This window comes from Sorex fumeus, unplaced genomic scaffold (genome assembly GCF_029834395.1).
Source record: "Sorex fumeus unplaced genomic scaffold, SorFum_2.1 ptg000128l, whole genome shotgun sequence".
NCBI classification, from domain to species: domain Eukaryota; kingdom Metazoa; phylum Chordata; class Mammalia; order Eulipotyphla; family Soricidae; genus Sorex; species Sorex fumeus.
Window position 1 is genome coordinate 34,912,786 of NW_026606185.1, and position 138,102 is coordinate 35,050,887.

Sequence of the window (138,102 nt, forward strand, 5' to 3'; positions counted from 1 at the left end):
ATCAACTATATAAGCAGCACTTTGCACAAACTTTACTTTTTCTCAGCTCAAGTCTAAATTACCTAGTCTGCAACAACTAGTGTCAGAGTTTGCAATGTGTTTTTATAATAGGATTGATATTCACTGATCTTTCCTCCAAGATATAAAAGGATTATCCAAATTTATAACCAAATATAGACACAAAGACATACTTAAGGACAAATTTCATTTGCTCATGTACAAGATACCCAGGATATAGAAATAAAGGAAACAAAGGCATTAAGAGTTTTTAAAGGAAATAAGTCTGGAATCTGCTATAATAATATGGTTGGTATTAATTTTAAAAAATATGCTTAGTCCTCAGATTTTTAAAAAAAGTGATATCCAGTAAATCTGTACAGTGAATAGCATGTCTTTATTCTATTTACATTTGTTATAAATATAATACATTTCTGAAAAGCTTATTTTTAATTAACTAGAGTAGATTTATATTTTGAACAGGTCAACTCAATTATTAAAGTTACATAATAAAGAATATGATAATTTAAATGACCAAGATCTCATATTGCGAAATAGTGCACTCTAGGCTGAGATGAATGAGGGGAGAAGGTGAAACTCCTTTCAAAACTATATTCAAAGCATCAGAAAAAATTTTTTGTCTTTTACAAACTTTTGTATAAGCCAATGGAATGACAAGATACTTAAGTATGATGACTTTATAAACCAAAGTTCAAAACTGATTTGAGAGAACAGTGTGAAGCGAGACAAGAAAATCTGTTACTTTACACTCTATAGAACTTCACAGTAAAGCTGGAATTTATAGACTAATGGCTTAATAGGAGTATTGCCAACAAGGCCTTTCTTTCCTCAAAATTATCTCTGTAAATTCGTTAAGCATTGATAAGCTGTAACAGCTGACTTAGACACTGGTTTTTAAGACGGGGCTTAATAAGGTGCATGGATATGTTGAAGTTCTGTATAATGAGCATGTAAATTATTTACCAGGATTTAAAGAAATACAAAAAAAAGAATGTTAAGCATTCTCAGTTCAACGTGCTTTACATCATCAACAAATTGACAAGTCAAAGTATTTTGCAGTGATCTGACACCAACCTCCATAATAAGTTAGGTATTTCAAATACTGCTGTAAAACCCATTTGGTAAAATAAACCAACGTAGATTTCAGTACAAATTTGCAAGCTGTCATTCATTATTGATAATGATTAGGGCAGGCATAGAATTCTGCTGACTTGTTTCAAACACCATAACTTGGTCTGATAACTTGGCAAACACCCTAGGAGTTCCAAGATTATAAACACCTGTATGGACAAAGCATGCTTTCAGCTGTAAACTACGAATCTCCTGGCTTTTAAGTTGAAGTTTGTATTGTGTTTGTCCAAGCCAAGTGAATGATCCATGGATTTCCAATGCTTCTGGGCTAAAGGAAGAGGAAAATCGTTAGTCTGGAGAACTATTTATTCATAAACTATTTTTCCCGATAACATATTTTTCATCTAGCAATTTATGAGGTCAATATATTAATAATGATTAAAGGCTACAGCTATTAATTAACCACTATCAACAGTTACTACTTTTTAGTACAACACACAGAGTAAATTATCCCTTTACTATTCACAACTGTAGCTAATAAATAAGAGAACTTGCAATCAAAACTTAGTTTTTAAACATTTGATCTAGACTGAAAAATAAATGTACTTTTTAAAATGTTTTAAAATGCTTGTAACACCGAAACTGTTAATAAGCATCTACCAAAAGAAATAAAATTCATTTAGAATACATATAATCACATAGAAAATGTATTAGGTATCCAGAGAGCTTACTCAAAATCTGTCTGGAGTGCTATAATACATAATTTTTCCAAGCTCCCTCCAAAATTTCTCAACTCACAAAACACTTCAAGTTCTTAGAGTATCAGCTATAAGAACACAGGGGTTGTCCTTTCTCAGGTATTATTTTATAATTAGAAGGAACCCCCTCCCCCAATTTTAAGCTACAAACTTGGCTTTTACTTTTAGTATTCTTTATAACAAACCTTTAAAAAGATTTTTTTGTGTGCCTAGCAAAAATCATTTTCTGTCTCTGGATAAGCTTTTCCTTTCCTTACGCTTGCTTTTCGGTTCTTTACCATTAAAGCTCTTTAGCTTTTCTGTAACATCAAAGGCAAAGATGAAGGGATTCCTGGGTAAACTACTTCCATTTGCATAACTTTAAAATATTAAACTGCCCTCAAGTCACTTTAAATCTTAAACACAAGATAATCTTGCACCAAACGAATCTTTACCTTGTTGTTTTATGCCGAAGATCAACGATCACATCAACATCAGCCTTTGAACAATTGGAAAGTAAAAGGGTAACTGGAACTAAACAAAGGCTATAGAAAAAAAAATTTTTTTAAAGGTTAGATGCTAATTTTCTTTTTAGCCAGCTTTCTAGAAAATAAGCTCTTTTGTTGTTTGTTTTAGGCCACAATCAACAATGCTCAGAAGCTACAGGAGTAGGAGTAGCTGTGCTCAGGGGTGCCACGGTTCAAACCGGGGTAGGCCATGTGTGACACAAATACCTTATCCCTGAACTGTACTTACTCTGACTTGAAAATAAACTAAGACTATGGAAAGGGGCTGGAGTGATAGTACAGTGGGTAGCTCATTTGCCTTGCACAGGGCTGACACAGGTTCGATTCCCAGGATGCTGTGTGGTTACCCAAGCACCACCAGGAGTGATCCCTCTGCGCAGAGCCAGAAGTAAGTCCTGGCTGAGCACCACCCAGTGTGGAGGACACCTAAAAAGAATATGTACTACACATAGCATAAGCCCTTAAAAACAAACTGACCGGGGAAAATAAGAATTTCAAAGTAACAAGACAAGGTATGTAAATAAAAAGTAAAATTTACATTACTCCAATGCTTGAATACTAAATAGCAAAATATATACAGATTTACAAAATCATTTTAGTTTCACTATAGCCAATCTCCCCCCCCCCCACCTTAAATTTTTATTAGTGAAACACCATGAGGTACAGCTGTAGACTTACAAATTTTTGTTCTTGGGTTTCAGTTATACAATGATCGAATACCCATCCCTCCACCAGTGCCCATTCTCCACCACCACCAGTCCCCAGTATCCCTCCTACCCCCCTTCCCCCCATCCCACCCTACCACTGTGGCAGGGCATTCCCTTTTGTTATCTCTCTCCTTTTGAGTGCTGTGACTTGCAAAAGAGACATCAGTGGCAATCTTGTTTGGACTATAGTCTACTCTCATCATGCATTTCCCATCCTAATCTTAAGAAATAAAGATTTCTTAATCTTTATTTCTTAAGAAATAAAGTGCTCCTAAGCAAGTTATTTCCCCAAAAAAAACCCCTAAAAGTAATTTTAATTAAGAAAGATCAAAAGAAGAAAAAACAAACCACAAAAATTCCAACAACTAATTTTCTTCATACTTACTAAAAACTGCTTTATTTGGGGAATTTGGGAGAGTGGGGCACTTAATTTTCTATCAAGTTTGCATCATCATGTTTTGGAGCATTATGAGAATTACATATACACAACAAATTATGAGGAAAGCCCTTTAGTAATCTAAATTTTGGCATCCTATCACGTTTAACTGAAACTCAGGAGAAAGAACAGACAGAAGAGGGCATATAAATAAATTGGTATAGATTTCAAATCAAAAACATTAATGAATCAACATTAACAACCTATGCACAAATGAAGTCACAAACGAAGTCTGATTATATTCTGTTAAAATCCAAATGCATAATTTATAGCTCAAAGCAAAAAAACTTGAGTTTTTTGCTATTCTGTTCTGTTTGATTATGAAATATGTGAATACTGGCCACATTAATATCTATGCTAAGAAGGAAAGTTGACATGGTGATAGGATTGGTGCTAGAACAATGTTCATTATAATATTAAACTCAACTATCAATAATTTTGTATATCTAGCCTAATAAAAGATTTAGAATTAAAACACGTTTATAAACAACTGGTTAGAAACTTGAAAACTTGAAAAAATGATGTTAAAGGATAGACCAGAGATGACTTCCCATGTTACAATGGGATGTGCAAACTGGTAAAACTACTATTTAAATACACTGTAAACACTGTCCTCCTGGTGTTCATCGATTTGCTCAAGTGGGCCCAGTAATGTCTCCATCATGAGACTTCTTGTTACTGTGTTTGGCATATTGAATACGTCACAGGTAGCTTGCCAGGCTTTGCCATGAGGACGAGATACTCTCGGTAATTTGTTGGGCTCTCTGAGAGGGGCAGAGGAATCGAACTTGGCTCAGCCAGCTCGCTGCATGCAAGGCAAATGCCCTACTGCTGTGCTATTGCTCCAGCCCATTTAAATACAAATTTTAATATTATTATGGTCTTAATTTTTGTTGAGCATTTTCTGTTATACTTCACAATGGAAGGGATTAATACTAATTAGCATCATTTACTTCATCAATTTGTTTTTCCTTCTCTAGTACTGGGGATCTAATCCAGGGCCTCATATATGTCAAGTAAGTACTCTACCACTGAGCTACATCCCTGGCTTTTTCCTATTTCTGATGTTAAACCCTTATGAGGTCCTAAAATTGCCTAGCACTCCTATGTGGTTTTTTTTTTCATTTTTTTTTATTATTAGTGAAACACCATGAGGTACAGTTGTAGATTTACAATTTTTCGTGTTTGGGTTTCGATTATACAATGATCAAATACTCATCCCTCCACCAGTGCCCATTTTCCACCACCATGGATAATATCCCTCCCACCCCCACTCCTATATGTTTTTCATCACTTATTTCTCTTTCCTTCAGCAGCTATCATCAATGTGACCTTAAAAAACTTCTTTATTTCAATGCAGTCTCTATAAGAATATCCATGACATTTTTAAAAGAAATTGACAAAACACTTCTGAAATTCACACGGAACAATAACCCCCCAGGAAGAGGTAAAGCAATCCTTGGGAGGCATCACCTTCCCCAACTTCAAACTGTACTACAAAGGGGTAGAAACTAAAACAGCATGGTATTGGAATAAAGACAGACACGCAAACTAGTTGAAATACAGCTGAATATCCTGAGATAGAGCCTCATATATATGATCACTTAATCTTTGATAAAGGAGCAAGAATATAAAGTGGAGCAAAAAAGCCTCTTTAACAAGTGGTGCTAGCAAAACTGGACAGCTACATTCAAAAATATGGACTCAGACCTCTATTCAACGCCATGCACAAAAGTCAGATCAAAATAGATTAAAGACCTTAACATCAGACCCAAATCCTTAAGGTACATGGAAGAAAATGTAGGCAAAATCCTCCACGATACTGAAACTGAATCTTTCTTCAAAGATGAAATGCCACTGATTAAGTGAAAGCAAAGATAAACAAACGGGACGACATTAAACTAAGAAGCTTCTGCACCTCAAAAGAAACGGTGACCAAGATACAAAGACAGCCTAGGGAATGGCTAAAACCAATGCTAAAGGCATTGGTTAAATTCTACAAGAAAAAAAATCAAACCCTATTAAAAAATAGGGCAAAGAAATGAACAGAAACATTCTCAAAAAAATTAATATGAAGCACATTAGATAGCACAGCGGTAGGGCGTTCGCCTTACACGCGGCCAACATGGCCGACCCGAGTTTGATTCCTCCGCCCCTCTCAGAGAGCCCGGCAAGCTACTGAGAGTATTCGATATGCCAGACACAGTAACAACAAAGTCTCCAATGGAGACGTTACTGGGCCCGCTCGAGCAAATCGACGATCAACGGGAGGGCCTTTACCTTTTACCTTTACCACATTAAAAAATGCTCTACATCACTAAGCATCAAGGAGATGCAAATCAAAATAACAATGAGATATCTCACACCACAGAGACTGGCACATATCCAAAAGAACAAAAGCAACCAATGCTAGCATGGATGTGGAAAGAGACTTTCCCTCATTGTTGGTGGGAATGCCGACTGGTTCAGCCTTTTTGGAAAACAATATGGACATTCCTCAAAAAACTAGAACTTGAGCTCCCATTTCCGGCTGGAGTGATAGCACAGCGGTAGGGCGTTCGCCTTACACACAGCCAACATGTCCGATCTGAGTTCAATTCCTCCGCCCCTCTTGGAGAGCCCGGCAAGCTACCGAGAGTATCTCGCCCGCACGGCAGAGCCTGGCAAGCTCCCCGTGATGTATTCGATATGCCAAACACAGTAACAACAAAGTCTCCAATGGAGACGTTACTGGGCCCGCTCGAGCAAATCGATGAACAACGGGAGGACAGTGACAGTGACAGAGCTCCCATTTGACTCAGCATTACCACTTCTGGGAATATAATTTGGGGGGCCAAAAACACATAGCAGAAACACCATCTGCACACCTATGTTCACTGCAGCACTATTCACAATAGCCGAAACAACCTGATTACCTGAGAACTGATGAATGGATAAAGAAACCATGGCATACTAAACAGCTGTTAGGGAAAATGAAGTCATGAAATTTACCTATAAATGTATGGACATGGAGAGTATCATGCTGAGTGAAATAAATCAGAAGGAGAGGGACAGATATAGAATGACTGCATTAATTTGTGGTATATAAAAATATATATATAGTAGAACAGGGAAAACAGGGGATAGGCGGACTGGTCAATGGTTGGAATCAACCACAAGTGTGTGTGGAGTGGAGGGTAGGTAAGATAGAAAAGAAACCAGTATGACAATAATAGCTGGGAATGATCACAGTGTATAAGAACTGAGTGTTAAAAGTAGGTAAAGGTATCAATATACATGATAACCTTTCAGTTTCTGCATTGCAAACCACAATGCTTAAAAAGGGAGGGAGTGAAAAGGAGGGTGAAGAAGGGGGGGGAGGGAAAGAGAGAGAACTGCTTGCCATGGAGGCAGGCTGGGAGTGGGGGTGTGGGGGGTGATGTGAGGGAAACTGGGGACACTGGTGCTGGGAAATGGACACTGGTGGAGGGATGGGTGTAACATTGTATAACTAAAACCTAATCATGAACAGCTTTGATAGGGTCTACCTCAGGGTGATTCAATAAAAATAAATAAATAAAAAACTTCTCTACCCTTTATTCTTTTATCTCTCAGATTAACATGGTTAATCTTGATCATATAAACATTCTCTAAAATACAGGCATTTTGCACTGTGGAAATTCACTGAAAAGTCTCCCTACTTTCTTCCCCCCATTTCCAACAGTAAAAAAGTCTCCTTTTCAGTCCAAAGTTAAATCCTGTATATCCTTGGTGTATAACTTTCCAACTATTAAGGATACCATTGCTCTCTGTATTTCTCAAATTTTCTCAAGACACACCACACCTTATTAAGAAACAACAACCTCAAAAGATAGTTTCTGTTCTTTTAGGAACTTTACTTTCCACCCATTCTCTTGCTATAGTGAATTTCCATGGCCCCCATATAGTAGTAACATTCTTCTCAAAAATTATGATCTTCCCTGCCACAGAGGTAGGGTGGGATGGGGGATGGGGGGTGGGAGGGATACTAAGACTGGTGATGGTGGAGAATGGGCACTGGTGGAGGGATGGGTATTAGATCACTGTATAACTGAAACCCAAGCACAAAAATTTGTAAGTCTACAACTGTACCTCATGGTGTTTCACTAAGAAAAATTTAAGGGAAAAAAAAATAAAACTCAAACGCACACACAAAAATAAATTATGATCTTGTTGCCAGCTCCAATAAACAACTTTTTGGTTCATTCATTATTCTGACCATTTGGTAGCACTTTAAACCCTCTTTCTCCTGAATGCTCCTACCTTAGCTTTGGAACTAACCACATCCTGACAGTCGTCTTTCTAAGCATCGATTTCTGAGGTTCATCACTTGGATGCCAGTGTCCTGCAGCATTCTCCTTTTGTTCCTTCCAACCTTTGCCCAATCCCTTGCAAGTGAGCACCATCAAAATCTGTAGCTTCAAATCACTTACAGAATAACCTAGAAGATTTCTCTCTGTATTTCACTTTTTGTTGTTTTGTTTTGTCCACTCAGTGGTGCTGAGGGCTTACTCCAGGCTCTGTGATCAAGGGAACAAAACTAGTTCTGGGGATTAAGCTTGGGTCAACCTCATGCACTGGACGGGCCTAAATCACTACATAATCTTGGGATCCTTAGTTGTTTCTTTGATTTGGAAGAGGAGGGAAGATGAATCATGAGTCACATCCAGTGGTGCTCAGGGTCAAGTCCTGGCTCTGCATTCAGGGATCACTTACGGTGGGCTTGGGGAACCCTATGGGGTCCCAGGGGTCAGCCACAGGCAAAGCAAATGCCTTAGCTGCTACACTATCTCTCCAGCCCTTCATTATTTTCTTACATATGCACATTACCAACATTTTGAAGTATCACCGATTCAAGATGATTTTTATAACACTACGTTTATAAAAAGTTATTAATGTAACTATAAAAAAATTCACCAAAATAGGGCATTTGCCCTGCACACGGCCGGACCCAGGTTCAATTCCCAGCATCCCATATGGTTCCCCGAGTACCGCCAGGAGTAATTCCTGAGTGCAGAGCCAGGAGTAATTCCTGAGCATCGTCGGGTATGACCCAAAGAGAAAAAAAAAAAATTCCCCAAAAGATTCTCACTTAAAAAATTTAATAAATCTTAAACTGACTAGATGTGAATTCTTTGGTGATCCTTTATTAATAGTCACCCCTTAAGTGTAGTTTCCAGGTCAAAACAAACAAACAAACACTGTCCTCCCATTGTTCACCGATTTGCTCGAGCAGGCCCAGTAACATCTCCATTTTGAGACTTGTTACTCTGTTTGGCATATGGGCGAGATACTCTTGGTAGCTTGCCGGGATCTCCGAGAGGGGTGGAGGAATCGAACCTGGCTCTCCCGGGCTGGCTGCACACAAAGCAAACACCCTACCACCGTGAAAAAATGAAATAAATATTTTGTTTTTGAGAGCCATTTTTTAAAAGCTGTTCTTTAAAAAATAAATATTAAGCGGGCATGGCACCTCAAGAACTGCTCGGGGGAGGGGGGGTTCTAGGGAGTCTCCCAGTAATTCTTGGTTGCCCAAGTCCTTTGGTGCTGGGATTACTAGGCACTCTAGCAGTGTTCAGGGTTGGCAGAGCTGTGTCTGTGATACCTGGGAGACCAGGTGGTATAAAGGATCACACCAGGGCTGGTTGCAAGGTCACTGGTATACTCTCTCCAGCTCCTTTATGGTAATTTCTGTTGATAATATTAATTCTGAATTTTCTCTTCAATATTTGGAATAATGTTATTGTCAAAATAAATCTGTGTTGGAGAAAAATTTTCATAACAAATTTAATAAACTTCAAACCTTTTTTGATGAAATGGATGATTAAAAGACTCAGGATAACGAAGACTCGTTTTAATGAGATTAGAAAGTTGCTCTGCTGATGGTCTTAAAGGAACTGCTGTGTGTTCTGGCCTGAAAAATCTCAACAGTTCCATTTCTGGAGGTTCCTGAGAAAATAAAAGTATTTGACAATAAAAGCACTGCCTTGCCACAATAAAGTCTACTATATTTACAAAGTTAAAACTAATAGATACAAAGTAAAAAATGAACAGGACCTTTTCTACAATTATTTAAACTAGCAGTTGGTATTATCTGCAATATAATCTAGGGTAAAGAAAGCAGAATCCCTGGACCCAGAAGAATAGCTCAGTGCTTTAACAGGTTTTGCCTTGCAAATACAAAAGTCATGAACTAGATTCCCACTGCTGTCACATGCAATGTGAGTCCTGGTGTCACAAGTGGTCTCCAGTCACAATGCATGTCAGGTCATGTGTGAGCACCACATCTAAAGGGATGTGACCCCAGCACAGCCAGGAAGTGCAACCTTTGGTGACTACCACAGTAACTCCCACTAAGCATTACAGCCAGAATGCGTATGAGTAGCACATTTAGAGTGGGACCCCCGATGAACATGTCCAAACAAAAACAAAGGAGCATGAACGTGTACAAACACAACAAAAGGAGCATTGTGCAACCATCACTGGAACTTCAACAATGAAAAAGACAATATGGTGAGGAATTTCTTTAAAATAGAAAACCAGAATCCAAAATTATTTATTCATGTCCTATTTAGTATGTGTTGGATGTAGACTTGAATTCTAGGACAACTATACATTATCTCCGTAAATTACTAACTTCCTCAGATGTAAAAGGGATTCATAATAATAATAATTTTTCAGACATTATATTAACTATCAAGTGGCAAAATTGGTTAGTATTTATACTGTAGAAATTGTGTAGCACTTATTTTAATAGTGTAAGATTTTAAATTGCCTTAAATTTATATTTTGGAAACATTTATTCTGTGCTATACATAGGTTAACATACTCATAAAAGTCTACCATGCTTGGTGTCAGGCATATTACAAACATTTATTTATTCTGGTTTTGGGCCCACATCTAGCAAGCTCTAAGGCTCCTCCCAGCTCTGTGCTCTGCTCCCTGCACACTAGAGAACCATGCAGTGCAAGGTTCAAATCCAGACCCCAGACATGAAATCACATACTCAGCCCGCTGACGACCTCAGAGCAGAGACATTTAAATATCACCAACTTAAACAATAAGAGGACACTCCAATTCTAGTATTATTATCTTCTTGCCTTAATTTTTTCTTTCATTTTCCTTCACTGTCCAGGGAATTTTTTATTTTTAATTGCCAGCCAGCAAGTTGGACTTTTAGTTATAGCATATATAGACAAACTCAACTCACCTCTTTTTTTTTTTTTTTTTTGGCTTTAGTGGCCTACCCCCAGTAATGCTCAGCGGTTGGCTCAGCTATCATTCCTAGCAGTGCTCAGGGGAGCATATGTGGTAACACAGGGATTGAACCTGGGTCTGCCACATATAGGACAAGCACCCTACCCTCTGTGCTATCTCTTCGACCCCTCACCTCTTCCTTTAACATAAAGTTTTACTGAAACACATTTATTTACAGTCTACGGATGCTCTGGACTCCAAAAAACAGAGATGAATAATTATGACAAAGACTTATAGCCAGCATAGTCTAAAATACTATTCTGCTTTTTTGAAGAAAAATTTACTGACCCTTGGCTTATATATCTATAAAGGCAGTAACTAAATTTGGTTTTGACTGAGAAGCCAGGGAGAAATTACTAGAAGCTTACTCTGGGAGAAGAAGACTTGAGACTGGGAGAGAGGTGGAGTTCTGTTACACTGGTTAAGCTCTATTTCTTCTAGACCTGAGTCCTGGCTTAACTGGAGTGTCCTCCAACTTGTGAAACTGAATGATCTATCCATTCATTATTCTCAGCTACATTTTGATAAAAAGTTCAAAAACAAGTTGTTTGAGATTTCTATATTATACTGAGTATGTAACTTTACCATATATCAGGAAGGAAGCATGTTCATTAAAAAATAAATAATAAAAACCTGAAGCTAATTTCCAGAGAATATTTAGACAAATTTATTTTCTGTCCCAGTTTAAGAGTAAAAACAAATATTTTCATAATCAGTGCTGAACAACTTGTACAGTAATATCACAAGGATGTGAATCTCACTTTTGACAATCCCATAAGAGAGGCAATTGAGTAGTATGCTAAGTTTTATCAAATTATACAAGTAATTTCATTAGGTTTCAATCTTAAGTGTCTTTAGACTCCAATAGCAATCTATAGCATGACAAAACCACTTATCTGCAAAGCTCAGCTAATCATAAAAAAATCTCAAAGTAACATAAAAAAATGAAAGACATGCAATGTACAATATAAAATGAGACTAAAACATAAGGAAATTCTATAAAAAACTACCTCACTTGATTTCTAAGTGATAGCCTAGTTCTTTAGTTGAGATGTTCCAAATTACCAATTTTATGCAATTTAGAAATAAAATAAGATTTTTATGCTATTGGTAGGGGAAAATTTTTTTCTTATTAAGTTTGGGGTACTAGTTAGTATCTTCATAAAACCTAACAGAGAAGTACCATTAGTAACAATTAAAATTTTGTCCACAGCAGGCTGCTGAGACCCAGAGTTCAATTCCAAGCCTGGTTCTACATGGCTGAGGGTGAATCCAGAAGCTCTGCTGCTTGGGATTTCGGGCATCACAACAAACAAGGTGTGTGATCTTTGGTGCACTGCAACCCAGTGTGTATGAACATCTCAATTATAACCAAACAACCACAAGAGAGGCAAGACACCACAAAGCCCAAAGCAAACTTTATCATTACCTGTTTCTGAGGATACGAAAAGGCTTCTTTTCCTATAGTGTGAAGAATAACATGATGCTGACCTTCCAAAATAAGCTGCTTACTGTCATCCACTACATAGGCCTAAAAATACAAAGCACAGAAATATTATCTGCAATAAATCCAAGTTACCAAAGGGAGGCCTTGGAAGATAGCCCAAGTCTTACGGCAAATGCCTACTACGTGGAAGGCACTGACCCTGATACTTGAAACTGCATTTTCCTCCAGGCAAACACCACAGCATAGCCCTGGTGGCCCCTGAGCACCACCCACCAGACCACATTCACCAGGCCCTCAGCAGGCTGAGCTCTACCACCCAGCAGCTCCAGGCCAGAGCACCGCTGAGTGTGGTCCCTGAAAACAATAAAGTAACCAAAGTGATAGTTGATGCAAAGTGGAAACAGTATGGCTATTATGGCTAATTATAAATACTCAAGATAGTACCATAATTTCTACTTACCTATTTATTCAGGCAATAAAGCATTTAAAAAAAAAAGCCATTGTTTTGACTCAATATAACACAACTGGCATAAATGTTAGAGATGGATCTTATAATATTTTCCAATTATCTCTAAAGCATTTAGAAAACTAGTATAAAAGATCTGTGCCACAGCTTTCTTCTTTACTGAACTGTTAATAAACAAAAGTTTTACATATATATATGTATACATATAATTTCTTCTGAAATGCCCTAAGGCTTATCAGACAGAATAAATTCAAGCTAGTATAATAAATCCTGCAGGTCAAGTCCTAGGTGAATCTAAATTAAGGTGCATATGCTTTAAAAAAAAAAAAAGTGGGTAGTTTTTTTCACCTCTGTGGTTAGAGGAAATAATTTATTTCAACATTTATTCTAGCATAAAGCAATTTTGAATTGCTTCGGTTGACAATATAATCTGTAAATGGCTCTGCAAATGAACTATTATTGTCAATTATGCAAATACAAAGGCTTAAAATTTTTTGACAAGCTGAATTTTTATACCATTACATTCAGACATGAAATTAGCCACAGTTCTATAAAATTAGTCACAGTTCGACACAAGTTTCTAAATGTTTACTTTCAATGCCTGAATTTACTTTATCTAACTCATGGCTACCATAGAACTCACTTAGAAGAGGGCGGCACTGAGGACTTGCTCAGCATCTCACTCCAGAACTTTAATGTTTTTGAAGCTTTTGTTCATTTAGTGGGTCAATTTATTTTTATTTTTATTTTTTTGCTTTTTGGGTCACACCTGGCGATGCAAAGGGGTTACTCCTGGCTCTGCACTCAGGGGACCATATGGGATGCTGGGAATCGAACCCGGGTCAGCCACATGCAAGGCAAATGCCCTACCCACTATGCTATCTCTCCAGCCCCAATTTTTTTTTTAATTTTAAGACCTTTATTAACAGGTGCTTGCAGTTTGTTGACTTTTTTGAAAAAAAAAAAATCAAGCCATAAACTTTTTATTACAAATTAAAAATGAGGTTCTTAAAAATCTCAACTTGACCAGATATGAAACAATTTAAAAACCTTTAAAGGTGTATTGAGAAAAACCAGGCTCCTTTTTTTTTTCTTTTTCTAAAACACGCTTGTCATTACCAAAAAGAGACGTCTTTAGGTAAAAAATAATAAAAACACCATGCTGCATAAATAATGCAGATAGTTCTGGTTATCTGGTCAATGGGCAAAAAGCAAGCACTTAAGGTCTTCAGCTCCAATCTTTTGTTCATGTCTTATTGCTGGAATTTCATATTCATATCTTCTTGTTGGATGACTAAACCGGATGATGGTAAAGATGTGTAAGCCAGCATTTACTCAGCCCTGCCCTGCTCATTCTCAGCTGGTGGATCGGCTGCTTTTGTCTCTATGTCATCTTGTGGTTTAGGGTTTTTTGGAAGTCTGCATCGGTAACTGAAGTTGCGGCGGTAACGACATTGAGGTGGCTGCTGACCTTGAGTCTCATTTCCTTGATTTTCTTTACCTTCTTCATTGCTGTCCTCTCTAGGCTGTCTTTGGCGAGGAGGCCCCCTGCGAAATCGTGGTCTATACCTTCTTCTCCTGCACCCTGGTTGTCAGCACCCTTCATCACTTCTCCCTGCACAGGAGGCTTGGAATACTGTGGTCGACGCCCATAGGGTCTCCGCATGTAATAAGGTGGGAACCGTCACCTGAGGTAGGGCCTGTGTTGTTGGGTCTGGCCTTCGAGAGCACTCTTCAATCCCTCATTCTTTTCCCCACTCTCCCTATTCTGGTAATTCTGCTGCTAACTGCATGGAGGACCCCTGTGACGTGGATAGCGTCTATAATGGTTACGATCTGCTGCGTTTTTACTGCCTTGCACTGGAACTCCACCAGGGCCTGTAACATTTGCTGCCTCTGCACCCTTTTCTCCTTCAACAACATCAAACTCCATAGTCTCTCCATCTCCTTCAGCTGCCTCTGCACCCTTTTCTCCTTCAACAACATCAAACTCCACAGCCTCTCCATCTCCTACACTGCGAAGGTACTTCCTGGGGTTATTCTTCTTTATGGCAGTCTGGTGTACAAATACATCTTCCTTGGTGTCATTCCTGTTGATGAAACCATATCCGTTCCTTACAATGAACCATTTTACTGTTCCCAAAACCTTCGTTGCGATGACCTTCTTGTCCCCTGCGGCGGGCGCCACTCCCTGCGCCGTTGCCCATGGTGCCGGGCTTGATGTCGGCACTGAAAGGCAGGGGTGGCGGGTGGCTGCTGGGTCTCGGCCTCACTGCTCATGGTTGCGGTGATGGTGACTGGGGCCGGCTGCAGCAGCTGCGGCTCCTCCCAGGGTGTGATGGTAACTAGACCCGCAGCGGTGGTGGGGCTGCTCAGGGCTTTCTGGGGTCCGCTCTCCTTTCCCGCTACCGATTGAACTTAGTGGGTCAATTTTGAATCAGAGCCATATTAAGGATATCTGCTAGGCACCGTCTCAAGTGAGTAAATTATAAATTTATTCATATACACCCCAGAAAAGAAGAAAATAAAACACCTCCCGGAGCAACTTTTAATTGGGAAAGAATGAACAGATAAAAAATACGGAGACCTGTCATACTATTTTGCAAGTCCCATAAAATCAAGCAAAAAGTGTTCCAGTTAAGGTTAAGGCTCCGCCTTTGATCCATAGCACTGCCTCAAGCACCACTGGGAGTGAACCCTGAGCAGGAGAGCCAGGAGTAGCAACTGAGGGGTGATCCAAAAGAAAGAATAAAAGTCACCAAAAGCCATCTTATAACCCACGACAATCCTAGATACTCAAAAGCTGTCTTTCTTTCTGTCTTGGTTTTGGGCCACACATCTGTGTGCTCAAGGCTTATTCCTGACGGAGTTTGGGGGACTGCATGTGGTTGCAGGGATCAAAGAGGTTTCGGCAAAGTGCAAGCAAGAACATTACCCTTTGTAATATCGCTCTGGCTCCACAAAGGCTGCTTTTTAAGACAAACCCATTTTTGGGTTAAGAATGGGTATAATATTCTCCTTTTCCCCCTGCCTCCCCACACACAGAACTGTTTTTGCTCTTGGTTTTCACCTACATTCTATTTTATTCAAATGCACCTACATTATATTAAACTCAAGTGCTACGCTACCTACATACCTCACTCCACAACTTAATAATGCCTTTTTAAAGTTTTTGTTTATTCAATGGATCAGCTTCAAATCAGAGCCCTTTTAAGGGTATCTACTATAGTCACTTTCTCAAGTTATTAAGTTATAAATTTATTATAGACCCAACCACTTAAAATCTTCTCATAAATATTACAAATTGCTATTTGGCAAGAATACATTTCATGACATCCATAAATGCCACGGGTCTATTTATTTGATGGCTGGTTTACAGTAAGAGGCTGTGTTGCCATTATGTCTAAAAACAGAAACTTTAATAGATTCTAAGTTCTGAGTATATGTTATTTCAAGCTAATAATGTACAACCAATCCATTTTTGAGGGGACGGAGAAGGGTGCCACATTTGGCTGTGTTCATGGCTTATGCCTTGCTCTGCGCTCAGCGATCACTCCTGGCGGTGCTCAGGGTACCACATGAAGGGCCAGGAATTGAACCCAGGTCAGCTGCATGCAAGGCAAGTGCTCTTTCCACTGTACTATCTCTCTGCCCCCATCTATTTTATTAACATTAAACAATCTGTTTGCTTAACGGTTTTACTAAAACAAATGTAATTATCAGCTTGGTTTCAATAAAGTGTATTAAAAATTGCATGCTTTGCTTGTAATGGCAGGCACCAGTTTAATACCAGGCACCCCATATAGTCCCCAAGTACTGCCAGGACTGATCCCAAAGCACAGAACAGGAGTAAGTCCTGAGCACCGCCAAGTATAGTCCACCCCCGCCCCCACCCCAAACCCACCCCGCTGCTTCCCCAAGCAGCTTTATATTTTTACTTATTTTTTAATTTTTATTAGTGAGACACCATGAGGTACAGTTGTAGACTTACAAATTTTTGTGCTTGGGTTTCAATTATGCAATGATCAAATACCCCTCCCTCCACCAGTGCCCATTTACCACCACCACGGATCCCAGTATCCCTCCCACTCCCCAAATGTATATTTTTAAAATTTAAACATTCTAGGTAATTTTCAATCTTTAAACAACCTCTGGATTGGTGAAAATAGAAAAAATAGTCTGCAGACCACTAAAGTAGAAACCAACACATTATTTATCGTAAGAATATTTATATTCAATATTACAATAGTAATGCTAATTATCCAAGTGTATCACCTGTTAAGTGTCAGCAACTATCATGAACTGCCAACCAGCAGTTAAAAACCATTGATCTGAAATATCTAACTTAACTTAAAACTTAAGTATTGACACTGCACTAGCTCTTCTATCACCCAACGACAAAAAGATCTTTCCACATGGGTTAAGTGACTATCCTCTGGCAAGATCCTTACTTTCCCTAGAGAATACTTAAAAATAAAATTTGGCCATACACTGGGTCATGTTTGGAGGCTACTGGCTCAGTGCTTGAGATTGTCCTTTGGGCTGCTCCTAGCAGGTCACAGGGAATTATTTGGTTGTGTGTGTGTGTGTGTTTATTTTTATTTATTTTTCTGCTTTTTTTTTTTTGGTCACACCCAGTGATGCTCTGGGGTTACTCCTAGCTGTGCACTCTGAAATTACTCCTGGCGGTGCTTGGGGGACCATATGGGATGCCAGGGATTGAACCCGGGCCACTTGCAAGGCAAATGCCCTACCCACTGTACTATCACTCCAGTCCCAGGGAACTATTTGTACAGGGACTCAAACCTGGGCTTCCAGAATGCACTCCACCCTCCCGAGCCAACTCCCTAGACCTTGTGGAATGATTCATAAGTAACACAGGGACAGGAAAATATTACAATGGTTAGGACACTCTAGAACCTTGCTTTGATTCTTAACATTGTTGGGGTGGCCCAAGTAATCCTCAGCTCCTTGGGTACCTGCACTGAACTTCCTCACTCGAACAAGGAGTTGCTGAGCACAGCTTAGGAAGCTTTCCATTAAATGTATAAATAAAACAAAGAGGTGAGATACTATAGAATATACTGTGAAGATCAAGACTCATATATTTCAGGTAACTTTATTTTTGGATTTTTGGGCTAAACTTGGTGGTGTTATGAGCTTACTCCAGACTGTGTTCAGGGACCACTCCTGGCAGGCTCATGGCAGGGATTGAACCTGGGTCAGTGCATGCAAAGCAAGCACTTTACTATGATTCCAGTCCCCATACGTCAGGTAACTTTAGGAAAAACAAAGGCCTAAGCAATCTCATTCTGCTAAGATATGTATAAATCTTATTTGAATCAGATGACTTTTTTCAATAACATTTTCAAATAATCCGGGAAAAACTTAATACAGACCATCAATTTAAAGTTAAGAATTACAGTTAATCTGGTATGAGTTAACACTATTACCAGGTTAAACAAAACCACACATTAAATAGATCAAATCCTTCTTAGATAAAATGTTATGCTTTTAAATATATATCCTGGGGCTAGAGATGTAGAGCAGGTAAGGGTCTTGCCTGGCACATGGTCTATCTAAATTCAATTCCCTGAAGCCTATATGGTCCCCTGAGCACTGCTAGGAGTTACTTCTGAGAGTAGAGTCAGGAATAACCCCTAAGTATCACTGAATGTGGTCTAAACCCTCCTCCAAAATAAAAATTAAAAACAAAGCGATATATCCTATAGTAAAAGTTAAGGAAAATACAAATGAAAATAAAACCAAAAAGAAAGAACAAATAAAAGATAAATAGCAATAAACTAATGGCTTCAAGAGTCTAAATAAATGCAGAGGATCATGGTGACTTTTCTAGTTTGAAGATACTCATACACAGTGATTTCACAGAGTTTATCATGTCTACAATAGTCTTAGTAGAACAGAAGAAAACTGTCTAATTTAACTTCTTTTTCAGATACAAATAAAACATTTTATTTCCTTATTACGCCAATTTAACTTATAGGGGCCATCCTTGGTGGTCCTTAGAGTCATGCAGTACCAAATAACTCTCCCTGCCCCTGAATTAATTCATTCTTAGGTTGGGAAAAAAAAAAAGACCTCCATTTTGAAACTATTACATTTTAAAACTGAAGCTGTGTAACATTCCTGGGACCATGCAGACCAGGGACTAAATCTAGGCTCTCACATGAGGTTTTTCTACTTTGCCTGCTCATTCCCTGCGATTTTTGTGGGTGCCATGATTTGAACTCAGCCTCATACATGTAAGGAAAGTGCTCTACTACTAAGCTATACCCTACTCCTAAAACAGAATTTTAAGTAAAAAACAAAACAAAAAAACCCACCTCCCCAAAAAAAAACACCCCAGAAACAAAACAAACCGAAAAACAGCTTACATTTATTCTTCAATTTAAGAAGTTTCTATAGGTGAAGCTTGCTGAAATACTTTAAATAGAACATACCTTCCACAAGACAATAATGTTCAAATCCACCTCACTGCACTTCTGAATTAATCTCACAGCATCATCCACTGCCTGTTTCTCTGTCTGCACAGAAGGCTGGGCTTGTGGCTTCTTCAATTCAGAGGATAAGCTTCGATAAAAGAAGTCAGCACATGGACTTGCTGAACTTATTATCTGTTTTGAAAAAAATCACTTGTTTACAGAAATGGTTTCAATTAAATAGAGCCCGATAAAACTTGCATTCTGTTCTATGTACCCAGTAAGAGTAGTCAGTAATTTCCTGTCAGTTGGGATGTAGCATATGAACTCTGTATGTATGACAATGCTAGGTTCAGTCTCCAGTACCCCCTTCACAAAATTAGATAAATTTTGTCAGTATGTTTGAATATAGCGACTACAGAGAATGATTACTCTAAAACATTTTTTTTCCTTTTTGGGTCACACCTGGTGATGCACAGGGGTTAATCCTGGCTCTGTACTCAGGAATTACTCCTGGCAGCACTCAGGGGACCATATGGGATGCTGGGACTCAAACCTGGGCCGCCCCCGTGCAAAAGCAAACGCCCTACCCGCTGTGCTATCGCTCCAGCCCCCAAACACTCTAAAACTTGAACACCTAAAATACCTGTACAAATTACTAACTCTTAAAGCTGTTGTTCAAAATAATTAAGTCTACCCATTATCATGGGCTGGAGCGATAACACAGTGGGTAGGGTGTTTGCCTTGCAAGTGGCCATCATGGCCGACTGGAGCTCAATTCCTTCTTCGCCCCTCTCTCAGCAAGCTACTGAGAGTATCTCACCCGCGCAACAAAGCCTGGCAAGCTACCCGTGTGACGTATTCGATATGCCAAACACAATAACAACAAGTCTCACAATGTTACTGAGTTCACTCGAGCAAATTGATGAATAACAGGAGGACACTGACAGTGACCCATTATCACATTAGCTTTGCCTTTTCAAGTATCTATGATTATCCATTATCTTTAAGAAAATTAGTATTTACTTTTAATGATTTTTTTCTGATAACGTAACATAAAATATCTTGCAGTTAATACTTAGAACACTAAGCAGTAACCAATGAAATAATACAAATGAAGTTGTTGGCATTAACATGGCTATTTTTGAAGGGAGAAAAATATAAGACAAGAATTTTAAATGAGCTCAGAAATGTAGTTCCCTTAATAAAATACTTAAAAATGTATTTTTTAAAAATTTAAAAGTATTTAAAAATGGCCAAAAGGTGGGGCAAAAGAGGACAGTGGGTAGAGCCCTTGCCTTGCACACAGCTTACCCTGGTTCAAACCCTGGCAGCCTATATGGTCTCCCAAGCAATGCCAGGAGTGAGTGCAGAGTCAGGAATAACCCCTCAGCATTACCAGGTATGGCCCAAAAACTTAAAAAAAAAAAAAAAAAAGCCCAAAAGGTGTATGGAAAAAATGCCTTTCATTAATCATCAAAAAATGCAATCAAAACAATGCAGTACTACCTCAAAACAAAAAGACTGGCACTCATTAATATTAACCATTTTCTCCTATGAATGCCAAGAACTATACATATCTCATGTTATACTCAGTTAATTTTATAACTAATTTTAAGGATATAATTCATTTAGCATTCTTGATTTATTCTGAAGAATGAAGGCAAGCTGGAAATCCAACAGAATTGGTATGTTCACTCACCAAAAATTTTGAGTTGCTAAAGTAGTAGTTTTGCCAAAGTAATGATACTATAGAACTAAGACCTTTAAAATCAAATACTACCACGCATACTGACGTACCTGCTCATTTCCAAAAATGATATCAGCAAAGGTGTATTTTTCTGAGGACTGTGTAGCAACTAAAAAAAGGGGAGAAAACAAACTAATCATACCATTGACATGAACTATAAAACTGCCACGAAGAGAGTATAAAAGTAAAATAATTTACCTTCTTTATCTTTACATCGTATTGCCTTGAAGCAAAACTTCCCCTTTTCCCTACTGGCTAGTCTGGCATCTAGGAAGAAAAGAGAAAATTTTTAAGATTTTTCTCAGCTTATGATACAGTTAAAACCTTATTCAAACTAGAAAGTAATTCAAAATAACAACTATTTAATCAAAATGCCCTTCCTTTCTTTCCAATGAAGTGGCTCTCACTATTTTTTTTTCAGCATTTTGTTTTGTTTTGTTGGGTCATACCCAAGCGATGCTCACACAATACTCCTAGCTCTGCACACAGAAATTACTCCTGGCAGTACTTGGGGGACCATATGTGATGGCGGGGATCAAACCTGGGTTGGCTGCATGCAAGGCAAATGCCCTCCCCACTGTACCACTGCACCAGCATCTCACTAAATTATTAAAAAGAACAAATTTGGGGCGCTGGAGAAACAGCTCAATGGGCTAAGTACATGCTTCGAACAGAGGAGGCCCTGATTCAATCCCTACCCCCACATCATACCTAGCACTGCTGAGGGCAGTGATAAACAGAGAGTTGGGAACAGTCACAAAATGATGTGTCTGTGCCCCACTGCAACCCCCACCCTGCAAAGGACAAATTTTAATTTTCTTTATATATATGTTCATATAGGTGCCTTCACCCTCCCCTCCCAATACTACAAAGTTTGAAAGATACCAACATGAAGGTCACAATCTCATCACACCATCATTTTTTGTCTGTTATTATTTCCTATATATATTTTAGTCAACAAAAGCACATAACTGAATCTACTAATGGAGATACTTTTCAAATGCCAATAAATTTCGCTGCACACAAAAGTCTTGAGTTGTACCTAAATTTTCATTAAAGCAGTATTAGGAAAAAAAGTGGTAGGGTTCTACATGATACCTAAAAGGAATTGTCAATGATACAATCCCATTGGCAAAGAAAACAAAAGTGCCAAAAAAATGTTATAGCTAAAAAGTTTCTGTACCACAAAATAAACAAGGCCTAAAATAACAGTACCCCACTGGTGAGAGAAAAAATACTTGGACATCATACATCAAAATACACCCAAGATAAATAGCTCTTTCAAAGCTCAGTAACTAAAAGATAAATAACCCCATGAAACAATGGGAAAAAAGAGACTATCAGACATTTCTTCCAAGACCAGGCACATGAAAAAGCATTCACCTAACTGGTAACAGGAAATGTCTATAACGATGAGCCAGCACCTCCCACCAGCAAGAACAGTCAGTGATCAGTGTTTCTGGACCTTTTTCTTATAGGAGCTCCCTTCTCAACTTGTTTCCTTCCCATGATCCCAGTCCTGCCAGTTGCTTCCTAGTCTGGTGCTGTGACCCCTTATTGATGCAGACTGCACCTGTGGCCCTCTTAAAATATCCTGGAGACAGACAGGGGTAGAAGCTGTAAGCTGTAAGGGATATGGTAAAAAAGGAACTCTCATTTACTGCTGGTGAAACTGCTGTCTGGTTCAACTCCTTGTAAATGGGTTGGAGACTTCTCAAAAAAAACTAACAGAGCTTCCATCTGAGCCTACAATTCTACTCCTGGGCATCAACCCCAAGAACACAAAGACACTGATTCAGATGGAAGAAGCACACCTGTGTTCATCACAGGAATTTTTACAAGAGACATTATCTAGAAAAAACTCAAATACCAAAACCTAACAGGCTATTCCTAGGTCTGTACTTTGGAGAAAGCCCTGCTGGTGCCTGCGATGCCAGACATGCAAGCGAAGGGCCTGTGCAACCTCTCCATCCCTTGGGTTGTTGAAAATTTTAAACAGATCATGTACTGATTTCATAACTGAATTAAAAGAGACAGGTAATTTGATTCAGTCATACAAACTTATTAAGTTATCTACAATCTTATGTTACTTTCCTAGCGAAGAAAAATAAGCAAAGAGATTGTCAAAATTTATTTTGGAGGGTCCAGAACCCGACTGCCACCATGCTCAAGGCCACTCTCCACACGCTCGGACAACCTCACACAAGAGGGGACGAGCATCACTCAAGATGGGATGAACCTCACTGGAGTGGACCGGCTGGAAAACCCAGGTACGTGGGTACTCCTGGATGAGATCTCCAAGCAACTCGGATCGGAACTAGGCCTCCTCCTCTCAGCTCCCCAGTTTTCTAGTAGCTTGGCAGTCACACCCACAAACTGCTCCCAGCACCGTGTAATCTCATCAATGGCCAAGACTCAGAGACTATAACTAAAGCTCCCGGAGGAGTGCACTGCAATCTCTGGAGCACGCAGCCGCAACCTCTTATACTCTACCTCACTTACTTTCAAAAGATGGGGAGGTGCTCGGTGGTGGGATTGGTGTCTGAATATTACCTGTAATAACTATTGTGAACTACTTCTATGAAAATAAAAAATATATATTAAAAAATTTATTTTGGAGGGAAAAAGGAACAAACCTTTGTTTTCTGAGAGATTTACGGATTTCTGTAACTTCCAGTGTTTGCTGCTACTTGATACTTGTGTTATGTGGAACTCCTTAACACCTGCTTCACTCTACAGAAAAAAGTAAAAGTCACTCAGGATTTAATAGCACTAATTTAGAATATTAAAACAATACTTAGACATTACTATGAAAGTATATATTAACACAGATGAAATTTTAACTTTTAAATAACCAAATATATATTTTAGAAAGCTCAAGTTAAGTCATTTTTCATTCTTAAAAAATTTCCCCAAGGAAGATATATTCCCACCACTAAATTTTAAAGCACTGAAAGGTATTCAGTTATTACAAAAACTATAGCATCAGTAGTATTTAGTAAAATTACTTGTCAATTTATAACCCAAACAATAGTGCTTTCTCCCTTTTCTGTTCTAACATAGCTTGTTTTAACCCAATGTACAGTCAGTACACACAGCTATTTAAATTGTACTGAATTATCCTCTTAAATCAGAGCTAATTTAGAACTATTAAAATTTTCACTCTTTAAAAACCTGTTATGAATATCACCAAAGTATTAACGTATTAATCCGAACAGTGAATTTTAAAAGGGCTGGAGCGAGAGCTCCAAGGGCTGGCACACATACTTTCCATGCTGGAGTCCTAAGTCCAAGCCCAGAAATGGTTCCCTTCTGGAAATGACTCTGGAGCACCAGGCCAAGAGCAGCCCCTGCACCAATGAATGTGATCCCAAAACAAAGAGGCCTTGCAAGTTTGCAAAAGCAAATTTAAAAGCAACAACAATTAAAGAAAAAAATAAAATTTCAAGTATGTGAACAAATTCAATCTAAAGCTAAATCATGAAATGATACTCTGTTCAAGATATTCACATTTAAGGGGCAAAAGCAATAGTACAGCAGGTAGCGTGTTTGCCTTGCACGCGGCTCACCCGGGTTCAATCCCTGGCATTCCATGTGGTCCCCCGAGCACCGCCAGGAGTGATTCCTGATAACTCCTGAGTATCACTGGGTCTGACCCAAAACTACAAGATACTCACATTTATAAAGCACACAAGTAAAACTAAATAGGAACAGCTGTTTGAAATATTTAATACAAAGGAAGTAATAGTTACATATGTAAGTAAAGTATTCCCTAGTTAGTAATAAATGTGAAATCTGATAGAACTTCACAAATTTAGTTATATAAAATAGAGTCTCTCACAAAATTCATGACATCTCTTTTGGGTTGAATTAGTGGCTAAGTGCAGGTATTGGGAGATGGAGTTTGGGCCACACTTGACAGTGCTCAGGGCTTACTCGTGGCAGTGCCCAGAGGAACGAATGAAGTACCTAGATCACTTTACCCTGTACTATCTCTCTGGCCCCTAAAGGTAGATGTATCAATATCACTAGTTCTTTTTATTTGAAAGGACTAGAAAATAAAAATTACAACTAATAATATAATAAGACATGGAATTTTTCACTCTATATGAACACCTCTAAAGTCCTAAAAATGTCTTTTGAAGAAAAAAGCTCAATTTCTGAAAATATACTTTAAAAATCATTTTAAACCAACTTACAGTATTGGTATTTTCCACATCCACAAAGACCATCATATCCCCTCCTCTGCCCTCCTCTTCAAGAGAATTACTGCGGCAGACTGTGGCTCGTACATTCAAAGATCGGCTGGTACAAATGACTGCAGTATGCCTTAGAATTCTGTGACTGAAGAAATAAAAATTTGCAAATTTAATCTAAGAATCTTTCCATGAGCAATCTTTCCGAGTGTTGAGCCTTTTTATCCTTATAAAACTTCTAAAGCTTGATCACTCACAGGACCTTTTATATTCTAGAAAAAACCAAAAATACAATAAAGTGAAATGATCTAGTTAGCCTAACTTTAGTCCAATTCTTCTCAATTTAGAGGGGAACAATCTTCCTCTTTCTATACTTTTTCCTTGCTCATACAGGTATGTATATAATATAGGAAAATAATCTCATATAGTAATCCTATTACATGACATTAAGAATACTAATAAAATGACATTCAAGGTCCTCCACAACAGAACCTTGTATTTCACAGTTACTCTACTTATTTGACACATTATACATTGTGGTCGCACTACAATATTGTTTTTATTTTCTAACTTATTTTTTAATATTTATTATATATGTAATATCTTTTATTTTTTAAAAATTTATAAATTTTATTTTTAATGAATCACTGTGAGGTACAGTTAGAGACTTAACAAACTTTCGTGATTACATTTCAGTCATACAATGATCAAGTATCCATCCCTCCACCAGTGCCCATTCTCCACCACCAATGTTCCCAGTATACCTCCCACCACCTCCCCTACCCCCTCTTCCTCTGTGGTGGGCATATTCTTTTTTTACTTTTTTTCCTCCTTTTGGGTGTTGTGGTTTGCAATATGAATACTAAGTGGTCATCATGTTCTATCCATAGTCTATTTTCAGCACACATCTCCCATTCTGAGCGAGTCCTCCAAACATCATTTACTTAGTGGTCCCTTCTCTATCTGAGCTGCCTTTTCCCTGAGCTTGTAAGGCCGGCTTCCAAGCTGTGGAGCAATCCTCCTGGCCCTTATCCCCACTATCCTTGAGTATGTTAGTCTCCCATTATGTTACTTTTTTTAAAAAATTTATTTATTTATTTTTAATAGTGAGACATTATGAGGTACAGTTGCAGACTTACAAATTTTTGTGCTTAGGTTTCAATTTACAATGATCAAATACCCATTCCTCCACCAGTGCCCATTTCCCACCACCACGGATCCCAGTATGTTACTTTATATTCCACAAATGAGCACAGTCATTCTATGTCTGTCTCTCTCTCTCTGACTCATTTCACTTAGCATGATACTCTCCATGTCGATCCACTTCTAAGCAAATTTCACCCAATACCCATCTGATAAGGGATTAATATCAAGGATATACAAAGCACTGGTTGAACTCTACAAGAAGAAAACATCCAATTCTATCAGAAAATGGGGCGATGACATGAAAAGAAACTTTCTCAAGGAAGAAATCCGAATGGCCAAAAGGCACATGAAAAAATGCTCTTCATCACTAATCATCAAGGAGATGAAGATAAAACAACAATTAGATATCATTTCACACCACAGAGACTGACCAACATCCAAAAGAAAAAAGCAACCAGTGTTGGCGTGGATGGGGAGAAAAGGGGACGCTCCTTTGCTATTGGTGGGAATGCTGACTGGTTCAGCACTTTTGGAAAACAATATGGACATTGCTCAAAAAATTAGAAATTGAGCTCTCATTTGACCCAGCAATACCACTTCTGTGAATATATCCCGGATATGCAAAAAAGAACAGTAGAAATGATATCTACACTTGTATGTTTATTGCAGCACTATTTACAATAGTCAGAATCTGGAAAAAAACCCGAGTACCTGAGAACAGATGACTGGCTAAAGAATTATTTCCTAACTGTAAATTTCACTCACATATACATTGACTTCTGGAATATCCACTATTCTCTCGCCTATCCTCCTTGGTATCCCAATTCTGAAATGCTGCTTATTTTCCTTGAAAATTCATTTCACTACTTCAACATGCCACAAAGCTTGCCCCAGTCGCCTTGGCTAGAGAACTTTATCACCTCAAAAACAGTAACTGAGGATATAAAATGTACCTGTGGTTACAGATATTGTATCATTTTATCTTCAAAAATAAGTCTTAGAAGGTAATTTTAAATGTTCCAATAAACAAAGTCATTTCTAGTTCTCTAAAAATAGTAATCACATGTAATACTATTGTGTAATGTAAAGGCCACAGAAGACTGTAGAGCCGTATTGGGTTTGATTTCTTCGGTGATCCCACTCCGTTTTTTTTTTTTAATTTTATTGAATCACCGTGAGATACAGTTACAAGCTTTCATGTTTGAGTTACAATCATACAATGACCAAACACCTATCCCTCCACCAGTACACATAATCACTGTAATCATATATTCTACTAATACATTTTCCCCATTCACTCTTGGGAGCAGGAAGGATGATACTAAAGAAAAGGAAAGCACTTACATTAGGGATACCCTGATATATTTTTAAGGGGACTATCTTCTTAATCAACAAATACTAATACATTTATTTGAATTTGTGCACATAAAAACGAGTTAACTAAAAATATTGGTAATACTCACCATATTTTTGGCTGCCTTTTAACACTTTCGTAGTAAAACAAAAAGTTGATTTCATGAACACCTTCTTCATCTGGCCCACGTAACCACATTGGTAGCTGGACTGACGCTCCGGGCAGAAGAACAGTGTCAGGAAGGGGAACAGAAATCACCTCTGGCTGACTTCCTGTGCCAATGCCAAAGTCTACAGAAGATGCTGATGATACGAGTGCAGTACACACAGAGGTAGAATCTGTCACAACAGTCTTGTAAGCACTACAGTTCTCAGACGCAGAAGGACTTTGCGGTGTTAAAACAGCTGTGTTACCACCAAAAGTAAAGAATTCTGGATGCTTAGAAACAACCTTCAATCCAGTCAGAGGACATTTGCTGACATTGACAAATTCCACATACGCTTTTCGGATTTCTCCACAGAGGAGCCCTGTAGGAAAATGTATAAAGAACACCTGCATTGGAGGGAAAAAATATTATTATATTGTCTGTAAGAATTCTGAACTCTTATTAATATCAATTTAAGATACTATATTCCCTTACAAGGGCTTACAAGTATTTTGTTTTCTTTCATATCTCCCTTAGCTTATGGCCCTTCCAACCCCATTTTAATAAAGTGAATAGGTAAGAGTTCACTCAATATCAAAAGCAAAAAAAAAAAAAATCAAAAGCAAGTTTCATAATAATTATCATTATTTTAAAGGTAAAATTTCAGTATGAGACCTATTATGAAAACTTTCATAACTGTGTAGATTTATATAAATGAGAAGCTACAATTTAACATTAGTAAAACAATTCTTATTTTCAACTTGAAAAGTAGCTCAACTAATTAAGCATAGATCAATGAGATGAAAAGATTCAGAACAGGGAAAGAACAGCTATATCTGTGATTCCACACATATAACTTTAAAAATGAAAAACTCCGAGGACCTTTAAAATTTGCTTCCATGTGGAAGCAAAATATGATTTAACTAATTATAATCTTCAAAGTCTTTCCTACCTAATTGTGATATTGTTGTGTTTCACCACAGTGTTATCAGTTTGATTCTGAGTTGCTACTAAACTCCTATGTAAGATTTTAGATAACATTTTAGATAGAAATATACATATACACATACACATACACAAAGCTTTTAAAAATTTGACTACCATCTTCTATACCGAGGATTTTAGATGAAGAATTGTGGACGTGGGCTGGAGCAATAGTATAGTGTGTAGACATCTGCTTTGCAGGCAGATGACCTGAATTCGATCCCAGCATCCCATATGGTTCCCTGAGTACTGCCAGGAGTAATTCTTGAGTGCAGAGCCAGGAGTAACACATGAGCATCCCCCCTCCTCCAAACAAACAAAAAAGAGAGAGAATTTTGGACCTGTTTTAAAGAGGCAGAGATATGGCCAGCCAAACAATACACTGTTATTTGCATTCCAAAGATTCTTAAGTATAAATATAAAAACTATGATGACTAGCAATTGATAAAAGAATGTAGAGGTAACAGTATAAGGAAAAATATTCTAATACTACAGCTGGCAGTCCCAACCATTTTTTAAAAGCCAGTGGAAGTGTTTCTTAATTTAAGTTTTAATGGAACTTCATTATGGTCATATTCTTTAAGAGGGGAGGGGGCTGGGCTACTGCTGGGAGTGCTCAGGGCTATACCTGTGGTGTTCAGAAGATCTTATGTGGTACCAGGGATAAAACCAGAGTCCACTGCATATAAGGCAAATGCCTTAATCTCTGTACTCTCTCCTGACTCCATAATGACCCTATTAAGGAATGAAGTAAAATGCAAGGACATCAGTGGTTTTAAAAATGTGCATGAAGGGGCTGGAGCAATAGCACAGCAGGTAGGGTGTTTGCCTTGTACACAGCCGACACAGGTTCAATTCCCAGCATCCCATATGGTCCCCTGAGCACCGCCAGGGGTAATTCCTGAGTGCAGAGCCAGGGAGTAACCCCTGCGCATCACTGGGTGTGACCCAAAAAGCCAATTAAAAAAAAAAGTGCATGAAAGGCTAGAGTGCCAGAGTAGTAGACAAGTGGGTAGGGCCCTGCATGCAGTCAACCCAGCATCCCATATGGTCTCCTTAGCACCAAGGAGTAATTCCTGAGTGCAGAACTGAGAGTAAACCTGAGTACTGCCAGGTATGACCCAAAAACCAAAAAAAAAAAAAACCCACAAAACATGGTTTAATAGCATTTGGAAATGTTAGGCCTACCTAATTTTTTAACTTTGTACTAATTAACCAATGTCGGAGGCTGGAGAGATAGCACAGCGGGTAGGGCGTTTGCCTTGCACACGACAGACCCAGGTTCGATTCCCAGCATCCCATATGGTCCCCTGAGCACCGCCAGAAGTAACTCCTGAGTGCAGAGCCAGGAGTAACCTCTGTGCATCACCAGGTGTGACCCAAAAAAGCAAAAAAAAAAAGTGAACTAAGCAGTCAAGTAAGCTAGAATTTGTAGGAAAATGTCAGTTTTGAGATTTGTATCAAAAACAGCTGCATGAATGGCAATTGAAATAGAACAGTGTAAATAAAACACACCAAAATACAGTTACCATTAAATAGGCTGTGACACTGCTGTTAATACTCCTGGTTCAGTACTCAGGAATTACTCCTGGCAGTGCTCTGGAAACCAAGTGGGATGCAGATGATTGAAATGCAGTTGGCCACATGCAAGGCAAGCACCCTACTATCTCTCTAGCTCCTATCTTGGCTTCTTAAGGACATTGGGTATACAGAACCTCTATTTCAAAAGCATAGAAGTTGCTAAAAATCCTTTACACAGATGACTTTAAAAAAAAAAAAACCGGAAAAACCAAGAACCTGAGAATCTCACTTTTACTAGTTTATCCTAAAGATCTTTTGAGTGGTTTTATCTGTAACAGCAAATAACTGAAACATAAATCAAGCATCTTTCTATCTGACTGATAAATTATGGTGTACGGGGGCTGGAGAGATAGCACAGTGGATAGGGCGTTTGCCTTGCACGTGGCCGACCCAGGTTCGATTCCCATCATCCCATATGGTCCCCTGAGCACCGCCAGGAGTAACTCCTGAGTGCAGAGCCAGGAGTAACCCCTTTGCATTGCCAGGTGTGACCCCAAAAGCAAAAATAAATAAATAAACAATGGTGCACAGATACAATGGGCTGGAGCGATAGCACAGCAGTAGGGCATTTGCCTTGTGCGCAGACAGCCTAACCGAGCCAGGTTCAATTTCTCTGCCCCTCTCGGAGAGCCTGGCAAGCTGCCGAGAGTATCTCACCCAAACGGCAAAGCCTGGCAAGCTACCTGTGACATATTCAATATGCCAAACACAGTAACAACAAGTCTCAAAATGGAGACATTATTGGGCCCGCTCGAGCAAATCGATGAACAATGCGATGACAGTGACAGTGACAGATACAATGCAGTGCTCATGTAGTGGAAACTTGAAAGGCTCTGCTTTTCTGCTTTCCTATGTTAAAAGCAAACAAAAAAGTTTGAATAATACTCTTTTCTCCAATAGCTCTTAAGAGGAAATTATTTCTATTTTCTAAAATCCCTCCCACCCCAACTTGTCTGTACAACCAGTCATGCTCAGGGCTTACTTTGACTTTGTGTTACCTTGCAGTACCGTTGGTCCGAGTATCACCTCCAGTGCAGGGAATGAACCAGACAGTCTGTAGCGTACCAGGCAAGTACCTGAACCCCTAGTACTACCTCTCCTAACCCGCAGTTCATAATGGATGTATAATATAAGCTGAGCTCAGTTGTCTGTCATTCTACTACTCACACAGTAGAGAACATGTGACACTTTGCCCTTTTCCTCAATAAACTTCAATAGCTTCCATCCTTAGTTTCATTTAATTACTTCATTTAACAGTCTGAGATTATTTCATCAGACACAAGAGATTAAAATTTTCTTTCTTCATTCCCTTTAAATATTTCAATGCTTTCACACTTAAAATTTTATAAGATACTTTAACGTATGTCGGGCTGGAGGGATAGTACAATGGGAAAGGCGTTTGCCCTGCACACGACTAACCTGGGTTCGATTCCTCCATCTCTCTCAAAGAGCCCGGCAGGCTACTGAGAATATCCCACCTGCAAGGCAGAGCCTGGCAAGCTCCCCTCGATATGCCAAAAACAGTAACAACAAGTCTTACAATGGAGATGTTACTGGTGCCCGCTTGAGCAAATCCATGAACAACAGGAGAAAAGTATTACAGTGCTACTTTAACATATATAGGAATAGGTATATGTTAATTTTTTTCATGAGCATACCACTGTTCATCCAAATGTAACCTTTTAACAATATGTAAACTTTTAACAATATGTCACTAACTGTTCTCAAACATGTTTAAACAACTGTTTTGCTCTAAACCTAAAGTACTGGGGCTGGAGCAATAGTCACTGGGTAGGGCGTTTGCCTTGCATGCGGCCCACCCAGGTTCGATTCCCAGCATCCCATATGATCTCCTGACATATGGGGATGACACCAAGAATACCAAGAACAAATGAGTACCAATTCCAAAGCAAGCTCAGTGTAAATGGAAAGACTTGATAAGTTAACCACAGCTTAAAATAAAGTATCATTCAGTTCAACTTTCTAAGTGAAGAAAGTGCCCAAGTTCAGATAATCAGCGATGAGGGTTAGTCAGAAGTCTGAAAGTAAAGTTTTATCAATAACGAGATGTGATCTGTAAAGTGCTGTGCTCAAATACTATTTGTATATTTACCAACTTAATGAAGATTTAAGTTATGAAAATTAAAAACTAATATATAATCAATAAAAATGGAATATACTGGTGTCCTCTACTGATTTATTTCAACAACTTTAATGAAAGGGTTCAAAATCTTCCCTTTCGAAAGTAAGTTAAAGCAAATTCCACCAGGGGATTCCAAATAGAATGTTTGGAACTAGTTACTTTTCAACCTAATGGTAATTAATCCTAATATAGTATTTGGAGAACAACTCATTTCAGTTCATCTTAGAACTCTTAAATATAGCAATGCAAACCTAATGAAAACTCAATGCACATGTTAACACTTGAAAACTTTGGATAAATAGAACTGTCACTGTCACTGTCCTCCCGTTGTTCATCGATTTGCTCAAGCGGGCCCAGTAACGTCTCCACTGGAGGCTTTAATAAAAAAAGGTGAATAAACCGAAAGCTACAAGATACATTTGGTTTATCAGACTAAAGAAAGATGATAAAGAGTATGATATCAACACAGAAAGAAGTGAAAAAATATCGAGCAAGCGACTGCGGAGCAATAGCACAGTGGGTAGGGCATTTGGCTTGCACGTAGCCAACCCGGGTTCAATTCCCAGCATCCCATATGGCCCCCTGAGCACCGCAGGGGTAATTCCTGAGTGCAGAGCCAGGAGTGACCCCTGAGCATCCGCCGGGTATGAACTCAGAAAGCAAAATAAATAAAATTAAATTTAAAAACTCAAGCAAATAACTAACATCTGAAATGTTAAGTTATGGGGACTTTCAGGTATATTCAAATTATTAAAAAGGGCATGAGGAATTGCCAACATTTAATGATAACTGGGACTAGAAACAAAGTTTGATCCCTAAACTTGACCTTAAAATAAAAAAAATTCCATTAGATTACAAAAAAAAAAGACATTAAAATATAAAACTGTAGGGTCAAGAATATAGCTCAAATAGGAAAGCCATGACTTGCATGTGAGAGGTTCTGGATCTGACCTTCAGCACATGTCACCATCTATATCCCCCCAGTATCACTCATTCTCCTTCACTCCTCCTATAAAATGCAAATTCTGATATGGTGAAAGATACCAAATCACTGTCACTGTAGCACTGTCCTCCCACTGTTCATCAAGCAAATCGCTTGAGCAGGCCCAGTAACATTTCCATTGTGAGACTTGCTGTTACTGTGTTTGGCATATCGAATACGACCAAATCAAAAATTAAAATATTTACCAACAAGAAATTAACACAGTCAATCTATAAATCTTTTATAGTCCCTAAATAGCTCTTTAATTTCAATAATAAGCAAGTGCAAAACCTGGGTAGAATATATATATATCAGCATATATACTCATAAACACGTATCATCATTTTCATGTTTCCTACAAAACCAATGTCACAGGGAGAAAACAAATCACAAAGACTGATTAACAACAGTTGATAGAGAAATGTAAACAAAAGCACTATTTTTCACCAGTGTTTTATAAAACTGAAGAAAAAAAGGGGAGAGATCTGAAGTAATGGGCACTCTGACTGAAGAAAAGTGTAAATTATTATAGCAGTGCTGAAGGTAATTTAACAATAGAGTTCAAAATTTGTATACCTCAGCAATTCCATTTCTAAAGTCAAACTGTAACTAGAAGACAAAACATGTAAACATGATTTATAGGTATCAAAAACATGCATATATCAAAATACATACTACAGAACTCTCAGTAATAATGTAAAACTACACACATCAATAATTAAAATATACTATGATTCAAAGAAATACTTGTGTTAAAAAAGAATTTTTTCTGAAAACAGTGAATTTAAGGAAGGAATTTTCTCTTTTATAAGTTACATGATATTCATTTCTCTTTTACAACTAAGAGACCTCTGACTAATATGGCAGTAAGATAATAATTTGTTTATATATATATATATACACACTATAAAAATACTACTTTTTGGTCATATATGAATCTGTACTGCCTAATTTTTAATAAGAATTGGGCCCCATATTTTTATAGCCTATTAAAAAAATTACTGCTTTTTAATAACAATTTCAGTGTTCTTTTGTTATTTCCTTGTGTCTTTTTTTTTTACATTTGATTTTCTTCAGGGGCAATACTAGGTGGTGCTGGGTGAGGAGACTGATCCTTGAAATGACTGTGAGAACATACAGTGCAAAGAACTGAACACAGCATCTCACATAAGCAAGTTAGAACTCAACCAATGAACCACCCCTCCCTCCCTGGCTGCCATAAATATTTTGAAGGTTATATTGTACAATCCTGTATTTGTGTGACTTATTGTCAATCTGTATAATTAACTTTGTAAATTAGAATTCTAGCTATAAGATGGGAAGATCCACCCAGGATGGGAGATGCATGCTAAAAGCAGACTATAGACCGAACATGATTGCCACTCAATTCCTCTTTTGCAAACCACAGGACCCAAAAGGAGAAAGAGAACAAAAGGGAGTGCCCTGCAACAGAGAAGGGTGGGATAGGGAGATGGGGGTTGGGAGGGATACTGAAATTAGTGGTGGTGGAGAATGGGCACTGGTGGAGGGATGGGTACTCAATCATTGTATAACTGAAACCCAAGCACAAAAATCTGTAAGTCTACAATTGTATCTCATGGTGTTTCACTAATAAAAATTAAAAAAAAAAAAATTTAAAAGGCTCAATATAATTATATAACCTGTCTAAGTGGATTCAAACCAGACCTTTAAGATAAGTGTCTTGAAATTTTTTAAAGTGTAATACCTCTAAGAGCGGCATTTCTTCAGTGATTATGGGATCTAAACGGCGATCAGGACCATATTTAATAGACGTTTTCTCTTCCTTCGTGTTGTTTAGTCGAGGACCCTGAATTTCTAAATCTTGCCTCCCTCGGACTGACATACTCAAGGCATGTTTTCCTGAAATAAGAAAGAAGCAACGTGCCAAAATAATTTTATGTTATCTGACATCAACTTAGTTAGAATATATCATTACCATACAGTTCGGATTTTTTCTAGAAAAATCGTAGATAATTATGATTAGCACGATATATCAAATAATCAAGAACATTTCACTGTCGAGTTTAACTACACACATCTACTTATTGCTGCTTAATTTCTCGTTTTATTAGGATTTTTACTCTTTAGAATGACCACACGATAGGAAATATTCAACAAACAGATATGAGAGATTAGATATGTTAGGCCCATCATTTGATTCAGATTATAAAGAAATCTATTAAAGAAAATCATTCCAAAGTCAAAGGTCAATTCTTAATCATATCCATATTCAAATACACACTAATGTATTAGGTTGGTTTTCTAATGTATGAATTAGATTTCTGAATGATATTTTCTCAACTGATTGTACAGCAAAACTATATACTACAGGTAACTTTCTCAAAACTAAGCTCTTTTTATAGTCACAACAACACACAAATGTATAGTCTAAGAGGTGGGAGTGGGTTTTTTCTTCACAGTAGGACTATATAAAGCCAAAAGTCACATGATACTCTCTTATGGTATTTATAATGCAGTATTTCCCATATTTATTTTGACTTAGATACCTATTAAATTTGATGTTTAAAAATACTCTAAAATCAGGGGCCAGAGTAATAATATAGAAGATGAGGTATCTGCTTTGCACACAGCCAACCAGGGCTAAATCCCCAGCACCTCATATGGTCCCCTTGCCCCCCAGCCCACCAGAAGTAATTACTGAGTACAGAAAGAGGAATAAGCCCGGAACACTGCTATGTGAGGCTCAAAAGAAACCAAAAACAAAATAAGCAAGCCTAAAATGAAAATCCTATTTAAGGGGGGGAAAAAAAAAGGAAAAAAAATTCCAATTTATTGTAATAGTTAAATTCAGGATCTCTCACATGTAATAAATCACAGTAATGCATATGCATATTCTTAGTACCTTGAATTAAGCAATTTGTTAACTATAAGCCTGTAATGCTACATTAAGATCCCAGGTATGTATACGCAGAAAAGAAAACTTCAACAAGCTCTTAAAACTCAACTAACTACTTGATATGCTAAAAACTAGAAAAGTTTTTATAAATGAACCTTGTCTGGTATAAGTCATCCTAGAATCTCAAATACATAAAACTGCATTCAAGTTTATTATAAGTTTGTACAACTTATAAAACCTTATGAATAGTTTACTTTGTTAAAAAAATTCTTATTAAATCTTCCTAGATATTCAAATAGAAATACTCAAGGTTAAAAGGACCCATTCCCTCAGTCTAATCAATGGCTGAATAAATAGCAGTACTCCTACATTGGGCTGGAGAAAAAAAAAAAAAAGACCCATTCCCAGAAGAATTTCCAAAATAAATACTCAGCTTTTGTAAATTATTAGTCTTTTAATGACTATCAATTTGTTTTAAAAAATACATATCTACTAACACAAAATTTTAATAATAAACATCATCATCTTGTCAATTTAAACTCAACTAATTCCATATAATAATCACAAGATGGTTCTAGGCTTCCCTGAATTAAAAAGAAAAGAATAAACTATGTCCAGAAGCAATAGTACAGTGTGTACAGGGGCTTGGCCTAGCAATTTGATTCCCAGCATCCTATATGCTCTTCTGAGCTTGCCAAGAGCAATCCCTGAGCACAGAGCAAGGAGTAAGCTTGAAGCACTGCTGGTGTGGCCCAAGAAAACAAAAAAAAAAAGAATAAACCATGTTAAACATGTACCTTGTAGTTTTACATTTCAAAAACTTGCAAAGCAGAGTTCAGGAGATGGATCAAAAGGCTGGAGCACATGCCTGGATCTGACGGAGTTCCATCCCTGTTACCGAACTATCCCCCGCATAATTGCGTGTAGGGTCCTCTCACAAAAAAGGGTACAAGACCGAGTACCACCAAGTATAACCAGGAATAATTCCTATAATTCCTGACTGCAGAGCCAGGAGTGACCCCTGAGCAATCGCTGGGTTGACCCAAGGGGGGGAAAAAAAGGTACACGAATTTGTAAAATTTCATCTGGGGTCCCACGGATATCAGCCAACACTAAAACTGCACTTTCTTCTCAGGTTATCTGATAACCTCTATAGTGCTAACTACCAATGATGTGACAACATGATCTTAAACTTGTCCTGTTTCATAAAAAAAAAAAGTAACATTCAAAAATAGAGTATCTTATACAGTTTTTGAACAGGCAGCATATTTGTTTTATCAATGATTAGAAATATATTTAATTAGAACTTGCTGAATTTGGATCAATAACAGCAAAACAGTGTAGAACCTCAGAATGATCTGAAGAAAATATGCTCTAGAAGGAAATAAAGTTGTTTTGTTTTGAAGCTTTGGTAGTGGTTAATATAATTCAAGTTATTCATTCTTCCATTTGGTTACATGACTTTATTAAGGTACATCAAACCTATTTAGAAAATATCTCATTTTTATTCGTTTATTTTATGGAGATTTAATTATTAGTTTTCTAATTGTCTAGCAATGTTATAGCTTTACCTGTATGACACCCGGTAAGACCACCAACGCCATCTACGGTCATGGAGCCCTGAATAGTGCCAAGATTATAAACAACTCCCAGAATATGCAGCTCTCCTATGTGATGGGGAAAGAGCTTTAGTCTTGCCTGTGGAGATATTTAAGTCACTCTTATTATCTGTTTCCATTAATACCTTAAATAGCACTATACCTAAGTTCTTTAATGTCAGAGAAATATAAACCCATGACCCAGACTTTTAAAAATTCTCTTACTGGAAAATATTTTCTTCAAAGAAAATCTCCAAATCCAACCCTAAGGGGCCGGAGCAATGACTCAAAGGCAGGAACGCATGGCTACGTGCTGCAGGACTAGTTGACTCGCCAGCACCAATTCCACCCCTTACCACCGGAAGGTGGAACCCTGCTGACACCCAGCTTCAGAATCTTGGGCCTATGCAGCAAACCAAAAGGTTCACACTACCTGAATGCAGGGAATGGCACCCAGCCTCAAAGCAGCAATGGGAACTCCCCCTCAGAATAAAACAACCAAACCTCAACAATTGTGGGCTTGGATCCCCATCAATTGCTTCAATAAAGGTCTGGAAGATAGCATAAAGGGCTGGAAAACAATCTTTGCGGTGGTAGCCCCACGCTCAATCCCTGGCACCACAGAGTCACCCAAGCTTTACCAGGAGCAGCCCCTGAGCACTCAGCTGTGAAGAGCCCTTAAGCACTAAATCCCCATGCCACACCCACACCCCCCAATATTTTTGTCACTAAAAGTCAAATTATTCTGGTCATCCGAGTATCATTTAGGATTCTAAAAGGCTTTTTCTCAACAGGCTCCTGAGGAAACTATTCAAAGGCCAATGAAAACCTATTTCCCCCACCAACTTTCTCCTTTTAATTAAAATAATTTGCTTTCTCTTACTTTCAGAAAGACTTACAACAGAAAGATAATAAAATAATTACCACTTTAGATTCTTCACTGTTTATTAAGAATTCTGAAATTACTTCACTTCCAATCATTTTAGGTTCATTCATTACCTGAAAAAATAAATCATTTTGTAAAATATAGACTCTAGTGAATAAAATTATGAACTGATTTTGGGTTTAATCCCCAGCTGTGGTTTGGTCTCCCGAGCACAGCTAAGAAGAACCCACCAGCACTAACCACCACCCAGTGTGGTTCAACAACACACCCAAAAACATCAAAATAAAGAATCAGCATAAAAAGGCAGATGAATTTTTATCACTAAATTTTTATATAAAGAGGTCAAAATTTCAAAAACAATTCCCAATAGGGCCTGGAGCGATAGCACAGCGGGTAGGGCATTTGCCTTGAATGTGGCCGGCCTGAGTTCAATTCCCAGCATCCCCGATGGTCCTCTAAACACTGGCAGGAATGATTCCTGAGTGCAGAGCCAGGAGCAACCCCTGAGCATCTCTAGGTGTGACCCAAAAAGTTAAAACAAAACAAACAAACAAAAAAAATTCCCAATGAAGAAATAACAGAATAGCTTACAGATAATGCTTATAATGATGAAACACAAAAATGAAACATTTAGGTATTTTTATAGAAAATATACATATAAATCAAAATAAAATTTAAAAAGCAATAAATACTCCCACATATGAATATATATACACATAAATAATGACAAAGTCACGCAATAAAATATTAAAGTGTTATTTTCCCTAAGTATTGGAAAAGGCAGTTTTACTTTATTTCTGTTTTCTGAATTCTCAATTTCTAACAATAAGCATTATTTTTTAATTAGGAAAAATAAACATAACTAAGGAAAATAAAATAGACTAAAACAGAGTAAGCATAGCTTACTGAATGAAAAGCTGAAATTTATTACAGTATCTATTTTGCATTTACTAAAACATGCTTATTACAAATACCTTTTAATAACTTACTAGTTCTTTAACTTCTTCAAGACCCTTTCCATTGGAATCTTTAGGATGAAACTTCCAAAGCAAAGACAACTCCGTCAACAAAAGTGGAACTTTCAAAGGGTTTCTAAAAGCCACTTCCACTGTTATTGGTTCTACAAAATAAACACCTGAATTAAGAACTTGAACAAACCTCACGCATCACCCTATATTTCAACTCTGAACACTTCTTGCTTCCACAGCTCTTTCTCCTGTACAACCCTCTACAACCTCGTAAATGTGTTTATTCATGATTTGGTGTTTAAATCACCTCTAGATTTTCCCAGTTCTTCTGACTATTATTCTATAGCTTTCTGTTCTATATTCTAATTGCTCACAGGCATAGCTATATTAATCGGATTGCTTGGGTTTATAAAAGGAGACTAAATTGTGAATTCCCAACTTACTATTTCCTCCCCAACCTCTACCAATTTTTGGTATAATGTAAATTTATCTTGAATCTACAAACAAAATACAATAAAAATTAAAGGGTACCACCTTCTACAACCGCAAGTGGGAAGCGTGAGTTATCCGAGTAACTGTTCAAGCAGTACTGAGTGGGATGGAAATAGGATGGAACTACTCCTTTATTAACCACTGTTACAACTTGCTCTTCAAGTTCTCGCCACTGCTGAGAGGATTCAGAGTCATATTCTTGATCTAGACTTACATGAGTAGCTGCTTGCTTTTCACCTTAAAAAAAAAAAAGTACAATAATCGTATTTATTAACACCTGTCTTCTCAAATTATACCATTCAAATAAAAATAAGGTATTCAAATAACAAACATACACTCTTGCCTCATTCCCATTATGTGAGAGAAAAACGTCCTGTTATTTATCCTCCCAACTGGAATTTGCTTCCTCCTGATATTGGAAGAAGGTACTCTCCCTAGCTTGCCACAATTTTGGGAGTGTGAGTATGGAGGCGAGGAGGGAATGGGTAGGACAGAGAAGGGGGCACTGAGGTGTGTGGCCACACCACCTATGCTCAGGGTTTACTTCTAGCGCTTCAGATTGTGTTGGGGAATCATATGCAGTGCCAGGGATCAAACCCATGTAAGTTGTGTGCAAGGCAAGCACCTTTATCTTGTCTATCTCTCTGATACACAAGTTTTATGGGGAGGGTGGTATTTAGGGCCACATCCAACAGTGGTGCTCAGGGCTTACTCCTGGCTCTGCACTCAGGGATCATTCCTAGCACCCTCCTTTTGCAGTTTTTAATGCCGTTAAAAGAAAAACACTAAGGTTGTCTGATTTCCATCAGTCTTCCTGCTGGTTTGATGTAGCACAGCTATTTATTTTCAAATTTATATTAACCACTACCATTCATTAGTAAGAGGGAAAAACAGTTTATAAAGTGACTAGGTAAAAAAATGAAAATTTACTAACCATCAGCTGGTCGTCGGTCATGGCCAAAGAAAACCCGTGTTGCTGAGCTGTTAATATAGGGTAAAGGAAGCTGTGGCAAAGGACCATCAGGTGACAGCTGACTTACATTCTAGCAGAAACAGAAAAGAGGAATTTTTTTTAAATACCATTTGTTTCCTCATTCTTAAACACAAAGGGCATTAAAATTATGTCAAGTACTACTGGAGAAAAAAATTACTCATTTGAGGACAGGATATGGTGCAATGGCAGAACACCTACTATGCCATGTGTGAGGCCAGTGAGTTCAATTTTTCAAGTCGAATCTCTGGCACTACAACCAAGCATGAGCCTGATCCCTGGCACATCACAACCAGTGCAAGACAGCCAACTGCGGAAGCATCACCAAGTGTGTGACCACCCCTTGCATCATGCACCAACTTTTTTATGATGATGAGGAGGAAGAGGAGGAGGAGAATTACAGTGCCAGGAATTGGACCCAGGGCCTCACACACAGAAAGAAAGTGCTCTACCACTGAGCTACAGCCTCAGATATCAACTTAACTTAATATAAGAGTTATCAAATTTTCCAAATAAAAAGAACTTTAGGTATCATTTATCCTGACGCAACAGAATCTTCTTAAGGTTATTCAGCTAGTTGGCTCTCTTAGATAGATGTTAAACTGAAAACATTATTTGATAAGCAATTTTATCCCTGTAACTCATTCCAAGCCATGCTATCTGTCAAATTCTAACCCATAAAATTTCAAACAAAAAATAAAATGGTAATCATTTTCTGTAAGGCTTACATAATATTCACTATTTATAGACCAAGAAAAGAATTTTAAGACAGCCATTTTGGTTAATTTTTGGCCACACCCAACAATGCTGAGGGTCAACTCCTGGCTCTGTCCCTCTATTCCTCCTTCTGCTGCGTCTAGTAGCGATTGAGTATCATGTGTTACTGGGTACTGAACCCAGGTGTCACGCACGTAAAGAACACAGCTTAACCTGTTGAAATATATCCCCAAAACACTGTCGCTCTTTATTAACATAGGCTATGCTCAGGGCTTACTTCTGGCAAGGCTTTGGGAACCACTGGGATCAGTCACGTAAAAGACAAGAACTTTATCCCTCCTTCAACTCTCTCCGAACCATCAACTACCTCAGCTATGTCCTTCTTCTTCAACATTCCAAAGAGCAATCACAAATCCAACTTTAAGTGGGCATTACTTTTTATTTATTTATTTAACACAGCAGGCAGGGGCCAGAGTGATAGTGCTGCAGGTAGGATGTTTGCCTTCCATGTGGCTGACCCAGATTTGTTCCCCAGCATCCCATATGGCCCCCTGAGCCCGCCAGGAGTAATCCCTAAGCACTACCACGTACCCCCCACCCCCAATAAATAAAGTTAAAAAATGTAGAGGGCAGGGGCCAGAGAAAAGAGTACAGAAGGCAGGGCGCTTGACTTGCATGGAGCTGACCCAGGTTCGATCCCCAGCACCCCATAACGGCACTCAAGGTCCTGCCAGAAGTGATCCCAGAGCACACAGTCAGGAGTATGCTCAGAGCACCATGGGTGTGGCCCCAAAACAAACAAACTAAAAGTAGAGGGCAATGTAACTCAGGCAACCAAAAAGTCTAGCCTGCCATACTTTACTATGAGAGACAATTACATAGTTCTAATAAAACCACTTCATTAGCTTCCTACTAGATAATACTGAATACGTTTTGTGCTGAAAACAGTTAAATGTTATTATATTTAACTCTTTATTATATTATGATATATATTCCAAAAAATACCTTGTAAACATAAAGGTACTCTCTGAGGAAGGCCCCTTGCTGAGCAGCAGACTGTTTACTTTCATTGATTAAAATGTGTCTAAAAGCAGACACAGCGTTGTCTAGTTGCCTAAGAGTATATGACTGGCGCCCGATGGTGAAGTTGATATGATCCTCAGCAAGAGACCAGCCTTTTCCTTTGTAAACTTGCATGGCTTGACAATAGCAACGCAAAGCATGCTTTTTCTGTAAGAAACAAAACTAAGTATTAAAATATACATTGCTCATGGGTAGAAAATATAAATGCCTGCACAATAAACTAGTGATTTCTCCTCCTCTGTTGTATGATAAGGAACATAAACATTTATGGAACCCCCTTTATAATTTACGAATTAAAAAGAAACCAGTGGTAGATGTCATTCCTGGCAAAATACACACACACACCAAAAAGCCATGAAGCACATAAACATGTACTGTCAAGGGAACAAGTCTGAGAAGTCAAGATTACACTAGAGGGCTGGAGCAATAGTACAGCGGGTAGGGCATTTGCCTTGCATGCAGCCGACCTGGTTCGATTCCCAGCATCCCATATGGTCCCCTAAGCACTGCCACGGGTAATTCCTGAGTGCAGACCCAGGAATAAACCCTGTACATCTCCAGGTGTGACCCAAAAAGAAAAGAAAAGAAAAAAGATTACACTAGAGATGATTACTAGCGCAGTAAACAAATGTATCTTTTTTTGTTTTCCGCCTTTTGGGTCTCACCTGACAATGGGGTGCTGGGGATCAAACCTGGGTCAGACACATACAAAGCAAGCGCCCTATCCACTGTACGATCATTCCAGTCCTTAACAGAACGTTTTAAGCAAGGGTATTCAGTGGGAGAATGTTTCAGTTGCATTTATATTCAATGTGGGAGAAAGAACTGTAAAAAATAATGGTTACAAGTTCTTGTGTCCTAGGACCCACCCCTTTAAAGTCTGAAATTTTCCAATTCCTGGAATATATCCACTATTATAAAAAAAAAAAATGTTTAAATTCAGGGAAGAAGAAGATGGCTCAGTGGGCTGGAGCATAATGCACAGGTCCTACAGACAGAAGTCCTGGGTTCAATCCTCAGCAACACATGGTTCTCCCAACCACTACCCCCCAAAAGCAAAAAATCCCTTTTAAGGATTGCATAGATAGCTCAAAGGGCTGGAGCACATGCTCTGCATGTGGAAACCAGCACAGAATGACCCCCGCAAAGTGCTGCAGCAGAATGTCCTGTTGGTCCCCAGCACCTCAGGGCATGGCCCTAGCAAAACCACCAGTCAAAGGAGCAGACCCACCCAGCTAGACCAAGCAGTTACATAAGTGGCTTTGGGATGCCCTGGTACTGCTTGGGAGGCTCCTGCCAAAATTTAATTTTATGAATATCTGTAATGTCTGCGATCTAATATAAAATAATCACAGACTTTCTGATTTTCACAATTTCCAAAAGACAAGAGTAAAAGACCTATTCTTAAAATGTTGATTAAAAAAAATATGGTTCATTAAAGTAGTAATTTTTAAACAGCCTTTTCATACCTCTTTAATAACACATAATTTAAGTACTAATTATTTCGGTTAGCAAACTGAAAAATGTTTTTGTATGTTCATAAAATTTTAAAATTAGATTAGAAGCTCCTGAACAGAGAGGAACATGTTGACTTTATGAGTCTATTCGCTCCTAGAAGAATCTCTAGAATACAGAGGGGAGTATAATCTACATTCCCAGCTACACTTGTAGTAAACCACCATTTAATTACTGCTATACTCTGAATCTCTAGCAGAGATCCTCCATCTAACATTTTATGGACAAGAGGGGAAGAAGAGATCACTCTAAGGGCTCTCCACCCCAACTGCTTTCAGGAAAAAAACCAACGCCTTCTACGCATTAAACATTGATTAAGTCTCATTACAAGGCACCCTAGACAACAAAAGACCAAAGAGCAAGAGGAGAGAAAAATCACTGTTTAGGATAGTTGGTATCTGATCCTTCCCATACTTAATCTGTTTAACTGCCACAAAGATGTGGGCAAAATTCCAAACTGTATAAATAAAACCCTGAGAACCGTAACTTGATCAAAGGTAAGTTGTAAATAAAACAAGATTTAAACCCAGATTTGTATAAATCCAAATTCCTAGCCCTTAACAATGTAACACATTACCTCAAAACAATTTATTTTCAAATTATTAGTTCTAATAACTTATTTTCTTTTGAAACATGCACTCACCTGCCCTGCTTTACTAAACCGATGGCCTGCCAATATCATATGAAATGCATATTTTCTAACCATGGGACTCTTCATGTTTATAAAGCAATGTGCTGCCTGTTCCAAAAGAAGTGCACTTCGAAGATCAGAATCCTATTGAATGTTTAAAAGAAAGGTTAGTTTCATAAAATTATAAGTAAAGTGATAACTGGTAAAAAAATATTTATTTTCTTAAAACATTTATAGCACATTCACTGTTTTAACTTAGAAAATCTGAGAGTAAAGAGCAAGGGGAAATCCAATCTTGATTCTTTCAGTAAGCCATTTTTAATCCTTCAAAATATTCTCTACCATTAGTTTTTTTTGTTATTCATAAAGGCAAGTGTCTGATTCTAATATATATGCCATGTCATAAAGCTCTGAAGAAACAAATCCCCCTTCAAAGGGCAAGGTATATTGATATACTGAAATTTTAATAGTGGTATACTGATTATTAAAAAAAAAAAAGAGGAGCAGGGGGCAGGGAAGAATTCACACCAATCTAATTTCTTCTGAAAAATCAATCTATGCCATCAAATATCTTATTTTCATCTGTCCGAAAGAGAAAACAGAATGTGTGTAGATTATGTAATAATCTAATCTACTACTTTTCATCTATAAAGTTTTGCTCTATTTAAAAGAAATTCTCATTTTCTGTTATTATTCAAAAGGGCCAAAATGACTGCTTTATATTCAAGTTCAGAGGGCTGCCATTCTTTCATCACCTACTGTTAGTGTAAGAGTAAATGGTGCAATTCAAACTAGCTTTTACTTCAATCCACTTTTGCAACACTGTCTACAAAAAAAATCACATCCTCCATTTATGTCATCTCCCTTAAAGTCAACCTTTCAAGTGAAAGAGCTATAATCATTTTAGAAATAACTGAGAAAGTACTGAAGGTTGCTGATAACGTATCAACAACATTTTCATCAAAACTTTCTCTAGGTTTTCAGCTATTCTCAAGCTGAACTTACCATGCCCTTCCATGTGTTCTGCTGCCATTATTTTCCCCAGGGAAAGTTGCAAATAGAAAAGATTGACTTTAAATGCAATAATTTCAACAGATTATAGTTACGTTAAAAAGTGTTCATTGACCATTAATATAATAACTATCTCCTGTAGCAACCATAAAATTTTATTAGAGTTAAAACAGATCTGTATTCAGTAAACAGTAGATATCATTATCTCTTACCTTATATAATAAAAACTAAATAATCAGATGATTTTTTTAAAAATTAAGACCCAAAAGCTAGTAAGCGGCAAAATCAGGGATATAAAATCAATAAACTGTTGGGGAGATTAGGCTGCTTCTTATTTTCTAAAACTTATTTTTGTTTTGGGGGCTAAACCTGACTGGGCTCAGGGCTTAGTCCAGCACAAAAAAATGTTGTGTGAAAAATTAGCAATATGTTCAATGTTAAAAAATAGTAAACATCTTTCCTATCTCACACCTCAAATGATTTACACCAGGAATTTAAACTCTCTAGCGTTTATATGTGCCACTTCTCTCTTCTAAACAGATGTTTTATCACATATACATACACACACACATTACATGGTTATATCATAAACAAATTTTTTAAATTATAAAAATTAAATTATAAAATTTAAATTATAAAAACTTTGGAAATATGTAGGATAATGTACTTATAAATTAGTTTCAAACAATAAAACTGGTGTTTCTTCCTCTGTAGTTATGGAAACAAACTACAACTATTAACTCATTCTTGTCTTTCTGCGACCATCAAAACAAATATATGTCAGAGAACCAGTGACATGTTCATTGTTCAGGTGTCACTGTCACTGTCCTTCCGTTGTTCATCGATTTGCTCGAGTGGTCCCAGTAACATTGTGAGACTTGTGACTGTGTTTGGCATATCGAATACATCACGGGTAGCTTGCCAGGCTTTGTCAAGTGGACGAGATACTCTCGGTAACTTGCCGGGCTCTCCGAGAGGGCAGAGGAAAGAACTCAGGTCGACCGTGTCGGCAGCGTGCAAGGCAAATGCCCTACCCGCTGTGCTATCACTCCAGCCCAAATACAAATACGCATTTTATATATCCATTCTTTTAAAAACATAAATGGTATTGTTCAGAGTATACTTTAGGGGGTGGGGAGGTCATATCAGTGGCTGTTTCTGGCTCTGTACTCAGAAATGATGCCTAACTCAGGAGACTATATGGGATGCTCAGGATCTGAGATCTGATCAGTGGGCTGTGGTCACTGCAGACTCATGAAAGACAAGTGGTCTAACCTCCAATACTATCTCCCCAGCCCTAATCTTGCTTTCTAAAGTTAATATCACAGATTTCTTTCCAAGATATCTACTCTCTTTTCCTTTAATTGTGCATTGTATTCCACTATATATGAATTATACCATATAGTCTTTATTTAATACTTGTAAGTTTTTATAAATATAAAAAGTTTCAATAAACACTTACAAAAATATTTTGAGTAGGGGTTGGAGCAATAGTACTGCGGGTAGGTCATTCGCCTTGCACGCAGTCAACCGAGGTTCAATCCCCAGCATCCCATATGGTCCCCCGGGCACCACCAGGAATAATTCCTGAGTGCATTGCCAGGCATGACCCAAAACACAATTAATTAATTAATTAATTAAAGTTAAAAATATTTTGCGTAATATTAAACAAGTATTTTAATAGACAGATAGGACTGACTTGATGAGTCACTCATATACTTAAAATTCTAATAACCAGACCACAAAAAGTACTGTATTCAAGTCAACAAAAAACTACTTTTAGCTCTTTAAGAAAAATAACACTTTGTTCTTAAACATACATATGCTTAATAGAAATGCAATCATTTTAATATGTTTAAGGGTTTTTTTTTTCTGGGAACTTCCTACTTTTGCAAATGGGGTTTTGTAATTATCTACTCTTGAGTTCTTTGTAAACATCAATTATTAGTCTTTGCCATACATTTTCAAGTAGTACTTTGCTGTTTGGAAATGAAAGATATTGTTCTTTAGTTATCTTTATGGTTTCAAAATATTAATGGAACTGAAAAAAGGTAACATTACTAAATTTTAAAAGATGCTCTATGTTTTTTGGCTTCATTTTTTATAATGATTTTATTTTTGTATTATACTAAAAAAAGGAAATATTGTATGTATTCTAGCACTGCCCTCAAAAGTTGTTCATCAATTTGCTTGAGTGGGCACCAGTAACATCTCCATTTAGAGACTTGCTGTTACTGTTTTTGGCATATTGAATATGCCACGGGGAGCTTGCCAGGCTCTGCTATGGGGGCGGGCTACTCTCGGTAGCTTGCCGGGCTCTCTGAGAGGGATGGAGGAATTGAACCCGGGTCGGCCACGTGCAAGGCAAATGCCCTACCCACTGTGCTATCGCTCCAGCCATTTTATGTATTAATAAGGTAAATTTTCAACCTTAACAGTTAAACTATCCAACATTACATAAAGTACAACAAAAAACTCCCATCAATTTTAAAGGACATATATTGTACGTAATAAAATGCTCATTTTGTTCTACTCCTATCTATTCTTACTCATTTTGTAGCATAATAATTTTAACACATAAGGCATCTAAAATTTTAGCTGCACATCTAGCTATAATTTTTGTTAGGCTTCTCAATAGTTTTAATACTATATATTTTTCAAGTTTATTAACATGTATAAACAATTGCACATACACTGCCATAAATACACATATAATTTATACTATAAAAATATGCAATCCAGTAAAAACAGAACAATAAACACTAAATATACTCAAATTTAAAACAAGGAGTAATATAGGAAAGACCTGCAAGTCCATGGCTTAACTAAAATTTGCTGTAGGCAATAATAAAACTGTCATCTGAGAAAAAATAATCTGCAAAGCTGAGTATGTTTTCAAAACTCCCTACAGTTTTGTTCACAAAGTCCCTGTCCCTGATAGTGATACCTATAAAATGGTAAATCCTTGCTAAAACAAATAGCCCTGGAAAGAATGATAAATGCCATCAATGTTGATGGAAGAAAACCAAAGAATTTATTTTTTAATTTTTTGTTTTTAATAGTACATTTGTAGACTTACAAACTTTCATGCTTGGGTTTCAGTTATACAATGATCAAGTACCCATCCCTCCACCAGTGCCCATTCTCGACCACCAACAATCCCAGTAGCCCCACCCCCACACCCCATCCTCCTGTCTGGTCCCGCCTCTGTGGCAGGGCAGGGCATTCCCTTTTGCTCTCTCTTTCCTTTAGGGTGTTGTGGTTTGCAATAGAGGTACTGAGTGGCCATTGTGTTTGGTCTATAGTCTACTGTCAGCACACATCTCACATCCCGAGTGAATCCTCCAAACCCCCTTTACTTGGTGTTCCCTTCTCTATACGAGCTGCCTTTTCCCCCAGCACGTGCTGCCGGCTTCCAAGCCATGAAGCAGACCTCCTGGGAACTATCTCAACTATTCTTGGGTGTGCATCTCCCATTCTCTTACTTTATATTCCCCAGATGAGTGTGTACAGACAGTCTATGTCTGTACCTCTCTTTTTGACTCATTTCACTTAGCATATTTTCCATGTAGAATCACTTGTACGCAAATTTCATGACTTCATCATGAAATTTGCAAACTTGTATGCAAATTTCATGACTTCATCATGAAATTTGCAAACTTGTATGCAAATTTCATGACTTCATCATGAAATTCACAAACAAATTTGGAATGGAGGAATGGACAAAGTTTCTTTAGCCAGCCATCTGTTCTCAGGCACTCGGGTTTTTCTAGATTTTGGCTATTGCAAACAGTGCAGCATTGAACATACAAGTGCAGATGTCACTTCAGATGTAGTTTTTGGCCTCTCTGGAATATATTCCTAGGAGTGGTGCTGCTGGGTCAAATGGGAGCTCAGTTTCTCATTTTTTTGAGAATCGTTCATACTGTTTTAAATTGGCTAAACTAGTTGGCATTCCCAACAGCAGTGAAGGAGAGTCCCTTTCTTCCCACATCCACGCCAACACCAGCTGCCTTTGTTTTTTTTGGATGTGGGTCAGTCTCTGTGGTATGAGATATCTCATTGTTGTTTTGATCTGTCTGCATCTCCCTGATGATTAAAACTAAAGAATTTTACAGTAATAGTTTTAACCATAATGCAGAGGTTTTAAATGAAAAGAGAAATAAAATCCGTAACTATGATAATGACAAGGCTATTACATATGCTGTAAAGTAATTTAAAAAATTGTGATAACCTAAAAACAGGAGCTCCAACCTATAAATCTTGCTCATATAATAATTTTAACATCCCTCCACCAGTGTAATTTCCCAGCACCAGTGTCCCCAGTTTCCCTCCCACTCCTCCAAGCCCTCCCATCCCCGACGCCCACCTGCCTCTTTGCAAGGCAGCACCTCTCCTCTGTCTCTCTTTCTCTTCTCTCTCATTTTAGGCATTATGGTTTGCAATACAGATACTGAGAGGTTGTCATGAATATTCCTTTATCTACTTTCAATACACAGTTCCTTTCCAGAGTGTTCATTTCCAACCAGTGCTGTCATAATTGATCCTCCCTATCTTAACTACCTTCCACCCCCAAGCCTTGTGATATTTTCTAGCCACTGACCAGTCGTCACCCTTTTTCCCTGGTCTGTGGCAATGCTTTGATGCTTCTACATCATGATTTTTTCCTTATGTTCTCATATATTTCATCCACCCCACAAAAAAAATTTTTTAAGAAAATATTGTTTCTGCGGAAATGTACCACTGCTTGCTCCCGTAAGGCTGTATATGAAATGATTCCCTAGAATTTGTAACAAAATAAATAATCCAGGATCCAGAGTGATAGTGTAGCTAGTAGAACATTTGCCTTGCATGCAGCTGATACAGATGTGATATCTGACACCTAATATGGTCCAGTCCACCAAGAGTGATCCCTGAGCACAGAGACAGGAGTAAGAACCTGAACACTCCAAGTCCAAAAATAAATAAATTAACCAAATTTGAGACAATGTGAAAACAAAGAGAAGGGAAAGAGAAGAATTAAGAGCTTAAAAATGCAGAATTATCATACACCATGACCAAGTAGGATTCATCCCAGGGATGCAAGGATGGTTTAACGGTCGGAAATCAATCAACATAATCCATCATAGCAACAAAGGAAAAGATAAAAAGCATATGATCATATCAATAGATGCAGAGAAAGCATTTGACAAGATCCAGCACCCCTTTATGATGAAAACCCTAGCCAAAATGGGTATAGACGGGACTTTCCTCAACATAGTGAAAGCCATCTACCACAAGCCTACAGCAAGCATCATCCGCAATGGGGAAAAACTGAGAGCCTTCCCTCTAAGATCAGGGACGAGACAAGGATGCCCACTCTCTCCACAGCTGTTCAATATAGTACTGGAAGTACTTGCAATAGCAATTAGGCAAGAAAAAGATATTAAGGGCATTCAGGTAGTAAAGGAAGAAATCAAGCTCTCACTATTCGCAGAAGATATGATACTATACTCAGAGAACCCAATAACCTCCACCAAAAAACTCCTAGAAACAATAAGACTTGTATAGTAAAGTTGCAGGCTATAAAAATCAATACTCAAAAGTCCATGGCTTTCCTATACGCAAACAGTGAGAGAAAAGAAAGCTACATGAAAAAAACAATCCCATTCACAATTGTGCCCCAGAAAATCAAGTACCTAGGAATCAGCTTAACTAAGGAAGTAAAGGACTTGTACAAAGAAAACTACAAAATGCTACTTCAGGAAATAAAAGAGGACATGAGGAAATGGAAAGATATCCCTGCTCATGGGTCAGGAGACTTAACATTGTCAAAATGGCAATACTACCAAAAGCATTGTATAAATTCAATGCAATCCCTATAAGGATACCCATGACATTCTTCAAAGAAATGGAGCAAACACTCCTGAAATTTATATGAAACAATAAGCCCCCACGAATAGGTAAAGCAATTCTTGGGAAAAAGAAAATGGGAGGAATCAACCTCCCTAACTTCAAACTCTACTACAAAGCAGTAATAATTAAAACAGCATGGTACTGGAACAAAGACAGAACTGCAGACCAATGGAATAGGGTTGAATACACTGACATCTCCCCTCAATCATATGATCATCTAATCTTTGATAAAGGTGCAAGAAATGTGGAGTAAGGAAAGCCTCTTTAACAAATTGTGCTGGCATCACTGGACGGCTACATGCAACAAAATGGGCTCAGAACTCTGCCTAATACCATGTACAAAAGTAAGATCAAAATGGATTAAAGAACTCAACATCAGACCAGAAACCATAAGGTACATTGAAGATAAAGTTGGCAAAACCCTCCATGACATTGAAGCTAATGGTATCTTCAAAGATGCCACGCCACTGGCCGAGCAAGTGAAAACAGAGATAGATAAATGGGACTATCGTAAACTAAGAAGCTTCTGCACCTCCAAAGAAACAGTGACCAAAATACAAAGACAGTCTACAGAATGGGAAAGGATATTCACCAAATACACATCTGACAAGGGGTTGATAACAAGGATATACAAAGTACTGGTTAAACTCCACAAGAAGAAAACATCCAACCCCATCAAAAAATGGGGCAATGAAATGAACAGAAACTTTCTCAAAGAAGAAATCAGAATGGCAAAAAAGCACATGAGAAAAAATGCTCTACATCATTAATCATCAGGGAGATGCAGGACAAAACCACAATGAGATACCATCTCACACCTCAGAGACTGGCCCACATTCAAAAGAACAAAAGCAACCGATGCTGGCGCGGATGTGGCGAGAAAGGGACACTCCTTCACTGTTGGTGGGAATGCCGACTGGTTCAGCCCTTTTGGAAAACAGTATGGACGATTCTCAAAAAGTTAGAAACTGAGCTCCCATTTGACCCAGCAATACCACACCTGGGAATATATCCCAGAGAGGCAAAAATGTATAGTCAAAGTGACAGCTGCACTTGTTTGTTCATTGCAGCACTCTTTACAATAGCCAAAAACTGAAAGAAACCTGAGTGCCCAAGAACAGATGACTGGTTAAAGAAACTTTGGTACATCTACACAATGGAGTACTATGTAGCTGAAAAGATGAAGTCATGAAATTTACATACAAGTGGTACAACATGGAAAGTACCATGCTAAGCGAAATGAATCAGAAAGAGAGGGATAGACATAGAAAGACTGCATTCATCTGGGGAATATAAAGTAACAAAATATGAGATTAATACCCAAGAATAGCTGAGATCAGCACCAGGAGGATTACTCCATAGCTTAGAGGCCAGCCGGGCATTCTAGGGGAAAGGGCAGTTCAGATAGAGAAGGGAGCACCAAATAAAGGGTGTTTGGAGGATCCTCCCAGGAAGGGAGATGCATGTTGAAAGTAGACTATGGACTGAACATGTTTGCCACTCAAAGTCTCTTTTGCAGACCACAACACCCAAAAGGAGAGAGAGAACAAAAGGGAATGCCCTGCCATAGAGGCAGGGTGGGATGGGGAGGATGGGGGTGGGGGGGATATTATCCATGGTGGTGGAAAACGGGCACTGGTGGAGGGATGGGTATTTGATCATTGCATAATCTAAACCCAAGCACAAAAAATTTTAAATCTACAACTGTACCTCATGGTGTTTCACTAATAAAAATAAAATAAAAACAAAAAAATTTTAAAAATGCAAATTTCCCAATTTCCTAAATCATAAATCTTTCTACATTCAATGATATTCCCTGGGTTGAAAAAGAGCAACAGAATCAAACCCAAGTAAACATCATTTATTATACTCTGGAACATCAGCACATTCAAAAGCCCATACTCAGCTTTACTAAATCCTCTGGCAATTGTTCACATTGCTCAGTACATAAGTACTATGAATTATTAAACATGTTAGTATCATCCCTAAACCTAATTATATCTTATTAGGTTCTGTAAGGTCTAACTTACAGAAACCTTCTTCAGATTAAATTGAACAAACATTTGTAAATCATAAACCATAAGTCAAAAGCACTGTGGGGCATTAGGGGTAAGCAGGTATAAAGCATCCTTAGCACCACCACCACACATACATACATGCACGACATGTGTGCGTGCATGCACACGCACACGACATGCACACATACACACAGCAAGAGAAGGCAAAGCAAGCATGTAGAAAAAGTTAAGCTTAAATATAATTATCAACATGACAAATCAGATCATATTGTATTATACATACTGTATTATGCAAGAACATAAAACAGTAACTTAGGTACTGTTGAGACTATCCAAAGAACATGATTGATATAACAGAATTATAAATTACCGGAAGACAAAAGGGGCACAGTACTAAAGGACACTAAGGACATGAACTTGTACAATAATAGATTAAAAAAATAAAATAAAAACTATTTAGAAATATAAAAGGAAAGTATATTTAAGCAAAAATTTTAGGGTCAGAGCAACAACACAGAGGGCAGGACATTTGCTTTGCATTTGGCTGACCACGGTTCAATCCCCAGCACTGCTTATGGTTCCCCTAGGTCTGCCAGGAGTGATTCGTGAACACAGATGCAGAAATAAGCCCCTAAGCACTTCCAGGTGTAGCCCAATAACCAAAAATGAAAGAAGAAAAAATGTTAAACTCCTCAGTTATGTTATACTGCCAGGAATAGTGAATCTCAGAGCATTTCAGGCAATTTCTGCCTTGAATAAATGAGGAAGTAGGTACTAAATAACAAAAGTTAAGATCATTATCTATAAGAAAATTTGTTAGTTTAGTTACCAATATATCAAATTAAAGGTGCCTTAGAGGGGCCAGCATGCTTGCCTTGCATGCGGCCAGCCTGGGTTTGATGCCTGGTTCTACAGAAGGTCCTCTGAGCCCACCAGGAGTGACCTCTGAGTGCAGAATCAGGAGTAAGTCCTGAGTACCACTGAGTATAGCCCCAAAACAAAATAAAAGTGCCCCAGTAACATCCATATTGGTAATCTGAAAAGATAGCTGGTCAGATAAATCTAAGGTTTAAAGAGAGATTTGGGAAAAACACAGATTTTGCAAGTAAAAATCATGACTGCAGACATTTTAAAATATGTAAAAAGTACAAAGGTTCAAGGATTAAAACCCTACTGTGCATTAACAGTTGAGGAGCAAAGTTCACCTTAAAAAAATGTGTCTTCACCCATACAAGGTAAGGAATCCCTACCATTATTTACAAACTTAAAGTCAATGTAGTTTAATGAATTCTATAAACCCTCTATAGAAATTAAAAGTGAACTGCTTTTTCTCCCTTTTGAAACATTCACAGATTTTTTTAATGCTTTTAATTTTTTGTTTTTTAAATTTACCCTGGTGAAGAATAGTAACTTTCCAACAATTCACTTTTAAGTACTAATCTTTTATTAGGAATATTGCACATGCTGCTTTACATGCTATTTATGTATAGGTCAGAACCCAATTCATGGAAGAAGCTAAATATGTAACAGTAATAACAGACTTAAAATCTGTGAATAAATTATTCATAAAACTTATAAAATATTGCATTTACAATTAATTCAACAGTTAACTAACATAGCCACTTATATATTCTCAAGGGTATCTTCCCTCTATGTTTTGTATACAACCTCGAGAGAATATAAAATTCTATAAGCAAATATTGTAGTTTCATACCTCACTAGTCAACCGTATTAAGAGAGCTGCAGCTTCTGAATATTTGCTTTGACTTTTTAAGATTTCTGCACTAAGCAATACACATCTTTCCGCCAATACCATATTCCTATAGAGAAAGACAAGAAAATTTTAGTGTTACAATGCTTTTTCCCCTAAATCATAGTTACTGTGTATTCGTTAAGTTTACAAGTCTAATGTTCGGGCTGGAGTGATAGCACAGCGGTAGGGCATTTGCCTTGTGTGCAGCCAGCCTGGCTGAGCCGGGTTCAATTCCTCCGCCCCTCTCGGAGAGCCCGGCAAGCTACCGAGAGTATCTCGCCGCACGGCAGAGCCTGGCATGCTACCCCTGATGTATTCGATATGCCAAACATAGTAACAACACAGTAACAACTTATGTTAGGCTGAAGAGATAAATGGCTGAGTACATGCTTTGCGTGAGAGCACGCTCAGCTTTGGGACAACACTCCACTGTCCTCTGAGAACTGCTGGGAATAACTTCTGAGCAAAGATCTGGGAGTAGTGGAGAAGTGGGCTAGCACCGCCAGTTGAAACACAATTTTTAAAAAGGCAGGGAGTGGGGGCTGGTTTCCTCAGCAGCCAGTTTGTGTTTTGAGGGTTAAAAATTCTAATCCTCACACCCATGGAGACCAGTGCTAAAAGAGAAGTTCAATCACCAGTGGTCATTGAGTTAGTCACTTCTATGTACTGGCACCTCCAACAACCAAGAAGACAAGGTCTAGAAAGCTTCCATGCTGGTAAATATGTGATGACTTGGAGAATAACCTACCTGGAGAAGGCATAAACACTACACTTTTTGTCCACATCTAATATGATGCATTTCTTCCAGATGGCTACTTATGCACAAATTTTAATATTCTTTACAACCAAATCTCAGGCAAATGCCCTAAGAACCCCTGATTTGGTCAGCTGGTCATAAGCACAGACAATTTAGATTTGCAACAGGAACCTGAAGTTTGAGGAAGGACTATGGGAACCAATCTAGCCAACTGATTAGAAGCCCAGAGAGCAGTATGGACTAAGAGCCTGCATCTGCAGCAGAGGGTAGTTTGGGAGACCAGCCCTGGACCTGGGAGCCTGAGGCTGTCTCCCTGCAATGGCAGACCTGAACCAAAACTGGTCAAAGATAGTAAGCCCAAATAGAAACCAGTAATAATATAAATGTGTAATTCACCTCAAAATGAACAGAACGTAAATATTCTAGTCACCTACTTGCAGATATCCCTGTATGTCTGGATTGCTGTATCCATGTAATGCGCAGGGTATGGCCTCGGTGCTCCTGGCTGAAGAAATGCTGACACTGCTGCCATTTCCTAGAGAAGAAGACACTTTCTTAGCATACTGAAGACAAAGAAATAGCATTATAATTTAGCATTCAAAAGACTAATTAGAATAAGGACTAGAGCGATAGTTCATCAGACTAAGAGCATACAGAGGGTCCAGGTTAAATCCCTGGTACTGCATATGGTCCCCTGATTACTGCTGGGCGCAACCCCAGAGCAAATAAAAAAAAGACTGAAATAAAATTTGCTACGGTTCTTTGTGCATGTACAGGTACATATTTCCTAGTCTAATGCACATCTGAAAAGTACATATTTTTGTTTTTAAATTCTCTAAGCCAGAAAGATAGGAGTTAAGACAATGAATGGTCCTAGAGACTGAGGTAGAAAAGGATTGAAGCTAAACCGTACCTGAGCATCTAAAATACCAAATACTGAGTTATATCCTTTAGCAAGAAAGGACAAAGTTTTAAATAAGAACTTTATACTTGGGACAGCTCCATCTCGCTGGCAGATAAGCAGCCCAGTCTCAGATCTCTAAAAGAACATGATACCACCAAATCTTCCCAGGCAAACTGGCTGAGAATTCTGGGTCCTTTTCAGAATAGGGACAAGCAGATTCATCCCCTTTCTGCCTGAAGGCAGAGCAGGTCTCAGTGATACCCAATACCCTCTGACAGAAACGGCCCAGCTCCACAACCAAACCTCATCAAACAGCCAAGCCATCAAACTGTTCTTTATCTATGGCTCCTGTATTGTGCAACCTCATACAAGGCCAAATGACACCTCAAAATTTCATAGTACTGTCAGTCCAGTAGGATCACAGCAAATCTGATTGAAAATTTGCATAGAAGACCACCAAGCCTAAACAATAACGCAGAAGGCTGAACTAGCACTAATCAGCTCAGTACATCCGCAGACAATGACTCATTGTGAGATATAATGATTATCGCAAATTGGGGCCTGAATGATAATACAGTGGGCAAGGCACTGCACACAGCTGACCCGGGTTCCATCCCTGACATTCCATATGGCCCCCCTGAGTACCACCAAGAATAATTCTGAGTGCAGAGCCAGGACTAACCCTAGTCACATCACCAGGTGTAACCCAAAAAAGGGAAAAAAATAAAGATCACAAATTGACATAAGTTTTGATAATTCCATTTGCCTTTGTTTACTTCATAACAAAGTCATTCATTTGTGCCTGCAATTATTTGGGCAGACTGGGATGGTGGGTGGGAAACTAGGGATAGCAGTTAAGGGAAAGGCACACTGCAGATTGGTGGTGGGACTGGCGGTAGAACATTTAATGCCTAAAACAACTGTATTTATGAACAACTTGGTAAATCATGGTGTTATAATAAAAACAAACTTTATACACTTAATTAGAATTCAAATTAAATTTGGAAACAGATACAAATTCAGGGTATGCGGAGGGACATCCAGCTGTGCTTAGGACTTACTCCTAGCTCTGCACTTAAGGATCACTCCTGGCAGTCTGCAGGGACCATATAGGGTAGAAGGGATCAAGCCCAGGTCAGTCCCGGTCAAGGCGAATGCCCACCCACTGTACTATCACTCTAGCCCCAGACACAGATCTTCAAGATAATAATCAACCCTTACATATAACACATTTAAATGCAAGTTTAAGGGGGGAACCCTACAACTCAATATAAACAATTCCAAGACCTATAAAATATTGTATGCTCTTTGAATACAATTTATCCACAGGCATAATGGATTAATTATACCTTGGGTATAATTACCACATGCATTACTATGGTACCACTTCAATAAAGCAATTTTTTTAATCATTTGGAGAAGCAGAAATAAGTTATAATACAAAGAATACAAACCAAGGCACCGGCTGCATAAAGCATTGCTTGATCATTAAGAAAATCTTTCTTTGCAGTATGATAACAACTATAAGCCAAATCATAATGCTGCACCAAAAAACATAAATCGGCCATTTTCCTGATTTGAAGCTCTGGTGCTTCTGGTGGATACCTGTCAATACAAAATAAGCGGACAATTAACAATTTATAACTATTGTAAATGCTCGAGCGGGTCCAGTAACGTCTCCATTGGAGACTTTGTTGTTACTGTGTCTGGCATATCGAATACTCTCGGTAGCCTGCCAGGCTCTCCGAAACTATTGTAAATAATATAAAATATTTAGCAAGCTATCAGAACATGAGAAAAATAACATATTCCTTATATGTATACATACAATAAAAAATGGGTCTCAATTCCTGAAGACATAAACTTCTCTTTTAACATACTGATGCCAGCACATACCAATGGTAGGTCACATTTGATTGTGGTTTAATAAGCATAAATGGCAACACTAGCATCAAGGAATCAAAGACATAATAAGCACAAGCCATCTTGAAAACAATCTTCCAGGGGAGACAGTACAGTGGGTAAGGTGTTTGCCTCATATGTGGCCTACCTGGGAACAATCCCCTGCATCCCAATTGGTTCCCTAAGCACTGCCAGGAATGATTCCTGGGTACACAGCCAGGAGTAACTCATGAGCATCACTGGGTGTGACCCAAAGAAACCAACCCTCCCCCGAAAAAAGAATTTTCCAGAGAGCCTGGCAAGCTACTGAGCGTATCTCGCCCGCATGGCAGAGCCTGGCAAGTTCCCCATGATGTATTCGATATGCCAAACACAGTAACAACAAAGTCTCCAAAGGAGACGTTACTGGGCCTGCTTGAGCAAATCGATGAACAACGGGAGGGCCTTTACCTTATCAGATGAACATATTCTCTTGAGATCAAGTAGACAAGGAATTATCAAAAGCTGAAGGGGAAAATTAATTTCTATGGAGATGAAGAGGATTTAAAAAAAAAAAAAACAAAAAACTTCTTTTTCCTAATTAAGATACAAACTACAAAATTCCAAGTCATTCTTTAAACCTCGGCTCCTCTCTGGGCCATGAGGTTCTGATGTATATTTCATGGCATCCTTATGCATCTAGGGTTACATATGATAGAATGAATAAATAAAAGGCTGTATCTCTATAAAAAGAGAGCGAGAGAGCAAGAGAGAGAGAGAGAGAGAATTTTACCAACACAGTATAACTTCTAAGATATAAGACTAATAGCCTTATGAGACTTCCTCAATAGCATTAACTTACTTCTCCTCAAAAGCACTTTTCTCATGGTCAAATTATGAAGTAAATGGTTAATTCCAAGTGGTTATATACAACATGGAAAAAAATAATAAAATCCAAAACAAATTTTAATTTTTCCTTTACAAAATATTTTGTTAAGTATTTTCAAATAAATGCTACCAGTAAGGAGTACCAGTCCACCAGTTTTGTGCTGATTTTTATTATGTCAGCTTGAAATTATAGTCCACGATGTTTTAACAAAAATTATTAGCGATAGCTAATCTATAATTTTATAAAGAATACAGAAAAAATAAAGTGTTTCCCAATAATTTTAATTTTAAATATCTCATTAGTTATTAGCTGAGTTTTGAGCAGTAAAATACTAAAAAGATGAGTTCATGTTTTTGCATAACTTCATATACATAAACACCAATTAAATAGAACAAAAATTTAAATGGTAATATTTTACTCACAGCAATCCAGATGTATTTTTCAGTTCATTAATGCTCTTTTCTGGAACTTTACTGCCACTAAACCATTTTTTAGTTGCAGAAAACAGAGATCGACTCAAACCTTTTCTTGATATTAACTAAGAAAAAAGATGAAATATGCTGACAAATTGAAGAATGTAGTAATTTTTTGCACAAAAAAATTCTACATAATTAAAACACCTTAATATTGAGAAAAACATTTTAAAACATGAATTTAAGAAAACTGCATGACTGATAGACTGACAAAACTTAAGTCCCTAGTACACAAGCCTCCTAAACGTCAAGATTTTAGTTTGCCTTGTTCCAGAAACTCAAAAATAAATCTTGAAAGAGAACAATTTGCCACAAAAATCTCTAGGACACCTGTCCCCAACCAAAACATCTAAGGAACTCTTGGAGGGGGGAATGCCAGCGCCCACCCAAACAAAGCCCTGGCAGCCAACTGCTCCCTCATCCCAAGTCTCTTCTACACCCCAAATCTCAGACATGTCTCCAGTTAGATTCCCTCATCTCAGGACTGAGGTTCACAGAAACCTACTGGAAAAATTCAAGTACACGGTCCTTATGGTTGGAAACTCCAAGCCTTCTCCTAGTCAGGACAGGCTAACTATCCCCACTTCTCTGTACTTCTGGAAACCCCAGCAGTCAGCACATAAACCACCTCTGCTGCCAGGTAAGTTCCAGAGACTCATAAATAAATCTTGAAAGAGGTCAACTAGCTGCAAAAACCTCCCAGATATAGTCCAGATGAAAATTTAACTACAACTGTATCGCCCAGCTAAAGACTACAAATTTCCCAGAGAATGCTTTACACCACTGACAATCCAGTAGCAGTACATCAGATTGGATGGGGTGTATTGTGAAAGCCAACCAATCTCCATTAACAAAAACATGAACACAGAAGGCTTAACCTGTAACAACATTCTTGTAATCCTCAGACAGGAATTTTATGTCCCCATGATGAGATAGAACAATTTTCACTAATTTTCTTCTCAGTATTTTTGGATCATTTTTGGTATTTTTGGAAGTATTTTTAGATCATTCTATTAACCATTTATTGGTAACATGCAATATAAAATAAATTATTGTGGGCCTGCTTATGGGGCAGACTTAAGAGAGTAGATGGGAAAATGGAGACAATGGTGGAAGGAAAGTAATAGCGTAGTGGGACTGGAGTTGGAATATGGAATGCCTGGAACAAACATGAAAAACTTTGTAAACCAATGTTTCAAAAAAAGTAAGTGAGTGTGTGTGGGGGGGGGGGGGCGGGGGGGGAGCAGGAGGGAGACCACACAATAGTAAGATAAAAATTTTTTTAAAAAAGATTTTATCATGTTCTTCAAGCTCGTGTTCTCCCTTAAACATGTATCTTGCTTGCCTGTCTATTTCTTTCCTTGCCTTTTCTACTCTGGAGAAGCCTATGCTCTCTCAAATACGTACTTCTCCCTTTTTCTCCCCTCACATATTTCTAAATGAAGTTTCAATAAAAATTTTGTTTCACAAAAATTAAAAGACTTAATAGGATTTCATCATAGACAGTAATGTCAGTAAATCTTTGTGCTTAAAAACTAATCAAAAAATTAAATCTTACCTGATCATTTAATTGCCGAATTGTTTTCTCTATATGTGGCAAAAGGCCTCGAAATGTGAACTCTTGTATAAACTGTCGAATTCTATCATGATCGGTAAGGGTTAAACATGCCCCATGAGTAATTCCAGCATTTGTTTTCTTTGTTTCATGCAATGAAGCAGATTTTAAATTATCTGGGCCATCAGTGCTGTTAGAAGGATCACTGGATGGATCCAATTGAAGTGGATGAGCTCTAAAGTTATTTGGTAAGCCATCTACTGAAAAACAGATCTTTCTGTTACTTTCAGAATGCAACAGCAACAACAAAATTATGATATCAACCAACTATCATACTGATAAAGTAAAAAATGAAGAATGTTGGAACCTTTATCTTTCTGTATTTTTTAGCAATCTACAAAAAAATAACATAAAATCTTTTCTCCCCAAAATTTTGGCTCAATACTTGATATTGCACTGTAGCACTGTCCTCCCATTATTCATCGATTTGCTCGAGCGGGCCCAGTAACGTCTCCACTGTGAGGCTTGTTACTGGGCTGGAGCAACAGCACAGCAGGTAGGGCGTTTGCCTTGCACGTGGCCGACCTGGGACGCCCAGGTTCGATTCCTCCACCCCTCTTATAGAGCCCGGCAAGCTACTGAGAGTATTCCGCCCGCACACCAGAGCCTGACAAGCTACTCGTGGTGTATTCGATACGCCAAAAACAGTAAAATACTTGATACACATAACAGAAATATTTAATTTATATAATATTTTTAAAATTTAATAATTAAGTCATTGATTTTAAATAGCACCAACGAAGCAGTTTAAAAATGCAAGATAATCATAAAGCTATCATTACAACTGTTAAACAACAATTAGCTTTCAAAATCACTATACATTCCATTTTTCCTTGTTTCCTAGTTTTTAAAGGATATTTAATATTATCCAAATAGAAAAAGAAACTCAAACTCAAATGGCTCAATAAAACCATAAGAAATGTGCTTATTACTATAATTATAAAATTTCCCCACTTTTTATCTATGCAGATCAGCATGCTTGGTCATTAGTGTAAATTTTCAATGAAAAGAGAAACTTAAAAAGTATATCAAGACCTTTGACTTCGTTATCTAATCCATCCAATGAAATCAAGTTACTATCAGAATTCTTATTTGAAGTTACAGTACAAGGGCCATCTTCATATGATTCCTACCAAAATAAAACAAAAACTCATCAGCAGTTATATTTAGCACATTCACCAACCATTACACCTGTTAACAACCATGGTTGTGCTGGTAACTAACAACGAAAGTCTCATTTGTTACACAATTCTGTTCTTTCAGTCCTCCTATTCCTAACCTCCTGCCCTCTTGCATATTCTGTCACTCCATTCCAAACTATGTCGATTGTTGGTTTTTTGTTTGGAGTTTTGATTTGTTTGTTTTGTTTTGTTTCTAGTTCACACTCAGCAATGTTCCAGGTTTATTCCTGGCTCTGTGCTCAGGGAACTATATGGATCAAACCTGGGTAAACCACATGGAAGACAAGCACCCTTCCCACCAGACTGCATTTCTCCAGCCCCTTGCTATGTTGTTTTCTTTCTTTGTGGTGTGAGGAACTGAACACATCATGCTCTACCACATCCCAGGCCCTCTTTACTATAATCTTATCTTTCATATTCGATTTACTATCTAAATACATCTCATAAATACCTGCATAGGTATCTTAAAGAATAACAGCAAAATAACTCCTACAACCAATGAAGTAGGGGAATAAAGAAGAATGGTATAAAATTTCCTAAGTATATTATTAGGTCAGAGTAAGAACGTTCTGAATAAATGTTTAAGGATTTTTGAAAACTGATACAGTAGTAATTAAATATACAAAGGCACTGGTTTTTTCAGAAGAAAGGGAAGATACAAAACTACAAATATACTGACTACTCCCAAAGACAGTAAATATGACAGACTGGAGTGATAGCACAGCCGGTAGGGCATTTGCCTTGCACCCAGCCAACCTGGGTTCAATTCCCAACATTCCACATGGTCCCCTGAGCACTGCCAGGAGTAATTCCTGAGTGCAGAGCCAGGAATAACCCCTGTGCATTGCCGGGTGTAATGCAAAAAGCAAAAAAAAAAAAAAAACAAAAAAAAAAACAAAACTGTGGGTTGTGACCCTACAAAGCACACTAACCAAATGTGCAGGTCACAATAATGTATTTTAATATAAATTTATGATTTATATCAATGTGTTAATTTTCATACATATTTTATATACCCAGGATCACATAAAACCTTCTCAGGGGAAGGGGTCAGAAGTGAAGACTTTCAGAAACTCTGGCTTAAAATGCTTGTCTGGGAAACTCAAGACCACTAATTCAAGTGCTCATTGGCCTGTGGGGATCAGAAGATCTTTCAATATAGAATAGCTCTCTTGTTCCATTTGTATTTTTGGAGACAAGTATATGCAGTTTAAAAAGAAAAATTTTTTTGGCGTTTTGTTTTGAGGCCACACTTAGAGGTGCTCAGGGCAGACTCCTGGCAGTGCTTGGGGACCATAGAAGGTGGAGATTATATTTGAGTAGACCCCGGGCAAGGAAAGCACCCAACCGGCTATACTATCTCTCTGGCCCCTAATGGTGTGTTTTACATGGGGGTTTTCAGAGTCTTTATTAAAATGGTGGTTACAGTGTATCCCATTCCCTTGCAGGGTAGAGTGGTCAGGATAGCCTCAGAGCATGCCCAGCACTGGGGAATAAGCTCACAAGCTCCTCAAATATTGAGCATCTTTTGGACCCTATTTTCTTGGGTATTCCCAGCTGCAGCACTATCAGTTACTTCACTGCGTTTGGGCAGAACTTGATTATTAATAAAGGCAGAAAACTTTTGGATCTTTAAGATGTTCAAGCATGCAATGCATCACCAGAGAAGAAAATACTGTCTCTAGTCATCCTTATTCCTAAAGCATTAAAGCCATTAAAACCAATCCAAGGTCTGGATTGGACACCAACTATGCTCCAATTATCGGTTTCTAAGAGGCAAGCCAGAAAATTATGAATAAACAGTCTTATATTAAAAATTCTCAGACAAGGGACTGGGGAGGAATTACAGTGGATAGGATGCCTGCCTTGTACATGACTGATCCCGGTACAATTCCCAGCACCCTGTATATCCCCCTACTGGTCCCAACAGGAGTGATCCCTAAGCACAGAACCAGGAGCAAGCCCTGAGCAATACCCAGTGTGACAAAAAAAAAAACAAAAAACTTCAGACAAGACAATCTGATTTCTGATGCCCTGTCCAGTATTAAGATACTAAATTAATAATTGCAATACTATTACTATTCTGGGTCGAGCCTTTTTTGAAAAAGGGAGCATCTTCAATTCCAAGTAATTCCTTTCTCACATTCCCCATGATTATTAAAAAAGTAAATAAAATAGCAGTACAGCACTATATCTAGATTAAAAATATACAAATTAGGCAGAAAATTATTAAACAATATATCAGAACATCAAAAATTAAGCTTTATTATAACTGATCATTAAAATAGCACATGAAAGTATACATAATGAAGTTTAAAAATACAAAATATAAATATATTTCTCCATTTATTTAAGAAATCCTCCTCCAAAGAAAAAAGTCAACTCTTGATTATCAGAACTAGGCATTGGAAATAGGTAGCTATGACCAAGAAGCAAACAATTCCATATTAAATATATGACACGGAGCAATTCCTGACACGCACCCACGTCGGCCAAGAAACCAAAAGTAATATTAAGTTAAGAAAGATGTTGGAAGAAACACTTCCTAAAAATTCAGAAGGAAAAGAAATCAAAGGAAAGTTAGGGAAAAAGCCCACCCACCTAAAAAGTATGAACTCCAAAAGGTGGCCATAAGAACAGCATGTTGAAAATGAAGGAAGGCAACCCCAGAGCATGTGGATAATAAAGAATTGACTGTAAGCATTTAGAGTAAATTAAATATACAAATCAAAAATTCTATTCTCTACATGTCTAGCCAATCAAATTCCATTTGTAATGTATAAACCATTTTTCATCTTTTAAAGAGATCAATAAACACTGGTATTAAATACCTGAAAGGAGTAAACAGAAGGAATTATTGCAATTAATAACAGCTTTTGAACCACTGATTTAAGAGTTCACAAGCTTATAGATCAAAACAAGGTAAAATTCCACAAAATAAATATTAATAACTCTATTAGTTAAACCAAGAAATAAATTCTACATTGATATCATGTCATAAAACTGAAACACAGTTTTTGTGGTTTACTTCATTGTTGTTTTTACATATACCTGGTTTTGAATACTATTTTTCTGGAGATACTGACTCCAAGGATCTGGTATCTGTTCATCTGATGCTCGATTAGATGCTCGAGAATTAATTTTAAGTAAATAGCAACCCTGAGTTCCATATTTCTGTTTCATTTCTTCATAAATTGATTCAGCTCTATAATAAAAAATGGAGAAAATTTTGCTGAGTAGACTTAAGGCAATGGTAAATATTAATATTACATGTAGGATTAAAAAAACAGTATGACTCACTGAAATTTAGCTTGGGTAGCCCCTTAAAATAATTATCAATGAGATGAAATGTTGCAAAATACTGCTCAAAGGTCAGAGTTCTGGTAACTGAACAAGTCTGAAAAACTACAACACACAAAGCCAGTTTCTTTGCAGCTGACCATCCAATAAGCACAGTGAATTTATCCAAAAAAGACTCACAGGATTTAGACAATACCCAATGGAAACAAACACTGACATATATATACACACACACATACTATATATATGTCAGAATTTGTTTATATGTATGTGTTTGTGTATATGTGTATAAACGTATACACATAATCAACAGAATTATGGTTTGAGAATGCTAAAGCAAGGGAGGGTAGGGGCAGTGGGATCAAGTAAGGTGGGGGGTCTTGGCACTCTGGTGATGGGCTTGGTGTGGCAGCAATGTAAGTATAAAATAACATCACTTTCATAATAAAAAAAAAGAAAATCTCTTATTACTCAGAATAGTTCTTTGGTTTCCGAGGAGAAAAATTATTTAAAGATAATGGTCTATACTCAGAAAAAACATAAAGAAATGCTTAACTGCATAGTCCAAATGGTACTGAGATATCAGAAAAAGTTTGAAACAAGATTAATCTCAATAATATCTTAAACCAGAAAGTGAAAATAAGTTCCAAACTCATTAAGGTAAAATTGCTCTTAATATTCCCTTATTTTTGTTTTGAGGCCACACCCAGTAGTGCTCAGGGCCTCCTCCTAGCTCTGCACTCAGGGAATCTCCTGGCCAGGCTCAGGGGATAATATGTGGTCTGGGGGATCAAAATAGGTCAGCCTCATGCAAGGCAAGCGCCTTACCTGCTGTAGTATCTCTCCAGACCAATATTATCTTATTTTTCAAAAACTTAATTTGCTTGTAAGAATCAGCTATTCAAGGGCCAACGCAGGTAGGGTGCTTGACATGCACGCAGCCAACTCAAGTCCTGTCCCTGGTACCCAATATGGTCCCCTGAGCACAGCCAGGGAAGATCCCTTGAGAACAGTGAGGAGTAAGCCCTGAGCATCGCTGGGTATGGCCCCCCAATTTTTTAAAAAAATTTTAAAGACCAGTCATACATTTAATCCAAATAACTAATAATGAATATTAAAAGGTAACCATAAAAAAAAGTCTGAATATTTCTGAGACTGAAAAACATCACTGCTAAAAATGTAAAGTGACAGAAGAGTGAAGAGTGTTGAAAGAAATGTCTACAAGTAACAGTCAAGAATTGTAAAGTTAGAGAAAAACTGGGCAGAAGATAACAGAAAAAATTAAAATTATATATTGAAATAGTAAGAAATAACAGCAAAGATTTGTAGCTCTAAAATGAAAAACATCTATAAAAAAACTTTTTAAAAAAAAGGGAAATGTACACTGGTGAAGGGATGGGTATTAGAACACTGTATAACTGAAACTTAATCATGAACAGCTTGTTAAGTGTCTCATAGTGATCCAATTTTTAAAAATTTTTTAAATAAAAAAAAGAAAAACACTCTATAAAGAATACAGTAATGGAGATATACACTGAACATTTCTGAAAAAGCATATAAAAAATCTAACAAAATGACAGCTATGAAACATAACATGGATAGAAGATGTAATTACATAGCCTATTAATAAATTTTCAGTTTCTTCGGTAAAATTAAATTTATAATTGTAAATAAGGCATGTCCAAATTAATAGTAAATCACTTATCAGGAAAAATTTGAAATCAAAAAAAGTAAAGCTTACCTCTGCTCATCTCCTGCACTTACATCATGTAAAAGTACATAATATTTAAGTGTATTTGGTATAAACCATTTCGGGTAAGAATAGTCACTGTTATGCTGAATTCGATGCTGTTCTTGTGACAACTTTGAAAATTGTTCCACAGGTTCAGCTTCACTAGATGATGCTACCAACATGCCTTATAAACTATATTAAGGTAATTATCACCAGTCAACAAAATTATATTAGAATAAACTTTAAAGAGATATTTCTGAACTAAAATATATCTGATTTTCTAAGTTTTCACTACAACGACAAAATAATTTCTCCAACACTTCAAATTCAAGGTTCTAAATAGGGGTTGAAAGGTTTTTTGTTACATTTTCACAGTCACCTATATGAAAGAATATACTTGAAAATAAAAATGAAAGATATAAAAATTATGCAACAATCAACATAATGTACAATTCTACCAGGTTTTTTCTATTCTCTGTGCATTTTCATAGTCTATCCTATCTCTTAACTTTTCTCTGCAACCTTACTTAAAAAAATAAAGACATAATTGGCAAAATAAAACATCTTTAAAAATGGAAAACTGCCTTTAAAAATTAGGTTTTGTATAAGCAATAATTACGTGGTAATCAGCAAAAGTAGTTAACATTAACTATTTATATGTTCTCTTTCTAAAGTGGTTCAGAAACTTGTTAAGCATAAAATATTCAAGCTGGGGGGATAAAGAAAAACAATAAGCCCTCAATATTTATATTCTGTAATCAAGATTAATTTGATTATACTAATACTGTATCTATAATGCTATTAAATAAAAACAACAGTAAAGGTAAAAGGTAAAGGCCCTCCCGTTGATCGTCGATTTGCTCGAGCGGGCCCAGTAACATCTCCATTGGAGACTTTGTTGTTACTGTGTCTGGCATATCGAATACTCTCGGTAGCTTGCCGGGCTCTCCGAGAGGGGCGGAGGAATCGAACTCGGGTCGGCCATGTTGGCCGCGTGTAAGGCGAACGCCCTACTCGCTGTGCTATAGCTCCAGCCCCAAAAAACAACAGTAATAACAAAAACTTGAAGCATTTATTAAAAAACAATTCCTCGGGGCTGGAGTGACAGCACAGTGGATAGGGCGTTTGCCTTGCACACAGCTGACCCAGGTTCTATTCCCAGCATCCCATATGGTACCCCAAGCACCGCCAGGAGTTTCTATTACTGAGCCAGGAGTAACCCTTGTGCATTACGGGGTGTGAACCGAAAAGCAAAAACAAAAAAACAACCAGTTTCTCTATGCTCTAATCCTCTCAGCAATTTGATTTCATATAACTATCTCTATAATTAATTACTTTCAAAATATTTGATTTTAAAAGAACATAAAGGTCAAAGGATACATGCCAAATAGTGGTTCAGAAATTCATGATCTGATGCTGGCATCGACTGAAGAAAGGTTTCTCGATAAGATTCAAACCATGGGGTAGTAGCTAGAATTAATAATATATCTGAAAGTTAAAACTCCTAAACAGAATTAATTTACAACAGACAAAATTTCAAGTTCATAATTCCTAAAAAAAGTTAAAAATAATTTCTACCAGTAAATAAAGCATACCTTTGTAAAACTGTAAATTATATAACATTTCTGTAATATGTAACATTTTGTAACTGTAAATATATAACATTTTCACATGTACTTGCAAGTGTGTATATATATACATACATATATATTTATACACACACATATACATATACACATATATACATAAACCTTTCCTTTTTCCTGGTTTTTGGGCCACACTTGACTGCACTCAGGAACTATCCCCGGATTAATTCTTGGGGGCCACTCCTAGTGGTGCTTAGGGGTACCATACAGTGCCAGGGATCTCCTGCATGACTATAGGCAAAAGCATGTATTCTAGCCTGTTGCACTCCCCAGCCCTATATTTATATTTTTATACAATGAACACATATTTTACACCATACACGGAAACATACATATGCTTGGAAAAAACTGAATTATTCCCTTCCCGACACCTCCAACCTAAGACCCTACAACCTTTTTACCTATCAATGTTTTTGCATTATCTACACAGGTAAGGATTTTAGAAGTAGTTTTGTGCCCCTGCCAACAGTAATACAGTCATAAATACTAGTTTTCATAAATGGCATTTCAGAACCAGGGTTCTTAACCAAGAGTGATTTTGGCCTCTGGAAAGCATTTACTAATGTCTGGAGATATTTTGGTTGCCTTAACTAAGAAGAGGAGGATAATACTGACATCAAGGCAAAGAAAGAGGTTGGTAATGATGCAAAATATCTTTTACTGAACAGAACAAAGCAGCCTCCTCCAATTATTTATCTCAAAATGTCAATAGTAGTAAGTTAACAAATTCCAACTTGTAAGCTGGTTACTCTGATTAAGACAGAAACAAGCTAGAAATCAACACTGAAAAACAAACAAACAAAAAAAGATAGAAACAAGCTTCTACTTAAATAAAATTCAAAACACACTAAACCCTATAATTAAATACAGAGGGGTATTTCCAATTCTGTGTAAGTGCCAAAACATATACATGATTTTTAAAAAGTTAAATCTCAATCCATGCTTAGCATTATAGTTATTCTATTTTTATTATCCAAATTAAGCACTGCCGTTTCACTAGGTTTAAAAGTTTCTAAATTGAGAAAGAGAGAGAAGAAAACTGCTTGCCATAGAGGCAGGATGGTGGGTGGGGGAGGGGACGAGTGATGGAAGGGAAATTGGGACACTGGTGCTGGGGAAACAACGTATACCAGTGGAAGGATGGGTGTTAGAACACTGTATGATTGAAACCTAATCATGAACAGTTTTGTAAGGGTCCATCTCACAGTAATTCAATAATAAAATCTTTTTAAAAAAGAGAGATAATGCAGCTTTGGAATATGTACAAAACTGGGACTAATCAAACTTTCCCCCCAAATTGGGCTTAATCGGGACTTCTTGAACTTTTTCCATTCTTGTCCCTTTTACAGAAGAAATTTTTAACTAAACCCAAGTTTACAGATATATAAGGTAGATATGTACGTAAACATTTACTGGTAATATATCATTAAAAAATGTATAAAAAGGATACAAAATAAAATAGAATGATCAAAATTCCTTTCGCGTAAAAGGATGTTCCATTCCTAGCTACTACTGTTAATTACAAAACCTCATATTACCTTTTGTTGCCCTCTTTATCACTGAAAAAAGCAAGTATTACATTCTAATGCTATGTTCAATGACTATGGGGTTGAAGAGGGAAATATTTCATCTTGGTCAAATAGCATTATCTAATGTGGTGGTATTTATTCAAAAATTGCATTATGAGGTCAAACCCAACAGTACTCAGGAATGATTCCTACATGATGGACAGGCAGGGGTCAGGAACCACAGGGAGCCGGTTACAGTGCCAGGAATGAAATCTGGGCCTCCCGCATTTGAGCTTCAGCTCTTTGAGCTATCTTAAAAGTTCATATATACAAAAGTTAACATTAGAAAATGCCTTATGAAAATAAACCATATACCATTTAGGAGAGTTATTACTTTAACAATGTCACTTTCATTAATCACTGTATCACTGTCATCCCATTGTTCATCGATTTACTCGAGTGGGCACCAGTAACACCTCCATCCACCCTAGCCCTGAGATTTTCACAGTCTCTCCTTACTCATCTTTCCCAACAATTGAAGGCTCTTTCAAGGTTAGGGGAATGAGACCCGTTATTGCTACTGTTTTTGGCATATTATGGTGTAGTAATTATGGAAAAAGGATAGGGAGTCTCATGATATGTCCAGGAATATGTTCACTCATATGTGAGGCTCGGCCCGAGCGTGTGGAAAGTGGCCTGGTGTGTGGTGGCAGTTGGGTAGTGGAGGTCAGCTGCCGGGGCTGGGTCCCTTAGGGCAGGGAGGGTTCTCACCTACCCCCCTCTGGGGCACCACGGCGCTGAGTCTCCATTTTCATTAATGTAAACAAAAAAGTCTCACCAAATACTATGTACTAAAGGTGGCAAAAACTGGAGAGTGAATGACAGACTAGTCTAGATAGCATGACCCATTTTCTTACCAATGAGGAAAAAAAAAAAGATTAGTTGTACAACAAAAGAATACATCTTCTTACCAATGAACTGTATATATCTTCCCCCAAGCCAGGCAGAATGTTTTAAAATTAATGTATATTTCAATTATCAACAATGATAAGAAAGGATAATGAAAATCTCGGTTAACAGGAAGAAATCTCTTAAGGTAAGAGGAAATGATATGATTATTTTTTTCTATGTGTTGCTTCAATGCTCCTTAAATCTAACAAACAAATAAATAGTAGATATTCAAAACATTTTATTTTCACGAGGGGCTAGTGTTTTCTAAATAACTAACTTAAATCTTCCAAAATAGCTATACCTATTGCAATACAATTTTCAGAAAAACACTAGAAAACCTACCTGATCATCAGGAGAGAAGGGGTAAAATATAAAATACCCTTTGTAAGAAGTATTAAGTGGGGGGAAAGCAACAGCAGAAATGTATGCATTTTTATGTAAGAAAAAATTAAAAAAGGCCACATGTGCTTATAACGTCAAAGAGAATAACTGGATAAAGCAAATAAATTATATATGGGAAAAAGAGAAGAGAAAGGGAACTCTTTTTTGTTCCCTTCTTAATTGGTTCCAGTAACTTCAGATTCAATGGTTAGTGTTCCCAATACATATCTAAAAAGGGCTGCCAGCTTAAGACCTAAACTAATTCTGGTCTGTCCCACTAAAACCAAGGTATTTAGTAATCTTAAATCTGAAAATGCCAAAACTGAATATTCCTTTTTTTTTTTTTTTTTTTTTTGCTTTTTGGGTCACACCCAGTGATGCTCAGGGATTACTCCTGGCGCTGCTCAGGGGACCATATGGGATGCTGGGAATCGAACCTGGGTTGGCTGCGTGCAAGGCAAACTCCCTACCTGCTGTGCTATCACTCCAGCCCCCAAAACTGGATATTCTTAACAGGATAGTCTTAACAGCATATTCTTAATGACCTGTACATGCACATTATTCACAAAAACCCTTAAAAGGATATTCTCAATGACCTGTACGTTATTCACAAAAGCTGAAAGTCTCAGCAAAATTGTTAAAACTAAAACTACTAAAAAATATTAAATTCCAAATAACCTAAATACTAATAATGATATAACTTTAAAGAGCTGCAGGTATAACAAAGCAGTTATTCTCAGAAAATAGTATTTTGAAGGGAACAATATTAACTAGATGGTGAATATTTAACTTACTAAATTTTATCTTAGACCAAAAATATAGAGACCAGAAGGCTAGGCAGACAGTTTAAGGACTGGAGCTAATGCACTGTAGTTAACAGATCACCAAATTTCATCCCTGGCACGGAATGATCCCTACACACTGCTGGGTATAATCCAGACAATCCCACTCACAGTCAGGGAAGCCGGAGTAGCACCAAAGCAGTACTGCGTGACCAGGACTGACCCATGAGATTCACACTGGTCAGGCCACTCAAGTATCACTGAAAGGGACTCCCAAGACCCAAGAATCCCTGGAGAGGGTCCTCTCAATTTTTTCACAACACTGTGATTATCAGAAAACATCATCCAACTTAGAGAATCTCAGAATACAAATGCTAAAAGACTCATAAAATGAGTATCTTACAAATCATAAAAAACCTTTGAAAGAACAAAGAAAATATTTGTTTTATAACCCTTGGAAACTATCTTTAAAAGACTATTTTCAATCCTTTTCAGAAAAATCACAGTATTTAAAGAGAAAGCAGTCATGAAATACTGATGTTCAATTTTAACTTCAGATACCACAGTGGAAGATTTTTTTGTTGTTGTTGCTAAATAAATTGTTCTCTAAGGCTAGGGGTTGGCTTGTCAGTGCGAGTCTCTGGGTTCAATTTCTACCACCACAAAGTAAATAATAATAAAATAAACCGTAAACACACAAATACACACAAACGACTTTCCTTAAGTCTATACCTCTTTGGGGGCCGGAGTGATAGTACAGTGGGTAGGACACTCACTCGCCTTGCATGTAGCCCATCAGGGTTGGATCCCTGGCATCCCAGATGGCCCTAGCAATCCCCACCAGAAATAATTTCTGAGAGCAGAGGCAGGAGTGGCCCGTAAGCATCGCCAGGTATGACCAAAAGAGCCAAAATAATAAAATTAAAATTAAAAATAAAATCCATACTCTTTCAGCCCTCAGCAAATCAAAGCTAAATTAAATAATCATTGTAAAATTGTGGTCCTATTGTGGTCCTAAAGGGACAGTCTAACCTGCATTAGTCCAAGAGAGGTAAGGGTACATTTATAAATTGCTTTAGACAAAATCACTCTCACGCTTTTTTTCTTTTTTTTTTCCTTTTTGGGTCACACCTGATTATGCCTAGGAGTTACTCCTGGCAGTGCTGGGGGATGCTGGAACTTGAACCTGGGTTGGCCGTGTACAAGGGCCTACCTGCTATACTATCGGTCCAGTCCCTCACTCTCACACTCTTGCAGGAGCTGCTTTGTAAAAGCAGTGTGCTATAACTGTTTTAGAGAAACAAGCAAAAGTTCTCTTATACCTGGATTTTTCCTGCTTACCATTTACCTTCAAAATAGCACCCCTGTTACACGATTAAGGAGAAAATTCACAGAAAACTCATCTTCTTAAGAAAGATTACTTCCAGACCCAAAGCTTTTGTCCTACCTAATACCACACCTCTTGCTATTCCTATGGTCCCCATCCTGCTTGTCTTGAAACCATATCCTATGTTTCAAGAAACAAAACAAAAATTTCAAGTCCCTCCTTCAAACTATAAAATATTCCCTAAATAAAGAGAAGCAACACTCCTATCTTCCCAGTGCTCTAGAAAGGAAAATAGTCTTTCCTTGCCTGTAAATATTGAAATAAGTGGTTTTCTGCCACATCCAGCAGCAGGTACAATTCAGCATTTATTTTTTTTTTCTTTTTGGGTCATACCTGGCAATGCTCGGGGGTCACTCCTGGCTCTGACTCAGGAATCATTCCTGGAGGTGCTCAGGGGACCATATAGGATGCTGAGAATTGAACCCGGGTCGGCCATATGCAAGGCAAACACCCTACCTGCTGTGTTATTTGCTCCAGCCTCAAAATTCAGTTTTGTCACTTATCATCTAGATATAACTGACCTTTGGTACTTTATTGTAAAATAAATTAAAATATAATTTTAACTTTTATAGTATAATATATAATATAATGAATTATATTTTGATTCATTTTATAAGTTATGCATAGAATTAACATTTAAAAAAAATTCTGAGGTGAGGGGAACGAGGGCACACCCAGCAATGCTCTGGGCTTACTCCGGTAAGGAGAACTCAACAGGCCATATGTGGTACTGGGAATCAAACCCACACCAGGCACATGCAAATCAAGTGCCTTACAAGCTGTAGTATCTTTTCTGGTCCTAACAGTATAACAACTGTTAAACACAGCTAACTCAAATATTGTATTCCACATTTTCCTAAATTTTTTTTTTTTTTTTTTTTTTTTGGTTTTTGGGTCACACCTGGCAATGCTCAGGGGTTACTCCTGGCTCTGCTCTCAGGAATTACTCCTGGCGGTGCTCTGGGGACCATATGGGATGCTGGGAATCGAACCTGGGTCAGTAGCGTGTAAGGCAAACGCCCTACCCGCTGTGCTATTGCTCCAGCCCCCCATTTTCCTAATTTTAAAGATAGGTATGACTCAATGAAGCACTGCTTAGAATGCTAATAACTGTTCATCAATTGTTGAGTCAACATGAAACATTCATCACATAAATATTAATCACAGGTTCATATACAGTTCCAGGAAGTTCTAGTTTATCATTACTTCTGATTCGTGCTTTTACACACGCTTTAAAAAACTCTGGCATCTCATAATTTTGCTGAAAATAAAAAAAGGTTGTATTATTTGCTCCATCTATAATTCAATCCAAAGACTTTTGCATTTCTACATCATCTAATTCCTTCCAGTAACCTTCATGCATCAGTTTCTTTCAACATCTGTTTACTCACAATCTATTAAGTAAAAACAGAAAAGAATGAAATGTCACACATAACCCTTACCAAAATGGGATGATTTAGGTTTTGTTTTAAAATTGTGTAAAGTCCTGTTAAATTATTGTCTATATGGATGAAAATACTGTCTTTTTTTTTTGTTCTCAGAAAAAAAAGTACTATATTAAAGTTTTGTCCTCAATAATATACTACTTACACATTAATCTTTGAGTTTAAGAAAACTGGACTTGTATTCTGAAGAGTTAAAATTGAGATTTCTGTATATGATTAATTTCTCCATTATCAACAAGGTACATGGAGGGACTATGCACTACAGCAGGTAGCCACTAGCCAGTTGTGAGCACTAGAAATGTGGCCTACCGGAACTGAGATGAGCCAGAGATATCAAAATACGTAAAAGATTCCAAAGGCACTGTAGCACTGTCCTCCTGTTGTTCATCGATTTGCTCAAGTGGGCCCAGTAACGTCTCCATTGTGAGACTTGTTGTTAATGTGGTTGGCATATTAAATACGTCACAGGGAGCTTGCCAGGCTTTACCGTGAGGGCGAGATACTCTTGGTAGCTTGCCAGGCTCTCTGAAAGGGGTGGAGAAATCGAACCCGGTTTGCCTGGGTCAGCCACATGGAAGGTAAATGCCCTACCTTCTGTGCTGTTGCTTCAGCCCAAAGGCAGTATACCAAAAAATAAATCTTGCATTACATGCAGAAGAGATATTTAACTGATATTTTGTATATATCGAGTTAAATAAAATGTATTACTATACCAAATTCCATCTATTTCTCTTTTTTGCTTTTGGATTTGGGGTGACAGCTGCTGTGTTCAGGATTTACTCCTAGCTATATGTTCAGGGAACACTCCTGGAAGTGCTCAAGAGATGGTATGGCATGCCAGGGATTGAACCTAAGTGGGCTGTGTGCAAAGGAAATGCCTTACCCACTGAATTGTGTCAATGGTCCCAGACATTCTTTTTATTTGAGGGGCAGTATCACATCCATCAGTGCTCGGGATAGGAATCATTCCTGGCGGGCTCAGGGAACCACAGGGATGCCAGGGATCAAACCCAGGTGAGCTGCATGCAAGGCAAGCGCCTTTACCTGTTATACTATTTCTCTGACCCCAGAAACATTATTATACCCACTGAAACTATTGAAAACATTGAACATTGAAAATTATGTCTTACAAATTTCTACCTGACTGTATTCATCTAGACTGCTGCTACCTTTCTGCATTCATCTTTGGATCTCATAATTGTGTCCACTGTCAATTTTCTTTTGTCAACAGTAAATATAAAAAATTCTTAACTGTACTCAATAAGAAAAAAAAAAACAAGACAAAGACAATGACTACAAAGATATTATATCCACCTTTTATATATTCTTGAAAAGAAGATGCAATACTTTGGGCAAGACAAAACTTAAAACTAAAGGATGATATAATCGATGACTTATTTCACTACTGCATCATCCTTCTAGAAAATTTCTTTCAATTTCTTACAGTTCCATGAAAATCATAACAACCATAATGTTGAAAATAAGAGAAATACTTGAAAATATTAGTAAAACAAGATCACTGATTCTATCTTGCACGATCCACTTTCTAAATTGCCATTTTTAATTTCCATTTTTTTGTTCTTTTTATTGTTCTTTTTTCTTTTATTTCTGGGTCGCACGTGGCAATGCTCAGGAGACCATCTGGGATGCCAAGGGTCAAACCTGAGTTAGCCACCTGAGCACCTGAGTACCTGAGCAAGGCAAGTATTGTAACTGCTGTACTACTGCTCTGGTCCCCAATTTAGGGAAAATATTAAAGAATATCTGACCATTTCTCCAAAACAAATTTCCTAAAGTACCACGGTTTTACAGAACAATAGCAAATGATATAAAGTTAGAAAAAGTATACTTCACATTAAGAAAAATGTAAGTTATTATCAAGACAAGATGCAACCCAAATTCAAAGACAGTGGCTGAATCTAGCAGATGGTTATAAACCAAGAGTAAACACAACAGATAATACTTGATAGTATAGACAAAAGTTGAACAACCATCACTAGAACACCTATGTTTTAGAAAACTTAGACATGCTAACTGAGACAAATATTAAAAAACATATTAACTGAGTGGAAAGAAAGATAATAGGGAAGAAGTAGAGTGGGAAATTTTGAAAAACTGAGACTACTACAGGAAATACCTGTAAATAATGAGGCTTCTTTCAATTCCATCAATGTTTCTTTCCAATTACTGTACCAAGGAACACTAGCCTTAATTGACCGATCTGACAAAGAAAATATGGCACTGTTAAGCTAGGTTTGTAAGAGAAATATCCAACATGTTATTTCTTAAATAGAATGAGTGAAAAGTATGCTGATTCACATTAATAGTAAAAATGTGAAGTGTATTTTTTAATATAGAGAATTTAAATCTTCTATAAAATCACTATCCAAACTCTCTAAATATTATCATTCCATTATAGTGCAATTTTATTAAACCAAATTCAGTAATCCATCATACCATATTCCCAGTCAAGACCAACATAATATAGCTGAAAGAGGAAGATGCCTTAAAGTAACAGGCAAAGATAAAGAAGCTTTTTCCTTCTGGGAGACAGGAAGAGAGTAGAAAGGGTTAAATAGCATGCCTGACAAAAGCTGAGGCCTAGAGTAGGATCCCAGCACCCCAGCCAGTCAAGCTATCTCCAAGCACTGCATGGGAGGCCCTATCACCATCAATTAAAAAGAAAACTATTTTCTTCTTGTATATACTGTATCCTAATTATGTGGGATTCTAAAACCTGCCTTAAAAGAAATAAAAATGATTTTTAAAAAGAAATAAAAATAAGTAAAGACTGCCTAAAGAACTGAGCTACATTAGTGCCTCCACCTGCTTTTAAAGGTAAGTATCCTGTGTAAAGATAATGGTAGCACTGTCCACCATCCTCTTGTTCATTGATTTTCTCAAGCAGGCACCAGTAACGTCTCCATTGTGAGACTTGTTGTTACTGTTTTTGGCATATCGAATACGCCATAGGGAGCTTGCCAGACTCTGCCGTGCGGGTGGGATACTCTCAGTAGCTTGCCAAGCTCTCCGAGAGGGATGGAGGAATCAAACCCGGGTCGGCCGTGTGCAAGGCAAATGCCCTACCTGCTGTACTATAAAAATGAGGCAAATTAATTTCTCATAACCAACTTATAATACTGTTTCTATTACCTACCCATCAACCATTTTAAATTAGATTTGAGAATCATTTTCTGAAGACTTTAAATCACATCAAATAAGTAACAATAAAGACTGGGCAACTGTGAAACCTATTCACAGCTTCAGTTCCCAATGAAGGAGTTCACTATCATAACAGCTCTTATACTCAGTGAGTATTTAAACACGTCAACTGAACACTGAAAATAATGCCAAGGGTTCCTGACAGCTGAGGCAAGTTTCCAATATGAAAAAAACAAACTGAAAAGTAAGGCAAATCAGAGACAAAGTAAAGGGGAAAAGAAAACTTAAAAACTGAAAGAAACCAACCCCAAAGTTAACTGCATGAGAGAGAAGAAAAAGAAAATTCAAAAAAAAATTGTTTTAATTAAAGAAAAAGAAGAAAAGTGAGCATTAAAAATTTAACAGAAAGTTTCAAAACATAGGGTGCTGGAGCAATAGTACAGTGGGAAGGTAGGTTATTTGCTTTGGACACGGTAGACACAGTTTCAGTTGCTGGTATCCCCTATGAACCCCTGAGCCCTGCCCAAGGGCAACCCTTAAGCATTGCCTGGTGTGCCCTCCCCCACCCAAAAATGAAAGAAAAAAAGCTTCAAAGATAAAGTCAAACAAATTTCCCAAAAATAAATATGTAGCAATAAAGACACAGAAATAAGAATATTTCTTATTTCTAAGACATACAGTTGAAAGAGTCCCAGACAAAACAGTATACCACTAGGAAGAAATTAACAAAGAAATACTATAAGAGAATCCCTCGGGCCTGAAGCACATGTATAACCAGATCTTTGAAAGTGTTTTATCACAATATTCGAAATTTTAAAATAATAGGAATAAAGACCTAAAAGCTTGTAAAAGTTGGAAAGAAAGGTGGAAGAGGACAAATGGCATTGATAGCATACATCTTCTTTAAAGCAATATTAAACCTGGAATAAAGTAATCAAATTCTAAGGGAAATTATTTTAGATTAATATGTAACAAAACACACTGGCAGTAGAACTGATAACAGTTTAACTTAAATATAAATATTAAATTCTAAAAATAACAATAATATATAATCAAATTTTCAAGTATTAAAAATATTTTTTCAGGCTTACCAATTTTTACCCTGCAAAAATCTACCTCAGGAATCTAATGGAGATAATCTTTCACCAAACCAAAGAAATATACCACAAAAGATACAAATGAAGGCTGCAAGGAAGAGGAAGAAAGGAAATCCCCATGACAATAGTGGAGAAAGGGGACTTAAAGAGTAACCAGTCCCAGATGGAACAGAACTTATCCCACTGAACTTATAATTCAGTATGATAAGTTTTAAGGGATCGTTTTGCTTTGTGGTTGTGTTCTGGGACCACACCAGGCAATGCTCAGTGGTTACTTGTGGCTCTGCTCTCAGGGATCACTGCTTGGGAGACTCTAAAGGATGCCGGGGATAGAACCCAGGTTGGACATATGCAAGGCATGTGCCTTACCCACTGTACTATCTCTCCAGCCCCCCTCAAAATTATTTTTGAATAATGCCACAATGATTTGTCAATTAACTACGATGTGTCAGTGTGTGAGTTTAACGTGGTCCTTTGGAGAGCCACAGCCATCTAAGAATTCTTGATCAACCTGAGTCAAATATTAAGGTGAAGATATCATTATCTATTAAAAACATAAGAAGGAGAGACGAAGGAAGGAACTGAGGGATGGAGGGAGGAAATGATATACATATGATCCAATAAATTAATCTGCTAAGCAGAAAATCTTACTGAGAAGTCCGAGAATAACAACAGACACAAAGAAATCAGATCAATTTGTTTTTTAAAAAGTAGCCAAAAGTCTTGAAAAAAACAAAATACACTATAAAAATGGGTATAAGTTCAATATTTGGCTTTGTAGTGAAGAAGCAAACAATATTTTTTTTAAAGTGAATAGTAACCAAAAAATTTTAAACCAACATTGATGAAATGGCCACAAAGAAGGGGAATAACTAGGGGCTGGAGAAATAGTACAGTGGGTAGGGTGCTTGCCTTGCACACAGCCAGCCAGGTTCCATCTCCAGCACCCTATATGGTCCCCTGAGCATCACCAGAAAGAATTCCTGAGTGCAGAGCCAGGGGTTACCCCTGTGCATCGCCAGTGTGGCCCGAAATTCAAAAAAATTAAAAAATAAAGGCGGGGGATAACTCAATGTTCATCAATCATGATATAAATTAAAACTGACAAATCATAGCCATACAAAATATTATTTAGAAATAAAATAAATACCAGAAGAAATTATAAAATAATTACATTAAAGCAGGGGATACAGAAAACAGCTCATTATTATTCTTTTTATGTCTTTTAAATATAGTGTCTATGTGTATGAGTTATTTAGTTAAAAAATAAGCCTTTTTTTTTTTGGTCTTCAGACCACACCCAGAGGTGCTCAAGAATCACTACTGTCATGGTTCGAGGAAGCATATGTGGTGCCTGGGATCAAACCTGGGTCAGTTGCATGCAAGGCAAGTGCTCTACCAGGCTTGTTAAAAATTTTTTAACTAAGACTTCAGAGGTTAAGAGAGCACTCAAGTATAAAAACAGGGGCTGGGGATAAAGGTTAGTGGTAGTGCACTTAACTCTATGTGTGAGGGCTGGGTTTTATTCCTGGCACCACCAAAAAAACAAACAAAAAAAGTAATAAAAAAAAACAATATCCTAATCAGTAGCTGAATAAATAGCAGTACTCCTACATAAAAAAAAAAGAAAAGAAACAATACGTGTCTTTAAATATGATCATGGGCTGGAGTGATAGCACAGCAGTAGGGCGTTCGCCTTACAAGCGGCCATGTTGGTCGACCCGAGTTCGATTCGTTCGCCCCTCTCCGAGAGCCCGGCAAGCTACTGAGAGTATCTCACCCGTACGGCAGAGCCTGGCAAGCTACCCGTGACGTACTCGATATGCCAAACACAGTAACAACAAGTCTCATGATGGAGACGTTACTGGGCCCGCTCGAGCAAATCGATGAACAACGGGAGGACCGTGACCGTGAAATATGATCATTACCTCTCCTTATGCAACTTTAATACATTTGCTTATGCCATATCTCAGGAACAATGCACTATAAGGCACTGAAAATGAGATTGTATTACGATTACGGATTTATGTTTGTCTCCCCACCAAATTATAACATCTCTATGTCTCAATGCTAAGCACAAAGAAGTAAGTCAGTAAAACCTGGTACATGAATTTAAAATCCTATAATACATAATCACAGGGTTAAAGGTCTAGGAAAGGTCCAAAAGGAGAATACTATAGCCAAATTCTTATTTTTTAAGAATAAATGAAATCAAGTTTGAATGAGTGATTTATCCAAATGCTCTTCTAATATACAAATTTGGACACACTAACATTCCCCTCCATACTTCAACATGAATTCCATCTCTTCTAGAAATATTCGTATTTTGCCCCATGGTTGAAAAATGCAATGTCAGAGGCAACTCAAAATATATACCCTAAAATTATGATTCTTTTGTAAAACTAGTCGTAATATCTTAACTTAAAATTACCAAGTTAAATAGAATTCGATTCATGACAAGGAAATACTGTATTTTTGAAAATTTTACAAATATTTCTAACTAAACAAAGTATACAAAAACTACAACAAACCAGTCTTAAATATATAATGTCTTGCATATTTTAAGAGATTTTTAATATCTAATTAGTGTTAAAATATCAGAATATACACTATAGTTATCTAAAAAGATTATTAGAGTGCTGAAATACTCTAATAGATTTTTTTTAACTTCACCCTCTAAAAAAAAAAATCTATCTCACATTCCTCCATTCTTTTTATACTGGAAAAGAATCACACCAAATACTGCAAACTCACTTTATATACTAAACACAATTTTACCTATCTTGTTTAGAAAACATTTGTCATCTAATTCAGATTGAACACTAAAAATATTAAATATTCATACAGTATAAACACTTCCTTTTTTTAACAGTAAGCAAAATAAAAATACAATAAACACTACTTTTATTTTGTTATAAAAGTATATGCTGTTTTATCTACCACTATTTCTTTTATTCAAGAATTACACATATGCTTTAAGTATTGGGAATAAAATACCAAAGTTTCTGCTCTTGTGGAGCTTATAATAATTTCCTTATTTAAAAAATAAAATGAAATCAAATGACTCACAGCTCAAATGGCTACCTACTTGACTCCTTAAAAAAATATTTTATCCACGTTATATTGTCAGGCTCTAACAGTCACCATGTACCATACTGAACAATTTCCAAGTAACAAAAGTAATTTTTCTAAGAATTTGATTTTAAAAATAATAATGAATCTCATTACATACCACTGATGTTGAGGTCATAATCTCCTGCTGTAATCACATTAGCTACTAATCCTTCTGCAGGCTGACTGCCAGAAACAACATCATTCAAGAGCTTCCGAATGGCTCCAGGCTGAGGTGGTTGGGTGATAATGTTGCTTACAGCTATCTTCAAATTTTTAATTATGTGAAGCTGATTATTAGGATCTCTCATATGAACTTTAAAAAAGAAAAGAAAAAAATCTTGAAGTTAATTCTACACAGTGTGTAACAACCCAACTATGACAATAACTTTTTTAAACTGAGTTAAACGTTTACCCAAAAGAAGATGCTCAAACCAGAAATCAGAAAATTCCGTCAGTCTTTCAACTTACAAATGACTTAGAACATTCCCACGTAAGCCATAGAGGCAGTCAGTCTAAACTTTTCCTAAAACGCTGCTGACAACTCTCCTAATGTAGACCCTTGTCTCCTATTTTTGCAACTGCAAGGGATCAAATCGTTGATACCAAATCTCTAATTCTTACCTAACTCTAAGGCAGGTCATGGGCAGAGCTGAGAGCTGCGGTATCAATATTGAAAATAGTACGGGAGAAGAAAGTGGAATAAAATATTGCATGCAAACTTCCTTTGCTTCCCCTACAGACAGCCTGCATTCACAGTGCCTATTCAACTACTAAAAGACAAGTAGTCACTCTATTACAGAATGTTGATAGTGGGGGAGACAGAGTGCATGTGAGAACTGTAGATATCTGAGAAATGTCTGTGCCTTCTGCTCAATATTTCTGTGAACCTAAAACTGCTCTGCAAAAAAAATTAAAAATCATTGTTGAGAACAGAACAATGGTATAGTGAATGGGAGCTTGCCTTGCTTGCAGCAAACCCAGGTTTGATTCCCACGACTCCTCTAGTCCCTGGAGTCCCCCAGGAGTGACTCCTGAGCACAGAGCCAGGAGTAAGCCCTCAGCACTGATAGGTGTGGTTCAAAAAGTCAAAAAAAATTCACTGCCCAGATACTCTCCCTCAGAACAAAGTCTCCTGCCTCTAGCCTGAACCTTTTGGGGATTTTATAATCTGTAGTTCCATGTTTCAAGGCCAAGGACCAGGTTCTCAGGAACCCAGGGCGTGACAACCTACATACGTACAGCATATAATGACAGCATACTTTTCCACAGACTTAGGCAAGATGATTATTTCTACATAAGTATCAGAAGTAGTCCACCCATTATATTAAGAACCCAAATTTTGTTAACTTCATAACTTCATTTTAAACCTGAGTTTCCCATTGATTTAACTGGGTTATGCTGAACAGATTTTTTTGTTTTTGGTCAGACCTGCCTGACCAAATTTAAATTTGTATAAATTTACATCCAATAAAGTGTTCCTAAATTCCGGTGTTCGATCTCCATTCCCAAATTTTTTAAGGAAGAAATTATTTTAATAATACATAAGGTATGAATATATTCACTTATAAATATTTGTACAGAAAATAAGATGTAACTTTCATTATAATGGCCGGCTATGATGAAGCAAGGAAATTAAACTAAAGAGAAATAGAAGGATGACTTCAAAATTTTAGGCTGGGGATGTAATTCAATTTTAAAGTGTATTGTATGCCTGTATGTTTAAGGCCTAAGTTCAACCCCCAACTCCACCAAAGGACAGAAAATTTGAATTGTTCAGAATTCAAAGTGCATGTCTGATTCCTTCTTAAAGGAAATAAAAAGATTAAGTAAATAAAACAAAATTAATGTATTGGTTCTGTGTAGTGGGCAATTGGTTGTTTCTTGTAATCTCTGCATTCTTCTGTAATTGTTCATACTTTCTAATTTAAACACACAAGTCTCTCTCCCTAATTAAACTTAACAGTTTATCTTATTATGAAACACAAAAAGGAAAAGCAAAATACTCTTTAGTGGGACATTCAGATATCTTCCTTAAAGTTGATTCATAATTATCAAGTAACATAAGAAGATAAGTGTATTAAATTGCAAAATTTTTAATTGGCAAGATGAACCGCAGTTGCTGGTCAACCTGACCACTGCTTCCAGAGGCTTCTCCAGCCCAGCCAATTAACAGACACCCGAAGAGGACCAGAGACCTAAGTTCACTCTTAACTGCTGAAATAACGAGAAATACAAGTCTTCCGGTCCTTCCAGTTTACACTGAAGGCACCAATACCTGTAGAAGTCCATAATCATGGGGTGCCCCTCACTGTCTCTAGGGACTAAATCACTAGAGTATTCACTCTCATACAAGTGAGCTGTGACACTCAGCCCAGAGAACAAGCAGCACCATGGGGAAACTGTAAGAATCCACCAAGCCCCTGGGGAACATAAAGTAACAAAATAGGAGACTTAACACCCAAGAGTGGCTGAGATTAGTACCAGGAATTTTGCTCCATGGCTTGGAGGTCAGCCACACATGCTAGGGGAAAAGGGAGCTCAGATAGAGAAGGAAACACCAAATAAAGGTGTTGGGAGGATCCTCCGAGGATGGGAGAAGCATGCTGCAAGTAGACTATAGACCAAACATGATTGCCACCCATTGCCTCTTTTGCAAACCACAACACCCAAAAGGAGAGAGGGAACAAAAGGGAATGCCCTGCCACAGAGGCAGGGTGGGGTAGGGGGAATGGGGGGTGGGAGGGATACTGGGATCCGTGGACGTGGGAAATGGGCACTGGTGGAGGGATGGGTATTTAATCATTGTATAATTGAAACCCAAGCACAAAAATCTGTAAGTCTACAACTGTACCTCATGGTGTCTGGCTAATAAAAATTAAAAAAAAAAAAAAGAACCCACCAAGCCCAAGAATTAGCTCAGCTCTACCAGACACCAACCAGCTCTGTGACCTCCTAACAGACTGCATGGACACCAGGAAGCAATGTTCAATATGCTGAAATAAATAATTGTATAGGTAAAAGAAAATTATGAACGCAAAAATGAGAAACTACAATCAGAAGTGACAAAACTGAAGCATGGCAGATGAAACAAAAACACAATAGAGGGACTGGAACAACAGTACAGAGGGTACAGCGTTTGCTTTGCACATGGCTGACCTGGGTTCGATTCTCAGTATCCCATATGGTCGCCCGAGCACTTCCAGGAGTGATTCCTGAGTGCAGAGCCAGGAGTAACCCCTGAGCATCACGGGGTGTTGTGACCCAAAAAGCCAAAAAGCAAAAAAAAAAAAAAAAAGTCCCACAATGGAAGAACTCAACAGCAGAATAACAACAGATGAAAAATTAGTGAGTCCCCATGATTGGATACTGATAAATCCTAGAAACCAACAAAAAATGGGGATAAAGTCTAAAAAGAACAACACACCAACTATAGGATGAATTCAAGAGGAGTTCAAATTGCACCCAAATACAAGGGGCCGGAGAGTTCCCAGCCAAGAAAGCATCCAAACAAGAAAATACAAGACACACTGTAATCAGAATGACAAACAACAAAGATGGAATATTCCAAGCAGCAAGACCAAAAAAGTAACTTACAAAGGGAAAACTACAAACAAAATTCACAGCATATCTATCAAATGAGATTCCTCAAGCAGAAGAGAATGGGGGGGAGGGGGAGAGAATTGGGGGAGCGTGGAGTGATACAGTAAAGTTCAATGAAATGAATGGCTCACCAAGGGTACTTTACCCAGCTATATTATTCAGATTTTATGGAATGATATAAAAGTTCATGAATAATCAAAAGCTTGGGAACTTTGGGGCCTTAAAACCAGTTTAGCAAGCAGAATTAAGGTGCATCTTTAAAAGGGATTAAAAAAATTCACAACTGCACATAACTTCTACAAAATGATGACAATAAATTCCCTTATCTCAATAATCTCACTCAGTATCAAGGAACTAAACTCACCAATCAAGAGAGACACAGTGGCAGAATAAATCAGAAAATGAAGCCAACATTCTGTTGCCTACAACAGGAACATCTGAACAGTCAGGGTGAAAAAAGACTTGAAGTCAAAGGCTGGAAAAATAATAATCAGGCGACAGAGAGACAGTACATGGGTAAGGTGCTTCCCTTGCATGTGGCCAACCCAGGTTCTCACCCCGGCATCCCATATGATCCCCGAGTACTGCAAGAGTGATTTCCGGGTGCAGAATCCAGACTGAGCATCTCTGGGTGTGGTCCAAACCAATCCCCCCCCCCAAAAAAAATCATACATCAATAGACACAAAGCATTTGACAAGATCCAACATCCAATCATAACAAAAACTCAATAAAATGAGGATTAAAGGAAATTTCATCAAGACAGTTAAAGCTACTCTTTTAGGACTGGAACCATGGAGGGTGCAGGAGAGAAGAAAAAGAAGGTCCCTGCTAAGCCGGCAGCAGTGGCCACCGGAGAGATGAAAAAGAAGCTTCCTGATGTGCCAGAAACCCTGAAGAAAAAGCGAAAGAATTTTGCAGAGCTGAAGATCAAGCGCCTGCGAAAGAAGTTTGCTCAAAAGATGCTTCGAAAGGCAAGGAGGAAGCTAATCTACGAGAAAGCTAAGCATTATGACAAGGAGTATAGGCAGATGTACAGGACGGAGATTCGCATGGAGGATGGCGAGAAAAGTTGGCAACTTTTACGTCCCTGTGGAACCTAAATTGGCTTTTGTCATCAGAATCAGAGGTATCAATGGTGTGAGCCCCAAGGCCTGAAAGGTGCTACAACTTCTCCACTTTCGCCAGATCTTCAATGGTACCTTTGTTAAACTCAACAAGGCTTCGATTAACATGCTGAGGATCGTGAAACCCTATATTGCCTGGGGGTACCCAAACCTGAAGTCAGTAAATGAATTGATCTACAAGTGTGGTTATGGCAAAATCCACAAGAAACGAATTGCCCTAACGGATAATGCACTAATCGAGCGAACTCTATCTAGGTAAATACGGCATTGTCTGCATGGAGAACCTGATTCATGAGATCTATACTGCTGGAAAGCACTTGGCTCTTCAAATTATCTTCTCCCCGGGGTGGGATGAAGAAAAAGACCACCCATTTTGTAGAAGGTGGAGATGCTGGCAACAGAGAAGACCAGATCAACCGGCTGAGTAGACGGATGAACTAAGGTATCTACCATAGTTTTATAAACTGGTCAGTTAATAAACGATTGCTTTCAACTTGAAAAAAAAAAAGACAGTTAAAGCCATTTACAAGCCCACAGTAAACGCCGTAACGGTGGGGGGAAAAAAAAAAAGAAAGCTTTCCCTCTAAAATCAGGCACAAGACAAGGTTCCCACTCTCAGTATTCCATATAATATTGGAAGTCCTTCCATAGCAATCAGGCCAAGAAGGGAGATTCTAAGAGTATTCGGGTAGGAAAAGAATAAGTCAAATTCTCACTATTTGCAGATTACATGATTTCAATCTCTTGAAAAAAAATACCCTACTGACTCTACAAGAAAGCTCCTAGAAACAAGAGACTTGTACAGTAAAATGGCAGGCTACAAAATCAATGCACAGAAACCCATGGCTTTTCTATGTGCAAATATATTAGAGAAAGAAATTTTTTATTCCATTCACAATTGTGCCTCAGAAAATCAAGTACCTAGGAATTAGTCATTACTAAAAGTGAACACAAGAAGTAAAATATATCACTATGAAACATTTTAGAAATACTAAGTTAAATAAGAGATATTACTGAGGGGGCTGGCAAGATATACGCAGGTATGGTGTTTGCCCTGCACACAGTCCTGGGTTTGATCCCCAGCACCCTATTAAAATAATTCCTATCCCACTCCCACCCTGGCCAAGAGTGATCCCTGAGTGCAGAGACAGTAGTAAAGTCCCGAGCACACTGGGTGCAGCTCAAAAAAAGCAACAAAAACAAAAAATATATATTATTTAAACTAATTACACTTTTTTAAATTAATTTTTATTAGTGAAACACCGTGAGGTACAGTTGTAGACTTACAAATTTTTGTGCTTGGGTTTCGATTATACAATAATTACACTTTTAACGTTACTAATTTTAAATTTTATATCTGTGACTCAGTTATTTCTTTTGACAGCAGAGCTCTGTAATTGAATCAAGTAATTCTAAATAGGAAATGACTTGATTAAAAACACATCTTGATTAAAAATGCCTGTTTTCAAATCTGCCCCATATATGACAAAAAAAAAAGTTACCATCTATTCATCAGTCCTCAAACTTAAAATGGCAGCAACACAGGATGGGGAGACAGCTCAAAGGGTTGGAATAGATGCTTTGTATACAGGCACCCCAAGTTCTTTTGCCGGCACTACAGAGGTGGTCCCAGAGAACCACGGGATGTGGCCCTAAATAAATAAAATGGCAATTACAGTAGCTACTTCATAGTATTCAATGAGAACTAAAATTTAAAAGTAAGGGCCTGAGGGATAGTACAGCAGGTAGGGTGTTCGCCTTGCAGGCAAACAACCTGGGTTCCAAGGCAGGCACCCCATACAGTCACCCAGCACCACAAGGAGTAATTCCTGAGTGCAGTAGCCAGGAGTAACCCGTAAACACCGCTGGGTGTGACGCCAAAATAATAAATAAATAAATAATAGATAAAAATAAAACGAAGAAGCAACAGAAAACACAGGTTAAACAGGGGGGGAAAGCACACACGTTGAAGTTGATCACCCTTTAAAAAAAATAGTAAGGAATATTGTAGGAGTTTATGTGTCCAAGCTATGTATGCAACCCCACCCTTCCTTAGTTCGATCCCAGACACTATCACATGTCCCCATGAACACCACGTTACACCGCTAGAAATCCCCGAAACACCACGAGGTGTGGTCACCATTCCTGAGCATGTCTGGAGTGGTTCCGGGGATCCCGGGCAGCATAGGGTCCAAGCAGCACCTGTCTGTCCTTCGGCCGAACCTGGTTGGCACACTGAACCTGAAAGGCCCCAGACCCCGGGGTATCGCCTGGAAGTCCCCATACCCCAGAGAATTTAAGATGTCCCAGAGGAAGACCACTGGAGCCAGCCAAGTGCTTGCCTTGCAGGGAATGACAGGATCACAAGTTTAAACCCTCAGTGAGTGTCCCACACGCAACGAGGGCTTATCCAGACCACTCTGGATTTTGCCTAGTAGCTCTGCCTGTGATCCCTGGTACCCAAGTGTTACAGCCGCACCGCAACCGAAAAATTTTGGGGCAAACTTCAATGAACATGAGGCCAGGTGTGGGAGGAGCGAGCAGGATGGGCATCCCCAGGCAAGCACGACAGCTGCAAACTGTGGAAGCAGTCCAGCCAGCCGTGTTTTTAACCCAACGCCTACATAGGCAAGGGACAGGGTCTAACGCAAGTGCAAAAAACGTCAGAAAGTAAAGCAGAGCGGTAAACGGCCACGGGAGGCTAAGGAACCTGGGGAGGAAAACGCAACCAAGAGTTCCCAAACTTTTTTTTATTTTCTCCCTTCATCTTTTGACTACTCTTTCTCTCAACACAGAAGTGACAAATGTCTTCTCGCAAAGAAAACACACCTGTGGCACAACCTATACATGCATGGCACAACGCTTTGCTTGTGAAGTCATCGCAACCCAATAAACGTCCAGCGGTTCACTCGGCGGCGTTCGAACCCAGAAAAATCAAGGTAAAAGTGCTGAACACAAAGAGTAAACCCTTTTTCTCTGAAACACACGTAAGGCCTCTTGCATCCCTATAAATCTAAATAAAGTCTATTATCCGGCTCGACCACAATTTGACCTGACTTCCTCTCCGCCCGGAAGGCAAATGGTTTGTTGCGAGTTCTGAACTTCTGCGGGCTGCTTCTTGAGAAGTTTAGCAAAAAGCTGTGTGCCTTAAGAAACTGCTCAAAATCCTCGGAAGTGGGAAAGAAAAAAAGTGAAATGAACTGAAACAAGACGCTCAGAGAGAACGAAATGCGCTTCCCGGCACCAAGGATGCAATAAACGCAGACAGCTTGGAAGCGGCCGGGCAGGTCACACACTCCCGAGGCTTCCACGCACGAAGGAAAAAGGCGGCATCTTCCTCCGCTGCCCCGTCGGGAAACTTCCCAATTTCCTCCCGCCGGCCGCTCCAGGAGCCACCGAGTCCTACTCTTCGCGCTCAGGACCCGCCAGGCCGCGCGGCCGAGGAGAGGCGAGGCGAGGGCGGGTGCCGAGAGAGCCCGCGGGGAGACGCGCCCGTCGGGTCCCCGGGTGCAGGCTCGGCCGCCCCGCCGCCCCGGGAGTGTGTAAACACCGCCCTGCCCCGCGCGCCCCCACCCCCCACTCCCCTCTCCCGGCCCGGCTCCGCGGGACCACGTACCCTCGGAAGTGAGGCGAGAGAAGGGCTTAAGCAACTCGGCGAAACTGAGGTGATTGAGTCGCGTGAGCCGCTCGGCTTCCTCGCTGCACAGCGCGGCGACACAGGGGACGAAGGAGTCCGGGATCAGCTCCTGCACTGACTGGACACACTGGGCCATCGCGGCGCCCGCCCGCGGCCCCCTCTCCAGAGGCCGAGCCTCCGGCTGCTGCAGCAGCTACCGCCGCCGCCCGCCGGCCTGGCCCGGCCGGGCGGGGCCCCGCACCCGAGCCTGGAGACCAGTAGACGGAGCCGACGCCCCCGACGCCTCGGTCCCCGGAGCAGCACACGCCTCCGGCCCCGACGCGTCACCGTCGCTCCTCAGCGCTGCCCCCGGCGTCTTCGCATTCTGTCCTGACAGGCGGGGACGCCGACGATCGCCAGGTAAGCCTCCCGATGGCAAAACCTTGGTCACTGCCTCACCGGAGCCGCCATGTTGAGGCCGAACCCTGACCCACCGGCAGTACCAATCCCGGCAGCCTCCGCGCTCGCCCCTCACGTGACTCTGTTACCAGCGGTACTAGGGGCGGGGAAAGAGAGGCGAGAAGAGGGAAGTAAAGAGCGACGGAAGCCGGTTGGCTGACCGGCGCCGGAAGTGGTGAGACGGAAGTTCCCCCCCACCTGTGCTGGGCGGGGCGGAGGGCGGGGCTATGGGAAGGTGGGCGGGGCCTGCCGGAACGCTGGGACTCCTGCGACTTCAGGCCTGCGGCCGGCCCGAGTTCTACGAACTAGCTTACGCTGCAGATCAGTGCGGTCACGGTACTAAAGTGACCCGCTGGGCTTCGCTCCCGCCCAGTCTCTTTGCTGTCCCCCGCCTCCCCCGCGATCTCTACCTGGAAATAATGGGCAAATGATGAGAACCATCGCGCTGCTTCTTCCCTGTACCCCCTTACCCTTCTATCGCTCCCCAAGAGCGACAGGGCACACCTGCTCCGGGGAGAGTGTGCTGCCTGTCCACTGTTAGTTAGAACTGGGCATGGGAGCCGGAGAGACAGCACAACGGGCCGAACACTTTCCATGCACACAGCCGACCCGGGTTCGATCCCCAGCACACCTCATCTCCGGACCCCGAAGAAAATCCTGAGCATCGCCGGTTGTGGCCCAAAAAGAAAAAGAGGTGCATGTATTATTTAAACACAGCCGATTAGAAATGGACTGTCCCCAACGTGCACTAGTCCTTGGAACAGAAACGTGTGCGCGATGCTCTCGTGGGAGCTGCAGTTAATTTGAGTAGAGAAGAAACTCCAGCGCTACTTTTTTGTTGATTTGGGGGAGACGGTTTGCTTGCAAACGTCCTAACCGGTCTTCGTTTTTCACGCTCTGCTAGGGCGTTCCCTTCCTTAGTGGAGCGCAGGTGCTTCCAAGGCTGGGCGGGGGGCGCACACCCACTCCCAGCCGTGGACTTGCTCCGGGCGGTGCGCAGGGGACCAAGGATTGCTGGGATCAAGCCCAGGTTGGCAGTTACCTGGGCAAGCGCTTTAACTCTTGTATTATCCGACCCCCTCATTCATTTTTATTGATTGCCCCCTCCATTTTTTTTTTCTGGTATCGGTTGTCCTTACAGTAAATTATTGTAAGGAATGTTCTTCGGTAGTTTGGATTCCTTCTGAATTAAATGCCCAAAGATAAGATAAGTGAAAAATGGTATTTCCATCATGCTTTCCGATGCCTTGATTTTCAGAAGGACATGGGACATACTGTGACTGCTAGACATCCAACCGTGGGAGCTTTTATGACAGGTGAGAAGTGTGCCCTCTTGTAAACAAAGAAAAGGGAAGGAGGGGAGGACAATGGGACATAATATTATTAGCATAACAACAAATCAGTTTAGAAAAGAGAATACCAGCATGCTGGGAGTCTGGTTCTTTTGCCTCCAGTATCTGTGCCTGAGCACGTTGGGGAATTCTTGTATCCTCAGTAGTACACATATTCTCCTTTGAATAAACTGAGAATCTCATGCTGTGTGACTCAAATTACAGGGAACTTTATTTTTGTAATGAGGCACCTAAATGGGAGAATACTTGTTATCCTGTATCTAGTACTGAAATCCAAATAGTTGTTTAAAGGGTGATTTTTTTTTCTCATTGTGAAATTAAAGCTACCTGTATTAAACTCCAGAAGAACTTCCAAGAATTTAGCCTAAATGTTTTTTTGAAATTTAATACACATACCATAAAATATGCCCCTTTAAAGGATACAGTTCAGTGATAGTCAGTGATAGTCAATCCTTTCATTGCAGACCACAACACCCTAAAGGAGAGAAAGGGTAGAGAGAGTAAAAGGGAATGCACCTGCTGGGGGGAGGGGTTGGGGAATGGGGGAATGGGAGCAATAATGGGAACATTGGTGGTGGAGAATGGGCACTGGTGGAGGGATGGGTACTCGATCATTGTATGACTGAAATGTAAGCGCGAAAGTTAGTAAGTCTGTAACTGTACCTCTTGGTGATTCATTAAAAAATAAAAATTTAAAAAAGAATTATAATTTTAAAATAAGGCACAGTTCATTGGCTTATAGTATATCTGAAAAGATCCATTACTATTCATTCATGAATACCTACATAATCAAAAAGCCTGTACCTGTTCACAGTCACTCTCCACCTCTGTTGCCTTTCAGCCCCTGGCACTCAATGATCCATTTTATGTCTGCCTATTCAGGATGTTCCATATCAATGAAATATGAAATAACACAATATGTCACCTTTTGTGTCTTTTCACATTTAGCATGTGTTCAATGTTCAACATGTTGTGATTCGAATTAGTCCTACATTCCTTTCACTGCTGAGACTAAGTGGATTCTTGTTTTAGTTTTATTTATTAATGTAGTGGTTTGGTGGCCAGGCCTGTGCTGAGGTATTACTCCTGGCTCTGTGGTCAAGGCTCACTCTGGGCAGGCTTGAGGGACCCTATGGAGTGCCAGGGATTGAACCTTGGTAGTCTGCATGCAAGGCAAGCATCTTACTTATTATACTATTTCTCAGCCCTTGGATTCTTGATTTATATATTGACTTTATAGTTTTACACTATTTTTATTTCATATTTTTTAATTAAACCACCTTGAGATACATAGTTACAAAGTTGTTCATGATTGGGTCTCTATCATACAATGTTCCAACACCTGTCCCTTCACCAGGGTACATTTCCCACTACCAGTGTCCCCAGGTTCCTCTTTCCACCTACCCCCTCCCCACCCCTAATCTGCCTTTACAGCAGGAACATTTCCTCTCTCTGTCTCTCTCTGCTTCTCTGTCTCTTTCTGCCTGTCTCTCTCTCTCCCTTCCTCTCTCCCTCTCTCTCTCACTCTTTCCCTCTCCCTCACTCTTTTTCTTTCTCTCTTTTTTCTTTTGGGAATTATGGTTTACAGTACAGATACTGAAAGGTTGTATGAATCCCTTTACCTACTTTCAGCATTCAGTTCTTGCTCAGAGTGATCATTTCGAACAGTTTGACACTATTTCTACAAAGTGTTTCTGATTGAAATTTTATTTCTTTCTTAGTCTAGCCTGGACATCTGTGGCCTTATTCTTCCAAGACACTATCCTGCAGATTTTAGCTGCCTTATTTGCTTTCTAGCTTTCAGAAATTCAGGAAAGAATATGGTGGGGGGGGGATGGGGAAGGCTACAGGAATAGCTAATGGTTTAAGATCAAATTCTAGCAATATTCAGCAATCTTTTTCACATATCACTGGTCCAAATGAGTCTTGTAGTCACGATTCTTCAAGGAGACAGACTAGATAGGTTAACAAGGAGGAGATTGAGAGGAAGTGAATAAATACAGGGAAATCGATTATACAGAGTCTCCACCATATATTAGGGTAAAGTAGCACTGTAGCACTGTCCTCCTGTTGTTCATCAATTTGCTCGAGCGGGCACCAGTAACATCTCCTTCGTGAGACTTGTTGTTACAGTTTTTGGCATATCAAATACTCCACGGGTAGCTTGCCAGGTTTTGCCATGCGAGTGGAATACTCTCGGTAGCTTGCCGGGCTCTCCGAGAGGGGTGTAGGAATCGAACCCCGGTTGGCCGCATGCAAGGCAAACGCCCTACCCACTGTGCTATCACTTTGGCCCAGGGTAAAGTAACTTGAGAATATATTTACTTGGAGATCAGAGGTTTCACACTGCTCTCATTTATCTGACTCTTCTGAACTCTGGTTCTTTTTGCATCATATGTCCTCTGAACATACATTATGTCCCGGAAAACAAGGTACTACGATTGCCAGATCTCCAAGGACAAGAGGTCATGTGACCACCCTCAAGGACTAGAGGTTAGGGTCTATCACTAAAAGAAGGAATGCTTGGTGACCATAATAACAATGCAAACAACTAATGACGTCTTTTCCAACACAGAATGTGAGACCCTGTTTCCTTTTCCCCCCTAAAGCAACGAATCCATAACATTTATTATATATTAATGAGCTATAGCGGTAGGGCGTTTGCCTTGCATGCGGCTGGCCCGGAGGTTCGATTCCTCCACCCCTCCTGGGGAGCCTGGCAAGATACCAAGAATATCTCACCCGCACAGCAAAGCCTGGCAAGCTCCCCGTGACATATTCGATATGCCAAACACAGTAACAATAAGTCTCACAATGGAGATGTTACTGGGCCCACTCGAGGAAATCGACGAACAATGGGAGTACAGTGCTGAACAGTGCAGTGCTATAATATTCTATATTAATACTGATAAACTTTTTTCTGAGTTACTTTTTTTTTCTTTTTGGGTCATACCCGGCGATGCTCCTGGCTCAGCACTCCAGAATCACTCCTGGTGCTGCTGAGGGGACCATATGGGATGCTGGGAATCGAACCCGGGTTGTCCGCATGCAAGGCAAACACCCTACCCGCTGTACTATCGCTCCATCCCTGAGTTACATTTTTTTAAGGTTTTTTTTTGTGTGTGTGTGTATGATATTATCCACTTCTTCTGATGGCTGATATCGTCAAGTTTGAAATACTGCAGTCAGAAAGGTTGGATTCAAAAAAACTCCACTGCTCTCTGGCTCCTGATGGAGTTGCTGAACGGCCATGATCCCAGAGACTCCGAAACAAATCTCGGAATCCAGTGGCTTTTGGCAGAAATTCCTCCAGATTTCACAATCACGATCATCCTGTTGTTCGTCGATTGCCTCGAGCAGGCACCAGTAATGTCTCCTTCGTCCTAGCCCTGAGATTTTAAGAAGTGCCATATTCAAGGCTCTTTCAGGGCTAGGAGAATGAGACCCACCATTGTTACTGGTATTTGGCATATTGGGTACGTCACGGAGAGTTTGCCAGACTCTGCCATGTGGGCAGGTTACATTCGGTAGCCTGCCAGGTTGTCCAAAAGTAAGAATGAGATAATAAGATGTCGCACGGCCGCGAATGTGGCCGCGTGCTTCCAGGAGCTGGGTTTTGTAGTCTCTGGGTCTTGGCCGTTGATGGGATTACATGGTGCTGGGGGTCAGTTGGTGGGTGTGACCCCTGCCTACTGGAGGATGGAGGATCTGGGTGGAGGATACTCGGCTCCAATCCGAGCAGGCTTGGAGATTTCAGCCCCAGGACCCGCATGCCTTTGTTCCTCTGCTGGTACCTTCATGCGTGTGGAGAATGGTCTCCAGATTTAATTATTAAAATTTCCAGAATTCCGAAATCGTATGCTATTCATAATCAGCAATAGAAAACAGAGTGTCTAATGTTGCCTTTTCGGCAGATCTAAGTGTTATTCTCAAGTAACAATGGTGGGGCTGGTGTCGAAATATAGAACGTAATCAAAGTAGAGAGAGAGTAATGTGGACACCATCTGCCACATAGGTAGGGGGAGGGTGTGGGATGGGGGTATACTCGGGTTGTTGGTGGTGGAAAATGGGCACTGGTGAAGGGATGGATGTTTCATTATTGTATGACCAAGTCTTAAACCCGAAAGCTTTGTAACTGCTCTCATGGTGATTCAATAAATTTTAAAAAAGAAACTCTACCACTTGTGCATAAAAACAGTATCACAATTATTGATCACCATATATCAAATACAGTGCTTTACTTTCATTGTCTATTGCTTCTGCTTCTCACCTGAACCCTAAAATCTACAGACTTCACAAATTTTCAGGCATGACAACTGAAGGACCAAACAATTTACTTACCCAAGGATACCACTGAACCTGAAGTGGAAATAGTCCCTGCAAGATTTGATCACGGGTAAATTGTTTTTCTATGTTTTCTTGCTTTGAAAACACAGAAATTTTGGTTTTCAGTCATAGAGTTTGTTTTAGCAAGAAAGGTGTGACTTGACAAGTTACTTTTTTGATTCTCTTATTCTTCCTCTGTAAACTTAGAAAGTTGGGACTAGATTTCTTACACTGACTGCAATATGAAGATAGAGGCCTATTTTTTCCAGTTACTGAATTTTGTGACGTTAACAGCAGATGGCGCTATTGAGTACTAACTCTAAAACCCAATCAAAAAAAAAAAAAAATTCTCAACCGGAAAGTTCTCACATAAGAGATACTTGATTCTAAAGCTAAATGTTGGAGGTCAGAGAATTCCCAGAAATTTTGTGTATTAAAAGTTTCTTGGAAATAGCTGAGATCAACACCAGGAGGATTACTCCATAGCTTAGAGGCCAGCCGGGTATTCTAGGGGAAAGGACAGTTCAGATGGAGAAGGGATCACCAAATGGAGGGTGTTTGGAGGATCCTCCCAGGAGGGGAGATGCAGGTTGAAAGTAGACTGGACTGAACATGTTTGCCACTCAATGCCTCTTTTGCTGATCACAACACCCAAAAGGAGAGAGAGAACAAAAGGGAATGCCCTGCCACAGTGGCAGGGGGGGATGGGAGGATGGGGGGGATGGGGGAGGGATATTATCCTGGTGGTGGAAAATGGGCACTGGTGGAGGGATGGGTATTTGATCATAGTATGACCGAAATCCAAGCACAAAAATTTGTAAATCTACAACTGTACCTCATGGTGTTTCACTAATATAAAAATAATAATAATAAATTAAAAAAAAAAAGAAAATAGGCAACTCTATCTCATAAGTAAGCCCCCTCAAAATTCACAAAACAAGAACAAAAAAAATGTTTCTTGGAAAATGGGGGAGAGAGGTGGGAAGATAGCTCAAAGAGCTAGAGCATATGTTTTGCTTGTAGGAGCCCTGGATTCAATTCCAGAAACTGAATGGTTCCCTAAGCAGAGTTAGGAGTAGAGCTTGACCACTATAGGTGTGTCCCCAAAACAAAAAAAACACAAAAACAATTTCTTAGACCAGTAATAATGGATGTAGCTCAATGCACTTGTCTTGCATGTGGAAAGCCCTGGGTTTGATCCCTGCCACTGAGGGGTGGGAATTACCCTAACCTCAAGGACTGGACCAAGCAATAGTACAGTGAATGAGGCTCTTTCAGCAGACCTGGGTTAGATCCCCTGCATTCCGTATTGTCCCTGAGCACCATCAGGAGCAATTCCTGGGGCTGGAGCGATAGCCAAGCAGGTAAGGCATTTGCCTTGCATGCAACAAACCCAAGTTTGATTCCCAGCATCCCATATCATATGGTCCCCCGAGCACCGCCAAGAGTAATTCCTGAGTACAGAGCCAGGAGTAACCTCTGAGCATTGCTGGGTGTGACCCAAAAAGCAAAAAAAAGGGGGGGGGGTAATTCCTGAGTGCAAAGTCAGGGGGTCAGGGGTAGCCCCTGAACATCGCCAGGTGTGGCCTAAAAACAAAACATTAAATGAAAAGATATCACATTATAAACCAAAGAGATTGTCAGGGGTTATCAGGCTTTTCTTGCACGCAGCTAACTTGGTTTCATTCCCAGCACCACATATGGTTTCCCACGTACCACCAGGAGTGATCCCTGAGTACAAGCCAGAAATAAGCTCTGAGCCCAGCCAGGTATGACTCCAAAAGCACTTTTTAAAAAGAAAGTATCATCCTAATGATACTTTAAAGCACTGAAAAGAGAAATACTTAAATATATAATTTATATATTGACTGACAGTTTTTATTTTACTTATTGTACTGGGTGTTTTAAAATAACTTTAATATTCTGACTAAAACAGATGGCATCTATTTCTTGATTACTTTAAGGATGACTCATGACCACAATTTTACACTTTAAGACTCAATCGTATTTTATACTATTTAAGCTCTATATAAATCTTTTTCTATTTTAATCTGCAGCAAGTAGAAATCTTTCATAAATGTTTTTCTCTTGGGGCATCTAAGAAAAGAGATAATAATAGTGCTTGGTTATGAATTATATATAAACTATACCCAAAAATGAATTTGTATAAGAAAGATATAGCTATATTGTATGTCATGATGTAGGACTATGTACTTCTATAAATATTTAATTCATGTTTAGGCTTAAAATAAGTTCACAATTACGCCAGAGAAATAATTCACAAGATTAATGCATGTAGGAAGACAGGGTTTGATATATGGCACCATATGGTACCCCCAAGCCCCAGCACTGCCAGGACTGACCGCTGTGCACAGAACCACAAGTATCCACCAAGCACCACCAAGTATGGCCCCAAAAACCAATAAATAAATAAATAACTTTACAGAGTTATAAAGTAGATTGATAGCACAGATCCACAATTTCTAGTTGGGAAAATTTGCAACATAATTTTAAATGTGAGGAAAACACATTTAATTGCTAGAAATTCCCAAGCTTAGATGCCTAATTTGGCAAACAACTTGCCAGTTTTCTAACTTCCAATCTTAAGTAATTTTCAGTCTTTCTCAAGTTTTATATCAACTAATTATTTTTTTATTTGCTTTTCCTATTTCAGAAAATATTTAGGCCACAGATATTATTTTACTGAGTACTTCTTTTTTGTTTTATTTTGGTTTTTTTTTGGGAGCCATAACAGGTGGTGTTCAGGGCTTACTTTTGACTCTGTTCTCAGGAATCACTCCTGACAATGCTCAGGAAAACATATGGGGTGCCAGGGATCTTACTTGCATGACAGACTTGCAAGACAAATGCCCTACCTGCTGCACTATCACTCCGGCCCCTAAGTACTTCTTTATAAGTGACCTTAATTTTTACTGTACATTAATATATTATCTAATACAAATTATGGGAATAGTTATTGCTCCTAAGAAGCAGTTAAAAGCATTTTACTTTTTGTCAGTTTACTATACAAGTTAAAAGGTATGTGTATAGTATGAGATTAATACTCAAAGACAGTAGAGACAAGGGCCAGGAGGATCTCTCCATGGTTGGAAGCCTGCCTCATGTACTGGGGGAGAAGGCAGTTGGGATGGAGAAGGGGCCACTAAGTCAATGATGGTTGGAGGGATCTCTTGGGATGGGAGATGTGTGCTGAAAGTAGACAAAGGACCAAACATGATGCCTCTCAGTATCTGTATTGCAAACCATAATGCCCAAAAGCATAGAGAGAGAAGGAAATTGCCTGTCACAGAGGCAGGGGTGCTGTGGGTGGGGATGGCGGGAGGTATGTTGGGGACATTGGTGGTGGGAAATGTACACTAATGGAGGGATGGGTATTAGATCCATGGATGTTAGAGATGGGTATATGACTGAAACTCAATCATGAAAGCTTTGTAACTGTATCTCACAGTTATTTGATAAAATAAATTAGAAAAATAAATAAAAATTAAATAAGATACTCAAGATCCTCCCCTCCCCGCCCAAAAGAAGGTATGTATAATGCTATTCACAATAGCCAGCATCTGGAAAACAACCCAAATGACCAAGAACAGATGAGTATATTTCAAAGCTGGTGAATATACTGTTGCTAAATAACTGAATACTACTCTGTTATATGAAAATATGAAGTCTCACAGTTCATAGTAAACATGAATGGAATACATAGTATATGAAGATTATGCTATGTGAAGTTGACCGGGGGGGGGGGGGGGAACCCTGTACAGAATGATCTCTCTCATGCAGAATGTAAAACAGCAGAGTTGGGGAATAATAGATGGCCCATGATAACAGCCTCTGAGAGTCAGCCTGTAGAACTGTTTTCCGAGGGGCTGGGGAACAAGGGTAGATGGGCAGAGAAGGAACCTAGAAACAGTGATAGAAGGATGCTGACACTGGTGGTGGGTGTGGTGTAGCAACACTGTAATCCTGAAAAATTAATATTAATTTTTAGTGGCTTTTTAACTACACTGCTTAAAAATTGAAGTGAGGGGAGAAGTATGTGAAGTTTGAGGAAAAATTAAGAACCAAATTATTGGTGGTTACCAGAAGGGAAGGGAAGTGAAAGGTGGGTAAATCAGAAAAATAAGGGAGTAAACTGTTTTGGAAAGATACTGGATTTCACCACATCATTGTCACTTCCACATAATTGCTGCACCATGTTTATTTATTTGTTTAGCAACTCTTTTTTTTTAAAAATCTTCAAATAATGGTAACACCCTACTTTTCTGCAAAAAAAGCTATCAAATTTGATTATGTGGTGAAATACAGTAGATTTGAACTTCAGAGATAAATTTAACATTACACTTTCATCAGTGATGTACACCTAAACTTCAATAGTGTTAAAATGTAATTTTTCTTCATAAATAAGCAAAAACACCAGTATGAAGTAAGGCATCCATTTTATTGTTTCTATTCAGTACTTTTCTATCTTCTTACAAAAGCAGCTAAAGAAGAAAAAAATAAATTAAGTTTGTGGGCTTTTGAAAGGAAAAAACAGAACTATACTTATTTAGAAATTACATGGTATACTGTCACCATATTTATGTGACTGTCCATCAATTGCCCTTTCCAAAGTAGAAGACAGAACTTATATTTAGCTTCTCTTAAAGCTAAGACATCATTTGACTTGGGTTTTGTCAGCTAAATATACACATCAAGAATCCTGCCTGACAGTCAGTTTTGTGAGGAAATATGTGTTTGTAAATCTTCGTTAATTTACTTGTAAGCATGCTAATTGCATCAAAACTAATTTAGAGTTCTAATGTTACTCTAACCAAAATAGCCACAAAAACTTAAGAGATTTGAAAAAAATCCTAAAATCCTTATTTAAGTGCGAATGCTAAGAATAGTTCATTGTAAGATGATTTGGATATCATGTTTTGTAACTTTGTTTGATTGGGGGGCCACACCCAGGAGGGCTGGGGAGTTACTTCCAGAACAGTGATCTGGGGTTGTTCCAGGCCATGCACTGGGGAACATGTAGTGCTGAGAACCAAACCCAGACCTCCTGCATGCAGTTTTTGGACCAGCCTGCTGAGCTGTCTCTCTGGCCCTAAGATGATTTTGAAAATGAGTAAGGCAGTAGTTAAATATAGACTAGCAGCAAGGAAGACATATTAAAGTTGTACTATGCTTACTTGAAGCAGCGCTCAGGGCAGGGAAGGGGGCAGACAGACGAGCTAACGAAATTGAACAGAAAGACAAAGGCTAGTCCAGTTTGAAGCAGAAACAAAGCAAAGCAGAAAGGATGGATTATGTAGTCAATGGTGGTCCGGTGTTTGATAATCTTTATGGAATAAAAGTGCAATTAGTTTCCATGTCACAATATACAAAATATCACAGCTGGTTGAATAAAGATTTTGTTTGTTCGTTTGTTTGTTTGTTTGTGTCACACCTGGAAATGCTTGGGGTTTACTCCTGTTTCTGTACTAAGGAATTACTCCAGGTGTTGCTTGGGGACTATATTGAACCCGGGTCAGCAGCATGCAAAGTAATTGTCATACCTGCTGTACTATCATTCCAACTCTCTCAACGTTTTTTTTTAATGACAAGCATTATGCACAGACAGTTCTCTAAGAAAAGATGCATAAGTAGGCAACAAGCACATTAAAAGATTCAACAACTGGTGGAGGGAAGTTGACACTGATGGTGGATTGGCATTGAAATACTATATGTCTAAAACTAACTATAAGTAACTTTGTACATCATCATTCGTTAAATAAAAATTATTTTAAAGAAATTTAAAAATTTATTTAAAAGATGGTTAACATCATTAACCATCAAGGAAATAAAAATTCAAACCTATAAAATACCACATCCTCACATCTATTAGGATTGATTGCTATAGTCAAAAAGACAAAAGGATAACTGAAACAAGGATGTAGAGAAATTTGAACCTTCACATATTTCTGTGGGAATGTAAAGTGATACAGCTGGTTTGGAAAGTAGTTCCAAACTTAAATCTAAAGTTTCCCAACAATTGAATGTAGAGTTGCCATAGGATTCTACAATTTTAAATCTAAGAGAAATAAAAATGTGCACCCACACAAACACCTGAACGTCGGCCAGGGAGACAGCTCAGAAGACTGATTATAGGTTTTGCCTCCAGAGGCCCCAGGCTTTCATGTCACTGAGCACTGTCAGCTGTGCACCTAAGCACTCTCTTGGGAGTAGCCCCCGAGCACCACTGGGTATAGTTAAAAAAAATGGGGAGAAATCAGATGTTTGGAGACACATCTAGTGGTACTCAGGGCTCTGGATCTGTGCTAGGGATCACTCCTGGTGGGACTCAGAGGATGCTATGGGGTGCCAAAGATCAACCCCTTGGTAGACCACATGCAAGGCAAGCACCCTGCCTGCTGTACATCACTCTGCCACTCTGAGTCGGTCACATGCAAGGCAAGTGCCCTGCCTTCTTTAATATCACTCCAGCCCTAATTTTTAAAAAAATTGGGGACCCACACCCAGCAGTGCTCAGGGTCTGCAATCAGTGATCACTCCCAGCGGGCTCAGGACCATATGGGGAAGCTAGCAAGGTTCAAATCCAGGGCAGCCACAGATAAGGCAAGTGGCCACTATACCTGTTAGACTATCGCTTTGCCCGGCCTCCTCCCCCAAACCCCCATTAAAAATTTAAACTGACCAAAAAATCTTTAATTGTTTTTATACTACAGGGCTGGAGCGATAGCACAGCAGGTAGGGCGTCTGCCTTGCACGCAGCCAACATGGCCGACCCGAGTTCGATTCCTCCGCCCCTCTCGGAGAGCCCGGCAAGCTACTGAGAGTATTCGATATACCAGACACAGTAACAACAAAGTCTCCAGTGGAGACGTTACTGGGCCCGCTCGAGCAAATCGATCATCAACGGGAGGGCCATACTACAGAAAAAGTGGTAAAATTCAAATGTTTTATCAACTGATAGATGAATAGAACGTTCTGTATGTATGCAATAGATCACTACTTCGCAGTAACAAAAAATGAAGCATTAATGTGCTACACAGGCTTCAACATTGCAAACATATAAAATAAACCAATGAGAAAGGACCATAGATTATGCAATTTCACTTACATAAAATATCAGTAACAGATACATCTATAGACAGAAAGTACATCAGTGACAACCAAGTCCTGGAAGAGGATGTTAGGGTTTTCATGGGAGAGAGCATGAGGCTAGTGAAAAGGTGGGAGGTTATGGATAAGGATGCCTGATCAACCCCTGCCGGGAGTGGGGGGGGGGGGTAGAAGGAGGGAGAGTATTCCAAAAGTGATTGCAAAAATGCTGCCTACTGTGAACGTCCTAAACAGCTATGAAACAGCATGACTTAACTGGGTAAATGTACAGTACGTGACTGAGAGCTCAATGAAGCTATTGCCAAAAAAGTGCAATTGCAGTGTTTTTCATTTTAAAAATAGCTCAGAGATGAGAAAAAAAAATACAATTTGTGTGGTAAAGTTCAGTAACCACAAAACCATAAATAGAAAGAAATTCTACTCATGATTCTTCCACTGCTGAGTTGGACTTTGGAACTAGTCACATGTTCTGATCTCAATTACCATGTGTGAACCAGAGACAGCTTACGGCTGGTCTGCATGCTTTGCTTACAGGAGCCCTGGCATCAGAGGACCATCTAAACAAGGCCTGAGTACTGATTCAGAAGTTACTCCTGAGCACTGCCCAGGGTGGCTCAAAAAAAAAAAACAAAAAATGTATTATCAGGTGGAAGCCAAGAAGATAGGTCAAAGCACTGGATCACATGCTAGCACCTGAGTTCAATCCCCAGCATTTCTCTCTCTCTCTCTCTCTCTCTCTCTCTCTCTCTCTCTCTCTCTCTCTCTCTCTCGCATTTTGGGTCACATTGGCAATGCTCAGGGTTTATTCCCGGCTCTGCAGTCAAAAATCCAAATACCACTACATCTGGCAGTGCTCAGGAGATCATATGGGATGCCAAGGGTCAAATCTCAATTGACTGTGTGCAAGGCAAACGCCCTACCCCCTGTACTATCGCTCTGATCCCAATCTCAGCACTTCATAGTCAATCTACCACCTCCCTTATAGTCCTTATGGTTCCCTGACTAGTTCTCTGAGAAGACTTCTTGCTCCCAAACGCCATCACCTGGCCTGAAGGGCACCACATCACCAAACCTGAGCACCTTACCATCAGGACTGCATAGGCAGTCCAGGTATTCCTGGGAGTAGTCTGAGCACTGCTTGGGAGTCCCTCCAGAAAAGGATTGCCACACATGGTGTAAGAAAGACGCATGTGGAGGACCCACTGTCCTTCCTCTTCCCAACACCAGGGGCTGCAGCCTTTTTCTCTCAGGCCCAACCAGAGTCAGGAGAATCCCCCAGGGCAGTGCAGGGTTGGATCCCAATTCTGTTGCCTCAGCTGCAACCTCTCGAATACACAACTAGTCTCTGATGGTGGGGAAAGGTACCCTGCGACATCACACGGCATCCAAACTGCAGCAAAACTCAGAAGTGCACAGGAGTCACCAGTGAACGGCAGGTTTTGTGCAAGGAAGGAACTTTGGGTCAGCTAAGAACCCCTATTTTTCTGTGGCTCCAGAGAGGGGAGGAAGGTGAAACGCAAACATAGGCCACAGCCAGGGTCAAAATAGGGGCTGAAACTCTACCCTCAGCCCCATGACTCTCCAGCCTCCCAGACTCTCAGACCAGCGATCAGAATGGGGGTCCACCTGCAGCCCCACACAGCAGGTGACTCATGAAGACAAAGCCCCCTGAATGGATGCTGAATCAGAATCCCAGATGAGAAAGCTCCGCACACAGAACAAGGCTGGCTCTGCTGTGTGCTGCTCCCCGAGCTCCAGGACAGAGCCAGGGTAAGGCTGGGAGAACTGAGGATGCAGGAACACAGCACAGGCCTCTGTGGCAACGTTGCCACATCTGAAGAAGGAATACAGACTCAGCCCAGAGAATTGATGTGGAAAGGGTGAAGGGGACCCTAGGCCTTCCACCTAAGCTTGGCAAAGGCTATGCATAACCTGACCCTCAGCCCCAGCCCTTCCAGCACAGCACACACTGAAGAAGCAGTTCTTTGTTGTTCTGTTCTTTGTTGATGGTTTCCTGTATCTATATATTAGCAGCTCTCTAACAGTGGTTTTGTTTGCTTTTTTGTTTTTGTTTTTATTAGTGAGACACCATGAGTTACAATTGTAGACTTACAAACTTTCGTGCTTGGATTTCAGTTATACAATGATTGACTACCCATCCCTCCACCAGTGCCCATTCTCCACCACCAATGAACCCAGTATCCCTCCCACCTCCCATACCCCCCCACCCCACCCCACCTCTGTGGCAGGGCATTCCCTTTTGCTCTCTCTTTACTTTAGGGTACTGTGGTTTGCAATAGAGGTATTGAGTCACCATTGTGTTCAGTCTATAGTCTACTTTCAGCTTGCATCTTGCATCCTGAGCAAGTCCTCCAAACACCCTTTACTTGGTGTTCCCTTCTCTCCCTGAACTGCCTTTTCCCCCAACATGTGAGTCCAGCTCCCAAGCCCTGGAGCGACTTCCAAGCTCCTAGTGCTTATCTCAACTATTCTTAGGTTTTTGACTACCATTCTGTTACTTTATATTCCCCAGATGAATGCAGTCTTTGTATGTCTGTCCCTCTCTTTCTGACTCACTTCACTTAGCATGATACTTTCCATGTAGAACTACTTGTTTGCAAATTTCATGACTTCATCATTTCTAACAGCTGCATAGTATTCCATTGTGTAGATGTACCAAAGTTACTTTAACCAGTCATCTGTTCTTGGGCACTCGGATTTTTTCCAGATTTTGGCTATGTGAACAGTGCAGCAATGAACATACAAGTGCAGATGTCATTTCAAACTATACTTTTTTTGCCTCTCTGGTATATATTCCCAGGAGTGGTATTGCTGGGTCAAATGGGAAGCAGCTCCCTAACAGTGTTCAGGGAACAGAGGAGCCATTTTTTGGTGATACTTGGCCAACCATACTGGACATCGCAAATGGATGCGGTGCTGCTCAGGTCCTGTGGGCTGGGAGAGAAATGGCGTTTTTTTTTACTTGAAAGTGCTTTCAGTTAATGTCCCAGTTTCAAAAAGCAATTTGTGCCATGTGGGGATCAGGGATACAGCTCAGCAGTTGAGAACTTGCCTTGCTTAGGTAAGTTCCTGGCTTAGATTCCTTAGTACTGAAAAGTTTAAAAAAGAAAGCAAGTTGTGACACATCAATATCTATAAAGATGCCATGGCTCATCACAAATTGATTTCCACATAAATGTATTTCATGTGAAGAATTTATTTTTTTGCAACAAAAATACAGTGGCCACTTTTTATGTTAGATACTTCTCTGTACTTTATGCCATCAAATAAAGCCAACAAAAACCTGCCACAATCATGTCCTCACTTTGATATTTTGAACCATGTGTGCTGCTCTCCATGGTTCTGAACCGTCAAGACCCACATCTAATGACTGAAATACAAAAACACCCCACATGTTGGGAGACAATATTTGCCCATCACTCATCTGATAGAGCGCTAGTGTTCAAGATTTATAGAGCAGTGGTAGAACTTTGCAAGAAAAAAATTCAACCCAATTTAAAAAATGGGAAGAGGAGATGAACAGAAACTTCCTTAAAGAAGAAATACAAATATCCAAAAGGCATATGAAAACTAAAAAATTTCTCTGGGGGCCAGTGACTAGTAGGAGGGAGGGTGAATCAGGAACATCTGGCTCAAAATTTTGTACCCAGAAAAGGGAAACACACTGAAAAATAGCACCCAGACTTAAAACTTCCACTCTAACTAAACACACTTTGAGGTGGGCCATGGGGCAGCTACCTGACAGTGTTTGGAGGACTCTGGAGAACCATGGTTCCCATCCCAGTGCTGTTTCCACAACCCCCATCCTGTAAGTTTTTTTTATAAACTTGTTCACAATAATTTGTTACATTTAATATTCCAACACCAATCCCATCACAATTATGCCCACCCAACACCATATTTTGAATGTTTCCACCCTGACCCCCAAACCCTCCCCCTAAATCAGGACGTAAATAGTTGATTTTGTATTGTTTGCTATAAATAATACACTAAAAATGATCCCCTAAAAATTCCTTAGTGGGAAATATGTGAATATTGTTGTATTTCACTCTGGAGCCCTTTAAGCCCTTGTATAAGAATGAGATGTCATGCAGCCACAAATGCAGCCATGTGCTCCAGGAATTCTAAAGTTTTACATTTTAAATACTGTTATACAGCTGAGGTTAATTTTTTTAAACTGGATAGTAACTTTGAGATTTATTTCTGAGTCTCTGAATCATGGCCGTTAATGAGATCATATGGCACCAGAGGCAGTTCCTGGGCATGACTGCTAGTTTCCCAGAAACACAGGGAGTTGGGCTGTAAAGTTATTTTAAATTAAAGTGGAGTATGTGGGAGGGGGGGCAATGCTGGATAGAGCTCATGGGCTATGCCTTGTATGGTGAAGGCTCCCATCAAAGCTGGATTGATGTAGCACTTTCCAACTATCAAGATAGCTATTTTCAGAAAAACAAAAGGCAGATGTTTCCAGAGAGAAATTGGGAGTCCCTGAACACTGCTGGTTAAAGTGCAAAGTGGACAACTACTATGGAAAATAGTGTGGAATGTTCTCAAGAAAATTTAAATGGAACTACAACATAATCTAACTATACCACTTAGGAGAATTTATCCAAAAGAACTAAAAACAAGGATAAGAAAAGAGATTTGTTCCCTGGTGTTCATTTTAATATAATTCACAGTAGTTAAGAAATAACCTTGTAGTTTTGATCCCTGGCACCACAAAAATAAATAAATGAAAGAATAAAAAAAAAATGTCTGAGACTGGGGAAGATACTTAAAGGGCTGGAGCCCATTCTCAGCACAAGGGATACCTTGACAGGATTCCTAGAACCACATGGTCCCCCAGCCCTATGCGAAAGATCCCTTAAGCACTGGGCCAGAATTAACCCCCAAGTACTGCCTGATATTACCCAAAATCCAAACCAAACCAAAAACAATATGTGAGGGCATACCCAGAAAACACATCGAAACAACCCACATCAGAAAATCTCCTTGAGAGCTAAGCAAATTACTAAATATCACACATAAATCTCACCACTTCTTGCTGGTTTACACCCAATTAATAGGCATATTTGAAGGCCAGTTCTGTGGTGTTGATGGAATTGGGAGTGATGTAAGCAAGTAGACAGGGAAGGGCCTATTGCAATGGAATTCCTAGGATTTAATAAAACCACCTAGCCTTAAGGCCATCAGGGCCCACCTTGTGAGCACAGGGACTAAAGCCTGATAAGACTTTCACCTGGTGCCAGCAACAGATCCAGAAAGTCTGGATGCCCTCAGAGAGAAGCTCCAGCAGAAACAAAAGGCCAGGAAAGGAATTTCAAAGAGAACCATCATCACTCCCAATTCAAACCCCTTGCTATGGGCCCTATCAATGGACTTTGACCTAGGTAGAAGTCTCACATGGTGGGGGGTAAGGGGGTAGGCTGGAAAATCCTATAAAAGCCACCTTGAACAAAGGAAGGGTGTGCATATACTGCCTGAACCCATGTGCTGCTTGGACCCACGTGGCCAAGCGCATGTGGTACCCATGTTGCCTGCATCTTCCCTCTGAGATGTGTACTTTCATGCTTTCATAACTAATGCTAGGGTGTGTATAAGGGCTCTTTCTGCCTTTGGATTTATTCTCTCTTGATTGTGTTAACTCTCTCTCACTTTTGCTCTTTCTCCTTCCTCTTCCTAAACCCTCCAAATAAAATCTGTTTTACTTCACTACTCATCTACTCCTGAATTTCTTTACTGCAATCTAGTCAAAAACCCCATAATCCTGGGTTCAGGGGTGGCAGAAGTGGATCAGGCAAAAGTGACCTTCTTTCTTCTCCCCGCCTCACATAAGCCACCTGTGGGACACACGGACTTCAGAAGAAGATGGGAGATGCAGTCACAACTGTGTTGGGATGGAAAGACAAATGTGGTGCAGATTGTAGACCCTTTGGGAGGAAATTCAGGAATCAGGTGCACCGTCATCTCTAGGACTCTCTCACAGAGGAAGGGAAAGCACCCTACACACACACACACACACACACCAACTGCCCCCAAAGTTCAGTGCTATGACTGCACACTGAATCCCAGTGGTTGTTAAAGGACATAGTGGGACAGGTCGGGTCCTCTCTGTCCCTTGGAGATCCAGGGAGTCTGCCTTCAGTTAATTGTTGCAGTCATGGGTTCAGGGCGACCTGGTCTGTGCAACAAGCAGGAGAAGAACAGAAATCAGGGAACAACGGAGAGCAGAGCTGTGCTTCTCCACAGAGAAGAGAAGATCTGTCTGCCAAAGATTGGTCTGCATCTATTCTTTAGATACCAAATCTCAGATTTTCCTCACACATTCCTGAGGCAAGTGTCCTCCCCTCCACTTCCTCTGAAATCCAGGGAAGTCTAAAGCCAGTTGCAAATACTGAAGAAAGAATCCGGAGTGACAATCTTTTGACCCAGATGAGATCAGTTCTTGCCTCAAGGAGAGAGAGAGAACAGTGATAAATTTTATATATCTATGCTGGTGATCACCCCTCAGGCCAACAGTTGAGGAAAACTCTTGGCTTTTTGACCTCTCTCTTACCCACACAAACACCTGAGTGTGGGGGAGAAAAAAAAGAAAACCAAACAGGTCTCCAAAGTAGAACCACAGCACCTCCAACTGGAAAAACAAAGCAAAGACCAATCTATTTAAATTTTGTGACAAAATAAACAAGAGATTAATCTGTAGGAATCCATCTCTCACCCCACCCCCTTCCCTTCCCTTTCATCTGGTGTTGAATGAACTGGGGTGCTCACATGCCCTTAGTGTGGTGCTCACACATTTGGTCATGGTGCTCACTGCATGTTCATATGTGGTTGCAGTGTTCACATGCTCAGTGCTGGTGCTCACCGGGGTTAACTCTTTTAACTGTGGTTCTTGCACACTTGTTTGTTGAGGTCATATTCTTTAGCTGTGGTGCTCATACATGTTCTAATTGTAGTTCTAGCTGGAAATCACACACTTTAATTTAAGCGTTTACAACTAGCACACTTGCTAGATCTTACTCCTGACTATGAGGTGAGACCTCTTGGCAAGGGATTACCACTCTGGTATCCAGAGTGGTGCTCAGGGGTTACTCCCAGCAGTGCTCTGCGGTCAATGTGATGCCAGAGCTTGAACATGGGGTTCCCACGTGCAAGTGATACACTCGAGTTCTTTGAGTCTGCGCCAAGCCTGTGATCATCTTTATTTCATTTCTGTGTTTACCAGAGGTAGTAGGCTTTAACTGTGTGACCAGAAATCACTCTCAGCACCAGGAATTACAGGCAGGGGAACTTCAGGTTCAAAAAGAGTTGGAAGCATCTGGCTCCATGTATGCAAGAAGCACCAGGCTTGAATTTATAGCCTCACACTTGCTAGGCAAACACTTTGCCACTTAGTCATCCACTCACACATTTTTATTTTTGCCTTCCCCTTCCCTTTGATGTTGTTGTTATCATGACCAGGGGCCACACACATTCAGTTGTGGTTTGTTTGTGTTCCACATCCTTATCAGTTTGAAGTGTTTGAAGTGTTGATATTGGTTCTATTTTAGCCATCATGGTAGGTGATGAGTCATGTGTTCCTTTTCTATGCTTTGTTAACCATTTGGATGTCTTTTTTTTTGGGGGGGGGTCACACCCACCCGGCAATGCACAGGGGTTACTCCTGGCTCTGCACTCAGGAGTCACTCCTGGCGGTGCTCAGGGGACCACACGGGATGCTGGGAATCAAACCCGGGTCAGCTACGTGCAAGGTAAATGCCCTACCCACTGTGCTATCGCTCCAGCCCCCTGGATGTCTTCTTTTGTGCAGTATCAGTTCATACCATTTGCCAGTACAAAAGTTGCATTTTTCATTTTTCATATAGATATCTAGAAGTTCCAAATATATTCTGGATAATTTTTTAGTCAAATATATATGTTAAACGGTACCTCCTCATATAAGCAAGATATGTGTTCTGCCACTTGAGCCTATTTCTGCATTAATTTTTAAAATTTACCCCTGAGGGGTTGGAGCGATAGCACAGCCAGTAGGGCATTTGCCTTGCACGCAGATGAACTGGGTTCGATTCCCAGCATCCCAGCACCACCAGGAGTAATTCCTGAGTGCATGAGCCCCTGTGCATCGCCAGGTGTAACCCAAAAAGAAAAAAAATTACTCCTGAGTAGCTCAAGTGGTAAAGTATATGCCAAGCATGAGCAAGGTTCTGAGTTGATCCCAACCGCCACTTAACCCCACTATAAACTCTCACCATCCCCACCCAGCAGTGGCAGGGGATGACCCTGGAGAAGCATCTCAGGGTAGCAGATTGTTTTTTCTAGAAATTTTGCAGTTTTATAATTACTTACGATCAGGGTCACGGTCCTCCCGTTGTTCACCGATTTGCTCGAGCGGGCCCAGTAACGTCTCCATCATGAGACTTGTTACTGTGTTTGGCATATCGAATATGTCATGGGGAGCTTGCCAGGCTCTGCTGTGCGGGCGAGACACTCTCGGTAGCTTGCCGGGCTCTCCGAGAGGGGCGGAGGAATCGAACTTGGGTCGGCCATGTTGGCCGCTTGTAAGGCGAACGCCCTACCGCTGTGCTATCGCTCCAGCCCCATAATTACTTACAAAATTAAAAATTATTTTTTCATACAATCAGCAATATCATTTTCTGGTACTTACCAAAAGAAGTTGAAAGCTTATGAACACGCAGAAACCTGTGCATGGAAACTTAACAGCAACTTCATTCCTAAGCTAAAACTGGGAAGCAACCAAATGTCCTTCGGTTGTTGAAGCTGTGGCCAGATAATTGATCAGTAATCAATGCTAAAGGGAATCACGCTATATAGTGCTAGAGAGCTAGCCACAGGCTGAGTGCATGCAGAAAGCCTGGGTTTGATCTCCTGTACTGCAGGCTCCCTCCAGCAGAGAGACATGAACATCCCCTGGGCCCTGATGGGTATGGTCCATAAACCAACAAGAAAGGGAAAGTGAGCTGTCAAGCCACAAAGGAATATGGAAGAAGCTTAAATATATATTGCTTAGTAAGTCAATCTGAAAAAGGATATGTACTCTATCTGTTCACACATCCACCAAACAAAGGTTATATAAAAATATAGCAAGTCTACATCTACAAGTTAGTAAGATACCTAATTTTCTGGCTCCTGGATTTTAATATTTAGCTTCCAGAACTTTACTTTGTTCTTAAAATTCAATTTAGTTTTGGGGTTCATTGGGGTTTGGTTTGTTTTTTTTGTTCATTTCATTTTTTAAAAAATTCAGTGAGATATGTGTTGCCTTAGAAACCAAGTAATTATTGTGGCATAGAGGATCATTATCAATCTCAACTGCATTTAATAAACTCTTGGGTTGTTTTTGTTTGTTTTGGGGTCATACTTGGCAATAGTCAGAGATCAGTCCTGGCTGTGTTCATGGATCATTCCTGCTCAAAAAAACAAACCAAGTGCTCAGAGGACCATATGTGGTACTTGGGATAGAACCGAGGTCAGCTACATGCAAGTATGCTTTATCTGCCATACTACCTCTCCGACCCTGTAAGCTGTTGGTTTTGAAGTATAGCAATTGATACCTTATTTAAATACAAGTAAAACTTCCAGAACTTTAAAAAAAATTGTTGCTGTTATTAAGTCACCTTGTCTGTGGTATTTTTCTGTAAAGCCTGAGCAACTACACCACATATCTTGTTTGCTATTTCTAATTCAATATTGTACTAGTCAGATAACATATTCCACATAACTATGGTTTTTTTTCTTAGATTTTTTTGAGTCAACATCTTCCAGTCAACGTTCATGAGTGAATATAAACTTGAAGAGAAATTTTAAAAACTAAATTGCACAATTGGGAAGAACAACTCACAGTAATATGTCGCTATGGGCCAAGAGGGTTAATGTCTTAGTTTGCATCAATTATAGTAACAAATGTATTTGAGAGGTTTCTAAAATTTTAAGGTAGTGGCAACTAATCATTGAATTTGCTTCAGCTATTTTACTTTTATGTGTAAGAACTCAGATTTTACTGACTGGTGATTCTTAGGCTTTCAGTTTGTCCATTGGAAAGTTGGGTCTGAGACTGCTTTTCTCCACCTATAGGAATATTTAAAAATTTATGTGCTGGGGCTGGAGGGAAAAAGCACAGCGGGTAGGGCACATGCCTTGCACATGGCAGACTCAAGTTCAATTCCCAGCATCCTATATGGGTGCCCTGAGCACCCCCAGGAGTAATTCCTGAGTGGAGAGCCAGGAGTAACTCCTGTGCATCGCTGGATGTGACCCAAAATTTTTTTAAAAAATCTATGTGCTGTGTGAGAGAGACAACTAAGGACTGAAATGTGATCCCCCAGCACCTCCCTCAGTAACCCTCTAACACAGAGCCTGCAGGAGCCCCATGTAGCCAAAAGCAAAGAACAAACCAAGAAAATCAATGTGCTAGCCTTGTTTTCTGCTGACAGGGAGCAGTGACACTGCAATACAGATTTTGGTAAACATCTATTGAAGACAAGGTTGGCAAAACCCTCCATGACATTGAAGCTAATGATATCTTCAAAGATGTCACGCCACTGGCCAAGCAAGTGAAAAGAGATAGACAAATGGGACTATTTTAAACTAAGAAGCTTCTGCACCTCAAAAGAAACAGTGACCAAAATACAAAGACAGTCTACAGAATGGGAAAGGATATTCGCCGAATACACATCCGACAAGGGGTTGATATCAAGGATATACAAGGTACTGGTTGAACTCTACAAGAAGAAAACATCCAACCCCATCAAAAAATGGGGCGAGGAAATGAACAGAAACTTTCGCAAAAAAGAAATCCGAATGGCAAAAAGGCATATGAGAAAATGCTCTACATCACTAATCATCAGGGAGATGCAGATCAAAACAACAATGAGATATCATCTCACACCACAGAGACTGGCCCACATCCAAAAGAACAAAAGCAACTGATGCTGGCGTGGATGTGGTGAGAAAGGGACCCTCCTTCACTGCTGGTGCGAATGCCGACTGGTCCAACCCTTTTGGAAAACAGTATGGTCATTTCTCAAAAAATTAGAAATTGAGCTCCCATTTGACCCAGCAATACCACTCCCGGGAATATATCCTGGAGAGGCAAAAAAGTACAGTCGAAATGATATCTGCACTTCTATGTTCATTGCTACACTGTTCACAGTGGCCAAAATTTGGGAAAAAAAACCCCAAGTACCTGAGAACAGATGATTGGTTAAAGAAACTTTGGTACTTCTACACAATGGAGTACTATGTAGCTGTTAGAAAAGATGAAGTCATGAAATTTACATACAAGTGGTTCTACATGGAAAGTATCATGCTAAGTGAAATGAGCCAGAAAGAGAGGGACATAGAAAGACTGCATTCATCTGGGGAATGTAAAGTAACAAAATGGGAGTCGAACACCCAAGAATAGTTGAGATAAGTACCAGGAGGTCTGTTCCAGGGCTTGGAAGCCAGCCTCACATGCTGTGGGAAAAAGCAGCTCAGATAGAGAAGAGAACACCAAGTAAAGAATGTTTGGAGGGATCACTCGGGATGCGAGATGCATGCTGAATGTAGACTATAGACTGAACATGATAGCCACTCAATACTTCTATTGCAAACCACAACACCCTAAAGGAAAGAGTGCGCAAAAGGGAATTCCCTACCACAAAGGCAGGACAGGGTGGGGAAGGATGGGGTGTGGGGGTGAGAGGGCTACTGGGATCATTGGTGGTGGAGAATGGACACTGGTGGAGTGATGGGTACTCTATCATTGTATGACTGAAACCCAAGCACGAAAGTTTGTAAATCTACAACTGCACCTCAAGGTGTTTCACTAATAAAATAAAGGAAATTTTTTTTTATTTTAGAAAAGTAAATATCTGAAGAATGGTAATACTTTTTTTTTAAATTTATTTTTTATTAGTGAAACACCATGAGGTACAGTTGTAGATTTACAAATTTTTGTGCTTGGGTTTCGGTTATACCATGAGCAAATACCCATCCCTCCACCAGTGCCCATTTTCCACCACCATGGATAATATCCCTCCCCCCCATCCCCCTCATCCCACCCTGCCACTGTTGCAGGGCATTCCCTTTTGTTCTCTCTCTCCTTTTGGGTGTTGTGGTCAGCAAAAGAGGCGTTGAGTGGCAAACATGTTCAGTCCATAGTCTACTTTCAACATGCATCTCCCCTCCTGGGAGGATCCTCCAAACACCCTTTATTTGGTGCTCCCTTCTCTATCTGAACTGCCCTTTCCCCTAGAATACCCGGCTGGCCTTTAAGCTATGGAGTAATCCTCCTGGTGTTGATCTCAGCTATTCTTGGGTATTAATCTCATATTTTGTTATTTTATATCCCCCAGATGAATGTAATCTTTCTATGTCTATCCCTCTCTTTCTGACTCATTTCGCTTAGCATGATACTTTCCATGTTGTACCACTTGTATGTAAATTTCATGACTTCCTCTTTTCTAACAGCTACATAGTACTCCATTGTGTAGATGTACCAAAGTTTCTTTAACCAGTCATCTGTTCTTGGGCACTCAGGTTTCTTTCAGTTTCTGGCTATTGTAAAGAGTGCTGCAATGAACAAACAAGTGCAGATGTCACTTCGACTATACATTTTTGCCTCTCTGGGATATATTCCCAGGAGTGGTATTGCTGGGTCAAATGGGAGCTCAATTTCTAATTTTTTTGAGAAACGTCCATACTGTTTTCCAAAAGGGCTGAACTAGTCGGCATTCCCACCAGCAGTGAAGGAGTGTCCCTTTCTCACCACATCCGCGCCAGCATCAGTTGCTTTTGTTCTTTTGAATATGGGCCAGTCTCTGAGGTGTGAGATGGTATCTCATTGTGGTTTTGATCTGCATCTCCCTGATGATTAATGATGTAGAGCATTTTCTCATGTGCTTTTTTGCCATTCGGATTTCTTCTTTGAGAATGTTTCTGTTCATTTCATTGCCCCATTTTTTGATGGGGTTGGATGTTTTCTTCTTGTGGAGTTCAACCAGTACTTTGTATATCTTTGATATGAACCCCTTGTCAGATGTGTATTCGGCGAATATTCTTTCCCAGGGAATGATAATACTTTTAAACGTAAAAATTCAAATAGATATTATGCTATAATTGTGAAATGAATAGAATTAGAGTTCTTATTTGGAGGCAAAACACTCAGAGTCCCTTCTATTGTCTATTTTAAGCATCAATACTAACTGTCCCTGGATAAAAAAAAAATAGACAATTGGATAATTTAGATGTTTCTTCATCCACTTTTCCTGCTGATCCTCCGGTTTTCAAAATGAAGCAAACAAAATAAGACAAAAAATAACCAATTTAGTCATAGTTATTTGGCTAGTTTAGACCAAAGGGGGTCATTTGACTTGAATTATATGGTTTGCTTTACCCAGTTAATTATTCTACCTTGCCTATGTATAGATGCTGTGTTAAGTTTTCTGACATGGAAAAGCAAATGAGTACATTTTTCAGAAGGGAAGCTGATCCAACTCACTCTTTTAAACCCATGTTGTACTTTAATTCACCTTGAATTTAAACCTATGCTTATATAAATACCAAAAGCTTTTGGGGAAAAAAGGGGCTGAAGGCAGAATGTGGTTCAAGTGGTAGAGTACATGCCTGGCATATGAAGGATTCTAGTTTTAATCACTGTCACTGCATGCTCCTGGCACAGACTTATAGTGAGCTCCCTTCAATTCCACAACATAAAAAGAAAATGTCAGGGGCCGGAGCAATAGTACAATGGGTAGGGTGTTTACCTTGTAATGTGTCAACCCATGCTCAATCCCTGATGTTCTATATGAGTCCTCCTGGAATGATTTCTGAGTGTAGACATAGAAGTAAACTCCTGAACACTAACAGCTGTGACACACACACACACACACACACACACACACACACACACATAATAATAATAATAAGAAGAAGAAAATTAAATTTAAAAAAAAAGAAAGTCCTGGGAAGGGAAGGGTGTTTGTTCCTCCGCCTTTCTCCCCCACTGGTGGCGGCAGCATGGTCGCCACCATCTTTCAGAGCCTAATGGACAGCCAGGTATGAGACTGCAGTGACAGGGCATGCGGAACCTCATGGGATGGGGGGTGGAACTGGCTCTTCTCCCCGGCCTGACGAGGTCCCGAGTTGCCACCCATGAACGCTTCCTCCAACTCCTGAATGACCATGATCCCAGAGGCACACAAACCAATCTCAGAACCCAGTGGCTTTTGGCAGTAATCCCTCCAGACTTATTATTAGAATATCAGAAATCCAAAATTGTGTGGCCACTACCTTGTGACATCATATGCTCTTCATAACCAGTAATAGAAAACGATTATCTAATGATGTCTTTTTGGCAAATCTGATTGTTGGGGATAATTCCAAATAATAATGGTGGATGTTTTGTCATAATATTGAATGTGATCAACGTAGAGAGAGTAAATTGGAAATCTGCCATACAGGCAGGAGGAGGGGGGAGAGGAGGGTATAATTGGGTTCTCGGTGGTGGAAAATGTGCACTGGTGAAGAGATGGGTGTTTGATCATTGTATGACCGACCAAGACTTAAACTGAACAGCTTTGTGACTGTTCTCATGGTGATTCAATAAATAAAAAATTTAAAAATTTTTTAAAAATTAAAAAAGAAAGAAAGGGGCCAGAGTGATAGTACCATGGGTAGGGCGTTTGCCTTGCACTCGGCTAACCCGGGTTCAAGCATCCCATATGGTCACCCAAGCACCGCCAGGAGTAATTCCTGAGTGCAGAGCCAGGAGTAACCCCTGAACATCACCGGGTATGACCCAAAAAGCAAAAATAAAAATAAAAAAGAAAGAAAGAAAGAAAGAAAGAAAGAAAGAAAGAAAGAAAGAAAGAAAGAAAGAAGTCAAAGGTACAAAGTGTTCAATATGCCTGTGACCCACAGTTGACTCTGTGCATGCTTCTATTCTGGAGACCTGGTTCATTCCCCAGCATCACATAGTTCCCTATGGACCAGCAGGAAGAATGCCTGACCACTGACCCAAGAGTAGCTCATGAACACTCCCAGCCAAAACAAAAACTGTTCTACGGTTCTATTTATTTTCATTTGCAGTTTAAAGTTTTGTGTTTGCTTGTAAGTTCTGAGGTCATTCTTAGCAGTGCTCTGGAGCTACTTCCTGCTCTGTGCTGGGGGGCTGGGCATTGTCATTCCTGGTGATGTCCAGGGAACCATGTGATACCAAGAAACGCAGGACTCTTGCATGCAAAGCATGTACTCAGTCCATTGAACTATCTCTCAAGCCCTGTGATTTGTAAGTCTAAGCAATGCTAGGCATAACAGAACAGTGACTTCCCAATAAACGTATTTTATATATATGATATAAAATATACCTGAATTAATATATATAAAAACTTTTTTTAAAAAACAAATTTATTTCAGGTCAGAAAGATAGTACATTTGGTGAGCACTTGCCTGAATGTCGCCTCCCCTAGTTCAATCCCTGGAACCGCGTATAGTTTCCTGATTGCTGCTTGGCGTGATCCCTGAGCACAGAGCCAGAAGAAAGCCCTGAGCACTGCTGGGTGTGGCTCCAAAGCAAAAGAAAAATATTTTAAAAATTTCATTTAAAACACCTACAGGCGCATATGCTACCCGAGCCCATGTGCTGCTTGCGCCCACGTGGTGGAGCACATGTGGTGCCCGGGCACATGTGTTGCCCGCATCTCCCCTCTTGAGATGTGTACTTTCATGCTTTTGTGTCTAATGCTAGGATGTGTGTAGGGGCTCTCTCTGCCCTTGGAGAAGTCCGTGTTCTCTCTTGAGTACGTTACTCTCTCACTCTCTCTCCCTCCATACCTAAAAATCCTCCAAATAAAATCTATTTACTTCAAAAAAGATAAAATAAAATAAAATACCTACACATAGTGGAGTTCATGCCCAATTCAATCAGCTAATCATTGGCTGAATAAGTAGCAGTACTCGTACTTAAAAAAAATACCTACGCATTATAATATTTACATTTGTCTCTTGGCTTGAAGTTTTAGAATGATATGGAGTACAATTTCTAAAATGTTCTAGATTCTAAAACATTTTTCCCATACTTCAAAATATGTGCTACATTTATGGAAAATTTTTCTTAATTCTTAGAAATCCGAGTAGAAAACAGCAGTGATAGTGGTAGAGCCTTTTAAAATAGCTTCATGCTGATCAAAACATTATACTAATTTACTGAAAATTAGCAACACATCTCTGAGGTGGGTACTATTGTTAAACTTACTGTGCTACTGGGTAATCCCAGCATACAAAAATTAATTGACTCTCCTAACAAATTCCAAGTTTTATTATTTTATTTATATATTTATTTATTTTGCTTTTCGGGTCATGCCTGGCAATGCACAGGGGTTCCTCCTGGCTCTACACTCAGGTATTACCCCTCGCGGTGCTCGGGGGACCATATGGGATGCTGGGAATCGAATCCGAGTTGGCCGCATGCAAGGCAAACGCTCTACCCACTGTGCTATCGCTCCAGCCCACAAATTTCAAATTTTAAAGGACGGATTTTATTATTTATTTATTTATATTAATTTATTTATGCTAGAAATTGAATCCAGGGCCTCATGCCAGCGAAGCAATGGCTGTACCGCTCAACTAACTCTACATCCAGTCTCTGGAGTTAGAATTAAAACTTCTGCATTCCTTTTCTGACTCCTTACTTATCAATTTTATGCTTTTCTCCTTCTATTACCACAAGTCTTCATAATATAATAACAAGTGAGGGATGTGCCTCAAGGATATTTTAAATTTTCTTGGCCAAAGAGAAAGCTCACAGGCTAAAATACTGATTTGGCATATGCTTTGCATGCAGGAGACTTGGGTTTGATCCCTGGCACTGCATGGTCCCAAGAGTGACCCCAAGCACTGAGCCAAGAATAGGTCTGGAGTCCTGCGAGATGTGACCCCCCGAAAAACCAAAAACAAGAAAAGAATATTTTAAAGTGCCTACCGTGTTATATTTACTCCCATAGAATGTGAAAGAACTTGAGGAAAGATGTACGAAAATTAAAATATAATGTTTCATTTTTAAAATGTTATTTTTATAAAGTTGTTCACAATAAAGATGTAGCATTTTTACCATCCTCTGAATTCTTCATCCCCAATTGGAATGAATCTGAGAATATGAAATTCACCTTTCCTCCACCTCAGTGTCCTTCTGGAAAGGAGACTCTGAACTCTGTCCACAGCGTCCTCGCATGCCTGCATGACAACTCTCTGCCCAGTGCACCCCCCAGAGCTTGCAATAGCTGTGCCCTTCTGCCCAGCTCCGCCTCCTGCCCCCTCCTACTGCCCTTCCCCCCTGCCCACCCCCAGATGCTTTCACTGGCTTTGCCCTAGCACCTCACCCGGAAAAATGCATCACTGATCATTTCCAGCGGCACTCCACCCACATACTGGTATGACTTTCATTCCACCTCTGAGGGCCATAGAGCCCTTCCAGAATAAAAATTGATAACAGGTTTTCTTAGAGATAATTGTAGGGCAAGTGGAATTCAATCTATTGTAGGAAAATCTTTGGAGTTTTCCTATTTTATTTTCGAGAGATACAATTAAAAGTTTAGTTTAGTGCCAGAGCAATAGCACAGCGGGTAGGGCTCTTGCTCCCTACCAAGGTTTGATCCCAGGCACCACATACGGTACCCCAAGCCCCACCAGAAGTGATCCCTGAACACAGAAACAGGATTAAGCCCTGACCACCACGCCTGTGTGCCCCTCCACTCCCCCCCCAAAAAAGGTTAAAAAGCTATAACATATCATCCAAGTGATAGTTAAGCTTTTACTTGCTTACCTTGGAGGATCTTGTATCAAAGTTCTTTGTACATCTTCAGTGAGCTAAATAGAATTCCCCCTCATATCCTGCTGACTTTTGCATTTCAGAGTAAATGTAGTAAGAATAGCACCTCCTTTCACAATTTGGAGAGAGCTAGCTAGCTATTGTGTATCCTTATAGTCTACTCTTGTCTAGCCTAAAAATACTCCTCATCTTTAGCATTCCATTTCTGTATGGTTTTAGGTTCCTGCTCCATTTTTTCCCTCACTTCTCTAAGAATACTTTCATTTGTTTGTGTTCCTCTAAGCATGCAGTGCTTACAACTGAACAGAGTGTCCCAGATGTGATCTGACAAACACAAAATACAATGCAACTATTATCTTTCGTTATTTGGAGAGTATTCCTTTATATTTATTGGGGAGTGGGGGTGGGTACCAGCAACTGTGCTCAGGGCTTACTCCTAACTCTGTGCTCCTGGGATCATAAGGCTTCCAGGGACCAATCCTGGGTGGGCCATGTGCAAAAAAAGCATCCTACCCACTGTATTCTCTTTCTGGCCTCTAACAGCATGCCTTTTTAATATAATTTGACAAATAGAAATTTTTTAAATTATGTCTTCCAAGTTTACAGCAGATAAGAGAAAAGTATTTCTGCACATTCTTACTCAAATAGCCTGCATGTTTTTTTATTTTAAATCTGTGTTTTTGAATTTAATTAATAAGTGTTTCTGCAGTACCAGGATTGAACACAAGGTCTTGTATTTTCAAAGCAGCCTCTATATGATTTTGTTTTTGTCATTTGCAGAATATATATAAATATCCAAAGTACATTTACTGACTTATTTGGGTGGGTTTTTTGGGGGGTGGGGCACACCAAGCAGAGGTCAGGGGCTACTCCTGACTTAGTAGCTGGAGTCACAGCTTGTGGCACCAGGAGACCAGGCGGTACTGGGTATCAAACCCAAGCCTCTGACATCAAAGCATGTGCACTAGCTCTTTGAACTTTTTCCCCAATCCAAGACATTTAATTTTTGTTACCCTTTTAATGTGCTGAGTATATACTAAGTTATTATTAAATATTGAATATTTCCCTTAACCTGGATAGTGTACTCAGGGATTACTCCTGGCTCTGTACTCAGGAATTACTCCTAGTGGTGCTCAGGGGACGAAATAGAATGCAGGGATTAAACCCAGGTTGACCGCATGTAAGGCAAATGCCCTACCCACTGTACCTTCTCTCTGGCCCAATTGGATACTCTTTTAAGTCATAGTTGTAGCACAATGGTAACAATAGTAACCATTTTCATTTAACACAGATTTTTGTTTGTTCAGTCATATCCAGAGATGCTTGGGAACTAATACTGGCTCAGAGTTTGAAGCACTCTCAGCAGTGCTCAGGGACCATGCAGTGCTAGGGGATCAAACCTAGGGCTTCAGCACGCCAAGTACGCACTCCAGTCCTTTGAGCGTTATCCCCAGCCTCACTGACCTCAATTCTAAATCAGTCTAACTGTTGCTCAGAATACCTTGGAGGGGGCTTACTCAGAACTTAATGTAATGTGGTCGCCTCTATTGGACGACTACAGCTCTTGCTGATACCATGCTTTTTGTCCAAGGGAACAAAGGGATGTTATTAGGGGGAAGCATCCCAAACAGCAAATTGGCAATCTCCTTTCTATGAAAAGAAAAAAATATCTCCATGTTAACGGTATTTGTTATGAAAGAATATGCTTGAGGGTCAGGGAGATCATTCAAAGCCCTGGATATAATCCCCAACATTTCATGGTCCCCAAGCACTGCTGGGAGTAACCCTCAAGTACTAAGCCAGCAGTAGTCTCAGAGCACCAGGTGTGACCCAAAAACCAATATATATTATTATACATAATTGAGCTGAGGTCAGAGTTAGGTAGTGCTATTTGTCCAAGAAAGTTACATTGGGAATAGGAGGCAAACATAATTTGTCCACTATTGTATAGTATAGTGGGTAGGGCATGTTCCTTGCGTGCGGCCGACCCGGGTTTGATTCCTCCGCCCCTCTCAGAGAGCCCAGTAAACTACCGAGAGTATCTCACCCACATGGCAAAGCCTGGCAAGCTACCCGTGACATATTCGATATGCCAAACACAGTAACAACAAGTCTCACAATGGAGACCTTACTGGGCCCGGTCGAGCAAATCGATGAACAACGGGAGGACAGTGCTACATGCTACAGTGTATCTCCAGTAGTTGATACCATACATGGTAAAGAGAAGACCCCAAATAAAGCAAAGGAAAAAAACTTTGGAATGTAGGTCAATAGAAGAAGAAAGAAGTTAGGAATATAGCTCAGTGATAGAGTACATGCCCTGCATGCATGACAACCTGGGTTTTTATCTCAGCATCAAAAAATTTTAAAAAATAAAAAACAGAAATAGTCTGGAGAGAAAAAGATTCGAGGCTAAGATAACTGTTGAGGACATAATATACAGGGCCAAATATTAGTGCAGTATAGGTTCTCCAAAATTGGTGCCTAACTTTTTATTTTAAATATGATAATTGGAGATACAGAAGATTTAAGTAACATGTTCAAAATTGCTATATCTTAGTCTAGTTAATGCATCAGTACTAAGCGTAAGGATGCTTGCCTGAATCCAGTACCTTTTATGTAAACCAGAAGATCTGCAGAAAAAAAATTTTGATGGAAGAGGGGAAGACCTTAGGATCTTACACTTAAATGCTGATGAATTACGTTAGCATGTCTGGAGGAAGCTTAAGAAGCCAACTTAGCCACAGAACTATAAGAACTCTTTAAATAAAGGGATCTATTTAAATGAGTGATCAAAAACCAGGCTTTGTGGGATCTGAGTACTGGACTGAGACTGAACACTTTACACATGCTATAATATCCTTATTGTCAGTGGCCTGCTCTCTCTCTCTCTCTCTCTCTCTCTCTCTCTCTCTCTCTCTCTCTCTCTCACACACACACACACACACACACACACACACACACACACACCTCCTCTTTATAGTAATCGGGGTAAGAGAAAAGTTTATCAGATTAGTCTATCAGAGTGTTTGACACTTGTCCCTAAAAGCTTATTAGGGACAAGTGTCAACACTCCCAGAGATGATAACTTGCCCTTAGAAATTGGTCACCAGAGGCCAGAGTGACAGTGCAGGGCTTAAGAACACTTGGCTTGTATGGGGCTGACCCCAGCTTGATCCCTAGCATTGCAAACAGTCCCTCAAGCATTGCCAGAAGTGATCCTGGACACAACCCGGAGTGGTTGCTGAGCATAACTGGATATGGTTTCAAAAATCAGTGAACAAGGAGAGGAGAGGAGGGGAGGGGAGAGGAGGGGAGGGGAGGGGAGGGGAGGGGAGGGGAGGGGAGGAGAGGAGAGGAGAGGAGAGGAGAGGAGAGGAGAGGAGAGGAGGAGAAAGAAAATAGAAGACAGGAGAAAAATTGGTGGTCAGTACAGTACAGATGAGGTCAAACTCCTGCCAACATCCATGTGAAAGGATATTGTAGTCAGTGTCTGAAAAACAATATTAACACAGCTATTTTCAGTGTAAGACCTTACAAGGGTTTCATTAAACTCATGAGTTTTGACTCATAAAACAAGGTAATAGACATCATTGAATAATAATCCATGGCCTTGGATTACAAAACTCAGATTACCAAGAAGTGGGGACAGAGTGAGGAAAATGAAGAGCTTGTACTAGAGGTGACATAGGGACAGTCCTGGAGGATATTGGGCACTTTGGTGGTGGTGGTGGAATGTAGGAAATTTGTACATGAAGACCATAAGCATATATACTATTGTAACTATGTGACCTAAACTAAAATTTAAAAATATGTTACAAATTAAAAATAAATTAATTATATGTATATATGCAAAATATAATGAAAAATTATTTTCAAAAAGAGCTTCGCTTCTCCAAAAGATTTTTCTAATTTAATTTGAAAACCTATTACTTTTTGTTGCTGTTGTTTCTGTGTTTTGAGCCACACCTGGTGGTGCTAAGGGCTAACTCTGGGATCTGTGCTCAGGGATCACTTCTGATAGGGCTCAGGGAACTATACGTAGTGTCAGGAATAAAATCTGGGTTGGCTGTGTACAAAGCAAGTGCCCTACCTGCTGTACTATCCCTCTAGCTCAACCTATTACCTTTCTTAAGATATAAATTACTTATTTTTCAAGATGGTATGCTTTGGGACCGTAGTTTTCTTTCTTTGTTTAAACTGTGACTTCATTATTACAAAATCATATAATATGACTCATATAATAAGCCAATATACACATACTTGTAAACAACTTCTTAATAAAATCCTATGTACTTATTCTCAACAATGGACACTTAATCTCTATTTAACTTCTCCTTCTTCCTAACATGCACTGAATTTGTAAGCACAATATATTGATTTCACAACTATCCATGGGTCACAACCCAAAGTTGCTTTAGTAAACAGTAGCATATGATTTAGCAATTTATTCTCCTCAGTATCCCTTTCATCTTCTTTGTACCTGTGAGCATTGCGATATTATTTACCAAACTAAAGATCTACCTAAAATGGATCCAGATAATAGAGGGTGGGCTTCAGTAAGCTACTATTTCATTATGGTTGTAGTGAAGCATACATTGAAGGCAACATAATTGAGAAAGTCTTCAAACCAAGTGCACGTAGTAGTCAAAGATCTCAAGGTCTTTAGTAAATGGCTTTGATCCAATAAAAGGAAGGAAACCATGGTTACATTATATTCTGATACTGTAGGTATGTTAACAAGGATAAGTACCAATTGACAATAATCTGTAGTATCTGATGTTAAATAATGCAAGGTATACAGTATTATATATTGGACACACCTATTTGTGTACCAAAGGAGGGTTATGTCTACTTTTGTGTCCTTACTATATATAGTAATATCACTGGAGTGTAAATTGGTCACACTGGTGTCTGGGATGGGTAATTATGAGAGATCACTGGTTTTTCGCTTTTGTACCATTCTAAGTTTTCATAAACATATATAACTTTTTCAAAAATAGTAATAAGCAATGAGATGGATAAATAAAGGTGTTTTACAAAACATAAAACTTGTCAAACTAAAAGATTTCTATCGTTCGGTTTTGTGAACCTCTGCTAGTAATGATATTCGCTGGAAATTAGAAGTCTCAAAGTTAAATGTCTGTACTACATGGAAAGTATCATGCTAAGCGAAATGAGTCAGAAAGAGAGGGACAGACATAGAAAGATTGCATTTATCTGGGGAATACAAAGTAACAAATTGGGAGACTAACACCCAAGAAGAGCTGAGATAAGTACCAGGAGGTTCATTCCATGGCTTGGAGGCCAGCCGCACATGCTGAGGGAGAAGGCAGCTCAGATAGAGAGGGGAGCACCAAGTAAAGGGTGTTGGGAGGACCCTCTCAGGATGAGAGATGCATGCTGAAAATAGACTATAGACCGAACATGATAGCCACTCAATGCTTCTTTTGCAAACCACAGCACCCAAAAGGAGAGAGAGAACAAAAGGGAATGCCCTGCCACAGGGGTGGGGTGGGATGGGGTGGGGGGAGTGAGAGGGCTGCTGGGAGCATTGGAGGTGGGGAATGGGCACTGGTAGAGGGATGGATACTCAATAATTGTATAACTGAAATCCAAGCACAAAAATTTGTAAGTCTACAACTGTACCTCACTAATAAAATTTAAAAAAAAAAACTTAAATGTCTGTCCTGTAATAGTTGTCAGACCTTCTCTTTCTTTCATTGGACGTCTGGTCTCATTCACAAGAACCATCTTGGCCCAGAGGATGTGTTCTCTCTAATACTTCCTTAGTATGTGACTTGCCATGTCAATACAGAGAGAGGTTCCAAATACATTTTCTCAGAATGATGCTGGTTTTTCATCTTACGTACCATGTCCAGAAAAGTCAGGGTCAGAGAGGAAAGGGAGGAAATAGAGAAGAGGAATCCCTGAGATGTGGGTCCCCAAAGAATAAGCAGAGAAAAGCACTACAGGTCCTTTAGGTCAGGGAGCTGGTTCAATTCATGAGCCTGAGGATATGGTGCTGCTCTTGGCCTGCAGTCCTGGCGCTCCCTGGCAGTACTTGGGGATCGCCAGAATCAGACAGAATGTGTTGATTTGAGTCTCGAGGGCTGCAACCAGCCATGTTGGGGAGAACCATGTGGTGTTGAGGACTGAACCAGGATCAGCCCATCCAAAATATATGGTTCTCCTTGTCTCTCTAGCCCCCAAAGAAGGCTTTCTTTTTCTTGGCTTTCTTCCTTCTTTTAAATTTTTTTTGAGGGGGGAATTTCTTTTTAGATTTATTTATTTATTTTCCCCCTTTGGAGGAACCACACCCAGTGGTGCGCAGCACTAAGTCCTGGCTCTGCACTCAGGGTGCCAAAGAATGAAAATGCAAGGCACGTGCCCTACCTCTTGTACTATCTCTTCAGACTTCTGAAGTAGATTTTCTTTTTCTTGTCTTCTTTTCTTTTCTTTTCTTTTCTTTTCCTTCTCAGTTTATTGAGGTACTAAGATTTATAATACAGCTAATTATATATATATATTTTTTTTCCATGGATACATCATTCCAATACTATGCCCTTCACCAGCATGCCCACCTCCCTCCACCAGTGTCTCAAAGTCACCCCCGCCCCTGCTCCATGTAAGAGAAATAGATTTACTTAAGTTAGTTAATGCATAATATCCATCTTAACTTAGATATCCATCTTAAGTTACTTAAGTTAGTTAATGCCTAATATCCATCTTCCAGAATTGCCATACCATATTTGATAGGGTTCAAATATGGCTTGAACCATGGGAACACCTACAAGGGCGATTAGAGGCCGCCCCAAAAGCCTCTATCCCTCTCGGAGAGCCTGTCAAGCTACTGAGAGTATTCCGCCCGCACTGCAGAGCCTTGCAAGCTATTTGTTGTGTATTCGATATGCCAAAACCAGTAATTACAATGAGTATTGTTCCCCTGACCCTGAAGGCATCACCAATATGGCAGCGTTGAGAAGGATGAGGAAGGAGAGGCTGATAAAATCTCAAGGCAGAAGTAGGCTGCCAAAACGAAGGAAGACAAAAATGATTGTCTGTACTTTCAATATACGTACACTAGCATCGGATGCATCCATCGAGGACCTGATGGTACAAGCGCAAAAGATCAAGTACGACATCATTGGTCTGACCAAGACAAGAAGGCATCAATCACATCATGCCGTTTTCGACACTGGAGAAGAACTGTTCCTCGGAACATGTGATAAAAGAGGCATCGGAGGCGTCGGTGTCCTTGTCAACATGAACTTGGTCATGAGCATTGATTCATTCGAATGCCTAACAACCTGAATCAGATGTTTACACTTGAATAGATGTGGCTCCCTGCCGGCAGTTTCTATCTTCGTTGTCTACGCACCAACATCCAATTATGATGATGGAGAAATTGAGAAGTTCTACATGGAGCTAGAGAAGTTCTATAAAGAAGACCACGCCTTCTACAAGATCATTGTGGGTGATTTTAATGCCAAGATAGGACCGAGAAGATCAGCGGAAGAACTCCACATTGAGACCCACGGCCTAGAATGGAACAAACAGGGTGAGAGACTGTCTGAGTTTATCATGGCAACCAAAACCATCCATGGCAACCCACAGTTCCAGGAGGCTGAATCTAAACATTGGACATGGGAGTCTCCTGGTGGACAGTTCCACAACGAAATATCATATACAATCATATACAATCATATACAATCATATCATATACAATCATATACAATCATATACAATCATATACAACGACCATATCATATACAATCGACGATTTTGCCTGACCGATGTTGCTGTTGTCCCAAAATTCCAAACAGGATTGGACCACCGTCTCCTTCGTGCAAAATTCTACTTCACAGATCAGGGAGAAAGGGCTGCAAAGATTAAGAAGAGAACTCCCAGAATGACCACCAACTGGGAGCTCTTTGGCACTATTGCTGCAACATGAGAAGATGTCATTGTTGACAACATTGACAAGGAATACGATCGACTGGTTCAGCACCTCCATGTTTGTGCGAGGAACGCCAAGAGAGAGATAGCCACAAAAAATACACCTGTCTGAAAATTATTGAGCTTATTCGCCAACATGGTTTGGTGCATGCCTCAGGCAACAGCAAGTGAACGTCCAATCTCGCAAAGCAGTGCAGAGATTCGATCAAAGAAGACCTCAAAGAAAGAAGAGCAGAAGTGCTGGTAGATGCTGCAGAAGCCAGGAAAAGCATTCATAACGGCCGCCTGTCCTTCGTCAACTACAAGACCAAGATGACTGCCCTCCAACGTCCTGATGGGTCTATCACATCTTCCAGAAGGGCAATGGAGAAGATTATCCGTGACTTCTACTCAGATCTCTTTGATAGCCATGTCAACCTGCCCACATACCAAATTCCGCAGGATGGATATGTTGTTCCCAATGTTCTCCCTTCCGAAATCTGACACTCCTTTTCGTCGGTAAAGAAACGTCGGTAAAGCACCTGGCCCAGACAAGGTCAGACACGAACACCTGAACAATCTGGTACTCATCAATACACTGGCTCGACTCTTCACATGCTACTTGTCTGAATGCAAGGTTCTGTCCCAGTGGAAAACCAGCAGGACTGTACTACCGTACAAGAAGGGAGAGATTCACGACATTGGCAACTATCACCCGATCTGCCTATTGTCTGTCATCTACAAGCTGTTCACTTGAGTCATCCGGAATAGGATTGGCAGAACACTAGATAAAGGACAACCATGCGAGCAAGCCAGGTTCTGCAAAGGATTCAGCACCATCAACCATATTCACACGATAACCAAGCTCATTGAGGTTTCTCGGGAGTTAAGATGCCGCTCTGTCTAATGTTCATTGATTTAAAGAAGGCCTTTGATTCTGTTGAGATGGAAGCAGTCATTGAAGCCCTAGCTAATCAGGGCATTCAAACTCAATACATCAGGATCCTCCGTGAGCTCTATTACGAATTCACTACCAGGATCTCACCATTCTACAAAGAAATAATCATTGATGTCAAGAGAGGGGTTCGGCAGGGTGATACCATTTCACCAAAACTCTTTTGTGCCACCCTCGAGAACATCATGTGACGACTGGAATGGGAAGGAATGGGAATGAAGATAGATGGTCGACAACTACACCACCTCTGCTTTGCTGATGACATTGTTCTAATAACACCAAACATCAGCCAAGAGGCACAAATGCTGGCTGACTTTGACCGTGAGTGTGGAAAGGTCGGACTACAGCTGAATCTTACGAAGACAATGTTTGTGAGAAACAGCCTCGTGCCTGACGCTCCATTCGCTCTCAACGGAACGACCATCTCCGAATGCAACAGTTATGTGTACCTAGGTCAAGAAGTCAACATAATGAATGACCTGGCATCTGAGTTGCGCAGGAGGAAGAGAGCGGCTTAGAACGCCTTCAAGAGTGTCAAAGAAATAGCTAAGAGGACAAAGAACCTCCAGCTCTGGGCACATCTCTTTGATTCCACTGTTCTTCCTGCATTAATATATGCCTCAGAGACCTGGGCCCTATGCAAACAGAATGAGAACACTATTCGGGTCTCCCAAAGAGGAATTGAAAGAGCTATGCTTGGAGTATCACGTTTCACTCAAATGAGAGAAAGAATCCGGAGTTCCGACCTCTGTCGATGATCAAGAATCGGGGACGCTGTCTTGTATGCCAAGGTGTTAAAAATCAGATGGGCTTGACAGATAATGAGATTTGGAGACAACCACTGGACTAGAGCCGTTACCGATTGGATTCCACGGGACGTCAAAAGACCGCGTGGCTGCCCACTTACCAGATAGTCAGACTTCTTCATCAAGATCCTGAAAGATTGGTTTGAGGTTCTTCGTGTTCCTAGAATAACAGACACCATTGGGCTACACTAGCACGCGACAGGGACAAATGGAGACGTTACTGGCACCTGCTCGAGCAAATCAACGATTAACAGGAAGTCAAGTGATCAAGTTAATGCATATAAGGAAAAGTGCCTGGCACAGAATATGGATTCCATAAGAGTAAGTTATTTTGATATTTTAGGGTTACATGAAAGAACAATTGTTACTAGATGAATCTGTAGCACTGTAGCACTGTCCTTCTGTTGTTCATTGATTTGCTTGAGCAGGCCCAGTAATGTCTCCATTGTGAGACTTCTGTTACTGTGTTTGGCATATTGAATAAGTCACGGGTAGCTTGCCAGGCTTTGCCGTGAGGGTGAGATATTCTTGGTAGCTTACCGGGCTCTCCGAGAGGGGTGGAGGAATCAAACCCGGATTGACCAGGCTGGCCATGCACAAGGCAAACGCCCTACTGCTGTGCTATTGCTCCAGCCTGCTAGATGAATCAACTTTATAAATAATTGCAGGATGGACTATAAGATTTCATAATATGAGAAAGATTTTTCTGAGTCCTGTGTCTGAGGATGTTATTTTTCTAGACAAAAACCAAGCAAATGTTTGACAGGCTACACAAATAATACTTGAAATAGCACTCGAGGGACTGGATCGATAGCACAGCGGGTTAGGCGTTTGCCTTGCATGCGGCCGACCTGGGTTCGATTCCCAGCATCCCATATAGTCCCCCGCGCACTTCCAGGAGTAATTCCTGAGTGGATGAGCCAGGAATAACCCCTGTGCATCGCCGGGTGTGGCCCAAAAAGGGAAAAAAAATAGTACTTGAAATTAACTGTGAAGAAAAAGTCAAGTTGGATTAAAACCTGTAACTAAATTGTCCAGAACTGCCACATTACAAACAATATTAAAGGTACATTTTGGAACTCGAGATATATCTTTAGACATAACTTTAGAACATTTACTTTGCAATGTGGGGCTCTGGGTTCAATACTCTACACCATAAAAGCAAAAATACATTTTAACTAACATGTAAAAGTACCTAAAGTTCCTTTCCTTGTTACAGTTCAACAGATTGATCTTGATTTTATTTTGTTTTTCTTTGCAAAGTTGATGAATACCCAGGTAGTGATTTAGTTTGGGTTTAAACTTTGTTCTAAATGCTTGAATAATGTCCTAGATTCTCTCTGTGTCTCTGTCTGTCTGTTTCTCTCTCTCTCTCTCTCTCTCTCTCTCTCTCTCTCTCTCAAGCAAAGCCTTTCAGTCTAAAGTAAGTCATTCCTCAAACAGATGTGTTCTAAGTTGACAAATTCTAAAGATCCAATCAGCAATCCTAGCATTTATGCTACCTTGAGAATTTGAGAATTTCTAAATCTGGGTAATCAGATAGATGACCTCATGTTTTATCAAGTCCTCTGATCCTATGAGAAAAAAGTTTATTCCGTAAATATCTCATGTTTGGCTTTTTTATTTGTTTAATTTATTGGTGGGGACAGGGGAAGTTTGGATCATTCCAGAGGTCATCTGTTTCTATTTTTGGCTCTGTACTCAGAAGTGCTCAGGAGAACATATACAGTGAGAAAGTGTGGGGTGAAGATAAACAGGGATTTGTGGGATGCAAGGCAAATGCCTTAACCCCAGGATTATCTTTCTGCCCCATACTTGGTATTATAGAGAGCGGTTAAAAAAAAAAAAAAGGATGGCCTTCATTGAGTTGAATTTCCCTCCAAGCCTGGTCGGATTGGGACTGAGCATCCTCCACCCAGATCCTCCATCCTCCAGTAGGCAGGAGTCACACCCACCAACTGACCCCGAGTGCCGTGTAATCCCATCAACGGCCAAGACCCAGAGACTATAAAACCCAGCTCCTGGAAGCACGTGGTTGCGGCCGCGCGACATCTTCTTATCTCATTCTTACTTGGACAACCTGGCAGGCTACCGAATATAACCTGCCCACACAGCAGAGTCTGGCAAACTCCCCGTGGTGTACCCAATATGCCAAATACCAGTAACATTGATGGGTCTCATTCTCCTAACCCTGAAAGAGCCTTGAATATGGCACTTTTTTAAATCTCAGGGCTAGGACGAAGGAGATGTTACTGGTGCCTATTCGAGGCAATCGATGAACAACAGGATGATCATGATCGTGATCAGCCTTCAAAAATGTTTGTGCTGTTCCGATGACTACTCATACCTCTATTGCAAACCACAATGCCCAAAAGGAGAGAGAACAAAAGGGAATGCCCAGACAGGGTGGGGAGGGGGGAGTACGGGGTGGGAAGGTGGGGACGGATACTGGGATCATTGGTGGTGGAGAATGGGCACTGGTGTACTTGAGGGATGGGTACTCGAGCATTGTTTGACTGAAACACAAGCACAAAGTTTGTAAGTCTGTAACTGTACCTCACAGTGATTCACCAATAAAAAATAAAAAATTAAATAAAATAAAAATATTAGGAGTAAAAGTTTAATGTAATAATGTAATGTGTAAATTTGTTTTCCGGAGATATAGGGGTCTTTTAGGCATTCTTTTTAAATAAAGCTGACAAACTGAGAACACTTTCTAAATTTTTTTTCAGATGACTTCTCAGGGCCATCTGAACCAGTCCTCATTAGTTTTTGCCCAACTAGTTTTTGAAACTTCTACGAACATTTCACCAGAAAAAAAATGACAGGCTTATGGTTTGTGGTACTGTTAAGTTAATGAAATACATTTGTAGACAATTAATTATTAAAGTTAATAAAACCTTAAAGGGTTCGATGTATATGAATATACATAAATATACAAAAAAATGAATATACATTGAATGAGTAATCTGCTTAAATCATTGGTAAGTGAAATCATTGGATACATTTCCTAATATATTTTACTTTTCTCAGTAGAAATACATAAGACTGTATAAATTACCCAGATTTTATTAGATTTTTAACAAGCTTTGGAATAATGTTGACCGTTGACAACTAATAAAAACATCTGGAATTATAATGATAAATTCTAGTCACTTTTGGGGGCTGGAGAGATAGCACAGTGGGTAGGGCATTTGCCTTGCACGCTGCCGACCCAGGTTCGATTCCCAACATCCCATATCGTCCCTTGAGCACTGCCAGGAGTAACTTCTGAGTGCAGAACCAGGAGTAACCCCTGTGCATTGCTGGGTGTGACCCAAAAAAGCAAAAAAAAAAAAATCTAGTCAGTTTTTGTTTGTGTGGTATAACTGCATTCTGATACTGCTTATTGTTTGGATTTTCATATCCCCCTAAATCAAATAAAATAAATGGTCTCTTCCTAGCAAAAAAAAAAATTGTGCTGTTCATATTGACCCAGCATCTTTCAAGGCTCCCCCATCCTTCAAGCGCAGCCAGAAACGTCAATAAACATGTAGGTCCCTAACTGCTTAGCACCTCTTGCAAGAGTTTCTCTACCCTAGGCTTTGTTTAAAGCCAGTGAAGAAGAGCTAACTAATATTTTTACGAAACTTAAAATTAGAAGACTGTCACTACAGAAGAGAGCCACAAGCTGCAGAGAGGTCTCCAGACCTAATGTCAGACTGAGTCTCATCCAGGGCAACCTGAAGGGGGACAGATGAGCCGTCCCCCTTCAACAGAGCCCTGGCAGCTGAAAATCTCTAGAACTCTATTGCTTGCATGCTCACAACCAACCTTTACAGGCTCACCTGAGTCTCATTCATAAGCGAAACTACTGAAAAACTCAGGTGTGCGGGTTTTCTGACTGAAATCTCCACGCTCGCACAGAGTCAGGAATGGGTGACCTCTGTCCATTTCCCTGTTCTTCCCCGAGCCTGGCAGTCATGCCCATGAACTGCCTCTGCCACCATATAAACTCATTAATGGCCATGAACCAGAGACTCACAAATAAATCTTGGAAAAGAGCCATAAACTGCAGATGCCTCCAGACCCCAAAGTCAACATGCAGTTAAAAATGTAATTCCAGCTCTATCACCCGATTTAAAATTTTAGAATTCCTCGAGCAACATCTCATACCCTATGCCAGTCATGTACTAAAAGCAGCACACAACTTTTATATTTGCACACAGCCTCGACCTGTAACAACATGTTAGTAATCTCTTATATAAGGACATAATGGCTCCAAGGTAAGATGCAACAATCTTCACACATTTTCCTCTAAGGAAACTTTTTGGGATCATTTTTAGCAGATTATTCTTAACAAGCAATGCAAAATAAATTATTTATGGGCAGGCTTTGGGGGTGGTGGGAATATTCAAAATTATGGTGGTGGGAAGGTGTAATGGTGGTGGGATTGGTGTTGTAATTGCATGTAACAAATAATTGCGAACAACTTTATTAAATTTTAAAAAAAGAAATCAAATACAAAAAAAAAGAAGACTGTCACTAATGTTTTGATGTTCCTTCTGAATGAGCCCTTTGATACTGAACTGGAGCCTCTGTACCCTGTGACAAAAGCAGAGAGACCAATTTCTCGCCCGGGTCAGCTTTGTGAAAGCAGATATGATATCCCATTCTACTCTCCTTTTCATTTTCTGGTTCCTGAAAGAAGTGGGAGGGAATTGGGCTGTGGGTTTTGCTATAAATGTGAATCTAGTTGTAGTTAAGCTACTTTTCAGAAAGCAGAAACTAGAATGCTTAGCAGACAAATGGAAGTCTTTCCATCCAAGAGACAGCTTTGCTTTCTCAATAGGTATACATAGTAAGTCATTTTTAGTTAGTTTGTTTGTTTTAACAACAAATGATGGAGCAATAGCACAGCTGC

The 138,102-nt window shown here is 39.5% G+C and overlaps 1 protein-coding gene and 2 pseudogenes across 7 annotated transcripts; 1 reads left to right on the forward strand and 2 right to left on the reverse strand.

Annotated features, from left to right (window-relative positions):
* Nucleotides 1–375: 375 nt before the first annotated feature.
* On the reverse strand, nt 376–92,904 carry TRAPPC8 (trafficking protein particle complex subunit 8). Of its 7 annotated transcripts, none has more exons than XM_056137891.1 (31): nt 92,388–92,904; nt 84,165–84,359; nt 78,811–78,894; nt 69,954–70,043; nt 68,583–68,757; nt 66,593–66,746; nt 63,396–63,489; nt 62,304–62,557; nt 60,695–60,810; nt 58,957–59,107; nt 57,033–57,133; nt 55,803–55,908; nt 46,170–46,190; nt 45,177–45,308; nt 42,941–43,165; nt 41,162–41,270; nt 40,270–40,464; nt 39,757–39,887; nt 38,806–38,880; nt 37,855–37,981; nt 35,132–35,286; nt 27,680–28,122; nt 25,074–25,218; nt 23,511–23,607; nt 21,073–21,141; nt 20,925–20,983; nt 19,146–19,319; nt 12,201–12,302; nt 9,318–9,463; nt 2,282–2,371; nt 376–1,417 (listed from the first exon to the last, which is right to left on the reverse strand). In XM_056137891.1, exons 1-31 carry the CDS (start codon nt 92,542–92,544, stop codon nt 1,183–1,185), a joined length of 4,407 nt encoding a protein of 1,468 aa, XP_055993866.1. In that variant the 5' UTR covers nt 92,545–92,904; the 3' UTR covers nt 376–1,182. The 7 variants fall into 7 exon arrangements, with proteins under 7 accessions (XP_055993866.1, XP_055993867.1, XP_055993865.1 ...); XM_056137892.1 differs by having other exon boundaries at nt 46,170–46,187; nt 62,304–62,560; XM_056137890.1 differs by having other exon boundaries at nt 62,304–62,560.
* On the reverse strand, nt 14,016–15,086 carry LOC130045458 (Y-box-binding protein 1-like; annotated as a pseudogene).
* Nucleotides 88,437–89,264, forward strand: LOC130045188 (60S ribosomal protein L7-like; annotated as a pseudogene).
* Nucleotides 92,905–138,102: the final 45,198 nt, after the last annotated feature.

Coding starts and splice junctions, on each gene's coding strand:
- TRAPPC8 (XM_056137890.1), bottom strand. CDS start 92,544: ATGGCCCAGTGTGTCCAGTCAGTGCAGGAGCTGATCCCGGACTCCTTC. Junction 84,360..92,387: donor CTCTCGCCTCACTTCCGAGG/GTACGTGGTCCC, acceptor TCTTTTTTAAAG/TTCATATGAGAGATCCTAAT. Junction 70,044..78,810: donor AGAAGCCTCATTATTTACAG/GTATTTCCTGTA, acceptor TATTAATTCTAG/CTACTACCCCATGGTTTGAA.